The sequence below is a fragment of the Telopea speciosissima genome, chromosome 4 (assembly GCF_018873765.1).
Source record: "Telopea speciosissima isolate NSW1024214 ecotype Mountain lineage chromosome 4, Tspe_v1, whole genome shotgun sequence".
Taxonomy (NCBI): Eukaryota; Viridiplantae; Streptophyta; class Magnoliopsida; order Proteales; family Proteaceae; genus Telopea; species Telopea speciosissima.
This window is the reverse complement of record NC_057919.1, coordinates 69803088-69947266: the sequence shown is the minus strand read 5'-3', so window position 1 is coordinate 69947266 and position 144179 is coordinate 69803088. Positions and strand designations below refer to the sequence as shown.

Below are 144179 nucleotides of genomic sequence, written 5' to 3'. Positions count from 1 at the left end.
AAGAGAGAAAACCATAGATTTTAGTTCCTCAATAGAGGGGGGGGGGAACAAAGGGAAGGCACAACAGACTCAGGGACACAAGGAGAGAACAAACATTTCACAAACTCAGCATCAAGCGGAGAGGAAGTGGTAAAAATTTTAGAGAAATGGTCTGCAAAGGTTAAGGCTATTGCTTTGGGGTTGGTAAGCTTTTCCCCGTTATCAAGGCACAGGAAGTCAATTTTTCGACACCTAACATTTTGTTTGGCCATAGCATGAAAGAATCTGGTGTTTCTGTCCCTAGAATTGATGTAATTTTGGTGCGACTTTTACAACCAAAAACACTCTTCAGCATCCAGGATCCAATTAAGCTTCTTAGTAGACAAAAACAAATCGTCTTTACAAAGGGGATCAAGATCTTCCAAAATACCAATATCATTGACCAGGTTTAACTTAAGATTTTCAATATGGCCAAAAGTATTACGGTTCCAGTGTTTCAAGAGGTTAGAGAAAGAGGATAATCTACAAGGGAAAGTGTCAGCGGAGCATTTATTCCAAAAATTAGAAACATAGCAGCTAAACTCTGGGTGATGGGTCCACGCAAGTTAGAAATGGAACAGTTTCTTAAAAGAGGTCCTAGATGGGAAAGTATCTAGAATGATAAGATGGTGGTCCGAACAGAGGGCAGACCCTTTCCTAAGTGAAGTTAAAGGGAACAAGTTAAACCAGGAGGGAGAACAAAAAGCTCTATCTAAGTACTCCTTGATTAGGTGGGGGTTTTTTTTGATGATTAGACCAAGTGTAAGGGGATCTGTGGAGCTTAATTTCCTCGAGGGAGAAAGAGTCAATCAAATAAGAGAGGAGGGAAGAAGACGTGGTATGGTGAAAGGGGTTCCCTCTAAGCTTATCACATTGCCCCAAAATTTCATTGTAATCACCCATAATGCAAACCGGCTCCACCAAAGAGCAAATGAACTGTGAAAGCGAATTCCAAAAATCACCACGCAAATGATGTTGAGGTGGAGCATAGATAAAAATACACCAGTAGCTGCCCAAGGAATTGTCCAAAACTTTCACACCAACATACACCACGAATCCACGATGGTAATATTATCTTTGACAATCAGGCAGAAACCCCCTTTACCCCGAGCCCTAACAGAAGTATTATAGAAAGTAAACAATTTATAATGGGGGGGGGGGAGCCCAGCAATACAGAGGGTATTGTGGTCCCCAGACACTTGGTTTCACAGAGAAACAGCATATCAAGTTTGTAGAGATTAATATTTAACTTAACACACCGTCGTGAGAAGGGGTTGTTAATACCCCTAATGTTCCAAGAAAAAAAGATCATCAGGAGGAATAAGCAAAGACAGTAGAAATAGAGCAAGCTAGGGTAAAGAATATACGACATAAGAAAAGAGGACCAAATTAGAAATTTCTCCTAGGCACCAAAGCACGAGAAAGATAACGATAATTTAAAACACAAGTACTCACAGAGATGCAGAACATTAAAGTAAGGAAAATAATGTAGAAATTATAAAAGTCGGAGTGGAGAAATGGAACCTGTACCGTGCTAGGAACACACGGCTCCTGTCTCACCCCAGGGTGTTAAATCCGTGCCCAAAACCCGGTTTAAAACTCGGTCTGACCATCGGTCTGGTTTGAACCTTTTATGTAGAACCGGGAGCGGAGTACGCTCGTGAACTGTGGACCATGATACTCAAGCCATCCCACAAGATTGTTGACCGTGACTCTAGAGAAGTCGTCGAGGATAGGTACATTGACAGAGATAGGGGAAAGTTTATCTTCGAGGGTGCATTCCTAGCATTTCCTTATTTCGAGGATCCGTCCGGCCCTCGCCCGGTGTACCCGTTCCCACTTATAGATGATTGGGAGTAAGTTAATATCCTAATAACTCATGAGTATAAATACTAGAATGGGCTTAGGACCTGATGTTCCTTCTAATCATATTATGGGCCTAGTAGTATAATGGGCCCAATAACTTAAAATGGACCTAAAGACCTAAGACAACCAAACATGACTTAAGACTAAAGTGAGGTAAATAGGGGTCAATCCACTATTCACCTCACAATAGAAAACCTAAATCGTGGAGAGGAAAGGAGAGAAGGAAAGAAAGAAGAAGAAGAAAAAGAAGAAGAAGAAGAAGGAAGAAGGAACGAAAGAAGAAGAAGAAGAAGGAAGAGAGGTGGAACCCAAGCTTACTCTCCTACATTGGTGAGCATTCTCTCTCTCTCTCTCTCTCTCTCTCACTTCCTAATTTATAGACCTAGGGTTTGGACTTATGAGCCATGAGTGCTTCATCTACCCTAATGGAAAGGCCATTAATGGCTAATCTTTGAAGCTTAGTTATAAAGACACCTAATCCTACCTTGAACCCCCCTTTCACCCTTTCTCCATTTATGAACCCTAAGTTGGGGATTCACCTCCATTTATGGGTTTCACTAACCCTCATGGAAGACCATAGAGGTGTGGTTTGTGGGTTGTTAAATAACTTTGATTAAAGCCCCTTTCAAAACCCCAATACCCAAACCCATGAGTTTTCTTTCCATATGTATTTTAATGGAGAAAAACCTAATCGATCATAGGGTTTACAAACCCATGTTGGGTGTGTGCTATGGCACCTTGGTTGGAGTTGTTCTCATGGCCAAAGAGACCCCTAAAAACCCCTAAGAATACCCCATTTTAGCCCAAGACTTTGGGGCTGCAAAACCATTCTCGAATGGCATGAACAAGAAGATCGACACGTGGACAGGCACATGCAAGTGCTCCCCGAGAAACTAGATCTGCACGGTGGGAAGTCCGAGAGGGACAGGCACATGCAAGTGCCAGTCCCGAAAAGATCTCGCGGTGGGAGGTCCGAGAGGGACAGTGCACATGGACGCACATGCAAGTGCCGCCCCGAGAAAGATCTCGCGGTGGGAGGTCCGAGAGGGACAGCACATGCTAGATCTCCGCTGGGAAAGTCCGAGAGGGACAGGCACATGGACAGCACATGATATGGCCTTTGTCGATGTGCCGGTCCCCTATTTTAGCCTTGTTTGATAACTTATGGGGCCCAACTCTTCTAGCCCTAAGGCACTAATCTCTCCCCACGTTGTACACTCTCTTTAGGTTGACTCGACCAGGCTCGGGGCGTATTAGTACGTGGGACAAGTACTTGGCATCGAACGTCGATTTAAAGAGCTCCGCATCGACGATTGACCGAGAATCAAGGTGAGTGAGTTAAGCAAACGGCTTAATTTATGGAATGTTTGTGCGTCGTGTCTTGCGAATGTCATTCATGCATGTGTGCTATAATATATAATTATTAGTAAGATATAGGACGATATAAATGTTTAGATGTTGATAGGACTTTACATTCTTGTCTTGCGATATTATTTATTTTATCGCACAATGGTGCGAATGGTGTTGGATTTAGTTATGGGACTCGGGTGCCGGTTGGTGCTGGACCCGAGGATTCCATAATATGGACTCACTCATGGCATGTAGATCTAGGGCTTCGGAGCGGGATCCAAGTGCCGGTGGGTGCTGGGCTTGAGATTGTCGTACTTGAAATTGCATTAGAGTTGTCCATTGCATTAGGTGGAAACGGGATGGTGACCGACCGACCGCCTTCGTATTCACATCTCGTACTTGTATACGTACGTATGGGCTAGAGGAACGAGAGGATAGCCGGCCGACCGTATTTCGGTATCTATGGACTCGGCCTCGGCCTATTCACATGCGTACCTCACTCATACAATAGGTGAATGCTGGCTAGGATAAATGTTTACCCAAGACTATGACCCTTACCGACGGGGGTTAGGTGTCGGTCAAACCGTGGGTTCCGACCGTTATTCGGGTATACCCACCGGGAAGTTCGGGCGCCAACCGTATTTTGGGCCGAACGCCAGAAGGGATTTGACTCGGGGTTTGCGTATATCTCTTGGTGGAGACCGAAGCAAGCTTCAGCGCGACTCGGGTTTGTCATCGCCAGATACCATCCGTTTATGGTACCGATGTCGGGATGCTACCTAAGGTGTTGCTATAGTACTATACCCGACTTAGTTGTGTGTTAGGTGGATAACAATAAAACTATACATCATCATTCATTCATGTAGCATGATTGTAAATTGTATGTGATGTACGGTCTACCTTGGTGGTATGGGACACCTTGGTATCCGTCCATCATGTATGATTTGCGATCAACCCCATTCATTATTATTATTGTGTATGCTTGTGTGGCTTAGCCACTCATTGGGCTCGATTGGAGCTCACTCCTCGAGGAAACATATTTTTAGTTGATGCAGGTACATTCGAGCAGAGTGGCACAGTACAAGACTCCGAGGCTGGTTACGTTGATTGGTGGGCTCCGGAGATCATGGAGCATGGACCGAGTGTTGCTGCGATGTGTGTTCCTTGGCGGGAGGTGACTTATGGCGGTGGCCATCTTTTGATGCACTTGATTATTCATTTTGAATTATAGGTGTATTCTTTTGATTCCTTTCATGATAGATGTATTATTTATATAGTAGGTAATACATAAGTCCGATTAGAACGAATTGTACTTGAAGGGGTAAACTTGAATAGATAATATTTTATATGCTATCACCTAGCTTCGCTAACTCGATGTTATTAATATTAATCCTTTCCTTTTACCTATTATCCGTCGATGTGAATGAGTTAGTCTTGGGTGCATCGTGATTCCGTGGTTGGAGAGCGTAGTTGTATGCTCCGGTTGCATTTCCGTGGTTCGGGGATGGGGGTGTGATACTTGGTATCGTAGCATGATGCTCTACCTCATGGACTAACTCGGTGTTCACACGACCCGATTTACTCTAAATTAGGGTTAAATATTAAAAGCCTTAACCACAAACAAGAATCGTACAACAAGGGAGAATATATAAATTTTACGATAGAACAATGCTTTGATAATACAAATAAAGGTAGGAGACTTCCATAGAACATAAACCAGTTTAGAAATGAAGAAATGAAGAAAAGATGAGAAACTACACATTAAACCCTAGGAGTTACAAAAAAAAAAAAAAAAAGAAAAGGATATATACTAAGGTTTATGAGGGTAAAGTCATGAACAATGATGTAAAATATAATGATAATTGGGATTAGCCTAACCATAAAAAGCTAGCTATCGGTGAGAGACTCTCCGCAGGACTTGTTACGTAGGCTAATGATTAGGGGAAATTATCTTTCATTTTTCTCGTATCCTCGATGGTGGCCCGGCTTTCTTTGGGAACCACCTAGAAATTTTGAGTATTGGTCCTAAGTACCCTTGGGTAAGCCTATGGCCCTACATGTCTCTCGGAGAGCCATTTTTAGGACTTGTTGGTAAATCTACCGGAATGCTGGGATTGGCTTGGTGTATGGGCCTGGTACGTTCAGTGGACCTTGTCCAAGAGGGAAACCCTAGATTTGTGTCTAGATTCGAAGGGACGGTGAAAATATATATATATATATAGGCACGTAGTTGAATCTCGATATGTCTATACACCCACGAACCGATGGATATCTAGAAAGGATAATTTAGGACGGATGCTAGGAGGTATGGATTATATCATGTAGTTGGAAGAGAATGATAGATCTAGCAATTTAAGTTGATGAACAAGATTATATCGGGTGTTAGTGTAGCCAATCGATCAAGAACAAAAAGGAACTGGACTGATGGATTCGACAAAACTTTGCTCAACAATAGATATAAGTGGAGTAATGGGTCCTGAATGTCCCCTCCGTTATTGGGAGTGAACAGTAGGGATTCCATCAATATTCCAATTCATTCTAAAGTCGAGTTAGGTATTGGAGGATCGGAAGTGAAAGTCCTCATAGGAAAAGCCGGTAAGCAAAGTAGTACAGCCTTGTGTCATTCAACCCAAAATTTTAGGAGTACAAATCGACGAAGTATACGGAAATAGTTGCGTCTCTCTATTTCTAGAAGTATAAGCTCGTAGTTTGATTTTCACTTGGGTCCTTATATACACCGGACTTTATATTAACTAAACCGGAATTGATTTGTACCATTGTGTAAGGTGGATACTATTAGAGGACAAATCAATACAACTTAGTTTAAGCTAAATAACTAAGCAATCCCGGAGCGGAAGTTGAGCACGCTTTAACCCCTCTATCCGACTATCCAATACCATTTAAGCAAAGCCAATGTGGTGGCGATGCACTGAGTAGGAAATCACAAACCCTTCCTTGGCAGCCTTTAATAGTCAATGGGCAGCTCATAGAGGAGGCTAGAAGAATGGAGTTGGAAGTGTTAGTTGGTGATGCTACTATGTTATTCGCCGCCCGACAATACAACCCTCATTAATAGAGAAGATCAAAGTAGCCCAACCTGCGATGCGAGAATTTTAAAAAGTGATGGATGGCATTCGAAAGAGACGCAGGAGGAATCGGATTTTACTTTATCCGAAAATGGCATCCTTCGATTCAGGGGTAGGTTGTATGTACCCAATGATGAGAAGTTGAGGGAAGAAATTATGAGTGAAGCCCATTGTTCTCCATACTCGGACATCCCTAGACAGCACCAAGATGTACAAGGATTTGAAGTTACACTTTTGGTGGATAGGCATGAAAGCTGATGTGACAACATTTGTATCGAAATGCCTCACCTGTCGAAGGTAAAGGCCGAGAGACATCGACCCTACGGATTACTACGTCACTTCCCATCCCGTAGTGGAAGTGGGAGCACATCACCATGGACTTTGTCACGCAGGGGTTACCCCGCACGATTAGGGGTGTTGATGCCATATGGGTGATTGTGGATTGGCTCACCAAGACCTCACACTTCATTCCGATTAAGGTAACTTACCCAATGGAAAAGCTAGCAAAGTCGTACATGGACAATATTGTTCGCCGCATGGGGTTCCAGTAAGCATCATCTCCGATCGTGATCCCGGTTCACATCCGATTTTGGGATAGTTTCCGAAGGCTATGGGCACACTGTTGAACTTTAGCACGGCCTTCCACCCACGAGACCGATGGGCGTCGAGAGAGGACCATACGGACACTTGGAAGACATGCTCGGGGCTTGTGCCATTGATTTGAAGGGTAGTTGGGATGAACATATCTCACTTATTGAATTTGCTTACAACAACGAGCTACCAAGCTACCATTGGTATGGCATCGCACGAAGCACGGTATGGCGAAGGTGTAGGACACCACCGTACTAGGATGACGTTGGTGAGCGAAGAATTTTGGGGCCCGAATTGATACAAGCCACATGTGAAAAGGTAGATTTGATTAGAGATCGAATCAAGGCGGTGCGATCAAGGCGTAAAAGCTATGCGACTTGAAGAAAAAGGACCTTGAGTTCACTATAGGTGATAAGGTGTTCCTTCGGTATCACCAACGAAAGGCGTGCTACGATTCGATAAGAAGGGGAAACCGAGCCCTAGGTACATCGGACCATATGAAATCCTGGCAAGGGATTGGACCATGGCATACAGTGCGGCACTGCCCCCATCTTTAGTCGGTGTTCATGATGTATTTTACAAATTTATGTTGAGGAAGTACATTGCGGATCCGGCCCACGTGTTAACCCAAGAATTACCTGAACTCTCCGAGGACCTGACTTACGTCGAGGAGCCTGTGAAGATTCTTGAGAGGAATGAGCATAATCTTCGAAATCGTGTCGTCTCTTATGTTAAGGTACGATGGAGAAACCATTCTAAAGAGGAGGCATCTTGGGAGCGCGAGAGCGAGATTCGAGCAACGCATCCCCATCTATTCAACATGACAGGTACGTTTTAATTTCAAACCATTCTGACGAGGAGGCATCTTGGGAGCGCGAGAGCGAGATTCAAGCAACGCATCCCCATCTATTCAACATGACAGGTACGTTTTAATTTTGAGGACAAAATTCTTATAAGGTGGGGAGGATGTTAAATCCGTGCCCAAAACCCGGTTTAAAACTCGAGTCGACCACCGATCTGGTTTGAACCTTTATGTAGAACCGGAGCGAGTACGCTCGTGAATGTGGACCATGATACTCAAGCCATCCCACAAGATTGTTGACCGTGACTCTAGAGAAGTCGTCGAGATAGGTACATTGAGAGATAGGGAAAGTTTATCTTCGAGGTGCATTCCTAGCATTTCCTTATTTCGAGGATCCGCCCGCCCTCGCCTTGTACCTTCCCACTTATAGATGATTGGGAGTAAGTTAATATCCTAATAACTCATGAGTATAAATACTAGAATGGGCTTAGGACCTGATGTTCCTTCTAATCATATTATGGGCCTAGTAGTATAATGGGCCCAATAACTTAAAATGGACCTAAAGACCTAAGACAACCAAACATGACTTAAGACTAAAGTGAGGTAAATAGGGGTCAATCCACTATTCACCTCACAATAGAAAACCTAAATCGTGGAGAGGAAAGGAGAGAAGGAAAGAAAGAAGAAGAAGAAAAAAAGAAGAAGAAGAAGGAAGAAGGAACGAAAGAAGAAGAAGAAGAAGAAGGAAGAGAGGTGGAACCCAAGCTTACTCTCCTACATTGGTGAGCATTCTCTCTCTCTCTCTCTCTCTCACTTCCTAATTTATAGACCTAGGGTTTGGACTTATGAGCCATGAGTGCTTCATCTACCCTAATGGAAAGGCCATTAATGGCTAATCTTTGAAGCTTAGTTATAAAGACACCTAATCCTACCTTGAACCCCCTTTCACCCTTTCTCCATTTATGAACCCTAAGTTGGGGATTCACCTCCATTTATGGGTTTCACTAACCCTCATGGAAGACCATAGAGGTGTGGTTTGTGGGTTGTTAAATAACTTTGATTAAAGCCCCTTTCAAAACCCCAATACCCAAACCCATGAGTTTTCTTTCCATATGTATTTTAATGGAGAAAAACCTAATCGATCATAGGGTTTACAAACCCATGTTGGGTGTGTGCTATGGCACCTTGGTTGGAGTTGTTCTCATGGCCAAAGAGACCCCTAAAAACCCCTAAGAATACCCCATTTTAGCCCAAGACTTTGGGGCTGCAAAACCATTCTCGAATGGCATGAACAGCAAGATCGCACGTGACAGGCACATGCAAGTGCGGTCCCGAGAAACTAGATCTGCCGGGGAAGTCCGAGAGGGACAGGCACATGCAAGTGCCGATCCCGAGAAAGATCTGCCGGTGGGAGGTCCGAGAGGGACAGCAGCATGGACAGCACATGCTAGATCTGCCGGTGGGAAAGTCCGAGAGGGACAGGCACATGGACAGGCACATGATATGGCCTTGTATGTGCCGGTCCCTATTTTAGCCTTGTTTGATAACTTATGGGGCCCAACTCTTCTAGCCCTAAGGCACTAATCTCTCCCCACGTTGTACACTCTCTTTAGGTTGGCCGACCGGGCTGGGCGTATTAGTACGTGGGGCGGTGTACTTGGCATCGAACGTCGATTTGAAGAGCTCCGCATCGACGATTGACGAGAATCAAGGTGAGTGAGTTAAGCAAACGTCTTAATTTATGGAATGTTTGTGCGTCGTGTCTTGCGAATGTCATTCATGCATGTGTGCTATAATATATAATTATTAGTAAGATATAGACGATATAAATGTTTAGATGTTGATAGGACTTTACATTCTTGTCTTGCGATATTATTTATTTTCTTGCACAATGGTGCGAATGGTGTTGGATTTAGTTATGGGACTCGGGTGCGGTTGGTGCTTGGACACGAGGATTCCATAATATGGACTCACTCATGGCATGTAGATCTAGGGCTTGAGCGGGATCCAAGTGCCGGTGGGTCTTGGGCTTGAGATTGCCGTGCACTTGAAATTGCATTAGAGTTGTCTATTGCATTAGGTGGAAACGGGATGGTGACCGACCGACGCCTTGGTATTCACATCTCGTACTTGTATACTTACGTATGGGCTAGAGGGACGAGAGGATAGCCGGCCGACCGTATTTCGGTATCTATGGACTCGGCCTCCGGCCTATGCACATGCGTACCTCACTCATACAATAGGTGAATGCTTGGCTAGGATAAATGTTTACCCGATACTATGACCCTTACCGAGGGGTTAGGTGTCGGTCAAATCCGTGGGTTCCGATCGTTATTCGGGTATACCCACCGGAAGTTCGGGCGCCAACCGTATTTTGGGCCGAACGCCAGGACGGGATTTGACTCGGGGTTTGCGTATATCTCTTGGTGGAGACCGATGCAGCGAGGCTTCAGCGCGACTCGGGTTTGTCATCGCCGGTATACCATCCGTTTATGGTACCGATGTCGGGATGCTACCTAAGGTGTTGCTATAGTACTATACGACTTAGTTGTGTGTTAGGTGGATAACAATAAAACTATACATCATCATTCATTCATGTAGCATGATTGTAAATTGTATGTGATGTACGGTCTACCTTGGTGGTATGGGACACCTTGGTATCCGTCCATCATGTATGGTTTGCGATCAACCCCATTCATTATTATTATTGTGTATGCTTGTGTGGCTTAGCCACTCATTGGGCCGATTGGAGCTCACTCCTCGAGGAAACATATTTTTAGTTGATGCGGTACATTCGAGCAGAGTGGCACAGTACAAGACTCCCGAGGTGGTTACGTTGATTGGTGGGCTCCGGAGATCATGGAGCATGGACCGAGTGTTCTGCGATGTGTGTTCCTTGGCGGATGATGACTTATGGCGGTGGCCATCTTTTGATGCACTTGATTATTCATTTTGAATTATAGGTGTATTCTTTTGATTCCTTTCATGATAGATGTATTATTTATATAGTAGGTAATACATAAGTCCGATTAGAACGAATTGTACTTGAAGGGTAAACTTGAATAGATAATATTTTATATGCTATCACCTAGCCTCGCTAACTCGATGTTATTAATATTAATCCTTTCCTTTTACCTATTATCGTCGATGTGAATGAGTTAGTCTTGGGTACTGCATCGTGATTACGGTGGTTGGAGAGCGTAGTTGTATGCTCCGGTTGCATTTCCCGTGGTTCGGGGATGGGGTGTGACACAGGGTCGAGCTCGGGGATGTGCCATCCAAAGATAGGGAGTCAGTGTTGGCGGAGGCACGAGACGGGAGATCATTCAACCATTCTTTGACCAGGTAGAGAAGGGCATCAGGATCAGACGCGACAGTAAGGGAAGACCAAAAATAATCCTTAATTGAGCAAAAAGCCGAAGAAAGGTGGGGGGGGGGGACTTCCATCATCACAAGCTTTCTCTTCTTGCAGGAAGGAGAGCCCACAGAAGAACCAAAGAAGATAGATTTCCCCTCGTCAGACACCACCCCAGACTGTGCACGAGAAAAAGGTGCACCCGGCAAGATAGAGACACCACCAGAAACACCATCCGAGGAGGGAGCAATCAACGCTTCAACGGAAAGAGTGTCAGCAAAGAAATCACCAAATAATGGGAGTGGCTGCAGATCAACAAACAATGAAGAAATAAAAGAGTCCTCGCTAGAAGGGCTTGAGTTCTTGAGCAAAGGACTAGTATCAATGACAGAAACAATCACACGGGCCTCAGCAGCTACCACAGGATCCATCAAAGGAAGAGTACATACAACACCCACCGGTAAATGGACGTCAATCAAAGAATCCACCACTGAAGTACACAGTGGAAAAGCACAGACCACTGAAACCCCAGGCATCGGCTCATCAACCTCCATAGCAACAGACAGGTCAGGGCTTATGAGGAGCCCAAGTTCATCAGACGAGGTAAGGTCTGGGTCCAACATCGCCACATCCATGACAGAGGACAGATGGGGGTTAGAGGCATTGACAAAAAGGGGTTGAGTCAAAACCCTATTAAAGCTTCCCCAAGGAGTTTGACGACCAACCGACGGTTGAAAGGAACATAAATCAGTACCATGGAAAAAGCGTCCACAGCAATTACAAATCTTAAATGCCTCATACTTGAAAGACACCGGAAGCGACTCACCCGACGCTCGGTGAATAGTAGACTACAAACACACTTGTTGTTTAATCCGAAATAAAACCTTAGCACGAATAATGGTGGGTGCAGCATTAACAAAATGAATATGAAGATCGAGCAGCTTCCCAATGCAGGAAACCGCCTGCTTAACCGCATCAAAAGAACAAACATCAGAAGGGATGTCCCATAACTGCACCCAAATCGGGAAGAACTTCCTTTCATACGCTAACCGCTCGTCATCAAGAGCATGCTCAACCCAGTTGATGAGGGAACGCCCACACCACCACGGGCTTAGACCCTAGACCTTATCGTACCCCTGTCAATACAGGAGTTAAATTCCACCATGAAGCCACCATGCTCATCACAACAAAGATAAATCGCACCCATGGATTCCCAAAGGTCCACCAACTTAGAACACAGTGTGTCTTGGGAGGGTCTAGGGAATCCCAACGTAAAGCCATACAAAATCTTTGAAGCAAACAATGGTTTAATAGATTGAGCACCCATCTGTCCTGCAGAACCCGAAGAAGGTAAGTGCCAAACAGCAGAAGGAGAATGGCGCCTAGGAGTCAACACCCATGAAGAACCAGCACGCAAGGAACTCCTTCCAGCATCACCATGAACCAGACGAGAACGACAAGAAGACGAGAAAGCTTGCGACATCGAAACAAACCAAACACGGGAGAGAGTAACAGGAAGAGAAAAGGGAATTAGGGTAAGGAGCAATACAAGAGAGGTAGAGAGTGAAAGCGTACTAGGGAAGAAACAAAGAACCACAAATGGCACGTCCCATCCTTGCTCTCCCGAGGTGAATTAGAGCCGCGTTCCAAGCCCGAGGGCCAAAAAAGAAAGGAAACCGAACAGGCGAGGAAAGGAACAGTTAGGAAAGGCTGGAATAGGGAAAGTCAGGGGTCCAATAGTAGAGCAACAAGGGGCACAGGGGAGGGGAGTAAGAAGAAGAGGGGAAAAAAAAAAAAAAAGCTTATATACGTCCATTTGTCTACCACTGCATGTGCGAAGCTCTTGAATCTCAACTACTCTGAAATAATTCATACCCATTTTGTGAAATCCCCCTTTTGGTCATATATATTCGTCCAAACAGCTATGGTAAATATGTGGGCACCATTATGTAGAGATCGTTCTTTACCATCTCTCCTTCGATCTCCTATGCAACACAGCACAAACACAAATAAAAATAGAGAGAGAGAGAGAGAGACCGTCGGAGAAGCTCCCTGTGTTTGGTGATGGTGAGCTTTGTGTTAGGCTTTCCCTTTTGAGATGATCATGTTTCAAACAAATGAGGGTAAATATGTAAAAGCACCTCCATTAAGGGTATTATGGGTATTTAATTAATATTTGGGTGATGACATCACTTAATTGTTATCATCTAATGGTAGGGTACGTTTGTAAGAAACTCTCAAATTACAGGAAAAGTTTATGAAATAGATGAAATCTCAGGGGTGATTGACGTAACTGTTTGCAAAATCAAGGGTGATAGACGTAAATTTCCCATCTTTATATAAACCTTTCCATTTTAAGATAAATGAATCAATGGTTTTAGTTTTTGATCCATTCTGACCAATTCCTCTCGATTTCGGCTGATTCAAAACAGTAATCGGCACTAGAAGATTCGATTAATAATTCCGTTCCCCTTTTGCATCTCTCGAGTCCGGATCATCCTCCCACATGGATAGAGAACTTTCCAGCCCTCATGCTTCTTTATGTGACATCTGTCCATTCTAAAACAGAACCAAACGGAGTGAATGAGGCATCGTTACCTCATTTTTTTCTTAAAAGTTTAGAACCAATAAGGGGAAATTGCCTAGATCTATTAGATAGAAAAAGATTTACAAAACTAGTAGATGTAAATTATGTTCTAGATCACAAGTTACAATGTTAAAAAGATTTACTAACTTCCAATACGAGTAAAAAAAGTTATATGAATACCCCTATCATCGTTCTCTTATTTCTTTTTTTTTTCCCTCTCCCTTTATTCAATCTTTTTATTTCGTATTGACCCACACAGTTCTTTCTTCGTCTCGTTCTCCTTCTCCTTCCTCTTCCTCTGATGCACGATCACGTCTGCAACCACTCCCTCCCCACTCCCCATGCAACCCCATCCCACCCTCTTCCTTGCAAATCGGCCCTGCACCACCACCAACACTACCGTTCCACCCTTGTACAATTAATAACGCAACAGAAAACTATTGCAAAAGAAAGATGAAAGACAAACACACACACACATGAGAGAGAGAGACCACAACGATTTACATGGTTCATCCAAGATGGGCTATGTCTATGGCTGAGCGATAAGTCAGAACTTCCACTATTTTGAATGGAGAAGTTACAAAACCCTAACACCCCCCTTCTTGCAAGATTACTCCTATATATAGTGTTTTAATGCATTACAATGCATGTAAAGAAACCCTAATCATCGAAAGCACAAAAATGCCCCAGTATGAATGATTCCCAAAAAATGGAGTCAATATTGAAGAAAATTGAATAATACATCCTGGATTAGACCGAGATCAGGCTTCACCAATAGCAATAAATACCCATATTGAAATAAAATGATGTCCTAATACTTATAGGCTCATTTTCGATTTAAGGGTTTAGGCAAACTTTGAATTTAGAAGGACCCTTCTTTCTTATCATTTAATTAAGTTCTGGATATGGTAACTCTAATATCTGCCATGAATTTGTTCTATGGATCTAGTTGCCAGTCTAATTGAAAAGTTGAAATCGATATCATATGAGCTGGGATCCAGATTTACTTAATTGGTTGGGTTTGGAACCAAGGTTGCTTGCATGCATCCAGACGAAGAAGGGAGATGCTTAGGCTTGGAACTGATGAATTGACATAATAGAATTTATCCCACCAAGAAGCCAGAAAAGGGTTTAAAAAAAAAGTCCAGTAGTGTCTTCCATGATAATCTTGAGGCTGTGTTTGGTTGGCAAGAGATGGATAGAAAAGAAAAGCAGAAGAACCAATAATTGGATATGTATAGGCACTTAACAACAACTCATCAGCGAGAAAACCCATGAGCTACTATATATACCTTGTTGACTAATAGCTTCCACATTGGATGTTTTGGGGAATACGAATCCCAAAACTGGTCCTGATCATTAGTTCAGTTTATTTTACTTTGTCCCGCTAACTATGAAAACGTGCCTAACACCAACTCCACAGTCTCCATTTTCATCCCTTCTTTCTCCTTCGTGTCTCTGCAAATTTAAAGTCGGAGAAAGATAAAAATCGCCATTGCTACTGCCGGACTCAGATCAAGTCGTCTCTTCAACTTACGTACTCCAAAAATCTCTCTCCTCCATGTCTCTGCACATCTAAAGTAGGAGAAGATAAAAAGTCACCATTGCAACTGCTGGACTTAGATTGAGTCGTTGCTTTAACTATCATTTCGAAGAATTGAAACTTCTCTTGTCTTGTGCGTGACTCCACATTCTAGAACTAACTTGTTTTTGTACATGCTGAAAAACCTCTAGCATCAACTGCTGCTCCCTTCTTTAAACATCTACCTTCATTATTCTTCCATTAATGTTGTCTCTATTTTGGGCTTAACAGTCGTTGTTGTTACTCCCCCCCCCCCCCCCCTTTATCTTTCTTTTCAGCAAATCGGTTTAACAGTCAAAACAATTCGTAGCAAAAAACCCAAAAGAAAGAGATTTAAAAATGTTGGTCTTCAAACTCGCCTATTATCTTATATTCATTGAATATCACAGAAACTCAAGACCTCACAATCCTTCCTACTAGCTTCAACTATCATGAACAAGGTTTTTTATCCCAATGATGAACTGAATGTATCTGGTGCTCATTTTGGTTTTGAGCTAATCCAGCAACTCTTTGATAAAAATTTCTATGTTTCAATAAAATTTTGAAGGGCTTCCAAACTTTACATTATTCTCTATTTTGAGTAGGAATTAGATCAGCCTATGGCATGAAAGCTTAGAAACTCCTACAGAAAAGAGTGAACCACTAGATTAAGAAACATCTCCTGCCACTTCCTTTGAATCCCAAGCTACGGTTGGTGTGGACATGGAAGAATATTTTAAAGGGATGGGATCCACCCATGGAATGGACTCACTTATTACCTGGTGATGGAAACAGGGACTTATTTGGATCGACAATTGGGTCCATGAAAAAGTATTATGGACCTTCTTAGCTAGTCAGAGTTTCGAATACTCATTTTGGATTTAAAAAGTCCACACTTTCATTAACACACACACAAAGAAAAATAGAAAAGCTCCAAAAGCTAGAGGCACAGCTACTAGATGAAATAATTGGGAAAAATTATAGCCATTTATGGAATCGATTTGGTTATATATTGCTTGTCATCTTTGTTTCCTGCATTAATATATAAAGAATGAGCTTTCTACATTACCCCCTAAAATGCCTTTCCTTTGCTTAATCTTCTCAATATCAGCTACACTAATTCAACTATTGGACCCTTCTACCACAATTTAGTTTGGTTATATATTGCTTTTGCAGCCACCTCCCCCCTCCCCCCAACCCACCAGATCGAGAGAGAAAGGGAGAGAACTTTGCTTCTTTCTATTATGTTTAGAAGCCTAAATTCTACCACAAAACTGCTGGTAGACCTGAAGATGCAAGTCTTGGAGAATCAATTTGTAAACCTTTATTCAATGTGATGAATTCTACAGACATCTACAAAGGATTATAGGGATACAATTATTCTGTAGGTAGAGTTTTTTGTCGCTTGAGCAACTCATGGAGTTGTTTATGGCAGGAAATGGTGAAAGAGTTTCTTTGTAAGACTGAGGCTCTGTTTGGTATGCATTTCAATTCTTAGAATGGAGAATTTATTCCTAACATAGAATGGGAAAACTGTTTAGAACATATATTCTCTCTGGATTGCATTGCTCACCATTAGTTCTTCGTCACCAGTAGAGGCTAAGGGTGACAAAGAACTAATCGAAAGGAAACCAACTAAGCATTAAGGAGGCGGAGCACTTCATGGAATCCCTGGAAACAGTGGAGTTGCCCTTTGAGATGACGGAGGTGTCGAGGGTTTTCAATGCATTTGACGGAGAATTATCGATCGAAGCCAGAGTTTTGCTAAAGACGAAAAGGAGTTGCCCTTCTAGGTTTTCTCTTTGAATCGTTTTCTGTTTAATCGATTTACTGAAAAGGGATAAAAAGAAAAGAAAAAAAAATTAAACAACAATTGTTGAGAGCATACTGGCGATGACGGAGAATTCTTGATCAAAGCCATAGTTTCGCCAAAAGACAAAGTAGAGATGCCCTCTTGGGTTTTTCTGTTCGAACCGTTTTCTGTTTAATTGATTTGTTGAAAGGGAGAAAAAGAAAAGAAAAAAATTAAACAACAATCGTTAAGCTTAAAACAGAGACGAACAAGTTGGTTCCAGAATGTGAAGACACCAGAGGTTTCAATTTTTCGAGTACGAAAGTTGTAGAGACGACTTGATCTGAGTTCAGCAGTAGTAGCGGCGGATTTTTTCTTTCTCCGACTTTAAATTTGCAAAGACACAAAGGAGAAAGAGGGGAAGAGAGAGAGACTGGGAGAAGGAATGGAAGTGGAGATTGTGGAGTCCGTGTTGGACACGTTTTCGTAAGTTAGCGGGAAAAAGTAAAATAAAAAAGAAAAGAAAAATATTGGAAAAGAATGAGGTAACGGTGCCTCATCCACTCCGTTTGATTCTGTTTTAGAATGGACAGATGTCATATAAAGAAGCATGAGGGCTGGAAAATTCTCTATCCATGTGGGTGGATGATCCGGACTCGCATCTCTCTCCCTCTCTCCTGACGTGATCGATTCTAGGTTTTTTGTTTTGGGCTTTCTAGGGTTAGGGTTCGTGTTTGTACTGAAAGCAGGTATTATTCCCATCCCTCCCTCTCTTTATCCATCTCAATCATCGACAGTTTATGCTCATCCATTAAGTGATTTAACAAAATGAAAAGGTAAGTAAATGCATATGCTCTCGTTGGCTTAAAGCTGGATTAGGGTTTCATATAAATTGCGAGCATGGTGAGAGAGAGAGAGAGACGGTGGGGCAATTTAAGGATTTTAAGATAACAGAGGAGTAAGAAAAGTGAAAGTTTGTTTTGTTCTTATTCAACCACTTCCGAAATCTCTCTTAAATCACACCTGGGTAAATTACATGTTACCACCTGGTTTTCAAACAAAACTCAAATCACCCCCTGGTTTTTGGAAAAACTCAAATCATCCCCTCTACAGTAACGGTGTTAGTCTGTTGTTAGTTATTGGTATGAAATGACTATTTTACCTTTGTACTAAAATGTTAGAATTAAATTTACAATACTACCCTTCCTTCATCTTCAATATTGGTCAATGGTAGTTTAGGGATTTAAATTTATTTAACTGGCTGACATCATCACTTAACAGCATAAAACTAACGGTAAGGACTAATTTGTCATATTGGGGTCTAAACCAGGAGGTGATTTGAGTTTTTTCAAAAACTAGGGGGTGATCTGAGTTTCGTTTGAAAACCAAGAGGTGATGTGTAATTTACCCTTTTTTTTTTTATAAAAGGGGGAATTGTATTACTAAGAAGATGGCAAATTAGTACATTGTTCATACATACAAGGGATAGATTGTCTAGCAGCTACATTAGCCTTTGATTTTAGCCAGGTTAAAACCCTATCATTAGTTAAATTTCGGAACGAAATATCATTTGACATGTCTGAAATCTGCAAAAAATAAGTTAGAAGCTCGTATGGCCAAGGAGATCAGAATGGTGTTGGAAGAAGTCTAGGCAATGAGTTGTCAGAACACCAAACTTCTTTCAGCTTCACACCTCTCTTAAGTCACATCTGATCATTGCTTCCTTCTTTTTGCTCATTAGACTAGAAACTTCTCAAATTTTGAGGGAAAAAAATGCTACCCTGTCAGCCTGTGTTTGGACACAGCCCTAAAATGATGGTCCCACTCCCGCCTACAAAATGGAAAACACCCCATGATTGATGGATAAAAATCCTTTGTAGTGCCTTAATCTCGTAGAGCCTTGCAATTCGGGTTACATATAATAGGGGGGAAAAATTGTTCTCACAAATTTTATTACCAAGAAACTTTTAAAAAAATAGGGGAAAAGTTACTGTTCATGATCTAACTAGACCTTCAAGAATTCTCCAATAAGAAAAGCCTAAATTAGTTTAATTCCTCATAAAATGACCCTATACACTTATAGGTTGGGGAGGGAATGAAACCTATAGGAAATTTGGAATTGAATTTAAAATTAGTACAACTGATAAGAGTAAAAGAGAATTGGTTTCCATGAAGAGCATCAGTCAGTCGGTAAAACTGGTGAATAGCAAGGGTGCATGTTCACCATTGTTTTTGTACTAATTTCAACTTGGCTGCCTGCCACACTTCTGTGCAATTGTATTGTATTGTATGTTGTTGTCCTGGAAAATTCCTGCGGCATTAGCACTGCTCCAACACCACAACTCAGCTGAAAAACTACAGCGCGAGCGCAATGGTGCTCTACGATCAGCTTACATGGATTTTGAGGAGAGAAACCAACTCACTTTCTAAACCAATAAGAGATCTGTGAATACCGGATTGAACTGAGAGGGGGGGTGAATCAGTTCCCTTAATATTTGACGTTTTCTGCAAACAACACATTCGCTAACAATCTCACCTCGCACCACCAGAATGTGGCCAGGTCTACCAAGACTGTAAACCCACTCTGCAAAATAAGGATTAGGCTCCAACAAATAACAGTAGATAACGCGAGACAAGATATACGTGGTTCACCTCGTAGTGTGTGAAAGCTATGTCCACGAAGCAATACCCCTTGGGGTTTCGTATATGCCCAATACTCAACTCCAATACAATTAGCGGCCCCTATGGCCAGGATACCCTTTACCCTGCTTCAACCTCTCACCTCAATGAAGGCAAGGACCTCAATCCCAATGCAAAAACGGCCTCAGCCTTACAAGCAATCAACCCAATAAACAGATTCAATCACAAACCCAACCCATAACAGATTGCACTCTAGGTTCTACCAAATACATTCAAAAATAAAGAAATAAACCTAGAATAGAGAAGCAATGGTTTGTGATCACGTTTACCTTCTCAAAGGCAAACACCCAATTCCAAACGAATGCTATGAGATCTTCAATAGAACGAATCAAGCACTTGAATCCATCGCCACCGATATTTTCAGTCGATTTCCTTCGCTCCTCTGCTCTCGAACCATGCCAGAATGATAGAAGACGGCTTCTCCTCGATTTCCTTCCTATCTAGGGCTCTAGAGATGCATTTTCGGTCCTCCCAAGTGAATATATATATTATTCCAATAAATACCCTTCGGACCAATAAGAAAGAAGTAAGAAAACGCAAGCTGATTTGCAGATTTACGGCGGGGATACACCCTGCTGACCAACTGAATACTGTCTTCACAACCACACCACTGCCAAATCCTTGTTGCCAACAATGACAACACTGCCAAGAGCACCAACAAGATCCCTTCAGAGAAGATTGGCTGGCTGATTTGCAGATTTATGGCTGGACATAATTTAACAATAACTCAAATTGTGCATTCAGATGATTGTGGTGAAGGATTAATTACAGGAATCTAGTTGCTGGTTTTTCTTATTCTTAGTACATTTGTCCTGAATTGCTCTCTTCTGTTTGCACTTCAGGGTTCTAAGACTGACATCATTGAAATGGGCCAGGCCTTTCTTTTCCATGATATAGTTTTTGTCACATGGGCTTGGGCTTATGTTTAAAGGGTGTAAGGATATAGATGTACCTCTTTAGAGGGGCATACCCCTTCAAAGGGCTACCTTGAAAAGGCACCTTACCTCTATAAATTGGAGGGTTCATAACACATTCCATATTCGTTTTTACTCTCTCCCATACTTCTGCTTTGTAATGTAACAATCTTTCCTCTCTGAGTTTTCATACCAAGTTCTTCAACCTTTTCTTTTCATTTCTGATTTCTGATTTCTGAAATTGAGCACAGCCCAAGGTATCTTGACGGGCCTAGTAAGTGTGTGCAATGTATACTAGAGGGGCCTAAAAGGGGGGGGGGGGGGGGCGTTGTTTCATCTTGGAGACCAGTTCACACAACTCAGTTTGCACCATAAAGGGAAGTCTAAAGGAGATTGACCGGTGGCACGACTCAGCCCCACTATGTAAATGCTCCAATGATCTCATTCTAATAAATGTAATACTCAAAGTGTTCATGTTCTTACTAAATCGCTCACCTACCATTATATGGATTGGACCCATTACAATAGAAGACCCACAAATATTAAGCCCATGGTCCATATAAACCATAGAACACTCAAAATAGAACATTTTGGTCCTTTCTTTGCTATTGGTCTTCTTGTTTTCTTTCAATTACGTCGTTAGGAAAATATAGTATATGGGAGGCTTGAATTTGACAGTATCATATGGAAAAAAGAAACACATGATATCAGAGTGCAGATTCCAATATGCACCCCCTCACATAATGAGAGGGAAGGCTCCACACTGAAAGACTGTCTCCTATTCTGATCTATATGGGTTCCACGTGGATGATATCATTCTCTGCATGACCATTGGTGTGACATGCAAATTTCTCCCGACACTTAAGTATTTAAAACTTGACAAAAAAAACGTATTGAAAAGGGTCAGAGTTTTTTTTTCAGACTCCAACCAATGAGGGGGGTGAGTATTAAAATAAGAAAAGAAAATGATTTTGGGGAAGATATGGAAATAAAAAAAATAAATATTTAATGCCTCAATCTCCTTTTGAGTTTTTGACAATACTTTAGAGCATTTGCCTGGGTTTGATTAAATAAACATGAAATGGGGATCACACCAGTTTTTGTGCAGTATTCTTTTACTTTTTAATATAAACTTTTGGCATGAGTTTGACCAAACAAATCACCAAATAAGGAGTATAATTGTTTTGGCATGATTGTCGTTGTGTCATTATCACAATAAATCATTACCAAAAAAAAAATTTATCATAATAAATAATAAAAGAAAAGTCTTTCGTCACCAAGAGTAGAAGAGAGATTCTTTTCATCTATATTAATTTAATGGGTAAGAGATCTTGGTTGCATAGTCTCTAGATTAGGGGAGCAAGTTTGGCCCTATGGGCCCGAACCCTCGCTGAGCCTGAATAGGGCCCAGGCTGAGATACCTGGTCCTGAGGGTGGGTCAAGACTAGAAATTTCTGGCCCTTAGTCAGGCTCGGATCGGGCTAGGGTTGAGGCCTCGGTTGAGCCCAGCTCAATTCAGTCCGACCCTGCTTTAAGTTATACTATAAAATATATGCATTGATATGCTATACATATTCTAAACTTTAAATGTCATGCATATTTTTTTTATGTAATATATTATATATGAAAATAGTAAGTGATATAATATTTTATAATATCTATTATTTTATGTAAAATTGATAATTTTCTTTTCGACCCAGCCCAATGCAGTCCAGTCCATGCTTCTCTCCCTTCCCCCACTCCATGATCAGGGTCAATCAAGGTCAACCCGGCCCGACCCTGAGGTCGGGTCAAGGTTGGATTTTCAAGATCCTGAATTAGGGTCGAGTCGGACCTGGGCCCAACTAAGGGGACTCAAGATTGGGCTCAGGTTTTCAAAACCCGACCCTGTTGCAGTCCTACTCTAGATCAATGAGAATCATTATTTATTCTGGTAACCCAATCAACATGGCAATGGTCTCTGATGTCTTACTTTTTGAAAATCACCGACTTTTGTAATGGGGGCCTCATTCTCGTCAATTAAGGATCCTTTGCATTTTGTGTTGGTTCCTCACATTGCTAACACAGTAGTAGAATTGACTGTCTTTTGTTAAATCCTGTTGCTAAAGAGATTCTTTCTTCATCATGGACAAAGGAAAATCCGGTAAAGTCTAAAAGAAAAAAGATTGTATTTATGTTGATGACTTTCGATCTTGGATTTATTTAAATTTTTTTTTTTTTGGTGGAGGAAGATGGTGGAATTAGGGTTTAAAAAATCAGATTGAATCGACCAATCGGATTGGTCCTATACAGAGACTAGAGTTCATGAGGTTTTAACCGATTTCCACCGATTTTAGATCAGTTTTGATCCCGGATCCAGATTCCTAGTTGTTAAACCCTAGTTGGGATCAAGTTGGTTAGGTGATTCTGCCCAAGTGCCCACCCCCATTCAAGAACGCATTCGAGGTTGATTTTGTATTCTTGAACGATAAAAGCAAATATTTTTATCATTCGAGAATGCAAAATCTACCTAGAATGCATACCAAATGCTGCCTAAGTAATCAAATAGAAGCCAACTAGGTAAATAAAAAACACAACCAACTGAATGACTATATGAACCAATTTCAGTCTAAATCATTGCAAAATTGTAGATGCTAAATTTGGTTCTTGTTCAGACCAACTAAACTAGTAGTTCTAACTTCTAATTGAATAAGACCGGAACCAATCGACGAACCATTTAAATCATGAATAGTCAAGCATGGTTTCAGGTATCACCATCGGACTGATTCATATCAATATCGACCAGTAGGGGTGTAAATGAATAGCCGAAATCCGTTTCCGTATCCGTGTTCATATCCGTTTAGCACTATCCGAATCCATCCGAAAGCTAAACGGATGCGTATACGGATAGGTTATAGCTATCCAAAAAGCTATATTTACATGTAAATGGATAAAATATCCGATCCGTATCCATTTAGCACTATTCAAATCCGTCCGATAGCTAATCGGATGCGGATGCAGATATAGCACTATCCGAGCCGAATCCGATCCGTTTACAGCCCTATCGACCAGATTGATATTGGGGTCAGCCGATACAAAACCAATACCTAAAACCATGTAATCAAGTTTAAAGACATTCACTCTCCCCCCCTCTCATTCATAAGCTTTTCCTTTTCTTTTTAGTTTCATATTAGCTATCAGTAGTCTCCATGGTTCTGAATCTTGGATCGGATCGGCCGATATTGGCCTAATTGGATCGGTATCGGTCGAGGCCGATCCCGAGATTAGACCGATACAACAAGGTTTAACTGGATCGTTCCTTGAATCGGCCGATCCTTGACCGATCCGACTGAATTTTTTTTTATTTTTTCAAATTTTTAGGTTTTTTTTATTTTATTTTTTATATTATCTTGACCGATATTGACCGATCCGATCTAGATAATATCGGTCGATCCAATCCGATCCTTGACCGATCTGACTGAATATTTTTTTATTTTGTCACAGTTTTTATTTATTTATTTATTTATTATATTATCTTGACCGATACTGACCTATACCAACAGATATTGATCGATCCGATCCTGATAATATCAGCTGATCTGACCCCGAGATCAAAACACCTACCAACTTTGGCTGATACATGATTTGATCCATAAAAAAGGGATTTTGGGGGTGTTTTGACCGATCCTGACTGTTTTATACCGATCCGATCCCAATCCAGAAAAGTTTTAACAATGACCGATACCTGAATTTTGAACTTTGGTAGTCTCTTCTTATCTCTTAGAGCAAATTATCTTTTATTCCCCATCCCTACAATAAGAAACTCTTAAGAGAGACAGAAAGGGCAAAACCTACAAGTAAGGCTAGGCAGCCCTGGCCCAATTAATGAAGATTTTTTTATTTTTTTTGGGTGAATAAATTAATGAAGATTGATAGCTCACAGTTCCAATATCTTTTTCTAACAAGTAACAATGTCACCAAGCCATAGTAGAAATGGGGAATGGATACTTTTTTTTATGTGGTAAAGGGAGAGGGTTGGGCATGCCACCTTAGTGGCATACACCAATCACAAAGCCAAAACATGGTTGGTCTCACAATTTTCAATCTTTACTATTTTGTGATTTTAGAATTCATGTCCAAGGGAAATACGAGGCTGACAAGTCGGTTTGTTAAGCAAAATAATGAAACACAATAAAAGAAAAATGTAGAGAGAGAGAAAGAAAAAAATTATAGGATTCTTCCTTGCCTCTTCTCATTAAATATGTGGATTCTTTTCTTTTTTTTTTATTAAATATATTATTTTGATATCGGTTATTAGTTTGACGTATAAGATACTAATATAAATAACTAAATTTTAAATTTTTTTTTTTATTTTAAGGGAGAAGGGATCATTGCTATGATGCATGAACCGTGCACCAATGTGGGGACCAATAAGAGAGTTCACATGGGCATCCAATAGTGGTGGGATTTTTATTTCAAGGGGGTGATACAATTATTTCATCCGTTTTGTGCTTGGGCGTAGGCTCCACATTGCATGGAACCTTCTTCTTCTTTTTTCTTTGTTTTAAATCTTGTTTTCTCTCGCCCTTTTGCTAAATAAACAACATAGCTTAAAGAATGTCCATATATAAGTAAGGGAAAAAGTATCTTACGACACCAGTGTACTATTAATTACCTTTTCATAGGTTTTTATATATTATTTTTTCTTACTTATTCCGAATATATGGATCCCATATGAGTGATATTATTTTTTACGTTATCATTAGTGTAACGTGAGAGATTCCCCCAATGACGTCCTGGAACCCTCTTCTTATGATGAATACTAGACCACAATAATCCAATGGTTTGGCCCTTATTTTGATTTATATGATTGATGATGATAATGGGTGAGATGTGTTGCTTTCCTAATTGAAAATACTAACCTCATAGCTTTTTTGACGTCTTTAAATCACATGTCAGAAAATTTTATATCTTTTTGATTTCTCCTTATCATGAATTATAAAATGAACAGCAAAAGGTACGGTGGAGTTTTGTTGGGCAGACACTATCACAGTATTAGTAGAACATAAAACCAAATTAACCACTCCCTTTTGTTTTATCCTTAAGCACATGAAGAAGAAATGGTGTGCAGAGACAGAGAGAGAGAGAGAGAGAGAATATTCTCATATATTGGATTCCCCGTTCACGGTTATGAATCGTTCACGTACGTGAAGATTCATAGGACTCATCTCTATGCACACTAATCAAGAGGCCTTATCGTAATCTTTCTCTCTCTCTCTCTCTCTCTCTCTCTCTCAAAAGGAAGAGAAGGTGATCTATACGCTGTTGGTGTAGGATGAAATTTATCATGTCTATTTTTTGGTAAAAAAATTATCATGTCAAGTCAATAAGAATAGGAGAGGGGGCATCGCATGGTTCATATCTAGGGCCCACATATCAAGTTGAGATGTGGGGATCGTCCTATATAGAGTTATATAGTTTTACATCGGTTTGCTCAAGTTCTTGATGCCTTCGTATACTTGAGAAGTTCTCTCTACCTAATGTTTTAAGATTTTGAGTTAAACCTTTCAACATGATATTAGAGTTCTTAAATTTTCTGTCCATGTGCTAGTATGCAGATTTCTGTGCATGTCCTCTCACATCCCATCTGCAAACCCTGTACATTCTATCTCCTCATTAAAACCTAACCCTTATTTGATGATTCAATTTCTACCCCTGTTAATGAGAAACTCCACTCTGGCGTTATAGCTATCCCTCTCTCTAAAGCTATAGTTTCACATCGATTCTTTTGTATATTTTGAGAATCTTTCGACTTAATGACTTGAAGTTTTGGATTGAACCCTCCAACGGATTTGCGAGAAGACAGCATATTAAGAAAAAGAGAATGTAAGAGGCACAAGATACCCACGGCCTCCCACGGCCTGGCCATCATTTTCCCAAAAAATAAGTATATAAAAACATTCTTTCATTCTCATATTCCAGTCATTTGGTCTGTTTTTTATATTCCAATTATTCGAGGGTTGACTATATATTTATTTATATATAAATTACAATGCCACTTGCATCATCCATGCTGTCATCTTTGTTGTCATCATCTCTCTATTCTAACCTTTAATTAAGGAACTTGTTTGTTTCTAATCCTCGTGACTTCTAAAGATAAGCATCTTTAATCCAACTTTACTAGCCTCACAAAAATCCTCGTGACTTCTGAAGATAAGCATCTTTAATCCAACTTTACTAGCCTCACAAAAATTATTATTACATTGGCTGCCACGTGTTTCATCATGACTGGAGAAGCCGGCAGATAAAAAATAAGAAACATTTATCTCACTTGTTTTTTTGGGTAAATAGAAATAGAGAAAAAAGATTTATACATTGCCCTTGTATAGATTTTGTTTTATTCTCCTCACATAATAAACAGTGCAATCCACATTGACATTTTCTCTCGTTTATATTCTTTCTTACATTGCCCATGTAGGAAACTCGGAAAACCTCCCTCTAGAAATATTAAAATAAATAGCTGAGAGAGACCAAAAAAAAATTTAGGGTTTTTTGAGCAAGTGGTAAGGGAACACATCAATGAAGTGCGACGAAATGAAATCATACAAAAAGGGTGACAATGTCATTTTATGAGGAGGTGAGAGATAGACGTAGAGGATGCTAGCTTACCCTCCCTCAACAACGGAGAACTTTTTCCCTTATTTTTATTCATCCTTACTTTTCTCTTAATTTATTTATTATTGTTGTTGTTGTCTTTATTTTTATTCATTTCTTGTAAAACAAACATATCCTTGGATATTAGTATTAACATTTTTGCAGATTAAAATCCTCTACTGTGTGTGCATCTTACGGTGCACTGCAGTGCGGGTCTGAGAGCTCAACACGTTAGAAGAAGCTTCATCTAACGGTGCGAACTCGATGCAAGGCAGTTTTTTGTCTTCTCGAGCTCAGCACCATTGGATGACGCATCATCCACCACGTATCAAGTTCTCAGGCCTGCACTGCAGTGCATCATAAGATTACGGCACTACAGAGGATATTTTTCCCATTTGTGCTCTTCACGTCATCTTTGACCCTTGTCATTGAAATTCCCCTTTTTTTTTTCCTGATTTTTCTAAATTAATGGATTATATTGCATATCATAACTTTTGGCTCAATATGAGAGTCAAAATTTCAAAGACAATATAAGGAGAATACTAACAGTTGAAAGTATGAGCAGAAGAATAGGATCCATGGTAGGACATGAGCCACAAAACTTAATAACTGATCAATCTATGAGGAGAGTCTTGTTTATAAGTGGATCCAAGGACCTCTGCCGGCCTTTTTGTGTTTTAACCTAATCTGAGTTTGAAGTGGTAAGTATTGGAAAAAAAAAAAACAAACTTGTATTAAAAACAAGGGAGAATGTTCTCTGTGCCGCAACATAGGTTGTGCCCAGGCACATGGGCAACCTGTGTAGGGGGCAGGGTGGTCATTGCGCCCACCCCCATGTGCCTGGGCACAGACTGCACTGCGGCACAGAGAACAGTGCCCCTAAAAACAATAAGGACTACATTGGGTTGCATTGACCTACACAGAGTGAGGAAATTTCTTACCTCAACCTCTCACATAATGAGATATGAGGTTCAGATTGATGCTCTTTCTTTTCACACAAGATATAAAATTTCTTACTAAATTATTAAGAAGAAATGCAGAAAAATCTTCCCACTTGTGCAAATCAAAGAAACCAAACATAATGAAAAAAAATAAATAAATAAAACAAACAACCACAAACCAAACGAACACAAGATTTAACGTAGAAAACCCTCAAATGTGAAGAATAAAGCCACAAGACAATTGTGAAAATAATCTACTAAAACAAATAAAGGATTGCAATAATTCATCTCACAAGTGTATACTTTAACTTGAATTCTACAACCCACTAAAGAAAGGTAGTGAATGTCAACTCTTGACCCTTTGAATTTACATGAGTTTCAGACCCAAATTAATCCAAACACCCAAACAACTCCACATTGAATAGGACCAACATAAATAAATCTGTCTCCCGTCCTCTGATTGATGTGATTTTGTCACCATGATATCGGCAAAACCTATGCCCAGATATTATATTTTAAATCTCACCACTTGAGCACCCCCCTCCCCGAATCCGGATCAGCTACCCACATGAGTGTTGTGGATATTAGTCCACGTGTCAAACACAGCGTAGTGGTTAGGGAGTCTTAGTTCTCTGGGATGTATGTGGGTACCAGTATACCCTAAATATATCTTATATAATCCCATTATTGAATTAATGAATTGTTACAAACTCATTCTCATATTCAACATGGTACGGGTGGGGATAGATCTGACCCCTCCATGGGACATGGGTCCCACACCCCATGGAGGGTTCAGATCTGTCCCCATCCGTCCCCATGTGGGTAGCAGATCTGAATTCTCTCCCCTCCCCTCTCTTCCTTCCTCAAAGTTGGATTTCGATACCAAAAGTCTAACCCTGTCCCCACCCCTTCTGTTACATATGGTAGACACCAAGCTTTTAGAGTTGTAGAGCACCCAATTAACGACATGGAATATGCTGATGGATCACTTTTTTATTTGGCCTTTACAATAGAGATGATGAAAGATACCTACTCATGTGAGACTGGGACAGTACGTAGTGTGGTGGCATCCTTATTATCTTCCTCTTCTTCCTCCACCTTAGGTTTCATTTTCAAATCTCCATAGCTAAGCTCACAAGTACAAAAGGAAGAGAGAGACACCAGCATGCATGAATGCATTCAAAAGTAAAAAAATTAACTGCTTTGTATGTCTTCATGTGATTTTTACATATAAAAATGTATTTCTAATATGGGAGAAGGATCTTTTAAGTAGTTGCTCCTTTTTGGTATCTTATACATAGTCAATGGTAGATAGTGAAATAGTATATTTAACTAGGGCTGATATTTTCTGTGCCGCAATGCAGTCTATGCCCAGACACATGGCTGGGTCTGCCATTCAGGGAGGCAAGGTGATCATTTTGCCCATCCCCATGTATTTGGGCGCAACCTGCCACCCCGGCACTGAAAACTTTTGGCCATTTAACTAATAGAGAGAAGAAGAGGATCCACATTTTGAAGGAGAGAGGAGAGAAACTATTAGAAGGAAGTACACACATTGGCATTTACTATGTACTTTCTTTTCTCTTATAATTGTACATGTACTTTCTTTTCTCTTATAATATTTGAATGACTTTTATAATTCTTAAAAGTGGTTTTCTTAGTGACTCCCCTCAACGTCTCAAATAATTTTTAATTTTATTTTTTAAGGGAGAGGGATAGGTATGCTAACGGTATATCATAAGCTAACATCCTATGTGTCTATCTCTCTCTTCTTCTCTTTGAAATGACTCCCTTACCCCTCAAATGGAGGAAGGAGAGACACACACATAGGGTGCTAGCATACTCACTCTTTTTTTCATTTTCTTTAATTTGCCTTTTTAGTATTGATAAATCATAAATATACAGGCCAATTCCGATCTGCCATGTGGCACAGAAAAAGAGAATGACCTAGGCCCAGCTACATTTAGACTCATCCTTGGCTCAAGAGGAAGAGACCCAGTAGGTCACTCAAGGACCAAGATCACTACACAGGTCAGTATGACGTCACTACAATGATCTACATCATCCTATCGACAAAGGAATCTTATCCCAAAGAAGATGTATCTTATCCTTACTCAACCCTCAAGGATCCTATCCAACACGAAGGGAAGCACATGTCCATCTGTCAGGGAATGTACACCTTCCCTACCCGGACTCTACCTCCCAAGAGGAGGAGATCTACTACGTGATGGACTCTATTATCAAGGAGACTATCACCAACTACCTAGACTCTCCACCGCCATATACAACTACAAATACCTAGATATTCTACCCCATTAACCCATTTTGAATTTCAACAATTCATCTGTTGCTTAGAGAGATCTAACTTAGGCATCGGAGAGTCTTAGGCCGGAGCCACACCAGTTCTCCCTTGTTCCTAACGTCCTTTTGCAGATTGCGGCACCTGAAGGACCCACTGGCGATTTCTTGACGCAATAAGTATAACACAAATTTTTTTCTTCTGTGAAAATAAGTGTCAATTCACATGTATACTCGAAAAATATGCATGACAATGACATAATGGAATGTCACTGTCACACCCCCATCCCTGAACCACGGGAAATGCAACCGGAGCATACAACTACGCTCTCCAACCACCAGAATCACTGATGCAGTACCCAAGACTAACTCATTCACAACGACGGATAATAGGTAAAAAGGAAAGGATTAATATTAATAACATCGAGTTAAGAAGCTAGGTGATAACATATAAAATATTATCTATTCAAGTTTACCCCTTCAAGTACAATTCGTTCTAATCAGGACTTATGTATTACCTACTATATAAATAATACATCTATCATGAAAGGAATCAAAAGAATACACCTATAATTCAAAATGAATAATCAAGTGCATCAAAAGATGGCCACCGCCATAAGTCACTATCCGCCAAGGAACACACATCGCAAGAACACTCGGTCCATGCCCCACGATCTCGGAGCCCACCAATCAACGTAACCACCTCGGGAGTCTCGTACTACTGTGCCACTCTGCTCGAATGTACCGCATCAACTAAAAATATGTTTCCTCGAGGAGTGAGCTCCAATCGAGCCCAATGAGTGGCTAAGCCACACAAGCATACACATTAATAATAATGAATGGGGTTGACCAAACCATACATGATGGACGGATACCAAGGTGTCCCATACCACCAAGGTAGACCGTACATCACATACAATTTACAATCATGCTACATGAATGAATGATGATGTATAGTTTTATTGTTATCCACCTAACACACAACTAAGTCGGGTATAGTACTATAGCAACACCTTAGGTAGCATCCCGACATCGGTACCATAAGCGGATGGTATACCGCGATGACAAACCCGAGTCGCTGAAGCTCTTGTGCAGGTCTCCACCAAGAGATATACGCAAACCCCGAGTCAAATCCCGTCCGGCGTTCGGCCCAAAATACGGTTGGCGCCGAACTTCCGGGTGGGTATACCCGAATAACGGTCGGAACCCACGGTTTGACCGACACCTAACCCCACGTCGGTAGGGTCATAGTCTTGGGTAAACATTTATCCTAGCCGCATTCACCTATTGTATGAGTGAGTGACGCATGTGCATAGGCCGAGGCCGAGTCCATAGATACCGAAATACGGTCGGCCGCTATCCTCTCGCCCCTCTAGCCCATAAGCGTATACAAGTACGAGATGTGAATACCAAGAAGTAGTCGGTCGGTCACCATCCCGTTTCCACCTAATGCAATGGACAATTCTAATGCAATTTCAAGTACGGTAATCTCAAGCCCGGCACCACCGCACTTGGATCCCGCTCAAAGCCCTAGATCTACATGCCATGAGTGAGTCCATATTATGGAATCCCCAGGTCCAGACACCAACCGGCACCCGAGTCCCATAACTAAATCCAACACCATTCGCACCATAGTGCGAAAAATAAATAATATCGCAAGACAAGAATGTAAAGTCCTATCAACATCTAAACATTTATATCGCCTATATCTTACTAATAATTAAATATTATAGCACACATGCATGAATGACATTCGCAAGACACGACACACAAACATTCCATAAATTAAGACGTTTGCTTAACTCACTCACCTTGATTCTCGCCAATCGTCGATCACAGACTCTTCAAATCGGCGTTGATGCCAAGTACACTGTCCCACGTACTAATACGCCCGAGCCGAGGCCGGTCAACCTAAAGAGAGTGTACAACGTGGGGAGAGATTAGTGCCTTAGGGCTAGAAGAGTTGGGCCACATAAGTTATCAAACAAGGCTAAAATAGGGGACCTGGCACATACACAGGCTATATCATGTGCTGTCCATGTGCTGTCCCTCTCGGACTTTCCCACCAGAGATCTAGGTTCTGGGGACGCACTTGCATGTGCTGTCCATGTGCTGTCCTCTCGGACCTCACACCGGTAGATCTTTACGAGGACTGGCACTTGCATGTGCCTGTCCATGTGCTTGTCCTCTCGGACTTCCCACCGGCAGATCTAGTTTCTCGAGGGACTGGCACTTGCATGTGCCTCGTCCATGTGCCGATCTTCTTCGTTTCATGCCATTCCGAGAATGGTTTTGCAGCCCCAAAGTCTTGGGCTAAAATGGGGTATTCTTAGGGGTTTTTAGGGGTCTCTTTGGCCATGAGAACAACCCCAACCAAGGTGCCATAACACACACCCAACATGGGTTTGTAAACCCCATGATCGATTAGGTTTTCCTCCATTAAATACATATGGAAAGGAAACTCATGGGTTTGGGTATTGGGGTTTTGAAAGGGTCTTTAATCAATGTTATTTAACAACCCACAAACCACACCTCTATGGTCTTCCATGAGGGTTGGTGAAACCCATAAATGGAGGTGAATCCCAACTTAGGGTTCATAAATGGAGAAAGGGTGAAAGGGGGTTCAAGGTAGGATTAGGTGTCTTTATAACTAAGCTTCAAAGATTAGCCATTAATGGCCTTTCCATTAGGGTAGATGAAGCACTCATGGCTCATAAGTCCAAACCCTAGGTCTATAAATTAGGAGGTGAGAGAGAGAGAGAGAGAGAGAGAGAGAGAGAGAGAGAGAGAGAGAGAATGCTCACCAATGTAGGAGAGCAAGCTTGGGTTCCACCTCTCTTCCTTCTTCTTCTTCTACCTTTCGTTCCTTCTTTCTTCTTCTTCTTCTTCTTTTTCTTCTTCTTTTTCTTCTTCTTCTTTCTTTCCTTCTCTCCTTTCCTCTCCACGATTTAGGTTTTTCTATTGTGAGGTGAATAGTGGATTGACCCCTATTTACCTCACTTTAGTCTTAAGTCATGTTTGGTTGTCTTAGGTCTTTAGGTCAATTTTAAGTTATTGGGCCCATTATACTACTAGGCCCATAATATGATTAGAATGAACATCAGGTCCTAAGCCCATTCTAGTATTTATACTCATGAGTTATTAGGATATTAACTTACTCCCAATCATCCGTAAGTGAGCAACGGGTACACGGGGAGCCGAGGGGCGGATCCTCGAAATAAGGAAATGCTAGGAATGCACCCTCGAAGATAAACTTTCCCCTACCTCGCCGATGTACCTATCCTCGATGACTTCTCCAGTCACGGTCAACAATCTTGTGGGATGGCTTGAGTATCATGGTCCACGATTCAAGCGTACTCCGCTTGGTTCTACATAAAAGGTTCAAACCAGACCGGTGGTCGACCCGAGTTTTAAACTGGATTTTGGGCACGGATTTAATAGTCACATCCAAATTATTTTTGAAAACCTTTTATACCCTTATCTTAAACATGAAAATAAGACATGAGACAATTAAAAGAAGGTGTCACGTTCAAAATACAACAAAAGAGGTGTCATTTAGACACTCCCTTCTTAGAGGAGAGGGTTCTTTCTTTGAGGAAGCAGTACACATGACTGTGCCAATGAGAGGTTACGAAAAAAGTCTTTAAGAAGATAAAAAAAATACGGGATTGTATCAAGAATTATGTAAAAAAAAAAAAAAAGAGAGAATAGTTGACGGTAGTCATATGGGTTTCGTCATTCAGTTCTCTTCTCGATTAATGGCTAGGCTAGAATTTTGCACTGGAGCTCTTGATGAAATTTGTTCTTGTGTCAATCTCCACCATCTTTATTGACTCGAGACTCCTAATTTTATTTTATTTTTCCTATGGATCAGATTGGTCTATTTATGATTATAATCGAATCAATAATTCAAAATTGAATTGATGCTTTATTACACTATTTTTTATTTTTATTTTTTGTCAAAAGACTAAAATTATATTAAAGGAAATCAGTAGAGGAGGATCTTTCATTGAGAAAAGTCATATTTACAAGAAAAGGAGGTGAATTAAGCCACCAAGTTCTAGATAAAACAAACTTAGAAGCTCATGCCGTAAGGAAGTGAAGAGATTCTCTCTCCATCCTAGGCAATCAGAAAACTCTCGAATTTGGGTCCTCTGTAGTGTAACAGGAAGTGTAGACATATAACGCACCATCCGACGACCCATAGTGCTTGGACACACAGCCCAATAGTTGGATGTGCTCTACATTCCCTATGGCGCAACGGAGGAGCCCAACGCAAAACTCTCCTCATCCTTTTTCTTTCTATTAATGCAAGTTGAATTTTCCTGCGTATACAAATCTTCTTTGTATTTTTGTCCATTAATGAAATATAACATAGAAGTAAAAAAACTTAGGTAAGAGGAAAGAGAAAGTAACCATTAGCTGATACTGATTGGGAATCTATCTGTATTTAAGTCAGTGGCATACCTGCTCTCCCCCACCCCACACCACCCACCACCATCACTACCACCCACCCCATTAGTATGGTCTTAATACTCTTGTGGACCCATCGGAAATTTTGAATATAGAAATCTATGTCTTTCCATATTCCATAACATTTCCATCATTGTTTGGAACTACGATGATGGCGATAGGTGCATAAGTTGGTCGCCTTAGTCTATTTTGGTTTGGTCTAATCGGTCTCCATCAATTTAAGGTCCTCTGTCTATGAGTCTATTTAGGTAATCAAGCTCAAAATGATTGTTGCGCCCCCACGGAAAGGCAAAAATCCTTAGGGGCATGATCATCTTTTCATGTGACTTTATATCTAGGCGCAAGGTCCGTGCACCATAAGCGACTAGATAACATTCTTTTTCCCATAATTTAAATGGCTAATTGACTAGTTGGGCTATAACGGTTTGTAAAGATAAACGGGTTATAATTGGGCTAAAAAAGAACAGTTATCAATTGCTCACAATATTCAATCGGAACCCAATTGAGCAACCATCAGGTGACTACCTTGCATCGAGAATACCCAATTATTAATCCTTTAGTGTTTAAACCCAACACGTTTATTAATCAATCAAATTGATCACGAGTTTTAACCAATCGATTCAGATCAAGCTTACCAATGTGGGCCCATTTTTGACACCCTTAGATGGTGACATGGAGGGAAACTTTCAACGATGCTGAGATCCCAAGACTATGTACAATGAATGATGTGTATAAAATTCAACAAGAATATATAATGCGACATCAACAAGAATTCAAGCTTTCTCATTCCCAACTTTAAAAAAATAGAGAATTTGAATTTTCAATAACGTGGTTCACTCTTTACCCAAAAAAATAATAATAACGTGGTTCACTTGTTGATTGAATATGAGAATTTGAATTTTCCATTTCTCTTTTTCTTAATCAATGACTTGGAGTCCAAGTTGTAATGCGGATGTCATGAGTTTTTCTCACTCAAATGAATAATCTTTCGTTTACCAAAAAAAAAAAAAAGACTTGGAGTCCAAGTTTGCACCCAAACAAAAATAAAAAAAAGACTTGGAGTCCAAGTCGTCAGTTTGTTTAACATTGTCCTCATTATTGATATGAATCTACAATGAATTTTGGTTGTATGCCCATCAAGTCCCGTGTTACACTTTATAACTTTATTCCTATAATGTTTTATAATTTTGTGGGAAAAAGTTTTCCACGCCCGCAAGTCTACGGTCTACCGTCATCCTCTCACATGTTTTTGGGGAAGAGTTTTCTTTATGGGAGTGTGGCCCTTGCGTCAGTGTGGGAAACCAATCAGAAGTCAGAACGTATGCAGAAGCATCAACAGATGTTAGATTTTTTTCTTTCATGGGGGTGGATTGATCATTTTATCCCATCATGTGTCTTGGTGCAAGCACCACTCTCTCTCTCTCTCTCTCTCTCTCTCAGCATGTGAGTCCCATACTCCCATATAGATGATACCTTTCTCCATACAAACATTGGGAGTCACATGGGAGATTCCCCGAACTGTGTGGGAAATCCTCTCCCTTATATCTAGTGGAAATCTACCTATAAATTTTTGATTACCGATAGGCCGATGCAAATATTGACATTTTCATCCAATGGTTGAAATTGCCACATCATTCTATAACAAAGCATGAGTGCATACTAGGTGGACAGTCAAAGAAACCTTCTTTTTAGCGGTAGTATAAAGACATTTTTTCGTCAATATTATCACTTGCGAAAGCTTTCATTTTTTGAGGAAAAAAATTATTGGGTAAATTACAGATCACCCCTTGATTTTTTTAAAAACTCAAATATCCCCCTCTACAGTAACGGTGTTAGTCTGTTGTTAGTTATTGGTGTGAAAAGACTATTTTACCCTTGTACTAAAACATTAGAATTAAATTTATGATACTACCCTTCCTTTATCTTCAACATTGGTCAAGGGTAGTTTAGGGATTCAAATTTATTTAACTAACTGACTTTATCACTTAACAGCATAAAACTAACATTAGGGACTAATTTGTCATTTTGGGTCTAAACTAAGGGGTGATTTGAGTTTTTTCAAAAACCAGAGGGTGATCTGAGTTTCAATTGAAAACTAGGGGTGATCTATAATTTACCCAAAATTATTTATACAAACGGGTGAGGGGAATGAATGCATTGGTGTAATTCAATTAATTTCTACTTTCCTTGCTTACTAAGTTTTGGGGAAAGTTTTTCATACACGATCGTATAAACCGTGTACGTGAGAGGGTGGGAGTTTTAAGACATTAATTAATGGGTGGGGATTTATGACTTTTCCAACTCTTTGTGAGAGACCCTCTCACATACATGGTTTATACAGCCATGTATGAAAACTTTTCCCATAAGTTTTAGTAGACAATTTATATTTCCATTGTTGTTGAGAAAAAATGCATTACTTTTACTATATAGAGTTATGGGAAAGGTTTTTTCTAATATGTCGATCAGAGATGAGACGTGATACTATGATAGTATGGACTTAATCACTTAATCCATCAATAAAAAAGCATTAAAATTCCTCCTATTAGATGAAGCTTCTAAAATACCTCTCTTCTTTTACCCTATCGTCATCATTATTTCTCATTTTTTACTCTATCCACCAAAGATCAGAGATGAGACGTGATAGTATGGACTTATTGATCAAAAAGCATTAAAACTCCCCCTATTAGATGAAGTTTCTAAAATATATTTCTTCTTTCACCATATCGTTCCCTAAATATATATTATAAATGCTCTTTCAAAAAATTAAAAAAAAAAATCAACTTTAATTTTTAGGTGATTTACACATACCACCCCTGAGATTGGACGAAAGTATGATTTTACGTCCCAGTTTCGAAAAATTCTGTATAACCCCGTTGAGGTTTATAAACAGCAACAAATAAGTCTATTCCATCAGTTCATGACTAATAGGGTTAAAAACATGGGGGTAAAAAGACAAAATTATCCTTGCCAAAAAAAAAAAAACCTGCAACTATTCATCTTCCCCAACAAAACCTGCAACTCACATATCTCGATGCTCAAGCAAACCTACCCTGAAACCAATCAAATTGGATGGTAACTATAATGGATTAGTTGAATCAACTGATACACTATCAACCTCTTCTTTTTTTTGTTTTAATTTGTTGTTCGATTGGGGAGGATGAGTTGCAGGCATGTAACACCATTGAACCGATCCTGATTCACTCTCCTTCCTTGTGAAGAACGGTTGGGTTTGCTTACCTGCTTGGTGTGATTGTGCTCCCTCTCTCTATTTCCTCTTTCTCCTTCTAAATTAGGTATATCTTCCTTAGTTTCCCTCCTCTGCCATTCCTTTCTCTTCCTTTATTAATTTTTCTTTTCCCTGCTCCCTGTTACTTCTTCTACACCCCTGTCACTGTTACTACCAGTCCACGGAGGCAGCAATGGCACGGTCTCTGCAGGTTTGGATTTCTAAATTGAGAATTGTGATCACATCGACCTGGCCATGGAGGTACGGTTTCAAGAAGGAGACGCAGAGATCTGGGTAATCAGTGGAGTGGCAGATACGATTGATGGCCGGATCTATTATGATGTTGTTCACTAAGTTTGTAATGGGTCTCGTAATAGGGGATAATAATGAAGTTGCGGGGGGTGTGATTGTGAATGGTGGAGGGGGGGATTGCCTTGGGCAGCGCCACCGTTGCTGGTGGTGGTGAGGAAGGCGACTTCAGAGATTATCGAGGGATTGGTAATGAGGGGGAGGAGACGGGATTGCTGATGGATTTATGATCATTACTAGAGTGAATGGTGATGGATTTCTTCCCTGATTCAGACTTCTTTACTCTTTCTGTTTTGTCTCATCACCAAATGAATTAATGAAACGAAAAGTGTGTATAAACTATAGAGTAGCTGTAAATTGTACAGCAAGAAGTAAATATCAAATTAATCAAGAGCCCAGTTGGTTGTTGTCCTCCATCATCACGGTCTCCTTGATTTCCTGAATCATCTTCAACACTTGCCACATTGTGGGTTTTTGCTCCAGCGACATCTGACTACATATTGCAGCGACCTCAATCAACATTGTCAGGTGGTTCTCTTCTCCACCGTCCTCGTCCCTCGACCTCACTAATATCCAACGAAGAGAGAAGATTTTCAGGATACCTGCAGCTCATCTTCCCCAATCGATTTGGGGAAGATGAGTTGCAGGGTTTTTTATTTTTTCTTTTCTTACAAGGATAATTTTGTCAGTTCAATTCTTATTTTTAACAATGTTAGTCATTAACTGAAGGAATAGATTTATTTGTTGCTGTTTGCAAACCTCAAGGGGTTACACAGAATTTTTTAAAACTGGGGGGTCAAATTCTCCTTTCGTCAACCTTAGGGATGGTATGTATAAATTACCCTTCATTTTTTAAAGAGAGCATGAAACTTAGATGAATAACTTATGAGGTATTAATATGTTCCTTCCCCCAAAACTAATGAAGAAAAGAAAGAAGAGAAGCCAACTTTGTATTAGAAATAGAAGACCAAGTGACGAAAAAAGATAGCAAGGAAGAGGTTTGAGAGACCAGCACACACGGTAGAAGGAAAATCCTAGCATCTTGGAACTATGGGATAAGGGAGTGAAGTTGGAGTATTCTCTTTGTTAATTAGACCCGGAACATAAAAACATTTGGGTAAATTACAGATCACCCCTTGATTTTTGAAAAAACTCAAATATCCCCCTCTACAGTAACAATTTTAGTCTATTGTTAGTTCTTAGTGTGAAAGGATTATTTTACCCTTGTACTAAAACATTAGAATTAAATTTACAATACTATCCTTCCTTCAACTTCAACATTGGTCAAGGGTAGTTTAGGAATTTAAATTTATTTAATTGACTGACATTATCACTTAACAGCATAAAACTAACGTTAGGGACTAATTTATCATTTTGGGGTCTAAACCAAGGGGTGATCTGAGTTTCGATTGAAATTCAGGGGGTGATCTGTAATTTATCCAAAACATTTCTATACACGCATGTGTCTCACACTTTTTATTTTTAGGTTTGGTAAGAAATACGCATGTGTCTCACACATTCCCCTCTAAAGAGTATTAGAGGTTCCCATCCAAGCAATTGGATTTCCATAAGATTGTTGTCACTTATCTCTATCACATGACAATTTTTTTAAATCAAAATTATATGTATATATTATCCATATTCATATAATAATGCTGATTTTTAGTGCAATTAAATATTTCTATTAATCAAAATAATGCTTCAAAAAATATTTATAAAATACATGTATTTTGAAAGTGGAAAAAAAAATCCCCATGACACCGGGGTGGGGATTCCTTTCCATGTCTTCTCACATAAGTGGGGTCTACATCGATATTCTCTCTCCATAAATAAATACGGACCCTTATTAAATGAATCTGTCTCTTGCCTTTTCAATGGTACGATTTTCTGCTATGGCAACATAGGAAACCTCTATCAATTTTGAAGAAAAAAAGGGCAAGAGTTCTCTGTGAAAGAACGTGGCTCCTGCACGTGCAGGGCCAATGAGAGCGCATGGCAGTGATATCAACAGGGCGGTCATTTCGCCCCTAGTGTCTGCTCCCCCCGATAGAGAACTTTCTCTTAAAAAAAAAAAAAAAAAAAGCTGATCACAAACCATTAAATAGGAGGGGGAATTCAATTTATTGTGCTGCATATGGCTTAAATAGGCCACTAAATTTGACTTTGGTCAATGCAAGGCTTTTCTCCATCTATCCAATAGCCCAAATAGCTAATTATTAGTCCCCAAGGTAGAAATAAGTGAGGGTTTGGGAACATGCTCTTAAACTATGGGATTAGGTTTCCTATATTAATAACATTATTGATTTTTCAAGTCAGTAGTTTCTACCTCGAATGCTTTTATGCTAATTGTTTCTTCATTTGATTATTTTAGTTTGAATTTTGCATTTAGAGACGATTTTTCCCATCCCTAGAGACGATGTTAAGTTAGCTAATTATCTGTTATTTTGATGAGGATTTTTAGGAGGAGGTTGCCACCTCAAGTGATGGAATTTATATCAATTTATTAGTCGTTCTGATTATTTTCTAGTGTTTGATTTTTTTGTTCCTTCCTTCAGAAATATTTAAGTAGAATTTAATTAATTTTTTATGCATGATAAAAATAAAAGAATCAAACCCGTGACCTGTTAGAAACCTACACTCTATTGACAAGGTCCCAACCAATTTTACACTAGTAGTTAGCTTCATGTGGACAGTTGGCACATTAAAGGTTGGGAATCAACCCTGCATTTATACATGGGTTGGTCTCCATGTAAGAGTCAATGCCGGTCGTTGCTAATCATTAACATTGCCTTGACTTGTATTCCTGGTATTTTAGGTAGTAGATTGGCTATAGCACCTAACTTCACAATCAAAGGGCTGTAAAAACCATTGTTTCGATACCTTTGATAATGTCTATCCCCTCCACTAAGGAGGGGGAAATTAAGGCTCTATGTTGAGAATTTATCTCCCAAAAGTGCAATTCAGATCCTCTATGGCGCAGGTGCCCGTAGAGGTCTGTGCAGTGTAAACTGGGTCGCACGTGCAATGACTGCTTTACCCTCACTTAGACAAGGCGTTTGGGTAGGGGTAAGGCGGTCTTTGCATGTGCGGCTCAGTATGCACCGGTCAGGCCACTATGGGCAACGCACCGTAGAGGATCTGGATCCTCAAAAGTGAGATCCTTGTTTTAATATCTTGAGTGCACTCAATTCCCCCTTTGAACAAAAATGGAGGTTTAATGTTATTAATCCTCAATTAACAAATCTGAGAGTACATAAATCTCCTTTCGTAAAATGAAAAACTTGCAATTACAAGGGTCCTCCTCTATAAAATGGAAAGTATAAATATGAATCTTATTGTATATTTTGGTGATAATGTGTTCCAAAGTGCATAGTTCACTCTAATATTTATTCAAAACAAAAAAAAATTGTATAATTCTGTAAGAATCAAAAATATTTTGGTGAAGTCCTATAGTATTCAAATGGAATGCCCATTGGGATTTGTCTAGCTATCATCTTACTTTATTTTTTTTTGTGCAAGTCATCTTACTTGATTAGGTAAGGATTATATATTTTCTTTTTTTGGTATGGATCGCTGCCAGTTCAGGTGGCCCTTACGCCCAAATGCAAGGAGGGTGAAATGGTCGCCCCACCCCCGTTGGCCCATCTCCGTTGGATGCCTATGCCTGTGCTCTCACCAGACCTCACGTTGACACAGGGGCCACGCAACCTAGGATTCTTTTCCCCCCCCCCCCCCCTTTTTCACTTCCCAAAAGCTTTTGAATTTGTGTTGCTCATGGGCCACATTACCTAGCATGCTTTCCAACCCTTCCCCCCCCCCCCCCCTCCCCTCCCGTCCCCTCTCCTCTCCCCTCTTAATTTCACTTTCCAAAAGCTTTTGAAGTGGTGGTTGTTGTGTAGTTTGTATTCTATACTATTTCGGTAAAAATAAGGGAGGGGGGAAGGACTATGTCCAAGAGCATGACTCATGTGCTCAGACACGTGATGGAGCGAAATGATTGTCTTCTTTTTCAATGAAAGGCAAAAATTCCACCCCTTGTTGATACTCTTACGCATGCTTCCATTGGCCTTACACTGGCATAGGATAACGCCCTCGGACAAAAACCTCTTCCCAAAAAAAAAACCTCTATGCCATAAGTTGTGGATCGTGATTCAATCATAAATTCATAAGCAATCTCCATTTGGGAATGAGCTTGCAGCTCAATGGGCAGTGCCAGCTATGGTCTAATCATAAGACGCAGGAGGTCTGATGTTCGACTTTGCGTCCCCCTTCGAAGGCCCTAGGTTTGTAGGCTCTAGTCAATGACCCTATATTCAAAGAAATAAAAAGTTTTTCTTCACCAACGATAAATAAAATTAAGGGTCATACGCCCTTAGCCCCACATGTTGGTTTATTTGATGAGACTTTTAGTATGGTGGACTCCGTATGATATGGGGGAAATGATTGTCCACAATTCTCTTTACGGTTAGGTGTAGACAAACTTTCTTCGTATATTATTGCTCATATGCAACTAAATTGGTGGACTATTAAGAAAGGTTAGTGCCCTTTTGGCTACCATTTTAAATCTGATGATGATGATAAATGAAACGTAATGTAAAATTGAATTAAGGTTGTTCTCTCTTTGGCATTGATACATTAAACTATTTTGTATCATATCATGGATTTGGAAGGGTAGCCATGCTTGGTTTGCCTGGAGGTCAAGCATGGTTCAAAGTATCGGTATCGTATCGTTCGTATCGAGCGATACGTATCGGTTTTGCTAGCTATCGATACCATATTGGTAGCACGGTACGTATCGTTCGTATCAAGCTATACGTATCGGCTTTGCTAGTTGTCGATACCGTATTGGTAGCACGATACGGACAAGGGGTAAAATGGTCAAAAAATTCATTTTTTAAAGAAATTAATGGGTATTTTTGTCCGATATAGCCGATCCAAGCCAATGCCGTATCGATATCGTATCGGTTTTGTAGATTGTTGATAACCGTTTCGATACTGTGCACTAAAACCATGAGGTCAAGGGTTGAAATCATGGTTTTAGGAAACAGATTGAATTGGCCGTATTGGGTCATTCGTATCTTTTTCGGTCAACACCAATTTTGATACTTGGCCAATTCAGGAATAGGGGTAAAACTGTAAAACAATTAAAACCTGATTTTTATGAGAAAGCAAGGGTAAAACTGTCCAATACAAACTGATCCATACCAGATCAAAAACCAATATCGTGTCAGTTTCTAAGATGGCCAATACCCAATCCAATATCATGCACTAAATGCACGGTTGAAATTGCTTGGAGGGCAATAGGGGTTGAAATAACCTAAAACGGGGAAAAGAGAGGGAAAATGTGAAAAAAGAGAAAAAGAGCGCTAACTGGTCACCTGGTTAGTGTGGTTCATGTTTCTAGACACAAAGCAATGCTTTTGTTCATGAAAAGAACTTTTAACCCCCAATGAAATCGAAAATCGCATCCAAACAATGTCTTTATGCATGCTTTCATTGGCTATTGTGCTAGTGTAGAAGCTAGATGACGATTAGCGTTCTCTTCTCTCTCCCCCCACCCCACCCCCAAAAAAAAAAAAAAAAAAAAAATGTAAATGATGAGGGAGGAGCGTACTATTTTAGAAACTTTTGTAATAATTATATTTAGGAGAAAGAACGCTACCAAGTAGGGATGTAAATGGATAACGAATTCGAATCGCATCGTCGTTTAGGGGCATCGTATTCGTTAGAGATATCCGGAAATAATCCGAATACTCGATTAAAATCGTCAAAATCCGAATACTTAATAATAAAAATTAAGTAAACAATGATTTTGAGGGTTTTAGATTCAATAGGTTCTAGAATATGATGAAAAAGAATCATGATCTAGAGATATGGATTGAGGTGAATGTATCCACTAGGGGAGGAAGGTCGTTACACAAGGGAGATGAACGGATGGTGAAAATCCGATCGATCCGCATCCGAATCCGTTGAGGTATCGACGCCGGAATATCCGGCTCCGATCACATCTGATCCGTATCCGATCCGAATCCGATCCGTTTACATCCCTACTACCAAGGGTGGGTGAGGTGCACTGTCTCTCCATCCAAACACAGAGGTGAGCAAAATGATCACCGCACCCCAGTGCACCGCATGCGACTGACCAGATAGCGTTCTCTTTCCCTTATCTTTATTTTGGATAATTTAATTTAGCGAAAGATGGATATAATCATATAATTCTTCCTTTTAATCACGGTGGGAATTGGGATATGACTCGACACGATGAACTTTATACGATGTGGGAAAATGATCGCCTTCGATTCTCTGCATGTGGGTTAAGAAAAACTTTCTCCAATAGTCGTGATTTGGATCTATTCAATCAAAAGTTTTTTTTTGGGTAAAAGTTTTTCACGACATTGATTGAAAACTGATTTCTTTCATGTGTGTTAAGAAAATCTTTCTCCAAAAACAAAAAAACATGTACCAATTATATGTTTTTTTCTATCAAAAAATTTTGTTTTTTTGGGTAAAGTTTTTCAGCTTCATTGATGAAATAAATCATACCATTGGTAAAAGTTTTTCATCCAGGACATCTGGCATGTTGCATCTTTACTTGAGAGTTGTACTATTTCTTTTATATTTAGAAAATTCAACATTTATGCTCATTCTCTAGTCCGGAGGATCATGGTTGATAATGGGTTCAATAGTTTGGTCAGTTTTCACCCCTTGGCTCTAGGATCTTTGTAACCCGAAGACCTTGGCTAAAACCTTCCCTCTTTTTCAATAAACTTTCCACATTACCCGCAAAAAAAAAGGATGTATAATGACATGCCCTTTATGGGGAAAAAGGCTTTTTTTGAGCCATTGAATAGGGTACGGTTGGACGTTTGTGTCTATTTCTTTCATTCTCACATGAAATGATCTCATTGCCCTTCATTGTACGATAATGTTTTGTGCTCGTCTGTGCCACTCATGGTTTAAGGTATTGATATCTTGTCGATCGTATTGATATCGACACAAGCCGATCCGATACCTAGTTGATCCCATATTGGTGGAATGGTATGAACCAAGAATTTAACTATAAAAGAAGAAGAAGAAGAAATAAATTCAATTCTTTAGAAAAACCAATAGCAAAACCATCATAAATGGGTCCATCCATATCGATAATGTATTAGTTTCCAAGATGGTCGATATTCGATTCAATACCGACCTCTAAATCTATAGTGCCGCTTGCTCAAAGAACCATCTCCCTCCTTTGTATATCCTGACGTCTAAACTATCCTTATTAATATTCCAAAAGTCCATATGAATGCTAGAACCAATGACTGAAGAGATTCTCTCTTTATCATAGATGATAAAAAAAAAACTTCATTTTTAAGCTCAACACAAAACTTTCTTAATAACTTTGATTTCAAATTGACCCAATAATAGGTTGAAAATGATTCTAACCCAACCAAAATCAAATCGATCCGACCGATCGACAGTTCGACACCCGTATACATAAATAATTTCCCTATTAAAAAAAAAAAAAAAAAGGCTTTAGTTGATCCGGTGAACTCCTTTCTCATCGGGTGAAGAGGAAAACTTTTTTAACCCAAAAAACAAATGGAAAACTTTCTCCATATATAATATCTGGGAATTGGGAAATTTCTTTTTTTTTTTTTTTTTGGTGAAAGGGAATTGGGATATTTCGGTGATGCATTAAGAAAAAAGGTCTGGCCTTTTTGGTCGTCAACCTGACTATCATGACAAACATGATGATGATGAGAAATATAATACCTTCTTTCAGAAAGCCATGCCATATCGTATTTCATATCCTCTAAATCCTCTGCGGCCTAGGGTTGTGCGGTCATCATGCTGTACACAACTTTCAAGTCATCATCTCTACAGAGATGCCCATCCAATGATAGGACATTGAACTTTTAAAAAATACTATTTAAAATTCAAATTTTCAAAGAGCTCGATGCCCAACCAGTGGATGGGTTCAATCAATTTGGATCCTCTACTGTCGAGCTACCCGGCAAGACCATGCTGCCAAGATACGGTGAGGCACACAATGATCGTCTTATCCACACTCGAGCAAGACGCTCAGGTAGGGGTAAGACAGTCATTGCATGCTTCATCGTGTCTTAGCAGCACAATCCTACAAGATTGCTCGACAGTAGAGGATCTGGATCCTAGGTTCAACTAAAAAAAAAAAAAAAACACAATAGATTGGCATATGTGTTGAGGTAGCGACCTGGGAATTGCGTATAGCACGATGGTCGTAGAGTATACAAATCCATAGCTTCAACAATTTGATCCTCTACTATTATCTGCCAATGCGATTGGTGTACAGACACACACTAGCAGGGTGTGGACCCATCCAGATAGGGTGCTCGAATAGTGGGTAGGACGATCATTTTGCCCTTGCATGTGTGAGTTTGCACTCTGACCACACAGGCAGACGATAGCGGAGGGATGCAATTTTGAGTAGCAGGGATGTTCCTGCTAAACGGTGGCAGCCAAGGAAATGGGATCTTAAAAGGTATTTTAAAAAATATAAAAAACTATGAGGGTATTTAAGAACCCCAAGGAAAAGTGAATTATTCTATTTCCAGCAAAAAAAAAAAAATTCCGTATCGGAGGATCCAAATACAATCCTAGCCTCGGTGGCGTTATTGTAAATAGAAAAAAAAAAAAATTGGTGTGGTTTTATTAGAACGGCACCACGTATTATTCTATCATTCGATCATCAATGTACACCAAGACAACCAATATTATTTATATGTGGTCGTCGCAGTTGTACTAATCGCTCACAAATAAATAAATAAATAATTTGAAGAGACTCAAACAGGCTCACCAGCCACCACTCATCTCACTATAGACTGTCCTCCTACGATCGTTATTCTCTCCGTATGACGACGTGGTCGATAGGAGGCAAAATAGCCTGCGGCTTTGCTTTCTTCCACGGCTCTCTGAGACACTGACATACTGACAGTTCGGCACTTTCGTCCTCTCCATGCTCTCGCTCTCTGATCAAGCTATCCAAAGGTCTTTAACACCTCTATCTCAAAGTTTTCAACTCTTATTTAACTTCTCTCTTTCTCTCTCTCTCTCTCTCTCTCTGACGCCTTCTCATCCCTGCTTGGAAGACCTTCATTTGAGTTCTTCATCTAAGCTGTCTTCCGTTCGAGGTAACCGGTTTTTATTTTCTATTTTTCGATCTCTTCTGTTTGGCGATTTGATTTTGTCTGATATATAGCTTCTTCCGTTAGCTGTTCTGAGCTTTACGAGCATTAAAATCTAATGAAATACAGAAATTTCTTTCCTTCCAATGGTGAATTTCCTTGTTTTCTTCCATATTGCTTCCTCTAATGATCTTATTTAAGGCCGAATCTGTATCATTTCTCAATCTTCACCATCATCGTCATTATCTATATAGGAACTTTTCTTCGTCACTTGATAGCTTTCTACAGTTATAGGCTCTTGGTAGCGGCGGGACTCTGTCGTGTTCCCTGCTTTTCATTTCGACTTTGGGCTTTCCTGTCACTCTCTCTGTAGTTCCAATCTCTTTTCTTTTTTTCTTTTTTTTAGTAGGGTTTCAGTGGAGATGAAGAATACTAACCTCTTTATCTAAATATACTAATATTGGTTTTTGTCTTGGTATAGAGCGTAATTGGAGGAAAGGTGGGTGAGAGGAATCAAGTGTGAAAAAAGGGATCTTTCCGCCGTTGTGAGTGGAAATTTTGTTTGCAGAGAGACATGGCGCCTGATTATTGGATTACGTCTCTCACCTGTGCAAGTTCTGCTATTCAATCCCCGGTTGAATGGTTGAGATTCATCTTCTTATCTCCATGCCCTCAACGAGCGCTCTTCTCCGCCATCGATCTTATCTTCTTGCTCGTCTTCTTCGTCTTTGCCGTCCAGAAGCTTTGTTCCAGACTCCGCTCTCATGGCCATTCCGACTCTTCTATTGATAAACCCCTGCTCGAAAACAAGAGAAACCATCTCAGAACTACTCTATGGTTCAAGCTTTCCCTGATTCTAACGGTGCTGTTAGCAGTATCAATCACTGTGCTCTGCATTCTCACCTTCATCAGAAGCACCGAACCGGCATGGAAGATACCTGAAGTTGTTTTTCTGCTAATACAAGCCGTGACGCACTTGGCTATTGCGATTCTGATCGCTCACGAGAAGAAATTTGAGGCCGCGTTTCATCCGATGACCCTTCGAGTTTACTGGGTCGTGAACTTCGCTGTTGTCTGCTTGTTCGCTGCTTCAGCCATCATTCGGTTGAGCTCTGTACAATGGAACCATGATTCAGAGTTAACGAAGGATGATGCGTTCTTCATTATCAACATCCCTATATCTGCTTTTCTTCTACTTGTCGCCATTAGAGGATCGACTGGGATTAAGACGACGAGCGAAACGCAATCTGGGTTGGAGCCAGATGAGAAATTTAAAGAACCTTTACTGCTCGAACCGAACGTGAGTCGCTACGCTTCAGCTTCTTGGATGTCTAGGGCAGTATGGTTTTGGATGAATCCCCTGCTAAGTAAAGGCTACAAATCTCCTCTGAAGACCGAGGATGTGCCATCGCTTGCGCCTGAACACAGGGCGGAAAGAATGTCAGAGCTTTTCGAATCCAATTGGCCCAAACAAGCCGAGCAATCGCAGCACCCAGTTCGAACCACATTGCTTCGGTGCTTCTGGACGGAACTCCTCTTCACTGCTTCCCTTGCGATCGTACGCCTCTGCGTCATGTATGTAGGTCCAACTCTGATCCAAAGATTCGTCGATTTCACTTCAGGGAAGGGAAGTTCCCCCTACGAGGGTTACTATCTCGTAACGATCCTTCTCGTCGCGAAGTTCTTCGAAGTGCTGACTTCCCATCAGTACAATTTTAACTGTCAGAAGATCGGAATGCTTATTCGGTCCTCGCTGATCACATCTCTGTACAAGAAGGGCCTGAGGCTGTCGTGCTCGGCAAGGCAAGAACATGGAGTCGGGCAAATCGTGAATCACATGTCCGTCGACGCTCAGCAGCTCTCCGACATGATGATGCAGCTGCACAGTCTGTGGTTGATGCCCATCCAAGTTACCACCGCCTTCGTTCTCCTCTTCGGCTACTTCGGCGTATCTGTGATCGTATCATTTCTAGGGCTCCTATCGGTTCTTCTATTCACCTTGTTCGGAACCAAACGGAACAACCGTTTCCAGTTCAATGTGATGAAGAATCGTGATTCGAGGCTGAAGGCGACGAACGAGATGCTGAACTACATGCGAGTGATTAAGTTCCAAGCTTGGGAGGAGCACTTCAACAAGAGAATCCAAGATTTCCGTGAAGCAGAGTACGGGTGGCTCACCAAGTTCATGTACTCCGTTTACGGCAATATAGTGGTGATGTGGAGCACCCCCGTGTTGGTTGCGTCGCTCACGTTTGGGGCGGCGATCTTGATGGGTGTTCCGCTCGATGCAGGGAAGGTATTCACGCTGACGACGTTCGTCAGGATCTTGCAGGAGCCAATCAGAGCGTTCCCACAGGCACTGATTGGTCTCTCGCAGGCAATGATCTCGCTCGGCAGGTTGGACTCTTACATGACCAGTCGGGAGATTATGGACGGAGTGGTGGAGAGGGTGGACAGTTGCAGCGGTGACGTCGCCGTCGAGGTAAAGGATGGGGCGTTCACGTGGGACGATGAGAGCAGCGAAGCTTTGATGCGAGATTTGAATTTGGTGATCAAGAAGGGGGAACTTGCCGCCATTGTCGGGACCGTTGGATCGGGGAAGTCATCCCTACTTGCGGCGATTCTCGGCGAAATGCCCAAAATTTCCGGAACGGTACGTATTCATTTCTGACCTTCCGATCTTCTATCATCTGCTGATTCTCTATTACACTGTTCTACCATATCTTTTCTTTTTCTTTTTTTTTTTAGTGAAAAATTTTCTCTTTAATCTATATGGAATCCACTTGCATGAGGATCCTCGATTCTCATCCTGTGACCGTGGAAAGGGTTTTACTGTACTTATGTGGTCCCTACCGTCTTAATAGTTAATTGTGTGCGTTGGTGAAGTCTGTCTACACCTGTGACCTGCCTCATGAAAACAAAAAAAATTGCCTTCCGAAAGAAGAAGAAAAAGAAATTTGGTTTTTTGGGACCCAGTATTTGGTGGGGCCCATTCTCGTAGTAACTACGGCCTCGTTTTATAAATTTAATACCTTTTTATTTTTTTTTATTTTGCTGAGGAAAAAAAGGGGATTCATTAAGAAGTAGTGTACACATAGATGATTGCTCTTATTGTTACTATAAGAAGTGAAACCATAGGATCAAGTCCAAGTAAATCTTCCACTCTTTTCTCTCCCACTTGTTGGGAAAAACACATACGTGGGTTGCATGCTAGGCTGGCAATTAAATGGACTTAATTTTTCTGGTTAGTAAAATCAGGGTGCAAAATCCTCTTCTTAAATTGAATTGAAGCACAGAGTAGTTGGTGCTGCTTGCAAGAACAACACAAAGAACTGCTATTTTCTTGTTGTCCCAAATGGAGAATACTTTATGCTTTACTTGCCAATACTCCAATAATGTTTTGCTACTGTAATCTTTTGCTTTAACAGGTGAGAGTTTGTGGAACCACTGCTTATGTGGCACAGACTTCCTGGATCCAGAATGGAACCATCCAAGACAACATCCTGTTTGGTTTGCCAATGAACACAGAAAGATACAGGGAAGCAATCAGGGTTTGTTGCTTGGAGAAGGACTTGGAAATGATGGAGTTCGGTGACCAGACTGAGATTGGAGAGCGTGGTATCAACCTCAGTGGTGGGCAGAAGCAGCGTATACAGCTTGCCAGGGCTGTTTATCAGGACTGTGATATCTACCTCCTTGATGATGTCTTCAGTGCCGTTGATGCTCAAACCGGTTCAGAAATATTCAAGGTGACTCACATTTTAACATCTTCAGTTTTGCTGTAGATATATTTATTGTTGTTTGTTTTCTTCATGTAATGCATAACATATGTTCACAGAAGCTTCTACTTCTAGTCTGCTACAACCATCTACTGATATTAATCACCATTATCATGAGACTGCTAGCGAAACAATGCTTTCTTGGTTCAGCAAGCGGACCGAAATATATATTGTTGGCTTCTAGGTTACCATTGGTGATTGAGTACCGACCTTAGTGAACCTAATAGCCATGCCTAGCATTGGCACTCAAGATACAAATGTTTAGCCCTATTGGAAAACTTGCTGAAGCTCATTATATTCTGAATTGTTTTCATACTGTTTTATGTTGCAGGAATGCGTGAGAGGAGCCCTTAAAAATAAGACCGTTTTGCTCGTAACCCACCAAGTTGACTTCTTGCACAATGCTGATCTCATTCTGGTAAGTTTGATATGGTGTTTGGTTTCTACTCCTAATTTTCAGTTGCAATGGTTTCCCAGTCCTCGCTTTTTGTATGCAGTGGCTTGCTCACCATTCTTTCATCACCTTCATATAGATAAGTGGTAGAAATGGTTAATTTTGTATTAACCCCAAATGGTTTCATTTATCCTTTCTATTTGACAAATCAGTACGACTCAAGATGGATCTATTGTGAAGCTTTCAACTTATATGCATACAGATGTAATTACCTCATAACAGGTGCTGATGGAGCACTGCCATAATTATAATTTCATTAAGTATTTTCTGAGTACCATATTAGATGCTTCTCATACGTTCAAGAGTATTCATTGCATGTACCCAGTGGGATGGGTTCTATGATTAGGTACTCCACATGGGTTGATTGTTAATGAAGTTACTCTTGCAGCTTGCTACATCTGCTATTGTGTTAAATATTTATGTTGAGAAGTCATGGTCCATAGTGCAGTCCTGCATTGCCCAATTCAACAATTATCTTTTCCAACAAAGCTTTCCCCCTTCCTCTAATTGTCTGATTGATCATTCTCTTTTCCATTAACTACTATTGTCAAAGCTTGAATCTTCCCTGAGGAAAGCTGAAATCTTTATTCATGGTAATATTCTGATTTTCGCAAGTTTCTTAATACTAAACAACCAGGTCATGCGAGATGGGAGGATTGTACAAGCTGGAAGGTACCATGAGATTATGGAATCTGGCATTGATTTTAAAGCACTTGTCACTGCACATGAAACATCCATGGAGCTGGTTGATATTAGTGCAAATGGATCTGGTGAAAACTCCCTACAAACACCAAAATCTCCCGAAGCTTCATCAAACCAAGAAGAACCCAATGGTGTAAATGGGTCTGTTGAGCAGTCCAAATCTGAGAAGGGAACCTCAAAGCTCATTAAAGACGAGGAGAGAGAAACCGGACAAGTTGACTTGCAGGTGTACAAGCTTTATTGCACTGAGGCGTTTGGGTGGTGGGGAGTTGCAGCTGTACTACTAACATCTCTGGCATGGCAGGCATCTCTAATGGCAAGTGACTATTGGTTGGCAAATGAGACTAAAGAAGATAATGCTTCTTCTTTCAGACCCTCTCTGTTTATTGATGTCTACGTAGCGATATCAGCAGCTTCAATTGTTTTGGTGCTGATCAGATCTATCCTTGTCGCCTATATGGGGCTCAAGACAGCTCAAAGTTTCTTCAAGCGGATTCTTCATAGCCTCTTACATGCTCCAATGTCATTTTTTGATACCACACCTTCAGGAAGAATTCTGAGTCGGGTGAGATTGTTTACCTCCAAACTTTCCATATAAGTGTTTTCATTTTATTTAATTTTTATTTTTTGTTTTATATTTACTGCTCACCTCAGCAGAGGGCGGGCCTTGCCGCAACGGTAAGGTTGTTCCATTGTGACCAAGTGGTCACCGGTTTGAGTCTGGAAACAGTCTCTCTGCAAAAGCAGGGGTAAGGCTGCATACATTATGACCCTCCCCAGACCCTGCAGTGGCAGGAGCCTTGTGCACTGGGTACGCCTTTTTTTAAATTACTGCTTAACTCAGTTCCTGAGGAGTTATTGACTTATTTCCTTGTCATATGGCCTTAGCCATTGCCATTTCAACTGACACAAGTTGTCCCTTTTCTAATTCCTTGTGCAGGCGTCAACAGACCAGACTAATGTTGATCTTTTCCTCCCCTTCTTTTTGAGTATGACAATTGCCATGTACATTACAGTGATCAGCATCATCATTATTACTTGTCAGTATGCTTGGCCAACAATCTTCCTAATTATACCATTGGGTTGGCTGAATATCTGGTACAGGGTATGGACATCTTTGCCTCTAGTATTGGTATCATACTCCTCTACCTCCTCCCCCCCCCCAACCATTGGTTTATCAAAGAAGGCACATTTACCTTAGCTCACCAAGGTGCATGCACTACAGGCATCTTCACTTGATATCCATGCCGCCCTGGTATTCTCCAAGTGCTGACACCTTCAGCATTGATGTGCAGCGGATGCCTTTGGCACAGGAATCTCAAAAGTCCTTCAGCACATTACATACTTAATTTTTAAAAAAGTTACAGTTAGCACCATGAGTTTGGCACTTTTTCCCCTATCCACAAATGTTTGAACACAAAAAATTTCCAAGTTGGCAATTTAAGAGATGTTTTGCTTTAATTTAATTTAGTTTTACACCTCTCTCTCTCTCTCACACACACACACACACACACATACAGTAGCATTGCCGAGCAGTGATTTCTTGTATACACTGCCTCTTTTCTTTCTATCTTTACAATTATCTTGGGGTGTGGTATGTTGACAGTTGTGATGGTACAATAGCTAGAATGGAATTGCAATGGTGATTTCAAAGTTTACAACTGACAGTTAAAGAGGGGGAAAGAAAGAACAAGAAAAAGTTGAGACGTTTATCAGGAAAAGAGACCTAAAAGTTAATCATAGAAGTGGTTTTAGAGGGATAGTTTTTGCCCATATAGCCTTCCCCCGGGCAAAAAGGTGGTAATCACATGTTTAACAGATTTTTGTGCCTCAACTTTCTTGCCACTAATTGGCTGAATTAGGAAAATTATGTAACTGCCTCATCACTGGACACGTTATGCTTGTGTATGGATGGGGAATGCATCGGGGGATAGTTGCACCAAGGAGCATTGAATATCTGCATTTTCACCTTCGTAGTCTACTTGGCAGACTAAGTTGCTGTAAAATTAGAAGCCATTTCAGGTTCATTCTTGTAAACTCCTCTATTGCTTGATTTGCAGAGTTATTACCTTGCAACATCTCGTGAGGTGACTCGCCTTGATTCAATCACCAAAGCACCTGTTATTCATCATTTCTCAGAAAGCATTGCCGGGGCTATGACAGTACGGTGCTTTAGGAAGCAAGGGAGATTTATTCAGGAGAATATTGACAGGGTCAATGCAAATTTGCGTATGGATTTTCACAATAATGGATCGAATGAATGGTTGGGATTCCGCTTAGAATTGATTGGCAGTATCATCCTTTGCATTTCTGCAATATTTATGGTCTTCTTGCCTAGCAGTATCATCCAACCTGGTAATTATCCAACATGTCTTTCTCTTGTTTCCACATGCAACTTTTAGTTTTCTACTGTGCTCACTTGAGCAGGATTACATGATCTAATAAACTTCTTTATCTAGTAACCCGTCATCAGCTACTATTTTTTTTTCTGGATAAGCAACAGATTTTACTGAGAGAGGGAACTAGAGGTACATACTGTTACATAGAAATACATATTGATACATACAAAGATAAAAGGGCCAAAGCTAGAAGTGCCCTCCTAAATCTCCTTATACATTGTTTCTTACAAAGGAATGTTTCCCCAGAACAGAGGCTTGGTCTTACAACTCCTTGCTTAGCTAGCTCATCAGCGGTCTTCAGCTACTATTTATTGTTTATCTCTGTCTGTTTGTCTATGTTGGCTCACTTGAAAGATTCTATTATAATTGATTGAATTATTTATAAATACCTGATATGCTGGTATATTGATGTTCAAAATTCTCTTTAAAAACTGCAAATGATTTTTCCTTTAAAAACTCACTATGATGAAGATTATTGTACTCTAGACTTATGGAACTACAAATAGCTGTTAAGACAAGCTGAAGCATAAGATTTGTTACTACTGTATTTTCTTTTGAATTGATTATTGCTGTTGGTTGATGCGGTGCATAATTTTTTGTTATTAGTGTTCTCTCTCTGAACCATGTTTCTGTGTCCTTGTTAGAAATTAGGGGTTTTAACATGGTGAAGTAGTAAAATAAGATACTGAAAAAGTAATTGTGTTAAATATATAAGAATTGATTTAGGCAAAAAGATTGGCGATTAATGAATAATAAATGAGATACTTACTGAATGTGGAATAGGTTGTGGTATGACAAATATCAGTGTAAAGATTGATATTTTCCTTCTCATTGGTGCATATTTGTCTATATGGTAGGAGTGCTCTCCCAAGTATTATAGCTTATAGAAAACCACTTGACCAGGAATAGAACACACAAGGAAGAAAGGGCTACTCTGATAAAGCAGCACAAATGGCTTGAGGCTTCTCTACCTGTAGAGGAGTGCTGGTTCACAAAAGGGCATACATCATGTTTCTCCTGAAGAGACAAAATTAGGGTAAAAGCAGAGATGATTTTCTTTTCTTGAAAGACATTGTTAAGAAAACAACGCACAGAAGTGGCGATTTGCAGAAGAAATACGAAAAACAGAGAAGAACAAGCACACACAAACACATAGGATTTACGTGGTTCACCCCCAAAATGGAAGCTAAATCCACGACCGAGCAACAGAACAAATTTCACTATTCTCTGGAAATGTTACAAAACCACTCTTACAGCCCTCTCAGAGATAATAACATTATATAGAGAAGCCCTAACCCGAGGAAGTACAAAAATACCCTTGGACCCAGAAATTGCCAAACCGGATAGGGTCAGACCAAAACATAACATATATCCCAAAATATACCGTTTTGAAGATCATTTCGTGGCCGAAATGGCCCTCCGAAGATCTCAACTGCACATTCTGGACCAAAAATCAGGCTTCACCAATAACAGACATATCCTCTAACAAAACCTCAACCAGTATGGTGTGTTTAACAATTTAAGAACTTGAGAACTAGAACTGGTGAAGAAGAAGAGAGTTGAGAGAAAGAGAAGAGATCGATGGAATGGGGGACTGACTAGAGAAGAAGAACCAATACCTAGCAGTCCCCCCCAACTCTTTATATATATCCTGGGAATTACATAGGGATAGGACTCTTTCTAATAGAAGGAATCAGAAATATTAGAAAAAAAATTGAAATAATATAATTTAAAGTAATCCTAGACCTACTAGGAAGCTAAACCACAAATTGTACCCCATGGTACAATAGTTAACACTCCCCCTCAAGCTGGAGTATACATATATCAAAAGAAGGCTCCAGCTTAGACCAATGAGAATAGATATTAAAAGCTGCATCAGTCTTGAGCATAAACAGTAGTGGTAGACACCACTGAGCACAGGGAGAACGTCATTTAGGTAGCAGTATCAACTCAAACACTTCAACCATCAGCAATTTCAGTAGATAATAATCTTCATGTCGAATAAAAAAACAATCAACAACAAGCAAAATAGGCGGCAGTGAACACAAACCGCAATCATAGCAGCAACAATAATACCAAAAACACTTCACAAAGAAGGCCAGTAGTAGGTAGTTATCTTCTCAAAGAAAGATAAAAGTGCAGCATCCAACGGCTACATCAAAAGCCCTTCTTGAGGAATGCAGGTAGTAAATAGTATTCTGCTCAAACAAAGGCAGACATTGAGCCCCAAACAGAGATCTCAGATAAAAACTCCAATGATAAATAGGCAGTATAGGTTACTATGGACCAAATAAGCAATATAGGTTATTGGGGACAATCTATTGTAACACGATAGGGGGAATTTTCCCTCTATCTTGACTTGGTGTCTTGGAGTCCTAGTGTGTTTAGGAGTTGTCTCTAAGTTAGTCTATTTGAGTTGTAACTAGTTTCTATTTCTGATTCCTATTACAAATAGGAGGTTGTTGCTATGTACTCTTTCAGATATAAATAAAGGCTCTGGGGGGGGTGGGACTGCTAGTATCGTCTCTTCTTCTTTTTCATCACTCTGATACCATGTAACAATTTAAGAACTTGAGAACCAAAACCAGAACCAGTGAAGAAGAAGAGAGTTGAGAGAAAGAGAAGAGATCAATAGAAAGGGGGACTGACCAGAGAAGAAGAACCGATACCTAGCAGTTCACCCCAACACTTTATTTATATCTTGGGAATTACATAGAGATAGGACTCCTTCTAATAGAAGGAATCAGAAATATTAGAAACAAAATTGAAATAAAATTAACTTAAACTAATCCTAGACCTACTAGGAAACTAAACCACAAATTGTACCCCATGGTACAATAGTTAACAGTGTGCATCCCTCAAGAGACTCACCCTTACACAATTAATGGAATACAACATATAACTTTTGGTATACACTTTTTAAAACCTAAAAATCCAACATTCTGTAAGTTATATGAGTGTGTGTCTGTGTTTGTTACGAGGGAACTACTAGCATGCTCTGTAAACTAGTTTCTCATAAGTGAATGAAATGAAATGTTTCTCCTTGCCTTTAAATATTGGTCTTCTGTCATTCCGAAACTGACTATTTGTTTTGCCATGTAGCATATGTGGGTCTAACTCTCTCCTACGGTATGGCTCTCAATGGTGTACTGTTTTGGGGCATATTTTTGAGTTGCTTTGTGGAGAACCGAATGGTATCTGTCGAGAGAATAAAACAATTCACAAACATTCCATCTGAAAAACCATGGAGGATCAAAGACTGTCTGCCTTCTCCAAATTGGCCAACCGAGGGCAATATCAATCTGAAGGACTTGCAGGTACCTAATCTGAATCATTCATGTATCTGGAGGTTCAGGGTACACAGAAGCTGAAGTAATTATATGTTGTTCAAAGAAATCATCTCCAATTTAATGAAAGAGTCAGTCTCATCCCAATTAAGGAACTTCTCTGGTTTCTGTTGTGATAATAAAGTCTAAATGTGATTTTCCCCTTTTCACTCTCCAGTCTTATTTTTCTGTTCACCTAACCTTTGCATATATATCAAGAGCCACCATTAGATTTTTGAAAAACCCTTAGGCCAGATAATCGAGTAAGCATGGTCCAACGCAACTCTATGAAACATTATCGATCCTGGCCACGTGAAGTTGGTTACACGAATCCTGTTTGCCTAACTTAAGTTAAATCACTAGCACTTGTGTCTTTTCTTACTGCTTCAGATGAACTTACTTTGGCTTCTCATTGTCATTCGTACATCTTCAACTTGCATTATATCCTTCCTAATTACTGCAGTTGTTAGTTCTTTTCTCTACATGACTGAACCAACTCTATTGTCTTCCGTCCATCTGTATCTATTAATCCTAGTGAATTTCTTTCTGATTCCATACTATCTGGTCATGCCAATTAGTCCATCTTTACAATTTTATTTCAGCTGTCCCATAAACTGCCTAAGAATGTGATGGATTGGACGGTTGGATGGCATTGTTAGCTCTTTTTGTGTCATTTCAAGCATTGCTGGGTTGTACCTCTCTGTTCCTTATTCCATCTTCCATGAACTATGGATGCTATTGTTTCATGGCTCACGTATTATGACGAAGTCGATGAGTACAGTTAATTGCTACTGAAACAAGAGGGGAAGTAAGAAAAAGGAAAACATCTCTTACAGGGTCTGTAGTAATCCACACCCTTCCCTACCCAAACACCTATGGAGATACAGCAGTAAACCACAGCTGCACCTTTGTTTTTCCATTGTGGCATGTTAGAGGCTCTATAAATAATGTTGCATAGATTGATTGACTAACAGGTTAAATATCGACCAAACACTCCTCTGGTTCTGAAAGGCATCACTCTCAACATCCAAGGAGGAGAGAAGATTGGTGTTGTTGGTCGAACTGGGAGCGGCAAGTCAACTTTGATCCAAGTTTTTTTTAGGTTGGTGGAGCCTTCAGGGGGCAAAATAATTATTGATGGGGTCGACATTTGCACACTGGGCCTTCATGATCTCAGATCTCGTTTTGGGATAATTCCCCAAGAACCAGTCCTTTTTGAAGGAACTATCCGAAGCAATGTTGACCCCGTTGGACTGTATTCAGATGAAGAAATATGGAAGGTACATACTTATTCCTGATCCCAATGATAGTAATTGTGATAATTGCAAATTAAGGATGGTCAATCCTCACAAAAATCTATTAGTGCCCTCAAATCTTTGCATTCAAAGATTCCAAACTAATAGTATATCAGCCTGTTTGTATAGCCTGTCGTAGAGAAGTAGATGTTTTCATGATTTCACAAATTAGAGCTTCCTCAAGATATGTAAGTATAATTTAACAATGTGGATTGATTATTTGGGATCTTTGCCTTTTGCAGAGCCTTGAACGCTGCCAACTAAAGGAAGTGGTGGCTGCTAAACCAGAGAAACTTGATGCTCCAGGTCTGTCTCTCTCTCAACATAAATATGAAAAATGTTTTTAGTTTCTTGTTGAGGTTGATTGGATCATATTTTACGTTCAATATCCCTTGTTACTTATGTTTGATGAACTGTTCATAGTGGTTGATGATGGGGACAATTGGAGCGTGGGACAAAGGCAGCTTATTTGTTTGGGGCGTGTAATACTTAAGCGCAGCAGGCTTTTGTTTTTGGATGAAGCAACTGCTTCTGTTGATTCACAAACCGATGCTGTCATACAAAGAATTATCAGAGAGGAATTCTCAGCCTGCACAATTATAAGCATTGCTCATAGAATACCCACAGTCATGGACTGTGATAGAGTGTTGGTTATAGATGCTGGTATGTGCTTTGCAATCTGGATTATCCATAACTTAACCTGGAAACTTCAATACATTGAGAATGTTGCCTATTTTTACTTACTATATGAATTTCACAGATTGGGTAAATGTTAATACATTGGCTTTTCCATTTCATTTAGAACCATGAGCAGGAAGTCAGCTCAATCAGATCCGGTTTATCAATGTTTGCTAATTTTGAGCTTTTTTATATGATTCATTGGATATTAACTGATGAGGCTGAATTTCTATGGGCTAATAGTTATATAAAATTTAAATCTTACACCTTTAGTAGGATTTGATTTTATTCCTATCTTGTTTAGAACTGGTTGCCATTTCCTTAAAATTTAAGACCTGCTTGGTCTGGATGTTCTTCATGTCTTTTCTCTGAAGAATGCTGTCCATTATTTTTTTCCGCTGGGCTTTGGGCTCTCTTTGTTTTCGAATAAAAGTAAATAGTCTGCTACTCCTTGATGTCACTTTCTCCAACTGTAACAACTTGCTCTTGCTACTCCTGTTAGTGTTCCTTGACACAAAATCATCATTATTATACTGCCATCAGCCATAATTCATGCAGGCAGGCAGTTGCTATTTTGGCTTTGAAACCTTTCTGGTGATAGTTACCATATCTTCCTGGGTTTTCCCATTGAAATTGGCTTTCTCTCCTTTATCGTTCATTCAAAGATATTTCATTGTCCAGAGGTGCTTGCTTGAAGGTTCAAGGCCGGAGCCTATATTTCTCCGGCCCATTGAAGGTGTGGAATTGTTAGTCATTAGTGTTCTGGTCCTGATCTGTTAATGTGGCCTATTATCCGACTCAAGTACTTAATTTTTTCTCGCTTTTGTGGGAAATTGGGCTTTAAATTATTAGGGATACTTTTATACCCATCTTATAGCAGAACTGGGGTCATTACAACAACAACATCAACAACAACCATAGCCTTATTCCAACTAAATGGGGTCGGCTACGTGGATCCAATAGATGCTAAGCCAATAAAGGATGCAAGAGAGATAAAAAGTAAAAAAGAAAACTAAGTAAAGGTAGGAGTCGAAGCAATAGTCAAAGCGGCATCCTAGGAACATCCCCCTACAAAGGGTCGGCTATACGGATCCTTGTCCTCCAAACAACTCTATCCGCAGTCATATTAGGGTCGAGCCCTACCACATGCATATCCTTTCTTACCACTTCACCAATAGTCATCTTAGGCCTGCCCCTACCCCTTTTAGCTCCATTAAGCTGAATCTGGTCACTTTTCCTTATGGGTGCATCCATGGGTCTCCGTTGGACATGACCATACCACCGCAGGCGGCTCTCCCGGAGCTTGCCTTGGATTAGTGCAACTCCCAAACCAGTTCTAATACAATCATTCCTTACTCTATCTCTCCTGGTCTTGCCGCACATCCACCTCAACATCCTCATCTCCGCTACACTCATCTTATTTATATTATTCTTCTTAACTGCCCAACATTCCGCTCCATAAGTCATAGCTGGTCTTATTACTGTCTTGTATAATTTTCCTTTAAGTTTAACAGGCATGCGTTTGTCACATAACACTCCCGATGCGCCTCTCCACTTCATCCATCCTACTTTAATTCTGTAGGAAACATCATCCTCTATATCACCCTCTTTGTTAATGATTGACCCCAGGTATCGAAAGCGTTCACTTTGTGGTAGCTTTTGCTCCTCAAGTTTCACCACTTCATCCCCCCTCCTGGTCTGACTGAAGTTACACATCTTATAGCAGAACTGGGGTCATTGGGGATATTTTATTGGCCCTTGTAAGACTAGTTTGTTTTCCATATGTTTTTTTTCTTTTTTTCACTTATGTCATCTTTTTTTATTTTTTGATTTTTTTGCACTTATGTCATCTTATTCACTTGAATATCTGCAGTTTCTTTTGCATTGTATCAACCTCTTGATTCGCATCTATTCCTTTTATACTTTTCCAAAGAATTTTCACAAAGTTGGGGGAAACTACCATGGATATTAAGTTTAATACCATATTCTGGTTATTTTGATTCCCTTGTTATGGATCAGAACCATAATTTGATTTTGTTATCTCTATTGATTTGGTCTAAAATTTGTAGGTGCTTGGTGTACTAAGAGTTATGAATTCTGTTTCTCTATTTGCAGACATTCTACTTGATCACACATTACATCTGTCTAGCATAGTACTAGTATACATCACATAGTTACTCTTAAGGATGGTGCCGCATCATAATCATTACTGTCTTCTTGTTTGTTAATTTCTCCTGCCTTTCTTCGGTATTGCTTGAAACTCATGGATGATGCAATCACTATGCTGAGTACCTCAGAACTGTATTGCCAGTTTTATGATTCCGCTTATTGAGGCCATTGTCCTGAAACTTGAGGGTTAACTTCTGATGATTGTTTGTTTTGGGCAGGACGAGCAAAAGAGTTTGACAAACCATCTCGGTTGCTTGAGAGGCCCTCTCTATTTGGGGCATTGGTTCAGGAGTATGCCAATCGTTCTCATGGTTTATAGACATTGACTGGGTTCTCCTAAATTACTACTAAAAGGTACAATTTGCGTGTTGCGCCCATCTCCATTGACCTCAGCGATTAGTGATTGCAGAACTGATGGCACAAATTCAACTACCAGGCAGTAGAATTTCCATCTGCCAGTGCCTCGCCCACAAACATTTTCTTTCAGATCATTTATCAAGTTGCTTTATCTAATATACTAGCATCATATATAGTTTTAAGGGGTCAAAATACCAAGGAAACCATCCATCAATTTGTTCATATTGATTATCTTTACTTTTTAGGGGTTTTTGCTCTTTCATGTGAGGATTCTTTACTGTGTTGGAAACATATTTATTATGGATGTGTTCGGAAGAAAAAAAAAGGAACACATGTAATCCCCACACAATGAAATTATTTTGAATGAACTACTGGAGGACCATTTCAAGGACAGTTGCTATTCATGGGAACTTGCTCATTTACACAGGAAAAAGGCAATATTTGAGGCTGGAAGATGTCAAGTGGAGGTTCAAAAGGAAGAACCAAACTCAAGATTACACTAGCATGTAACAGAGCTTAATAATACAGGGTCAATAGCTGAATTAGCATATTTATAAGAAGAATACTTCTTAATGCATCCCCTCCATTTGTGATGTAAGCGACATTATTGCAACTATTAACATTTTATTTAGACCAATATGTAAGACCTTCCCTTGTAAGTGTACTCTGAGTAGGAATTATTCTGTTTCTTTGACTTAAATAGAAACAAGGCGATTCATTACATCACAATGTTACATGATGAATTGCAACTTGATTTACTAAGATCAATATTGACATCAGTGGAGAAGCTCCTCAAGTATATGAAGGCACCAAGTATTGAACTTACCAATGTGGGACTATACCTTTATAACTCTCAACATCTCAATACTCCCCTTCCCTCACGTGTAGTTAGTGGACAAATAATTTAGGGAAAACAACAAATGGATCTAGATTTTGATACCATATTGGAGGGTCCAACTCAAAACCTCAAGGCATTAGGTGGAGGTAGTTTTTCAAGTATATGAAAGCATCAAAGACTTTATTTAATTGATGTGAGATTATACCTCTATAACTCCCAACATTTTAAAACATAGTTTGCAAGACTTATTGTTGCCTCTATGGGGTTGAATGGCCTGAATTGCAGTTTGATGGATGGAGGCAAAATGTATCGGTGTCCAGAATAAATGTTGGTTTATAGGTGGATAGGTGGATAGGTGAAAATACAACAGCCAGAAAGAAAAGTGTTCTTGTTTGTTCCTAAAAGTGTCATGTGACAGACTAGATGGAGCCCGGATTTGTGTGCATGGAAGTAGCGTCAGGGTTCGTAGTTTTAGTTCACAATATCAAACCGAGTATTGGTCAATTTTGAAACCAATACGTATCGGTCCATATCTGATGTATTAGATGTTTTTGCCCTCAAAGATTTTGATACCAACATGGATTTTGATAATTTTACCCTTTGTCCATATTGTATCACTAATTCGGTATCAACTACAGATCGGCTATATTTGCCAATCCGATAACGATTCCTAAATCTCTACTTGAGTCCCTATAACATATGAGATGGAGCCTGAATTTGTGGGTTTGTAGGTAGTGTTTGGGTAACATTGTCATTTCAAAGTTTTATATAATAATAAGAAAAAAGAACACTGCTTGAACGTGTCCCCCTATGCCCAGACACATGGCGCCATGAAATGACCACCCCCATCCCCTGGTCGGATGTTTGTGTGTGCGCTTCGCATTATGCAATGACCACACAGCCGAGCAGTGGTCCCCCTCCCATAATAATAATAATAATAGAATTGGCCATGTGGCAAAATAAGGAAATCAGGAGAAGACGTAATAAAATTCATTCGCGATTTGACCTTGTGATTGGATTCCTATGTCATCCTAAAACCTTCACCCCCTATTGTCTATGATTGAAAAACACCCTCCTTAATCAAATAAGATGAAATTGATGGCAGTGGTGAATGGATTCCTCTTTCACCTTGAGTGAAATAAAACTCGGTCCAAATTCATCCCTATTTTTTTTGTCTCGCAGCTAGGCTCCATTAGCTCACATGGTTGTGTAACTAACTCAAAAACATTCTAAATCAAATTATTATAATTTTTTTTTCTTGTCAAATGTGATTTTACTTCATTTTACTTGAAATCAAATGGAGCTTAGTTATTCTCATCAACATATGAGAGAGAGTTATTCTTTTCAACATATGAGAGAGAAATGTATGACCAATTTTCCCCCTAATTTTCCACATAAGGGATGATACATAAAAGGTCGGATAATCTTTCATAAATTTTGTTGTTTTTCCTAACTTTTCTCTCATTTATGCAACCAAATAATCACATCTCCTACTTCTCTCTCGAATTTCCTTCCCCACAATAGGAGGGAAAGCAACCAAACACAACCTATTGCAATGAAATTCACTATAGTAAAGTAGATGGGTTTTTATGTACACTACTACATCTTAAGTAGGCAATGGATATTTTTTTGGTCTATCAAATTCATAACTTGTAAAGGCATGACCTAAGCTCGGACAATTCTAAGTAAGAATGATCATAGATCGAAAATGCCAAATATGGTCTAAACACTTGTCCATGTCTCCATTTTTTTTTCCTCTATATTTATCAATATTCATAAAACAACCAATGTAACAAATAGCATAAGCTAGTAGAGTAAGAATTTTGTGAACAACTTAACCCCAAGGTCCCTTGTTCATATGTCAAATTTTAGCCAAAATGAAATTTGTTGAGCGGCAAAATAGAGCTTTAAAATTCTAGAACCATGGAAAAATTCACAATGTTCAGATTGTAGGCGTGTATGTACATTCCATGTACAGGTGTTGCCTCAAAAGGTTTTTTTTTTTATAAGAAAAGATAATTTTATTGAAGAAGAGAAATGGCTGAAACAAAAACAAAGGTTCTACTACGTCTGGCTTCGATTACCAAAGCATTAACAGGATGGACAAAAAGTCTATCTTGTTTACAAATCTTAAAATTTGGGAAAGATGCCAAAACATGCTTAATATTCTATAAAATAGTAAAAATTTATCAAGGCCATTAGTTGGTAGATTGGGTCAACCACTGCAGCAAGTTCAAAAAGTCAATCCAGATGTTGAGAGGAGAGTTGACCCAAGACCCTATATGTTGCAGTCCAAGTAGTAGTCCTTGTGCTTCTGCCTCTTTGGCTGATCTTGCATGACCAAAATTTAAGCAGACACATAGGAATTTTTTGTTATGAAAAAGTATGGTTGTCCAACTGGCTTCTCCTGTTTCTGTCAAAAAACTACCATCACACAAAATAGTTAAAGAATCATGTGGTAAAATGATTACACAAGGAAACTACAAGTAGAGATCAGATACTAATAATCACCGTAACCAAGAAGAGGATGATCTGAACATTCAGAATGTCCCAATTAGATTTTGGTTCAGCCATAATATACGATAGAATTTAACAAAGATAAAATATATAACTTTGCAAGGATATAGCTTCAATGAAGGTAAAAGTAACCTTAGATAAAGCTCCAAACCTGGAGACACACATAACTAGACATAGGGATTAAAACCCCACCAAAAAGTACTGATATAAATAGATCGGATATGACCGCAGTCGAAGAATCTGCAAAATTAATGCAATACGCCCAGAATTTAATGATTTTTCAATAACACATAATCATGGGGTCAAATGGGCCCAAATATATATCGCGTTGCCTTCAAGGAAGGAGTAAAACAATCCCCCAAAGGCCTAGACTGATCTACTGGGCAGATTAGAAACAATACCAAAAATCGATCCCAAAAAATAAAAAAAAAAAATCGCTCTGTTGTAGAGATCAATTATCACACACATTAGTTTTGTTGATACTTACTAGGTTCTATCATAGTACTTCTTGCCACTAACATTCAAACAATTAAATCTTCTGAGTCCAAAGTCCATTAAGAAGTTCAAACTATACAGATCGCAACCATTTGTTGCTGTAGATCACGGTTTAAAAAGAAATCACTAATCTCAATACACCGATGCACTAAAACTAATAATACTGAAAAAGATAGAATGCTTATTCTCATATCTGTCCACATATTCTCCCGTGAGAAGCTTTTTAAGGAAAGAAAGTGTTGGATCATAGCGCCTGCCAGTCTGTCAAACCCCCGGAGTTGTGAAGAAGGTGCTACTTTAATGCATAGTTGTAGTAAGACAAACACCAAGAAGCGAGGTCTGGAGGCATTGGATTTTCCAACAATCCCCCCAACATATGCTCAAGGACCACTCGTAAGTACAGTTTGCTCCGCAGTATGTCACATACGGGGAGACTCAAACTCGTGACCTTGCTCTGATACCAATTGTTGGATCTTAGCACCGTTAGTCTGTCAAAACCCCAGAGTTGTGAAGAAGGTGTTACATTAATACTTAGTTGTAGCAAGCCAAGCACCACGAGCCGAGTCAGGGTCCGGGTGGGCATTGGATTCCTCAATAAGAAGTCTTCCCTACATTCATAAAAGATTAATTCCTCAGCTCAAAAAAAGAAACTTTGAAATTTGACAATAAACCACTTCTTTCTCGGAAGAGTTAGAGATATGATAAGAAAAGCAAATACCTATACCATATTTATCGGCGATGATGAGCTTGATGGTAATGAAATTATCAAATGATGTCTGACAGCAAGAAAAGCAAAAACACTAAAAACGATAAGAGAAAAGGAAAAACTCTAATCCCTAACCAAAACCTTGCAGTTGCATGATGAAGGCCAAGAAATACCATTTTCTAAGTTTTATTTATATTTTTATTTCACGGGATTTGAAGGCGAGAGAATGGAGGCTATTCCATTGGACTTGAACGTGACAAAATGTGTAGAGAGGGTATTTACTTTGCCTACTTAACAACAACCTGACATCTTCACACTTTACCAACTTGCCAATAACCAACTTTCCATTCTTGTGTGCCAACTATTGCATAGCTGTCTTTCTCTAAGATTATAAACTTTCCATTCTGGTGTCTCTCCTCCCTATCTTTTCTCTATCAATACTGAAAAATCACTTTGCTTTTTATCAAAAAGAAGAAAATCACTTTGTTATTACTTTAAGATCAGAAATTCTTTCCATTATGGTGTCTCTCCTCCCTATCTTGCCAGTTCAACTCTGGAATGTGCAAAATTACTTTGCTGCTATTGCATTCTGTTGTCTCTCCTCCATGTCTTCCACAATGTTAAAACAAACATTTGTCTTCATAAGTTATACGAGAAGAGGCTCATTCATTAATTAATCTTTTCAAGGCTAAGTGTAAAAATATGTTATTTTACGACTCCAATTCCTGGTTGGATGCTTGGGTTTCAACATCTATCTATGTGATCATGCATGCATGCATGCATGCAAGTGGCTTTGCGGGCCTATCATCATTTTCGCTGGAACTATAATCTCAGAAAACTCATTCCTGAACATTTATTAAGTATGCTGAGATTCATGATTTTAAACTCTTAAGGTATTATGAAGGCCGAGGATACAAAACTTCAAAGATGGAATTATTTAGCATGAACTTTCGATATTCTTTCTTGAGTAAGCAAACATCTATAACAAAGGTTATGGCCTTCACCCCCCTTACTTGCTCCGTTTCTCGCGAATATGGTCTTTGATGCTCTTAAGTCCCTACAAAATGCATTCTAGAACTAGAATCTATTCGTATAATGTATACTAAACACAACCTAAATGTTCACTATTTCAAGTTTTTCTTAACAACTAGCTTCAGTACCTTTCTTGTAGAACTTGAATTGCTTCTATGCATGAAATCATGGACTGAGATGAGCCCTAAAACTCTGGCCTTAATGCATTTCAGCTCATACCGGATAACCCAATTCTTACTATTACTGGCCCAGAGAAGTTATTTTACTTGGATCTATGTGGACTAGGCCTGGGCTTTCATTGTTTTAGCCTATGGTATGATGGGCCATGTTGGGCTAGTATTTGTGGAATCCATCATATGAAGGCACATCCAGCTAAGGACATTTTCCCTTTTAAGTATCACATCCTAATAAATTGACCAATTAATATTCAAAAGATGATTTTTGTAACTTGACTTATCTGACATTTCTTTAATTATCATATTTTCGTATAGATTTCGGATCTTTAGCTTCCACAATACAAAAGGTCTGGTAATGGACCAGGCGAATCCTACCCAAAAAGAGGACAACAAAATTAAATCCTAAAAGGGAGGTAGGTTTGGTGGATGGTGACCCACTGGAAAAAATATGAGATTTCTAACGACTGAAAAAGCTCCAAAAGATAGCAATCTGAAATCGAAATTTTAAAATGATTACACAAGGATACTGTAATTAGAGATCAGATACTAATAATCATCAGAACCGAGAACAAGATGATTTGACCATTCAGAGTGTCCCATGTAGATTTTGGTTCAGTCATAATATAAGGTAGAATTTAACAATGATAAAAAAATTTGCTTTGCAAAGATATAGCTTCAATGAAGGTAAAAGTAACCTTAGATAAAGCTCCAAACTTGAAGACAAACACAACTAGACATGGGGAATAAAACCCCACCAAAACGTACTGATATAAATAGATCTAATATAACCGCAGCCAAAGAATTTGCAAAATTAAACAGTAAGCCCAGAATTGGGTGATTTTCCAATAACACAAAATCAGGGGGTCAAATGGGCCCAAATATATATTGAGTTGCCTTCAAAGAAGGGATAAAAAAATCTCCCAAAAGCCTAGACTAATCTGCTAGACAGATTAGAAACAATACCAAAAACCAATCCCCAAAAATAAATAAAACTTCACTCTATTATGGAGATCAATTATCACACACATTAGCTTTGTCGATACATACTAGGTTCTATCATAGCACTTCTTGCCATTAACAGTCAAACAATTAAATCTGATAAGCCCGAAGTCGATTAAGAAGTTCAAACTATATAGTTCGCGACCAATTATTGTTGTAGATCACGGTATAAAAAAATCATTAATCTCAATACACCGATGCACTAAAACTAATTATATTGTAAAGGATAAAATGCTTACTCTCATATCTGTCCACATATTCTCTTGTGAGAAGCCTCTTAAGGAAAGAAGTGTTAGATCTTAGCACCTGCTAGTCAGTCAAAACCCTGGAGTTTTGAAGAAGGTACTACTTTAATACCTAGTTGTAGTGAGACACGCACCACGAGCCGTGCCGGGGTCTGAGATGGCGTTGGATTTCCCAACAATCTCCCCAACGCACGCTCAGGGACCACTCGCAAGTACAGTCTGCTCCGTAGTATGTCTCACACAGGGAGACTCAAACTCGTGACCTTGCTCTAATACCAATTGTTGGATCTTAGCATCGTCAGTCTGTCAAAACCTCGGAGTTGTAAAGAAGGTACTACTTTAATACTTAGTTATAGTGAGACAAGCACCACGAGCCGAGTCGAGGTCTGGGCTGGCATTGGATTCCCCTACAAGAAGTCTTCCCTGCATTCATAAAAGACTAATTCCTCAGCTCAAAAGAAAATTTTTTGAAATTTGACAATAAACCATTTCTTTCTAAAAAGAGTTAGAGATAGGATATGAAAAGCAAATACCAGTACCACATTTATCGGCAATGATGAACTTGATAGTAGAGGAATTATCTGATGATGCCTGACATCTAGAAAAATAAAAATCCTTAAAACGATAAGAAAAAAAAGGAAAAACCCTAATCTCTAACCAAAACCCTTGCGGTAGCATGATGAAGACCAAGAAATACCATATTCTAGGTTTTCTTTATATTTTTGTTTCATGGGATTTGAAGGCATGAGAATGGAGGCTATTCCATTGAACTTGACCGTGAGAGAATGGAGGCCTAGAGAGGGTATTTATTTTTTCTTGCTTAATAACAAGCCGACATCTTCATACTTTACCAACTTGTCAATAACCAACTTTCCATTTTTGTGGTTCAACTATTGCATAACTGTCTTTCTCTAAGATAAGAAACTTTCCATTATGGAGTCTCTCATCCCTGTCTTTTCTCTGTCAATACTGGAAAATTACTTTGCTTTTCATCCAAAAAAAAAAAAAAAAACACTTTCCATTCTAGAGTCTCTCCTCCCTGTCTTGCCAATTCAGCTGTGGAATGTGGAAAATCACTTGCTGCTATTGCATTCTGTTGTCTCTCCTCCCTGTCTTCTACAATGTTAAACAAACACTTGTCTTCATAAGTTATACGAGAAGAGGCTCATTCATTAATTAATCTTTTCAAGGCTATGTGTAAAAACATGTTATTTTATGACTAATTCCTGGTTGGATGCTTGGGTTTCAACATCTATCTATGTGACCATGCATGCATGCATGCAAGTGGCTTTGCTAGCCTATCATCATTTCCGTTGGAACTATAATCTCAGAAAACTCATTACTGAACATTTATTAAGTATGCTGCGTTTCATGATTTTAAACTCTTAAGGTATTATGAAGGCCGAGGATACAAAGGTTCAAAGATGAAATTATTTAGCATGAACTTTCAATCTTCTTTCTTGAGTAAGCAAACATCTATAATAAAGGTTATGGCCTTCACCCCCCTTACTTGCTCCGTTTCTCGCGAATATGGTCTTTGATGCTCTTAAGTCCTTACAAAATGCATTCCAGACCCAGAATTTATTTGTAGAATGTATATCAAGCACAACCTAAATGTTAACTATTTCAAGTTTTTCTTAACAATCAGCTTCAACACCTTTTTTGTCGAGCTTAGATTGCTTCTATACATGAAATCATAGACTGAGATGAGCCCTAAAATTCTGGCCTTAATGCATTTTAGCTCCGTATGTACCGCGGTCCTCTCTGGTTTTGGAGAGTGTTCCTCACCCTTATGGCGACAGAGTTTGTCATTGGGCTATAATGATGTATCATTTCGATACATATTCATGGGGATTGAGATCATACTTTATATAAAAAAAAAATAGAGTCGCCACCTAGGATTAGGGCCTAGGACCCAATAGGTGTAGCCCTATCCGAGATGAGCGAAAATGGACTATGTGATTCCATATGGTCCGGTCAGAGAATGGGTAAGGGGGCAGGTTACAAGTGTGTGAAGCTATTAGCACCCAATCTTGCCCGATTAATCCGGTCTTCCTATCATAGATATTAGATATCTAATATTCTCTCCTTATGATGTATTCATAAGATGACTACATGACATGTATTCTATCAATATGTACACTATTTACACTAACACGGAAACCAAAAAAGACTACATGGTGCCGATAAGAAATGCAATGATTATACATTTTTATGAAGATTTCTTGACTGTCGATAGTCCCCAGGCTCAGATGGAGACGGATGGATGGATTGTCACTGCCTCTTTTAGACAGCATGATGGCTTGTAGGAAGGACCTTTTGCTACCCACACATGAATGGACTAACAGTTGTAAAGAAGAGTTACCCATATGTGGACGGAGCAACAGTTTAACCTGAGATGGGAGCACTTTCTCTTCAAATAGAGTAATCGAAGGATCTACTTGTGACTTAAGAGAATCCTAGAAAAAATCACTCAAAAGGGACTTGAATGGAGGCAAAAAGGCTACGAAAACGGGTTGGGACCCTCTCCTCCACTCTCCTCTTCCTTTAAAATGGGGGAGGGGGACTCGTACCCCATAAAATGCGGCGCCGTGTGGGGTCCTCCACGGCACCGCAGATGACGTCATAAAGATGACGTTTGTCCTTTTTCGTGGTGCCGCGTGAATTTTCCGCGGTGCCATGAATGCCTTTCCACGGTGCCACGTTTTGGGTATGACATCAGCATGGCATTTTTTTGGGGCTTTTGGGGCTTTTTGGGCATTTTTTGGTCTTTTTAAGGGTTATGGGTATGATATTTTCCATTCGAGTCCCGTTGTCATCATTGCCAGGAGTGGTGGTAAAATTTCAATGTCTACACCCATACTGATACTTGACTGATATTGGATCAATAATACAGTATAGCCAGAGGGTAATATGATAAAATTCCATGTTGATATCAATGTCTATGAAAATGGGAATTTATGGCCAACCATTTTTTATTTTTCCTTCCAACCCAATTTAGAAACCGATTTTAAGGATCATTATCCCCTCCAATTCGCTGCCCCCTCCAGTTCCTCCAATTCCTCACATGGGGGCAAAAATGACCACCCTACCCCCTGCCCAAAAACACTACCCAAGATGGGGTCCACTCCCCCTTATTAGAGGAATTGGAGGTGATAATTATTTGATTTTAGGGCTGCACCGTTTAGAGGCCGTTTAAAAACCATCTAGAATTTAAAAAAGACCCATAGCCCATAGCCCGGTTAAGGCTCGATTCTAGTACATGATTATAGACTAAGACCAATTGAGTCCATCCAAGCTAAGCCCGATTAGCTAAACGAGCAGTCACGGTGTAACGCATGAAATTGGTTAAGCCTGACCGAGCGACCGAACCCGACCGATTGACAACCCTAGTACCAATGATATCGTTACATATTGACTGATATGATATCCATACCTTCTTAAACCTTGAGTTACATGAGTACCAATGATATCGTTATGTATTGACTGATACGATATCATACCTTGAACCATGATCGGGACCTGACCGAAAAGCTTTTGATCTCGTCTTATCTCTCTCTCTCTGGAACATAGTGTTTTAGGAATCGACATCAGACCGATCAATCCATGTTGATGTCAATGTTCTTTCAAAAAATATCCGATATAACCGATACTGACCGATACATATTAATATTAATATTGGTTTCCGAACTGACCGATATACTTGATCCAAACATAGGCATAGTAGGAAAAAATTGATAAAATACCAATTTTCGATCCACTTTTCTTTCCCCGTCTCCACTCCAATTTAGTGGATCCACCATTCCATATTTCCACCCTCAAACTTTCGCAGCTCATGCTACCAAACAAACGGGACCTTCTTGGCAGTTTGGCCTTTCAGTGGTGGGACCCATTTTTCAACGTAGATGAGCTTGCCCAGCTCAACTCTACGCCAAATGGAAAGCACAGCTTAAGCCTAATTGGAAGAAAGGGAAAACCCACAGGAAAGCTTAAAGCCAAACGAGTATATCCTTTTGTCGAACTCTCTATTAGTCTCTCTACCGAGAACGACTGACCGAAAAGAAACTGAAATTTCGTTTCTCAATTTGATTCCAGGCGGGAAATCGCTGCAATACGAAGCTCTTCCCTTTGTCGTCTCCGTGAATCCATTTTGATTCTCGAACACATCTCTCCTTTGTATGCATTGTCAGGTTTCGATTCAGAGGAAAGTTTTTGGGTTCACGTTTCTGCCCTAATTCGATTAGGAAGTTGTGGATCTTTCTTTTGTTTAACTTCTTATCTGCTGAAATTTCACACGTAAAACGATAGTTCTTCTATGCAGTTTCTTATTTCCAGGATTTTGTCGGCGGGTAGGCTTCGTTATGGATTCTTAGTTCGTAGATGGGCTTGTATTCCGGGAATTTTACTGTAATTGCGAGAGTTCAGAGGAGCGTCCATGGGTGCCCTAACGACCAATCGTAAGCGTGGTGATAGTTGGTCCAACTTGAGTCATGCTTTGTCGTCTCTTTTCTCTAAGGACTCTGATTTTCGATCCGACCTTCACATCTCGAAGAAGCCCAGAATTTCTCCTATCGGTCTCAGTTCAGAGTGGCATTTATCTTCGCCGGATAAAGTCTCTAGAATTTGTCGGTACCCTGAAGAGGTTCCGCGTCTACCCAGAGAAGTTCACGCTCCTTGCCGGAAATCTAGGTTTGGTCGCCCGGCCAGTTCGGTCAGAGAATCCCTGCGTGGGATTGGTCGAGTTAGCGAGAATCAAGAGTCTGATAAGATGGGGAATTTTCTAATTCGCCAATATGTTGCAGGGAAGGCCAGTGCTCTACAGCACTTTAGAAAGGACAAGGGACCATTGATTGATGTGGTGGCGGAGTGCTCCAAGGATGAAATTGCTGATGACTCGAGCATAGAGGAAATTGAAGTATTGGATGATGGGCGAGAAGGGCTGTCTGTAGTTTCAGACCGGACGTCTCATAAGACCAATGCTGATGTTCTTCTGCGGGATGCCCATGCAAAGCTTCCGGCTTATGGTCAGCAACCGTCGTCTTCTACGGTGTCCGAGCTGACTAAGGTGGATGAAGCGGGGAAGATGATGGTGTCTCTGTCTTTAAGTCGTGGAGCAGAGGAGTTGAGTGTGCTTCCTCACAAAAAATTGCACCAGACTGCAGAGAAACGGAATGACAGAATATTTTCCTTGAATTTTCAGATCAATATTTTTCGGACAAAGTGGTCACTCTTCCCGAAGCGTCAGGCGAAGAGACCGGCAGAGGTTAAATATCTTTGATACAGCTATTCACTAAAATTTTATCCTCCTCCATTTCTCTTGTTTTCCCTGACATCTATCTGTTCCATAATTTTCAGCAGGTACCTCGAGAAACTTTTCTTCCCCTTACCCAGGAGGAAGAGGCTGAAGTATCTCGTGCTTTATCGGGTTCAAATTGGTATGACATATCAACAATTGCCATATATGTCGTCCTGTCTGATGGGTGAAGATATTTATTTTATTTGGTCTCTTACTACGCAGGCGAAAGGTCTTGGTTAGGCATGAAAATTCTAATATAGATATTACCGGAGAAATCTTGCAGTGCTTGAGCCCCAACGCTTGGCTAAATGATGAGGTGGGTTAGTTGTTTTATATGTTCAATCTTACAGTGGCTCTGTGTGCGTGCGTCTGGTCCATGATTGTGTATAGAATAATGTAAATCAAGTATCAGTTTACTTATTCTCATGATCTGCAATGTATTGGACACTAGAAATCCTGACATTGTTTCCTTGCTGTGCATGTTATTTATTCTTTTATAGGTCATAAACGTTTACCTTGAGTTACTGAAGGAGAGGGAAAAAAGAGAACCAGAGAAATTTTTGAAGTGCCATTTTTTCAACACATTCTTCTATAAGAAGGTCCGTTAATTGCTGTAGTAACCTCATCATATTATCTATTGACTTTACATTTTTTAATGCTTGCTCCATACCATTGCTTTGTTGACCGTCATGCATTTGTTTTATTATCATAGGCTTAATTTTTATCCTCCATTCATGACCTGGGTCCAGGGAATATCTTTTCCCCCCTTCATTTCCTGTTCAAAATTATTTTTTTAAAATCTTAAGGCTTGGGCCATTGGTGTTGTACTTCTGATGCTGTTCCTAATGTTCTTTTTTTTTTGAGGGTCATTCAATCTGGTTTCAATTGATAAAGCTCTGTGGGTTTGATATATATATTTTTTTCTTTTCTTTGTGTTGTTTCGTTTTCTAGTTGATTAGTGGGATAAATGGTTATGATTTCAAAGCTGTGAGGAGATGGACTACCATGAGGAAGATCGGGTATAGCCTTATTGAATGTGACAAAGTAAGTTTGCCCCCTCTAAGCATCTCTCTCTCTCTCTCTCTCTCTATATATATATATATATAATGATAACTGTTCAACTTATCGATATGGGAATGCCATTCTTCTTTATGGTGGTGTTACAAAAATTCTTGCAGATATTTGTTCCTATCCACAAAAAAGCGCACTGGGTCTTGGCTATTATCAACAAAAAGGATGAAAAATTCCAGTATCTTGATTCATATAAAGGCATGGATCCCCAAGCGCTAGAAGTACTGGTACGTTTGACTGGTGCATTTTATTGAAGTTAATATTTCATTGCTTTTAGAGATGTACATTGTACACATGAAATTGAGAACTCTGCTGCTTAACCTAGTTTGTCAAGAACTTGTTTTGGGCAATAAAATTGGTCCTATGCATAGATTTTCTATGAATACAATCTGTTTTGCCAATTCTGAGTGTAATATTATGGTTTCTGTATGTATCCATGCATTAGGCTCGCCAATGTTCTTGATTTGACCAGGTGCAACAGTATGGGGAGCATGTTGGTGTATTAATTTTCTTGGGCATGTTTATGAATCTGCTCATTGAAGATGGTGGGTGCACAGAAGAGATAAAAATAAGAGACTGAAATAGTCTACCATTATTGGGATTAAATGTTAATCTGTTCCATTATTTTTGGGTTATATTCTTGTATGATCTATGTTTTACTCGATTTTCTTGTATCACTAAGATTTAGAAATTGTTTTTCTTTCGGTTAGTCATCTTATACATTACTGCTCATGATTCCTGGTTAATTTTACATTATATTCATCATATGATAAATTTAAAAAATCTGGCCAAAGAAAGCACTTTTTTCGTGGAAGTTATGAAATTTCCAGAATTGCATCAGATCCTCATTTAGTATTTGGGTAGTTTATCCATGTGAAGTTAGTTTCCTGATTGTGATTTGTGGATGGTTTTTTGGGGAAATGTTTTGCTGTTTTATCATCTATACTTGAAGAAGCATTAAAAGAGCAACCCAGTGCACGAGGCTCCCGTCACTGCAGGGTCTGGGAGGGGGCAAATGTACGCAGCCTTACCCCCGCTTCGCGAGAGGCTGTTTCCATGAAGCATTGTATCCCCAAAAAGGTTCAAGAATACGGAATCGAGTACGAGATCAGTTCCTGCTGATTCCAACTCCAGCTGGATCGGAATTGGCTGGAATCAGTTGATACTCTAGAAATGGAATCGGGAAAAGAAGCAAAATATTGTTACAAAATTTTTGAGTTCTTGGAGTTTTTGATTCAATAAACTTAGGGATCTTGCTATAAGAGATAATTTTCGTTGTTTTTCTGCTATTTTACTTACTAAAAGAGGGAAACAATGGCAAAAAATGAAGATCAAACATTATTTACCAGTGGTTCAAAAAGGGGTTAAAAATTGGCTGAATCAGGATCGGGTGCTGCCGATTCTGATTCAAATCAGGCGATTCACCCAATCTGATTCTGATTACATATCATGATCTCCAACATGTATTTTTTTTGCCGACAAGTTTCCAAAGAGGAGAACATCTCTTTATTAATCTCTCTTTCAACTATTACATGTGTCACTGTTTGGTTATATCCAATGTGATGGGTTGCACTCTCATATTCACTGTCACTAATGGATTGGTAGTATATGAGGGGATTTATCTAATGAAGTGGAAGTTCGTGGACCCTAGGTTGGCAGTGTATGTTGTATGCTGTACAATGTTATATACACCAAATATAATACTAGAACACACATAATTCAATTAAAAAACTAAAATATGCTTTGGGAATGAATAAACATAAAATTGGAAACCATTTCATAGCTATTATATGGTATACATGGTTCATTACAAAGATGTGGAAGTGATTTGGCCAAAAATCATAAAAATTCAGGGTTTGTTGGAATTTTCCCTCTTTGGAGTTGAAACTAGCAAAATGATACCGAAACTCGAAACATGGTTGAAATTTCATCGAAACTGTGTAATTTTAATTGCATTTTATACAAAGGGTTTGACCGAAACAATATTACAATACCGAAATCCGAAACATGGTCGCAATTTCGCCGAAACTGCAAAGAATTCATCTCCTTCCCCATCAACCTCTCTCATTCCCTTCCCTGTTAATCTCTCTCATCTCATTCTCTTTCCCTAACCTCTTTTTTCCCATTGCCGTTCTGCCGTGTACACCAGCAGGAAAAAAAAATTCCAGCAGACCCTAACACCTCCCTTCGATTCACTGCAACCCCAAAATATCCCTTCAAGTCCAGCACTGTACTAACCCGTCGCTTCAATTCTTAATCTCCCCACTGAAACCCCAAACCCACCCCCCTTAACCCCCTTCTACGATTCCCAGAGACAACCCCATCACCTCCTTTCTTTTCACAGCAACTACAATCGACTCCCCCCTTCGCCGTTCGTCCCAGTGTTCCGCTAGCAATAAAATAAGAAAATGAAAATGAAAAAAAGAGAAGCAAGAAGAGAAGAGAGCGAGAGTCAGAGAGACGGAATTTAAAAAAAAAAAGGAGACGAGAAAAAAGTTCAGAGGTGAGAATCGACTAGGGCATACCTGGTTCCCATCGTCGCCCTACACTCCGGCTTGGCTCATCGTCACAGTTGATGCCAGTACTCCACCTACCGCAGCCCCCCCCCAGTCGGTTTCATCACATCACCATCTCTTTCGAAGCTGCTGTATCATAGTTGAAGTCGGAGGTTCGCAGCCCAACTAAAACTCCTTGTTTCGAGGAGTCCGCCATTTTCTCTGCAGGAGTCACGTGAGGAAGAACTCCTCTGAGAACCCAAATCCCCACTAGTGTTCTTGTTATGACGGTAACCCTCCTCCTGTTCTCGTGTCTTGTCCCTATTCTTTTAATCTTTCTCTTCCTCGATTTACCCCTCTTGAGGCTCTTTACTTCCTACTTTGTTTTTTAAGTATTATATAATTTTTCTTCTCTTACATTATGACCCTCCCTACACCCCGCAGTGGTGGGAGCCTTGTGCACGGGGTATGCTATTTTTATATTTTTTTCTTTCCAGAGTTTCCCCCTCCCTTCTATTCTTATTCTATTTTGCCTTTCCTTTATTTTCTTCCAAGTTTACCCCTTCCCACCAATACTTTACATTAAAGTTCTTTTCTTCTCTTTAGTTTGCAGTCCAATGAATTACAATTCTGCCATTGTTATCATAAACCCATTACATCATGGAGGTTGATAGATACGATTTACTCCTTTCGCCTAGAGATGGGTTCCATAAATTGCAAACAGAACTTTTTAATTTGAAGACAGGTTTTCGGGAGCTTGCCAATATAAAAACAACTTCTATGATGAGCATAGTATTAAATCTCATTTCTGAAGGCCATTTTGGCCAGACCAAAATTTTTTAGATGCTGAAATTTTGTATTTTTTCTATGAGTTTTGCTTGGCCATTTCTGGGTGTAATATGCCCAAATGACCAAAATACCGAAATGAAAATGACCGAAATAACCAAAATTTTGACGAAACGGTCATTTTTAGACCAAAATTACCGAAACAAGATGATCAAAATTTCCAAAATATTGCATTTTTTCATTTCGACATAGCATCTCATTTCGGCCTAGTCAAAATTTCTGAAATTTTGGCGAGATTTTGAACTGTGATGATAAGATGTAAAGCATGATACAATCGTCAGAAGGCGGATCAAATATGGAGGAAAATGTGGAAAATGAAAGCGACGTTCAAACTGAAGTATATGGTTCGATCAAGGTTGCAATTGAAGAATTGGTCGATGGTCCGATTTCAGTTGTGAAACCCCACAATCGGATTCCCATTGAAGAGACATTGGTTGCTAATGCCCATCAGACGATCATGACGGTTGATCATGAGATGTACTGGATCTTTGCCCCATCAAAGCCGATGTTTATGGATGCCGATCGAATGGTGCTGATTTTTTTGTTTTACAAAACTCGTGGGTGAGTTTTTCTCAACACCGGGGGAATTGATGCAGATACACTACCTTGGACCGACCCAAACCCATTAGGGTATCCAGACAAAGATGAACCGTTCCCATTTTGAGTTTTTGGATCTCCTAGGATTTTAGGAATTTAAGTTATTTGGGGAAAATAATGTCTTTTTACTTTATTTTATTATGTTTATTTTAGAAGTTAGCTACGTAGTATATGTAGTTTCCTTAATCGAATTAGTTTCCTAGTTAGAGAGTTAGTCTTATTTTTAGGAGTCTTTTATTTCTCTTTATATATGATGTAATTCCCCTTCGTTGGAGACAGATTTGAAGAATAGAATAGTCAAGTGTTTGTGAGTGCCTGTGAGGCCAAAGTGATTGTGCAATCCCCGCCTCCTCTTCCCTGCAAATCTAATTTCTTCTCTGAAATTTCCTTCTTCCCTACCGGCCGTCAAACATTTTTATTTTGTTTTCCTAAATTGCCCCTCCTCTTTTATTGCCACTTGTCCCTATAATTTGTTTCCCTTCCAAGTTTGTTTGAAATGCCTTTCTCATCCATTTCCCATTGTCTCCTTAAGTAGGCCTTAAGATTCTATGTATTTACTTTTGTGCCAAGATAAAATGTTGAGAGATTGGTTTACGGATTCGCTTTCTTAGTCAATTAGTAAAGCGGATTTCTCCCTTGAAAATATCCAATTTGTGAATTATGGAATTATCTCCCAGAGCTGTGGAACTCACGACTCTATTAGAAAGTAGAATTACCAACTTTTACACGAATTTGAAAGTGGATGAGATCGGGCGAGTGGTCTCAGTTGGAGATGGGATTGCACGTGTTTATGGATTGAACGACCTTCTTTGAAAACCTCAGTTTATTTACAGAATCGCCACCATTGTTTAATATTTGGCTATTGCACATTTTGGCGGGTCCATAGAGAACCAAATAGGGTTTTCGGACCCCTGGTTTGTATCAAGTAGCATATGCTTGGTTGGATTGGCATGACCTAGTCTAGAAGAAGCACAGGCCGAGAAGAACTAAGTCCAAACCTGGTTTTTGGTTCAATAGGGGTATCTAGTGTATTTTCTTTTATATGAGGTTATTTTTGTAATTTAATAATTATTATTTTAATTCATGTTTAGCAGTCGATGTTTGCAAGTTAAGAGTTTGGGTTCATGATGGTTTGAACTCCTCTGTTAAGATCTGGTTAGGAGATTGAGTTTAAGTCAGTTTTAAAGATTGTTTTTAGATTACGATTAGGAAACCATTGCTATATGTTCATGTAATCGGTGGACAAATAGTAGAGTTAAATATTGTTTACAGTTTGAATTTTTCTTACAGGTTATCAGCTGTTCCCTCTCTTCTGACCCTTTTTTTTTGATTCAGGTGTGAATCCCTTCTCTCTTCTATTTCCTTCTGATCTTTCTTCTTCCTCTCTTCTTGTAACTTCTCCTTTTTCTTCTTATCAGTTGATTCTCTGCCTCTGGTCTGGGTGGTAATTGCAGCCCTCAGAGATCGAGTTTGAGGCTCCCCAGATCTAAACCTGGATCTGAAACTTTGTGGTTTGATTCTTACCCAAGAGTTGATTCTAACTGGTCAGTTTGAGGGCAAATTGTTTTGAGATTCATCACGGAGTTTTCATGTCTGGTTCTGCCAGATCCAGTTTGGTGGGGGGGGGGGATAGGAGAAGGGAAAACCCTGAGATAGGATTTCAGAGTTGCAGGGGAGGGGAAAGAGTTCACACACTCTCACAGAACAAAACACAATAAACTTCTATTCAATTCACTATCTCCAATGTTGGGTTACATGCAAGTATTTAAAGAGAGAAATAACAAGACTCCTAGTTAGACTATGAAACTGAAACTAATCCTACATATGTAACTCAAACAAATAAAAGACAGAAATAAATAAACGAATTGATAATTAAAATAACTACTTCCACTCTTGTTAGACCAAAATCTTGGGTTGGACAGGTTCTGTCTGGGTTTGGGTCTCCAAAGCCTATCATGCTGGTCTAACCAGTCAATTGATACCGCATCAATTTTCCTCCTCTGAAAAGAACTCGACTCCTTCGAGTTTGGAAAAGGACCAAGGAGGTCGTCTGAAGCAACACGTTGGAGGAGGAACGATCTTGCTATTTTCTTGAGTTTAATGTCAGGGAGATCCTTAGCGAGAAGAAACTTCATGGTTTTGTTGCCGTGCTTGAAAGAGTAGGTATTTGCATACCTACAATATTGTGCCTTCTTATCAAATAACCACTGTCGGCCAAGAAGAATATGACACACTTTCAGAGGGAGGACATCACATTGTACTGTATCCACGAATCCACCAATAAAGTTGGTGAGTAAACACTTATTTGTAACCTTGAGATTAGTGTTGTTCACCCATGCGACTTTGTAGGGAATTGGCTGTGGCTATGTCAGCAATTTCAGCTTATGAATGATGTCTTTAGAGACAACGTTAGTGCAACTCCCTTCATCGATCACTAGACTACATAATTGGCCATTGCACTTTACACGGGTCTGTAAGATACTATTGTGGCGCTAATCTTCATCCTCGTTGACCTTGTGAATGGTCAAAACAAGACAAAGAACATAACAAGAGTGTCACTCCTCACCATTGTCATTGCTGTTGACTCCACCGAGTTCTCGCTTTGGCTCTAAATCCACTGTCTCAAAACCGAGGTTTTCTTTAGGAACAGAAGATATAAAAGAGTCCTTATCAACATAAGCTATCAAGCGGTTGGGACACTGAGCACTGAAATGGCCGTTCCTTTGCACGTGAAACACTGATTGGCAGCCTTTGGCATCACAAGAGGTCTATCTGAACCACGCCGAGGTGGAGAGTATGGCCGATTTGGTGGTGAAGATGCCATGTTGAACTCATGCCGAGGTGGAGAATATGGTCGGTTAGACCGTGAAAATGCCGTAGATGAACCAGGAGCTTGTGGTTTGCTGAATGACTTTTCCTGGGGAAAAGACTGCTATGGACTGGAACTGTTAGTCTATTACCCCTAGGAAAAGTGTCTGGAAAGTTCCTTCGAGTGTAAGGTCATTTAGACTTTCTTCTACTTGATATGCAACCTTTAGTACATCCTCCATTGTAGGCAGTTGATTGGATGTGAGTGCAACACTGATCTTAGAGTGCAAACCATTGCCGAACTGTGCCACCAATACTTCTTCATCCCATTCAAAATTAGATCGAGTGGTGTAATAATAAAATCTAGCAACAAATTCCTCAATTGTTAGGTTTTCCTGTTTCAACTATGCAAGCCTGAGGTGCATGTGCTGTTTGTAGTAAGTAGGCAAGAATCTCCAATTCATGACTTCATGCATTTCAGCTCAAGTAGTAACTAAACCAATGTCTCTGGTCCGATTCTGTTGCTGTTGCTTGATCCACCAAACTCGAGCTGTACCTTTTAGTTTGGCTCATGCAAATAAGACTTTCTTGGCCTGTCAAACCGTACCATCTGAAAAACGTCTCCAAACTGTGTATCCAGTCAAGGTACTGTTCTGGATTATTATCCCCATAAAAATTGAGGACATCCAGTTTTGTTGCTCTTTTAGCTCCATAGTCATCATAACGACCAGCTCCATAGCAGAAGCCACCAGCCGGTGGGTATCATGAAACAGGTCCTGTGGGATGGAGTTGGAAGAATCCCCAGATTGCATGGGACTCTTTCCTTTATCAGAAGCCACCAGCCGGTGGTTGTCATCATGGTATGGAGGGAACCGACAGCTAAGGTGAGGGTATCGACAAGTTCAATGAGGGTGTCAACTTTTGTATCGGTTTCACCTTTGTATGAGTTGAGCTGTTGGAGAATCTCACTGTTGGCTACAATGGTGAAGGTAAGCAAGAAAACACTCAAAGACGAATGCCAAATAGTAAATAAACTAAGGTTATAAGGATGGTGGCAGAATTGTAAATAAACTGAACTAGCAAAGGGAACAAATCCAATGAGTGTTGATGAGAGGGGTATACTTGGAAAAACATGAGAATAAGAGTTTAAATGAGAAAAAGAGTGGGGCAGGGCCACTATGGGAAATAAAGAAAATAAACAAACCTAAAAATCAGACATGTCTTAAAAGGTGGGAGCGGGGGACTTATTGTTTGGAGTCAGAAGACGTGAGGAACTCAAAATCTTCTACCAGGAGACAAGCAGCAAAGGATCCCGCGGTTGGGGAGGTCGACTGGGACTTGGACTTCGTCAAGGAAACGTCAACACATGATGTTTGGTATCGGAAGGAGGGATTCAAACGACGATCTTTTGAAACCAGGTATGATTTTGCCCTTTTTTTCTGTCGTTTATGTCTCTCTCTCGATGGAACCAAAGGGTGGGAAGGTTTGATCGGTTCACAGGGGGAAAGGGAAGGCAGTGGGGATTCTGCTAAGGGGAATCGGGAGGGATGGGGCTGGGTTTCAGTGGGCAGTGGGTTGGGGTTAGAGTATCAGTGGGAGATGGGAGATATGGTTTGCAGCGATAGAGCCCTAGGCAAGAGGAAGCGGTCGATCGAAGGTTCGATCAAGTTTTCAGAGGCAAAAGGGGGGAATGTAGGGCTGCGGTGGGGAGTTTTTTTTTTTTCTTTAGTTCCCTGTTACAGTGGGGAAAGAAGGGAGAGAAGGTTTCCTGTTGGGGTCGGGAGGGTTGTGGTGATGATGCTGTGGGAATCACAGGGGGAAGAAAAACTGAACTGAAAAGGGGAGATAGATTGCAAGGAAAGGTGGAGAGGGATCCTTCGGATCTGATACCAAATTGGTGGGGGCCAGATAGGAGAATGGAAAACCCTGAGATAGGATTTCAGAGTTGCAGGGGAGGGGAAAGAGAAACTGAACTAAAAAGGGGAGATAGATTGCAAGGAAATGTGGAGAGGGATCCTTGGGATATGATACCAAATTGGTGGGGGCCAGATAGGAGAATGGAAAACCCTGAGATAGGATTCCAGAGACGCAGGGGAGGGGAAAGAGAAAATGAACTCAAAAGGGGAGATAGATTGCAAGGAAAGGTGGAGAGGGATCCTTCGGATCTGATACCAAATTGGTGGGGGCCAGATAGGAGAATGGAAAACCCTGATATAGGATTTCAGAGTTGCAGGGGAGGGGAAAGAGTTCACACAATCAGACACTCTCACGGAGCAAAACCCAATAAACTTCTATTCAATTTACTGTCTCCATTGTTGGGTTACATGCAAGTATTTAAAGAGACAAATAACAAGACTCCTAGTTAGACTATGCAAACTACTCTTTCTCCTTGAACGAATCTGAAGGGGAAAGAGTTCACACAATCAGACACTCTCACTGAGCAAAACCCAATAAACTTCTATTCAGTTCACTGTCTCCATTGTTGGGTCACATGCAAGTGTTTAAAGAGAGAAATAAAAAGAGTCCTAGTTAGACTATGAAACTGAAACTAAACCTACGTATGCAACTCAAACAAATAAAAGACAGAAATCAATATACTACTAGATAACTAAAAATAACTACTTCCAACCCTTGTTAGACCAAAATCCCGGGTTGGACCGGTTCCGTCCGGGTTTGGGTCTCCAAAGCCTATCATGCTGGTCCAACCAGTCAAGTGATACCGCGTCACAGTTGTAGAAAACAATATTTTATTTTGTGATCTTTTTGGGATTGTGATTGTTCATTTTCTTGTTTCTAAGACGGTTGAGAGTTAAGAATCTAATAAAGTTTCAACTGGATTGGGTTCATATTGACTGAGATAGAGCAACTTGTGGTGCAAACCCTGGTTGGACTAACCCTTAATGGTTGCTTGCGGGCCCACCCAAGTTTATAATAGTCAAATATTTAATAATAGTAGAAATTCTATAAATAAACTGAAGTTGCAAGTAGAGCTGGCAGGATCGTAATTTAATGGAATCAAGTGAATGGAATGCAGCGTATTAGTGAAAGGGGTAAACTAGGAAGAGAACAAATAAGGACAATAGGAGTTAATAGGAAAAGGGGAGGGGCAAATCTGGAAACAAATATGTAAAAAAGGATTAAAAGCACAACCGTAAGGTGATGACTAACCCAGAAAACGGAAACAGCTGCAGTTCAAAAGAGATTACTCCTTCGTGGGTTCTCTGTTGACTCCGAAATTTCAGGGATGAGTCGACATTGAAGATCCCTCTTGGATGTACATCATTATCAGCCCAAGCATGAAGCAGAAGAGATGTATTTGATGCCTGAAACTGCCGCTGGTGGAGGAACAGAAACCAGGTCTGAATCTGACTTCGAAGCTTCCTAAGGGAGAAATATCTGGGGCCAAGATTCTGGAACTATAGTCGCCAGTAGACAGACTTCCTTCGACCCAGATTTCAGAGCCAGTCGACACTGATTAATAAATCAACAAGGCTCCCTCTTGATTCTGATCTGTTGCTGGCTTGTTTAGCGCTAGAACATAGGAAGTCTTAGAGTATGTGAAAGAAAAGAAAGAAGAAGGGTACCTGTGTGTGTGTGAGAGAGAGAGGAAGTTAACAAATTAAGCCAAAACTAAGAAAGGGAAACTACAAAGGTAATCCTACGTAATCTACGCACCCATAGAAATAAAATATTGCATTCTCTATGTAAGCTACCAGCCCTTGCCAGACCATAAAATTAGTTTAAGACCGGTTCTTGGTTTAGGCTTCCAAAGTGGGTCACATCGTTCTAGCCAGGCTAAGGCAACTGCATCAATTTGAATCAAGTCTGGTTCTATTTCTGGTTCTATGTGTCGATTATAGTTCCAGGTTTCGGTTTCGAGCCTGGTTTCGAAACCGAAATATTTCGTGAAACTGCAAAATTCCGGTCGAAACCTGGAAGGTTAGTGGTTGGTTTCGAGTGAGGGTTTCGAAGCCCAAATGGCCCTCTAAACATTGTGGAATTCTTAGATTTTAAAAGAATACACCCAAAATGGTAGTAGTTTGACTTCGGACCCTAGGTTGGTAGTATATGTTGTACACTACTATATACATTTTCTAATATGGCCTATTCAACATAACATTTAGTATTATAACACATAATTTAGTTAAACAACTAAAAAATGCATTGGGAATGAATAAACATAAAATTATGAACCATTTCACAATTATCAAATGTTATACATGGTTTGTTACAAAGAGTCGAAGATATGGGAGTCCAGAATACAAACAAGTCTTCCCTCTTTGAATCTTGCACAAATCTTCCACAAATGCAGCAAATCTTAGCTTCCGATATGTTTATCGTTTGGGTCGAAACTATCCTGAACTGATACATTTCGTTGAAATTTCGGCGAAACCTTGAACTATGGTGTCGATATGTTGGGGTTGATGAAGTTTCAAAATTACAAACAAGGACAGATTTCTTCTTATTTTCCGTAAAGTTCATCCTTTCTAAATTTTGTTTCCAAATTATCCCCAGTCCGAATTTAAATTCCAGAAAGCCCTTCGTACAAATTTTATTGACAGCTGGGCCTAATTTCTGCTTGCTTTACTCATTAAGGTTCCAGAAGTTGCAGGGGAGTAGTTTCTCACTTACTCCCGCAAGAAGAAAGGAAAAACCATGCCTTTAGGCGCTGCATGATAATACTTCTGAATCTGGGTCATGTTTCTATTTCAGAAATGACTTTTTGTATTTCTGTAACTGAGACAAATTTCTGGACAAAAAAATGTGTTTGGTAACGCATGGTAATTTCTATTTTTGGATCAGAAAAGAAACAGAAGCTTGTTTGTTATGCACAATCATTTGTTGCTAAGGTACCGTTTGATAACGTTACGCGTGTTTCTGTTCTGTTTCTCACCAAAAACGTATTTTGGTGTTTTTGTTTGCAGAATAACGTTTCTGGGTTGCAAAATGGTGTTTGATAAACCTGTTTTGTTTTCCCCATTCTGTTCTTGTTCTTCCTCCTTTTCATTCCAAACTGTGGAGATTATTTTCCTTTTTTATTAATAATACCAGTTAGCTTGAGCCTTCTTGAACGAGACGACATGCTGGCATAATCCTTCAGGAACCTTTCTCAATCAAGAAATTAGAAATGTTAATAGACCTTCAACCACTGTGAAAACCTAAAAAATGGGGTTTTATGAGAGATGGGTTAAGAGCTAAATTGAATCAATCATCCTGAATTCAAGTCTGAAAATTAAGAAAATAGGAATATATGAGCTGTGATGTCAAAGTGACATAGGCCATGGGCAAGTGCTGAAACCCCAACCGTTGCAGCAGAGACATCATGAGGACCAAGTGATTCAGATTCCTGAGTTGAGGGTTTGCAGCAGTTACCCCATAGATACCTAAGAGCATTCCCCATTCTTTAGCTCTACCCAGAAACACAATGAATTTCTCTTCTTTGGATAGATTTTCTGAGAATTTCAGAAACAGAAACACAGAGAGAAAAATTATAGATTGAAGGGAGGAGGAAAGGAGAAGGAAAGGAGAGGAGAAATGAAATAAATTAAGGAGAAAAAATCCTTACCTCTCGGTTGTCCAATTGGGTCATCGGCTTCGTTGTTTCCTCTGGTTAGATGTCGCTTTTCAGTGTTCATCAGAAATCACCTCTTGGGTTGAGCTTGAATTTGATGTTCATCACCATTCTTGAGATCGATCTCTGCAGTCGAATCGAACTTAGCACCATTCGAAATAGTTGCAGACTAGGGCAAACTCGAGCCTAGATCATATTTCGAACAGATCCATAGTCAAATGATGTCCCTCACCTTCCGCTGTGTACAGAGATAAGAGAGGCGAGAAACAGAGATAGAGACGAGAGGCGAGAAACAGAGCGAGAGAGAGAGAGGGAGATGAATGGAAGAGAGATTACCTACCGTTCAACAATGGAGCTTCCTTCAGATCCGGTGAAGCTTCTGCTAGAGAGTGAGAGAGGAGAGGAGAGATGAGGCTCCTTTTTTTGTCAATTCGTCTTTATGAGTGATGAGGGAGTCGGGTAACAGTTTTTAGGTTTTGGTCCAAAAAATGTAAAAACAACAAATTGTTGTTATTACAAAAACGTTTTTAACTTCATAAATTGTTATAAATTTCTATTTTTGTTATAAATAACAAGTGAAACAAAACAGATTTCTCAAACGCGTTTTCTGTGCTAATTGTGTGCTGGAAACATTAATAGCACAGAAACAACAGAAACAAAATGTTGTCAAACGGTACCTAAAACTTCTATAAATTTAAAAAAATGCCATTGAATACTCAAAAAATTGGTGGAGGTGGAGATGGCGGTGGTAATGGAGGAGGTGGTGGTGGTGGTTGAAGTTGCATTGGAGATGGCGTTTTATTGTGTGTTATTTTTGAACATGAAATTATTGCTTTGCCCATCAAATTAACCATGTTCTCATTAAAGATCAACTTCCCCCCCACCTTATGTCTTCCTTTTATTTTTGGGACAGAGAAGCTTCAAATTGGAGGTTCTTTTTTTTTCTATTTCCAGGAGCAAAAAAATGAACTGGTGTTAACAAACGGATTTCTATTCTTGTTTTATTCCCAGGAACAAAAAAACAGAGAAATAGAGAAACAAAAGTGTATCATTCAGGTCCGTAGTGGCCACCGTTCTTAGATGGAGCCTAAATTCAATTGGGACTAAGTCCAACCCATCTTGTGGCTTAGCTAGTTAGTTATTTTCTTTAATTTCTTTTCTTTTTAAGTTGTTTTATTTAGGTTTATTTCCTTTACCTTGCGTGTAGGGTTTTCTTTAAGGTTTCCTTTTAGTTTGGGTTTCCACTTGTGGGTAGACAGTTACCTACATAGGTGGGGAGTTCTTTTATTTAAAAGGAAAATTTCACGTACCTCCTCTGAGGTTTGCCTTAATTACACTTTCACCCATGAGGTTTGGTAAATTTCATGTACCACCCCTGCTTTCCAAACTAATTAACAAAAAAAACCCAGTCCTTAAACTGGTGACTGAAAACGTTAAAATTGTGTTTTAGTTGACAAAATTACCCTCATCTTCCCCAAATCGTTTAGGGATTGAAAAAACCTGCAACTCATCTTCCCCACCAATTCAGCATCGTTGATGAATTGAAGGATTTCGAGCTCGAGCATGGAATCATGACCCTGCAAGAATTTCCAGCCTTCAGTCATCTCGACGGCTTTGAAGTCTTTGGAGAGCAACTTCATGCATTTGTTGTAAAGATCCAGTGTGTCGCAGAGCCTCGCTAGCTGAAGCATGCCCACCACACTGTCTGTGTTCAAACGCCCAGCTAACCCGCTGGTGCGTCTCTGCTTGAGCTGGCGTATCGAGAAGATGTGAGACACTGTTAGTAGATGGATCCCGTACATCTGCAGTAATTATGCCAGGTGCATTTCATCATTTCATTATAGAATTAGTAAAATGGAATTTATCTGGTGGAGGATGTTCCTCTGGATTTAATTTCATTAAATATAGAGATCGAAAGAAGGTTTCTAAGAAGATCAAAAACAGAAAGATCATCAAAAAATTTTGTTTTAATTGGAACCAGATGATAGATTTTCAATTTCTCCCAAATGACTGTAACCAAAAGCTTCAAGGGAATTCGGGAAATGGAGGGCTCACGTTGAAGATTAGAGATATTGGACAAACGTGAGCACCGCATCGCAAGGAACACCTAGAATGGGGACGATCTTCTCTGATTTCCGATCCTTTCATGGCTGATATAAGATATTCTCCAATACAGATGAAACCGAAGCCTATGATTTCAGACCAAAAATTGACAAAGGAATGAACATCAGTAATCAGAACAAAACTCAAGTCCCTCTCTCTGCAAAAAAATTACTGTGAAGAAATGAATTCGCTCTTCTCCTATTTGTAAAATTTTGAAGTTAATACCCTTTTTTTTTCAAATGATTTCAATCTTTGATAGCATTCAGTAAACAAGAAATTAAGAGAGAAAGTAGAAACACAAACCAATGATCACAACTTTGGTTAGATTTTGGAGAAAAAGCTTAATTTTTGCTTCTAATGTTTTTAAATTGAATTAAGTTTTTTTTTTTCCTGGGAGAAAAGGATGAATGGAAGATGAGGTATTCTGGGAAACTGAATGCACCAAAACGCTAGCGTGCACCGGAATTCTTAGTCTGCCAGAAGTAAGAATTAGAACATCGCCTTCTGAAACAGAAAATTCTTCCTTTCTGTCTGACAACGCACAATAATAACCTGAAGATGAAGAGTAAGTGACGGCGAACTTGACCGGAGAGACTTTCATAGTTTGGCCGTCTTCCATATACAGATAACAGAGAATTTGAGAAGAGAAGAGATGAGGGAGAGTTTCCTTCAGTAGTTCTTGTGTTCTTTGTATATTTTGATTGTCTGAAGCTGTTGTCTCCAATTTATAATTTGAATTCATCGTTATTCATTGATTCATCAACGACATAAAAAACCGGATGTCGTTAATGGCACTGCTGAATCCATTGAAGTGGATTTTGGTGTGTTTAATGGTAAGATCCATTTGATTTTTTTTTCAAACCCTAAACGATTTGGGGAAGATGAGGGCAATTTGGTAAACTAAAACACAATTTTAACGTTTTCAGTCACCAGTTAACGGACTGAGTTTTTTGTTAGTTAGTTTGGAAAGTACGGGTGGTTCATGAAAGTTTCCAAACCTCACGGATGAAAGTGTAATTAAGGCAAACCTCAGGGGAGGTACATGAAACTACAGCTTGTAGAGCTACGCACATCTATTTTGATGATTGAATGAAATTCCTGACTTATGCCTTTGCTGCTGAGAGAATTAGCATGCTGTAAGAGACTGAGAGAGTGAGAAGCTCTACAATATTGGAGAGAATCTGATCCAGGTCATTGGTGGAAAATCAAAGGTCATATCCTCTATCTTTCCTCTTTTTTGTATAGAATTAAGTTGTCGATTTCTCCTACCATTGATTGATCTAGCTACGATTTGATTAAACCTGTGATTTGGGTGGATTAACACTACATAAGTTGCTGTTTACATGCTAATTTTCCTGGGGTTTAATATATAGCAGAAACCTGATAAAGAGCACCTAGCGGCAGCTCTGTTTTTTGGGTTCTTTGAGCAGTATCGAGATTCCCATAAAAGGTAATCTAGCCGATAGATTGGGGTGATATTCTAAGGCTTTAAAGGACTACCGTAAGGTCTTCTTCAACCCTGGTTTTGAGAGGATCAGATCTGATGATCTGCCGATATAAGAAATGTACCTAAATCTGGTCCTTTTGATACCAAATTCTGAATATTTCGTCTCTGTGACAAATCCAGCCATTGGATCCTGATAGTAATTTGGTGATTTGTTATACTGCTGGACTACTACAATTGACCAGAATTGGAACCCATCCGAAAGGTTGACATTGACTTTTGTGTATAACTCATATTCTGGTTTTAGGGTTACTTGTGATCCTGTTAAGGGGTAGGTTATCTGAACCCTTTTGTTCAGTCTTCTTACCCCCATCACTGAACTATTTCTGAATTTACGAAATTGCCACTATGCCCTATTATTTGAGTTTTCATCACTTTGGGTGGGCCCATACCCAAAATCTGGGTTTGTATTCTGGGTTGCATTACCTTGGTGGCTTCATGGTCAATAAGTTGGTTTGTGTGAGTGTTTGTTTTACCATTAACCTTTTCTGGCTCATCAAAAGCTGTTGATCATTATTGTTGAAAGGAAGACATCATTACCTGTTATTTATTAAGAGGAACGTCGTGCACCATCTGTTACTAGAAAAGAAATATCTAGATGATTGCTTCCTCTAATTGCATGCCGTAAAGGAAAGTTTCTGGGTGCAGCAAAATGTTTTTCCAAAATACAAGTAACATTCCTATGGTTGGATAGGAATTTATTACTTTGAGATTTGTTGGCTAAGCCATATGCCATCATGGGACAGAACTTAAATACTCTCCGTTAACCAAGCCACACTTAGTTCCGTTGATGCAGGAGCACTTCCTTGGACCTTGTTGAACTCGTTTGAGAACTCAGATCGAGAACCAGTCCCAATCTTGGGTCTTTGGTCTAGTAGGATGTTAGTAGTCTATTTATTTATTTATATGGATTTATCTTGTAGTATTTTGTATTACTTTGAATAGGCTAGGTAGTGGTAGAGTTCCATTATATTTCACTTTTGGAGTTTAGTCAGGAGTTTTTATTTCCCTCTTAAATGCAAGGTTGTAACCAATGAAAGTTTCAGATTTGAAAAAAAATGAAGCGAGTCTGTGTGGCGTGTGCCGCGTGTGTATGCGAACTCCCCCCCCTTGTACTGTACGATACGCAATCCCTCTCCTCTCTCTCATCTTCTCTCTTTCTCCCCATCCCAGTGAAAGCCCCCTTTTCTTCTTCTTTCCGGTGACTCGTTCACTTTATTTGTGCTGCTCTGTTTCTACGTGGGTCATAGAAGTTGATAGAACCCCCCTGGTTGTAAAGCCATCTGATTTGAAACTTGGGTGGTCAACTTCAGTACTTTAGGGTAATCTAACATTTAGGTTCTCCCCTCCCCCCCCCCAAAAAAAAATAATTAAAAATCCCGATGGTTAGAACTTAGAACCGTGACCTGCAACAAGATTGTTCTGAGTTTCTCCCGCCAGGCATGTTTCAGCAGCCTCAAGTCATAAGATATCTGGTTGTTTGAACCAATATCTGTGGGAGTTCAACAGGTTTGATTGAAGCGATCCCCGAACTGAAATCTCAGGCCAAACCGTAGTCTCTTGAGTGAGTTCTCCTCATTAGTCCCACCTCTCTGCTGGTTTCCTGGTCTTTCGAAGGTAGGAGACGATGGATGTTTATGCCTTTAATTCTTTAAATATATTTTCCCCTAATACCCTCCCCTTTGTCCCTTAATCTCTCTTGTCCTTTATTTATACTTAATACCAATTTTACCCCTTATACGTGGCACCCCACTTGTGTCCCTTCTCTTGTAGTGTGAGCTTCTAATAAATTACGGCATTGCCACCTCTTATTATAAACTTAAGTTTATTTTTCGGGTTTTGCCATCAATCCTTTTATTTGACCCTTCCATTTTTTTTTTTTTTGGCTGATTATATTGTTTTGATGGATGAGACAAAAGCAGGGATTAACACCAAGTTGGAATTATGGAGATCAACCTTGGAATCAAAAGGTTTAAGATAAATAGAACAAAAATAGTGTATATTGTGTGTAACTTTAGTTACAATAGGACGAATATAGAGGTGGTGAAAACTGATGAGAGGGAGATTTCACAAAGTGATTATTTTAGGTATTTGTGCTCAAATCATAAATAAATAAATAGAAATAAAGGATGATGTTACACATAGAACTAAAATAGGATGGATGAAGTGTAGAGGTGCGTTCAAAGTGTTGTGTGATCGACGTAGTCCTCTAAAACTTAAAAGAAAATTTTATAGGATAGTTATACGACCGTGACCAGTTATGATGTATGTTTTTGAATGTTGGGCAATTAAGAAACATCATATAGATAAACTCAGTGTAGCTGAGATGAGGATGTTGAGATGGATGTGTGGTAAAACTAGGAAGGATAAAATATGGAAGGAACAAATTAGAGCTAATTTGGGAGTAGCTCTGATACATAATAAGCTGCGAGAAAGTCGTTTGCCCCGTTACAACAGAGGCCTTTAAATGCTGCAGTACGGAGGAGTGATTTGTTTCAGATTGAAGGAGCCTAAAGAGCTAGGGTAGACCTAAAATGACTCTAGGACAAGTGGTGAGGAAGACATGCATAGTTTAGTTCTTGTAACAAGTATGGCTTTGAATAGAGCTGATTGGAGGGTAAGGATCCATGCTGCCGGCTCCATTTAGTTGGGATTAGGCTTAGTTGAGTTGAGTTGAAGGGTGGAGCCAATTAGAGAGCTCATGTTGGAATAATCCCAATCTGAGATTGAACAGAAATCCAAGAGTTGGATGGGTTTTCCGCAATCACTAGGAACAACTTACTGTTTAGTGAAAGATAATTTTGATTTGATAATTCTGAAAATAGAAGTGTCTTAATTTGTTAATGTAACTAGATCACGGGTTCTACATTAATGAACAGTTTGACTTCTATTCTATGCAAATGTATTTCTCTATGGTATTTATGATAATTTTTTAACTTGGTAGTTAAACATTATTTTTATAGTGCTTGTCTGCTAATTGCGTTGCATGCTAAAATATGTAACTTGATCAATGCCAGGCCAGATATTTTGTAGATGAGGTTAAGGACAAGAGTGGAATGGACATTAATGTAAGCTCTTGGAAGCTCGAATATGTTGATGAACTTCCTGAACAGCGGAATGGGTAAGTATTCCATCCCATGGTAAATGACTGGCATTTTTGTTTTGGGATGAATTTGAGCCGACTGTCGATAAGTGATATCCTTTAGAACAAATCAGAAATTGATTATGTTTGGGTTGGGAAATTTATTGAAGTTGCAGCCTGCAGGTGCTTTTCCTTGTCTTGGTCAAATTCATTGTAGAAAGACAGAAAATATTTTTGTAAGAAAAGCCATACAGGTTGCAATCCACTGAGCTCCTGGTCACAAAAGTTTGATGGAAGGAATGGGAAAGAAATTTTAAAAATGGCTTTTGGGGAATATTCTTGATGGAAAGAATTTTTGAATCTTTGAAGATATTTACTTGTTATAGAGCCAAAAATGACCCCCCACCAATTTTTTTTGGTGGCGTTATAATACCAGAAGTTAGAAAACCAGATTAGAGAAAGTAGAAGAGAAGAGGGAAGAAGAAGAAAGAGGAGGAGAAGAAGAGAGAAAATCTCGTGGAAGAGGAGACCTGCGGGAGAAGAGAATGTTCTCTCGCAGGTTACTTAATGTTTATTTATAATTAATATGACTTGGACCAAGCTGCCCTTACATATGCTGAAATACTTTACCCAGAAATAACACAAGGACACAAAGACCTATTTGCCCATATAACTATCGACTTCAACACTCCCCCTCAAGCTGGAGCATATATATCACCCATGCTCAGCTTGTTACAACAAGATCGAAAAGTAGGAGCGAATAAGGACTTTGTGAACACATCAGCAATCTAATCAGATGAAGAGATAAAAGGTGTCTCAACCAGCTTCTTCAAAACAGCATTGCGAACAAAGTGACAATCCGCTTCTATATGCTTAGTTTTCTCATGAAAGACGTGATTACTAGCAATATAGATGGCTGCCTGGTTGTCACAAAACATCTTCATCGGGGTTGGAATAGAAAACCCCATCTCAAGAAGGAGAGACCTAACCCACATCAGCTCTGCAGTGGTATGGGCCATGACTCTATACTCAGCTTCAGCACTGGATCTGGCAATCGTGGTCTGTTTCTTGCTTCGCCACGTAACCAGATTTCCCCCAACAAAAGTACAATATCCTGTAGCAGATCGATGGTCACTAGTAGAACCTGCCCAATCAGCATCAGAATAAGCAACCAGCTCCATATGTTTATTTGGACATTACATCAGTCCCTTCCTAGGGGCTCCTTTCAAATACCGAAGAACACGAATAGTTGCAAGCAATGATCCTTGCAAGGGGACTGCATAAACTGACTGAGAACCCCAACAGCATAGGAAATATCTGGCCTAGTGACTGTCAAATATAACAATTTCCCAATTAAGCTTCTATAGGGATGAACATCTTTAAGACTCTCATCATCATCAGAACCAAACTTGTGACTAGGGTCCATAGGAGTATCCACTGGTTTTGCTGCAAGCATACCAGTTTCGGTCAAAAGATCTAGTACATGGTTGGGACAGGTTGATTCCCTTCTTGCTTCGGGTAACCTCAATCCCAAGGAAGTAGTGAAGCTGGCCCAAATCTTTGGTCTGAAAATGCTGCTGTAAGTAACTTTTCACCTCCTGGATCCCATTTTCATCATTTCCTAACACAATGATGTCATCAACATAAACCACAAGAATCACCAATTTCTCTCCTTGGCAGCGAACAAACACAGAATGGTCAGAGAAGCATTGAGTAAAACCAAATTGTGTGACAACAGAACTAAACTTCTCAAACCATGCACTTGGAGACTGTTTCAGCCCATAAATGGCTTCGTGCAGCCTATACACACGACTACTATTCTCCCCCTGAGCAACATAGCCCGGAGGTTGCTCCATATAGACCTCTTCAAGTAGGTCACCATAAAGAAAGGCATTCTTGATGTCTAACTAATGCAACGGCCAAGCAAAATTCATAGCCAAAGAGATAATGATGCGAACAGAATTCAGCCTAGCCACAGGAGAAAAAGTCTCAAAATAGTTAATACCGTAAGTCTGGGTATACCCTTTAGCTACCAGGCAGGCTTTAAGCCGCTCAACAGACCCATCAGAATGGTACTTAATAGTGTACATCCACCGACACCTGACTAGGTCTTTACCAGGAGGTAAATCCACCAACTCCAATGTATGTCGAGGTAGTAAAGCATCAATTTCCACATCTATGGCATGTTTCCAGGCAGGGTTATGAAGAGCCTCAGTGTGAGTGCGGGGAATAGTATACGAAGACAGAGAGGTAGCAAGACTATGTGGACAAGAAGGAAGATGGAATAAAGAAACAAATTTCTCAATAGGATAGGTAACGAAAGACTTTTGAGTACATGAACGTTTACCTTTCCGAGTGGCAATGGGTAAGTCATCAGGATCCGGATCAGCTGGTGAGATAGGAAAAGCAGGTAAGGTGGGATCTCCACCAGAGGTTGAGGGAGGTGCAGGAAGCGATGCAGATGGGCCAGTTTGATCTGTATGGAGCCGCCCAAAGTGCCTCTTGCGCCGGTACACCTGTAGTGGAGTAGTCATAGGAACAATGGCAGGAATAGGAGGAGCATCAGACACAGCTAACAGATCACTAGACATAGTGGGATTGGCAGAAAAATAAGATGTACCCTCGAAGAAGGTGACATCCGCACTCACAAATTGTCTGCGAGTGAGAGGGTCATAGCATCTATAGCCCTTTTGGGTCCTAGAGTAACCCAAGAAGATACACTTGGTGTACCGAGGGTCCTACTTATCACCATGGAGATGGAGATTGTAAACAAAGCAAACACACCCAAAAACTCTAGGAGGCAAGCTAAAGCTTGAAACACTGGGAAATAAAATAGAAAAAGGTGATTTGTCACCAAAGACAGAAGAGGGCATGCGATTAATCAAGAAACATGAAGTAAGAACTGCATCACACCAAAAAGGTTTGGGCACCTGCATATGCAACATGAGGGCCCTGGCAACTTCAAGTGCGTACCTATTTTTCCGTTCCACAACCCCATTCTGTTGAGGAGTATAGGAACAATTAGTCTGATGAATCATCCCATGAGAAGCACAATAAGAGGAGATCTCATTTTGAACAAACTCCAAAGCATTATCAGACCGAAATATTTTAATAGAAGTATTAAATTGGGTTTTTATTTCATTGCAAAAATTCTGAAAAACGTTTAAAAATTCTGATCTATCCTTTAAAAGGTACAACCAAGTAGTTCGGGAATAATCATCCACGAAAGTGACAAAATAGCGAAAACCATGTCTATTGCTAGCACGACAAGGACCCCACACATCTGAATGCACTAAGGAAAATAAAGAATTACTACAGGGCATAGGACGAGATGGAAAGGTAGCACGATGATGCTTACCCAACTCGCAGCCCTCACACTCTAATTTATTCAAACTCTTAAACTGGGGAAAAACAACTTTTAACCTAGACAAAGATAAATGTCCTAGCCTACAATGCCATGGAAACGGAGACTCTCCACCAGCAGTAGTAGCTGCAGCCGAAGCAGACGGGGCAGCGCCATGAAAATAATATAGGCCATCTTTCTCACACCCTCCACCAATCGTCTTCCTCGTATGAAGATCCTGAAAAACACAGTAAGAGGGAAAGAAGGTTACCGAGCAATTTAGATTTTTAGTAAGTTGGCTAACAGAAAGAAGACTTAAAGGAAATTGAGGAACATGGAAGACTGAAGAAAGAGAAATATTAGAAATCAGAGATATAGTAACATGTCTAGTAACAGGAGTAGAGGAACCATTGGCCACAATAACAGGAGGGGTGTGAGAGTTAGAAAAGATAGAACTAAAAGCCGATGACTTACCAGTCATATGAGCGGAAGCCCCCAAATCAATGATCCAGGGTGTGGAAGTAGTTGAAAGGAGAGCGGCAGGAGGACCTGCATGAGCTAAGGTGGCAACGGTGGTGGATGTCCCAGAAGTGGAAGTGGATGATTCCAGACTCTTGATGCGACGCATGAGTTGTTGCATCTCATCACGAATGTTGGTAGAAGAATCTCCCACGGTCAAACCAGCTTTAGAATCGCTAGGTGTAACAAAATCAGAACCATCTTCAGAAGCTGCATGATTGGCCAAGTTTTGAGCCCATTCGGGTTTCCCATGCTTGGACCAGCATGTGTCAACAGTGTGATTTGTCTTCCCACAGTAGGACCATAACCGGGCTGTAATGTAGTCCTAGGTAGGAGTAATCCCACTAGGAACCAGGGTAATAGGATCTCTTAACAAGGTTGGCAGATTGGGACAGCTTAGGCTAATTAGGGCAGAATTAGGGTTATGGTTAGGGTTTCGACTTAGGGTTTTATTTGGTAATGATGTGCAGAATTTTATGAGTCTAATGGTATAAGTTGGATCAAATTTGGTTGAGGTTGGAATTCTAGGGTTTTTGGTAGGATGCCTTATGAAAATGGACTGTTTGTAAGATCTAGGGTTTAGGGGGGCAGATTTTAGGAAAGAGGTTTATAGGGTATTAATGGGCAGGTCTAGGGGGTTATTTTGGTAAAAAGAAGTTAGGGTTTGGATGAGTTACAAAATTCTGCAATTTAGGGCAGAATTGGATTTAGGGTTTTAGGGTTCTAATGGATCTATGGATTAATGAAAAGGATGATAATAGGAGTAGATGGAGCTTAGGTTAGAGGATTAGAAGAAGAAGGTTAAATGCTGAATTAATAAACTACTTACTTGAAAGAATAAATCTTCAATGGTAGCAGCTTTGAAGAACTAGAAGAAGGACCTCCCGATCTACAAGATGCAAGGAGTCGATCGGAGTCCACCAATCCCTTCACCTTGATATTACCTACAAGGTAGCCTTGATATTACTCACAAGGTTCACTCAACAGAGCAGAGCAACAGCTATGGCAGCAAACAAAAGCTTTTCATTAATCAAATTCGTTTTTCAATGCTGGCCTCCCTTACAAACTTATATAGAAGACTCAAAAATAGACTTAGACACTAAAAAGGAATGGCCTAACCTTATCCCTAACCTATTAGGCAACTTAAACTGACTAGGAAACCCAAATAGACTCAAAAGAGAGTCCTAATGACTTAAAACAACTTAAACTACTTAAAATAAAGAAGATTCCTTAGTAGCCAATAGGATATAAGAACCTCTTAGCCAATAGGATCACTTCACTTAAATTAGACCAATTGAACCAATTGGATGCAACCAATTAAACCGGTTTAATTAAAAACACAAAATAAAAACTAAGTATTGGGCTAATCCCGTATGCAACCTATTCATAGTGTCAGGCCGCATGCGCGCATGCGTCCGGGACTGCATGGCGACCTACGCCATGGCGACCCTCTTTGATTTCTTCCTCGGACTCTCTTTCCTCTTGATTTCTTCTTCCCTCTTGATTTCTTCTTTCCTCTTCAATTTCTTGATTTCTTCTTGATTTCTTCTCTCTTCTTTCCCTCTTGATTTCTTTCGATTTCTTCTTTCCCTCTTGATTTCTTCTTGATTTCTGAATTTTCTTCTTAAAACTTGAGAAACAATAGAGAAAAATAAAACATGGCTTGAGTATACATCTATTAACACATTAAAAATAGAAAATAAAAATAAAACATGCTCGCATGGCACGCCATGGGCATATGTCGATATCGCGTGACACCCCTCCACCGACTTGGATGCCGTGACGTCGTGACAACTATGAACCTATTTACCCCTATTTCGAGGCTCACTAAAGTGGCCTAATACATAGAAAACCCTTAGGAACAAAGGCCCAACATATATATATCCCAACCCTACACTTATTCCCAATGAAACAAGCCCTATTTGATGATGAATCTGCATCAGGCTGCTTTATCAAGATGCTGTCCGCCAGAATTACGACCACCAGATCCACGTCCTCCCCTTGAACCACGGCCTCTACCACGGCCTCTAGTAGTAGTGAAAGCAGAATTTTCCTTTAGATTGGTGTCGGGCTTGGAGCTAGGAGAAGCAATACGCTGCAATCTAGAAAAGGTGTCATTCAAGGTAGGAACAGATTCACCAGCAAGTAGATGTCCTTTAACAGCTTTGAGACTCGGATTTAAACCAGCCAAAAATTAGTTTCTTTGAGCCTTCAACTTCTCAATGTCGGTGGTGAGGGGCTGGAACATATTTAGTTCTTCGACCATTCACTTAAAGGTACTGTAATAGTCTTGGAGAGACTTGTCCGACTGCTGGAATTGAAATAATTTCTCATAAAGGTCGAAGATACGTGTCATACTCTTCTCTTGAGAGTATGTCTCCTTGAGATCATCTCAGACTCCCTTTGCCGTGGTGTGGAACATAACATTCGCAGCAATATCTGGCTCCATGGAGTTCCACAATCAAATCAAAATAATAGCATTCTCCCTTTTCCAAGTACTATACTCCTTAGAGTAAGATTCTGGAGGAGGAGAAGTAATATAGTCAAACTTGTCCTTAGCTATAATGTAAACTTGGACAGCCTGTGCCCACAATAAGTAGTTGGAATCCCCTTTCAGCTTTATGGAGGTAATCTGAACATTCACATTGTCGTGGGAGGTCTTCGACTCAGCCATAGTGTATAAACTTCAAAAGTCGATAGGGACAAGCACCCAGAGTAGTCGATTCAGAAATAATAAAAGTAGAGAGGCAGCAACCAATACCACTCAATAGAAGCAGCCAAAACAGAAGTAATAGACAGCAGCAGCAGATAATAAAAGATGACTAATCTTCAGCAAAAACAGAGGTAATAGACAGCAGCAGTCTCACACCGATCGAAGCAGCCAGAACAATGAACCAGGCAGAATCGATCTCAGGGTTTCTGAGAAGGAGAAGAAAAACTTCAAAGCAGCAGCACCATCATCCAAACCAGGGTACAATAACCTCCAGAAGCACTAAATAACATGTAGAAGTAAGCCGGAACCACAGGACATCAAGCAAAAACTTCCCAAAAAAAAATCGATAATTGTCAGGGTTTTACCTTGGAATCAATCTCAGCAGTCTTCAAGAATAGTTGAGGGAGAACTCCAATCGATCATCAGATCAAGTAGTTAATAATAGATATCACTCCATTCATTCTTCAAGGAGTGGAATTACATCATAGAAGAGACAGCTATAGGTGGCTGTACACCACAAAACAAAGATCGATGAAGGGAAATCAGAAGAGGATCGTGGGGGGGGGGGTACTCTAATCTGATTAATTCTGCTCTGATACCATGTTATAATACCAGAAGTTAGAAAACCAGATTAGAGAAAGTAGAAGAGAAGAAGGAAGAAGAAGGAAGAGGAGGAGAAGAAGAGAGCAAATCTCGTGGTAGGGCTGTTCTCTCGCAGGTTACTTAATGTTTATTTATAATTAATATGACTTGGACCAAACTGCCCTTACATATGCTGAAATACTAAAACCTAGAAATAACACAAAGACCTATTTGCCAATATAACTATCGACTTCAACAGGTGGCATAGATGCAAAAATTATTTTGTTAAAAAAAAACCATAATTACCAGAAACACGAGATTCCCCATGGTTGAAACTAGAAATTTATGAATAAAAACATAAGTTTTCCAGTCCCAACAAGGATTTCGCTGCAGAAAACAAGAAGGTGGCAGTTAGGAAAAATTTGTAATTTAGTTACCTTCAATTTTCCTGAACAATTTTTCAGACTTGACTTAATTTGGACAGATATTTGATGCAATAGAAATTCAGACATACAAGAAGGAATAAACTTTCTTTTGTTTGGTAGATAAAGAACGAAGTTATCTTTGGTTGTTCTTTAGGTTTTAGTTTGTACGGAATAAAAGATGTTTTAAGTATCTTTCCATGTATGCATCTGTTTATTAGATAACCTAATGAGATGTTTCCAGATCGCGACAACCAGGACTTGACATGTTATTGCAACCCGGGTTCCCAAAACCCTCCTTTTGGTTCTCTATGGGCCCACCAAAGTAAAAGAAACTAAAAATAATGTGGTCAGTGGCAATTCTGTAATTTTTTTGAAGTTCAGGATCAACAAGTGAAAGAGAAACATATTTATGGACTCTTCTGGAAGTAAATAATTACGTGGAGGGTGTTTCCGAACATAAAAATAAGAATCAGGAATTAAACAAACAAAATCAGAAGTATAGAGATTTCTGTGTAAATACAGAGAATATAGGTTAAGTAGTTACATGAGGATGTTGTCTTCAACCTCTCAACAAGGGCAACCAGCCGTAAACCTGAATCTGTTTCAGATGAGGGAACTTGTTCATGTGATTGCGGATCAATCTGAAATTTTAGGTATGATCTCCAACTCATAGCCCTCTTGAACCCATCCAATGACCACCCAAAAGAACCACCGAGTAAAAAAAGGCGTACCCAGTGCATGAAGCTCCTGCCACTGCAGGGTCATAATGTACACAGCCTTAACCCCGCTTCGTGGAGAGGTTGTTTCCCAACTTGAACCCACAACCACTAGGTCACAATGGAACAACCTTACTGTTGCGCCGAGGTCCGCCCTCTAAAAGAACTACTGAGTAATTAATATTAAATTCCTGAAATTGTAACCAGCAAAAGGCAAGGAACCAGAGATTGATTTCGATTTGGAAGTCTTTATTCCGGCAAATTTTAAACTAGAATATTGCAGATAAGGTCGGTCGCCCTAAGGTAGCGACTCTAACCCTGGAGTTTGAAATCAAAGGAGAAGACACAAGGGAGATCAAACAAATCTTTCACAGTCTGAATGGTTTGATAGCAAGTGGGAAGAAATATTAAAAAAAAAAGGTATTGACAGGGAATGGAGAAGAATGAAAAGACTAGGAAAGAGAGAGATCATTATCTGAGAGAGGAGGAAGATGGGAGAAATGGAGAGATAAAATTGGGAAGAGGGGCTGGATCAACAGTGAGGAAGGGGAGGAGAAACCGTTTTGTCACGGACCAATTCAAGCAAACATCCACGCGACACTTGTTAGCTCAGGATAGCCATGAGGTAGCCTAGACTGTCTGTCAACAGGAAGAGAGCAAAGTCAAACAAAGACACACAAGGGCGGTAGGCATAGTTGTCACGGCGTCACGGCGATCCAAGTCGGTGGAAGGGTGTCACGTCGATATATCGACATGTCGCCCGCCATGGCGTTGCCATGGCGAGCATGTCGACCATGTTTAATTTTTTATTTTCTGTATTTTTAATGTCATTTAGTATGCTATAATATATGTCCTATAACATCAAAAATCAACATGAAAGTGTACTACACTACTACTAATATACTATGCCACTATGGTTTAATTCATGAAAGTGTAACTAATATCCATTAGTGTATATGAAAGTATGAAAAATTGAAAATATAGATTAACCTATCAAATAATTGAAAGCAATAGTAAAAATCAAATGATAGGCTAACCTGTTTCTTGAAGCTTGATAGCAATAGTCTTTCTTTAGTGTATGTGATTTGGAGCAAAGCATCTAAGCTATTAAATGGTTTAAAAAAAAAAAATTTTAATCTAATTTTTATATGTACAAATATCGACCGATATGCCAACATATCGTGGTATGGCGTCCATGGCGACGCCATGGCGTCGCCATGGAAGCCATATCGAACGATATATTGACATCCACCATGGCGTAGCTCGATATGCCCCCTCTCCCAACGCCAGGACGCCATGGCGACGCCATGACAACTATGGCGGTAGGAAAGCAAAGCACATTCATTGACTGAATGAAAACATTAAAACCTTGCTCTAAATGGGTAGGCGAGTTTACACTCCTTGACAACCTGTCACTCCCCTACAAGGTAGCATTTATGCTTTTTAGGGATTTTCAGAAAAGGACGTGACCCCTCCTGAAAAGTCATACAAAGCACTATTCACTTTAATTACAAAAATGCTACTAGGCACAACCCATGTCATGGGTAGCCCTTAAACACCAACTATGCCACAACCGTAGGCCATGCGAACAGCACTGGTTGAAACGGCTATGACAGTATGGCCCATCCTTGGCTGGCAGCAACCAACTCAAATCAAAATATCTTTCCTACTCTCCCAAATCGATAGTTATATGCAAGCTTATAAAGACTCTCATCAACTGAAGTAGACTCAAACAAGGAAACTGGGAAACTATCTCTTATGTATCTAATCTCCAAAATAAAATAAAATACAAATTACAAAAATAATCCTAATAAACAAATAAATCCCCTACAAACTTTTATTAGATCAAAATCCTACTGTTTGGATTTGGTTCATCTCGGTCTGGGTTTCCAAATCGGGTCATGCCGGTCCAGCCATGCACATGCAACTGCATCACATGTCTAATGAATTTGGTCAGTATCCAGTACTTGCATAACATGTTACTCACATAGTTCGAGAACTCGTTTTGTTTCGTATTTCGAGCTGACCGAAATATCCGAAATATTCGAAATTTCGGATATTTCGGTCGAAATATTGTATTTTTTCTGGTATGTTTCGATAGGTCATTTCGGTGGGTTTTAGGCCAAGTTAAGGCCTGAAACTTCATGGAAACCCTATTTTAGGCTATATAAACACATTTAAATGTTCAAATTGCAAAAATAGTCACCCAAAATGGTGTTTTGGATGTGCACCATTGATTGGCAATGTACGGTCGAACCCTAATGTATAAGTGTATAACTTAGTTAATTACATATTTATACATACACATTGTACATTAAACAAGTAAATTGACTTGGAACTAAGTTGGAAACATAATGACTCATAAGTTAAGTCATAAATCATAATATTAAGAACATAAGACATCAAGTCAATAACAAGTTAACAAATAACAACTTAAGAGTTAAGATTTAAGAAGATGATATCAAACATTCCAAATCACAATATATCAATATCCCCAATTGTCCCCTACAAGGCTACAAGTCAAGTAGTCAACTAGTCATCATTCATCTCAAATGTTTACAAATTTGCTAATAATAACTACTCCGCCGTCCAGGATCAACCTCACTCATGGTCCACTGGAGCCGACGTGTATTGCTCTCCGACTGTAGAACAAATGCATGCCACGTCATAGTCTGGGAGAAGAAGCGAGTGTAGTCATCCACAGTGGCCATGTAAACTGCATCATCAACATACAAGGTAACCTATCCTAGGATATAGGTCACCAAACGTGAAGAAGTACTACCCATCGATCCACTATGATATGAGTCATATGACGGCTCCGGGAGCATGTACGGGTTGTGCAGTGCGCTGGTGGGTTGGGTAGCCGATATAGGAAAAGAAGTCATGCACAAAAGACGATCCACTATATCCTTGTGAGTGGGAGTCATACTCAAAACTGGGAATGGATGGAGAAGATATAGGTTGCTGCCCCCAAGGGTACTGCCCAGAATGCCCTTCGCCACATGGATGTGAATGAGATGAACCATGCTCTGATTGTGCTGGAGATGGACTGCTGTCTACATGAAAAGATGGGGCACGGAAATGCCCACTCGATCATCGTCTCTATCGCCAATACTCACCCACCAACAGAGCCGATAGGGCATCAATGTCCATAAGCTCACCGCCTACTAGTACCACTACCACGACCACCAGGACGGGATCGCCACGCTGCTTTCTCAGTAGGTCGAGGTGGACAATGTGGGCCGTGTGGCTGGTGTGGGGCCGGTGGGGGCATGGATTGCCTCTTGCTGCTCTTATACCACAAACGGGACTCGAGTTCCCTCATATGCTTGACCACCATCACCATCATCATCACGTCCATCATTACCTTCATCATCGCCTCCATCATCACCATCTCCACCAGGACCACCACCACCATCTCCACCATACCATCTCCACCACCACCATCTCCACCGAGATGACATAGACCAATCTTCATCCTCCTCATCAACACCACCAAGAGTCGAACGGTATGGGTGACGCGTCCCGTGCATGTACCTCACCCTCTGCGCACCATGAAGTCATCCACATCGGCTTGTATGTGTTCAGCTATCATGGGGTCAGTCTACCTCCAGGCTGATCTAACACTGGCTCACCTCTATCCTCACCCAATCAACAATAGGATCTTCATCATCTGACTCCACCTGGAAAATGTCGGCGAGATCGATATTTTCCCTGATACCCTCTTGTCCCATGTGTATCTGTTGCATCTTCAACCTCAAATTATAATGCACATACACTAAGTCAGAGAGACGTTCAGAACCCAATCTATTTCTCCTCTTGGAGTGGATGAGAGAAAATGTACTCCAATTCCGTTCACAGCCAGATGCTGAACATGTCTGGGAGAGAACCTTGATTGCTATTTTTCTTAAATTGTTTGCTGAACCCCCATACAACACCCACCATTCAGCTGCATTACAACAAAAGAAACATGTCACCTTCATTTCAAAAGAATAAGATATTGAATTGAGTAATGACTAATGAAGTAATGACTAATGAGTACCGGCATCACCGCGTGTCCGGCCTTACTGTGCAGCTTCGGTTCCAAAACTTCCCAATGCATCCCTAAAAGTCTTCAACTATAATCATTTGAAAAATATTTAAAATTAGTAATGACTCGTTACTATTTAGTATTGAATTGAGTAATTCCAAATGAATTATAACTTATAAGACTCACCTCATTGTTGCATATCCTGTAATTTACTATTCGGCTCCAACTTGGCAACTACTTCTTTGATCAGCGTCAATAAGACTATTATTCAACCCAAGCCTATGATGTTGTATTGGTACTTGGGGTTCAAATAATATGCTGAAATTGACATTACATATTCACTAGTTAGTAATATATCCTTCAAATTAACTTTAAAAGATGTAATTGCATAAAAAACAAAGAGTGTACACTCACCACCTTATGCAATGGATGCATAAGTTGATTTTCCCAGCGCTCCTTGATAATTTTGAGAAAGTGTTTGCTACCTCGTGGATTTGCATTGTAAACACCTTCATTCATCAAGTCTATGGCAGCATATAGATGTGGCATGGTTGGTCCCTTGATAGCAGAATCAACTATATGCAAAACCTTGACCAGGTCCGAAGTTATACCACTTTATGCAACTTAGACCAAAAGTCATCCGATGAAATTGTAGCTTGTGCTTCCCTACCTCCATGGGTATTGGACCCATTCCATTGAACCAGTCTTGAAGCAAACATTGATCTCAGATCCGAGACTTCTTGGTTTCTATACTCTTGAGTGCAATGTAGTTGGTGGCGAATCTAGTTATGCCTGGCCTCACTAAGTCACCCCCACACTTCTCCCTCAAGAGGTTTAGTGCAAACCCATGGTTGTAGACAAAGTTGGTCATTTGCCTTGCCTTTTCCACAACATGTTGTACCAATTTGATCTTTCCCATGTCCTTCAACATGAGGTCTATACAATGGGCAGCACATGGAGTCCAAAACAACCGGTACTTATTGTTTTGCATCAACCTCTCACCGGTACTCTTGTAGTTGCTTCCGTTGTCCGTTACAATTTGGACGACGTTCCCCACTCCTACATCTTCTACCACTTCCTTCAGCAATTTGTAGATATACTTTGCATCCTTTTTCTCCTTGGATGCATCAACAGACTTTAGAAAGACTGTCCTCCCATCACAATACACCATAAAGTTGATGATGGACTTTCTTGTAGGACCAGTCCAACCATCACACATTATGGTCACCCCATAGTTCTCCCACAACCCCCTCATTTCATTGATGTAGTCTTCAAGCTCTCTCTTCTGTTGGGGCAAATACACATTCATAATCTCATATGGGGTGGGCCCCTTATACCCTGGGCCAGCCTCAGCAATGGAATCTATCATAGTCTGATAAAAGGGGCCTTGTGCTGTGTTTGCTGGGATGGTATGGTATAACATCCACTTAGCTATAGATTCCTTCACCATCCCCTTCAGATTTTTCCATGCTCCCTTGATTTTTGGTTGTTTGTTGCCTTTCTTTCTATAAACACCAGGTGCTTGGTGAAGTGCTGGGTCATCTTGTGGTGGTGGAGGCGGAGGGGGAGCTGCCCTCGTACTCTGTGATCTCCTAAAGGGATTAGGCAACCCACCTCCTCCACTACCACTAGCACCAGCTCTAGAGGTACTAGCTCCTCCACTACCACCTACTCTATGTCTCTCGACTCTCTCCTGGTCCTCATGATAACTGGCTCTGCTCATCATCTGTGCTCGTCTCCAATCCCTAGCCTCTTGCTCAGTCTCTATATCATCAGGAACATAGACATCATCACTGTCATCATCATCATCATCACGATGGCTTGATTGGCCTCCCCCGTACACCTCACTGCTTCCTCAAGATCTACTTTTGCCTTCTCCCTCCGAGCCTTCCTCTTACTCCCTCCCTTCATGTAATCAATGACAGCCCTAGATACCTCCACAGGGACCATATGACATGCGACCACTTCAGGAGAATTCCCAGCTAGATGTTGTTTGAGTCTAGTGGCACCACCTCCCAAAAACTGCATGTGACAATAGTTGCATTGGGATTTTCTTTTATCCCCATCAATTGGAGTGCCATGCAACCATGCAATGTCACCCCTAGTGCGCTTGGGTGTGCTCCCCTCCCCCTGGGACCGGGCCGGCTGCCTCTGCCCCTCTTGCCTCGCGCTGCGTGTACCACGATTCGTCATAATCGGACTAGTTTCTTGTTGCATGAATAAAAGACAATTCATTAATCATCAAGCACATCAATTCTTTTAGTTTAAAATTTTAAATGTTTAAGAATTAAGATTTAAGAGCACTAACACAAGTATATAAGTATATAACTATTTAGTATTTTTCCCCTAACCCTCATATTTTTCTCATATTTAAAAACAATTTTTAAAAATATTTTTCAAATAAATATTGGCCTAGCACAACAAAATCGAAAAGATATGTAAATGGGCAGCAAATAAGAAGTATGCACAATTTACTTTTATATTTTTCAGTAATTTTAAAACAAAAACCTCATTATTTCTTATTTTTTGCTATTTTTTTGAATTTTTTAAATATTTTTTATAATTTTCAAAAATTAAAATAATTAATTATTGGCAGAAAAATATTTTTGACACCATGAGGCCATAGATCGGCCAATGGTGTCTAACATATATTTAATTCATCACCATACAATATACATAACCCCTATTATTTTTTGATTTTTGTTGTAAATAAATCCAATTTTTGAAGTAGAAAAATAAATAAATAATATATATACCAAAAAAAAATTTCGACACCGTGAAGTCGTAGATCGGCTTCCGGTGTCTAACATATATTTATTTCATCACAAACAAACATGTTGATCAAGCATTTCCCTAAAAAAAATCAATTTTGAGAATATGGTTTTACCTGAAATAGTGGAAAGGCTTCACAGATGTGCTAAGAAGTTTGTTCTCCAAGTGATTCCGGCGTAGATGTGACAAGGATTCAAGTGGGAAGTGGAAGATTGAAGAAGAAATAAGCAAAAACCTTCAAAAACCAAGCAAAAGAGGAAAAATGCTCTGTTTCTTAGTCTCGGTCGAAATTTCGACCGAGACTATCGAAACATGGTATTTTATATAAAGCATTTTCTCGAGATTTTTGAAATCTCGCGAGATTTTGAAAATGTCTCGAAATATCTCGAAATCTCGAGAATTTCGATCGAAATTTAGTATTTTTTTGATTCAAGGGGTCATTTCGTTTCGAGGGGGTCGAAATTCTCGAAATCTCGATCGAGATTTCGCGAAATTTTGAACTATGGTTACTCATTTAGCTCCTTATGTGCCTTCTCTGAATTATAGCTTATTTATTATATCTATAGTTTACTGGCCTTATGAACTACTTGAATATGATCAGCAGGGTTGGTGATTACGAAGGATTAAGTTCCCCTTTCTGATTCTGAGCAATAACCAAATTACACTCTCAGGAACCACTGCTTAGTGGGACCCTCCATCCCCTTTTAAGTTGGTAGCTAAATTATAAAAAGAAGAGATAAGGGGAAAGCACACATTAACGAACTAGACGAAGATAAAATTAGCTTCCTGTTATTTTTTCTCCCCTTATGGGTTGAGGGTTTGCGGGACTCATCACTAAGACGAAAAACAGAACAGGATCCCCACAGTCGCCACGACGAAGAACACTAACCTGTAGGACAGATTAATGGACAACAAACCATAGGAACAGAACCCACAGTGAACAAGAGTTATGTCAATATATCAGAAAGTGGAAGATGGAATAACTCACAAACCAGCCATGGGATGGGGTTCAAAATTGGTCAGGCTGGTCCAAACCTGCTGTACTAAAGACTAGAAGATGTTGAGAATCTAACAGTTAGATGAAGAATACTAAGGGTGGATAGACAATAGAAACTTTAGGAATTAGGAGACAGCAAAATAGCAAGTAAAAGATCAACTACATAGTTTGGCTTCAAATTCATATCAGTGGAAGGTAATAAAGAAAAGAGTAAACTCACCAAATTTGAACTGAATCAAAGGGTTGAAACCAAAGTTTCAGCAGTAGCAATTTGAAGATACAACTGAGAAGAAAACCAGAACCGCATGACTATTGAGACTTCAAAATTATTGATGAAGTAGGAGAGGATCCTTTAGCAGTAGTGATGCAGATCATAGTGAGGAAAAAGATGGTTTGCGATTCTAGTTCAAAAACTGCAGATCTGGTTTTAAGATCTCCTAGAAGATTTGAATTAGATCATCTCGAAGATCACAAGAAGATTGCGTGGAGAATATTCTGATGAATATTCCAATAGTAATGCAAGACTAGAACCTGAATAGGTCTAATCCCAGGCAAGATCAAATAAAAAAAAGGCCCTCCAATAAACAAGTAATCATATGAGGGAGCCAAGCGAACAATGGGAACTAAAATCATATGAGGGAACCAAGAGAACAATGGCAACTAAAAATAAGGGAGACAAGAGAACAATGGGAACTAAAATCATATGAGGGAACCAAGAGAACAATGGGAACTAAAATGAGGGAACAATTTCCTTGGTTGAAATAACAAATAAAAAAAAGCACAAATTTGTAACCTGTTGAAGCAGCAATGATTTTGATGTGATAATCTTCAAGAAATCGATGTGACAATCAATTGAAAGAAATCCCAGCAGCTTGTAGCACTCTTGAACTCGATTTGAACAAAACTAGGGTTTGGATTCAATAACCGAAGGAAGGGGGGATGGGGGAAGGGAATGGCTATCTCAGCCTGGGCATCTCACCCAACCTATCTCATGATTTTCACAAAGGCTAAAGCCAATATTTCATTAAATCAAATTCGTGTCCAATGCTGGTGATGCAGGTCTACTGCTTTGGACCGACCCAAACCCATTTGGGTATCCTTGTGAAGATGAACGGGGTCCAACTGGGTCTTTGGGTTCAGTAGGGTATTTAATGTATTTATTTATAGGGTTTTTATTACTGAGTTTATCATGTAATTTTCTGTTTTAGTTTTAATAGGTTATTTAGTGGTAGAGTCTATCTAGGATTTTTTTAAAGTTATGAGTCCATTAAAGTTTAAGGTTAATTTCAGTTTTAGAGTTTAACTAGGAGTCGTTAATTGTTTTTCTTTTAAATATTAGTGTAATCAAAGAATAATCAGATTTGAATGAATGAAATTATTTGAGTTGGAGTTTTACGTCTGTGGAGCCAATGGAGGCCGTGTAGCCTCCCCCCCCCCCCTCTTTCTGTGCGATTTCTTTTTTTTTCTCTCTCTCCTTCTTCAACGAATTTTCTGCTGCTCTGTTCTAGACAGTAGTAGTAGACCCATAAATTCTGGTTCGATCTCCTCCCTCTCAAGCTCTTGTTCAGTTGTTCCTCAGGCTTTAGGGTTGAGATTCCCCACCTTAGGGCGGTTCAACCTCCCCAGCCCAGATCCGAAAGCCCTCTGCTATCGTGAGTTTGCATTCAACTTTCAGACCTGAAACTACAGGTACCGGTCAGATCTGATTACAAAAGGAAAACCTCCTCTCTTCACTTACTGTTTTTATTGAATCTTTGTTGTATTCGAGAGGTCTGTACATCGTCCACCCATCATTCAAATCTTAAAACTGATGGAGTACTATCGATGGAGTTCTCTTCATCGAAGCTTGCTGGTTTTTCCGTTTTGAATTTCTGGGTTTCTATTCTATCGAAGGTTGAAGAAGATATAATCCTCTGAAAGTGCATGGAAGGACACTATTGTTCCACTAAAACCCTAATTTCATTAATGCTATTCTGTTTACCCCCACCTTAAGTGATTCAGTTCCAAGAATACCCTTCTACCCACACGTTGAACCCTTTACTTATGTTTTGAAATTCTGATAATTACAATTCTGCCATCCTATTATAAACTTCGGTTTAATTACAATTCTGCCATGTCCTTATAAAACCTCAACTTATTTACTGTTTTGCCATCAACTTTGAATTTGAGTGCTCATTTGCTTGGGTGGGTCCACAAGCAACTCAATAAGGGTTATTTCGAACCCGGGTCTGCATCAGCTGGCCTCCCTTACAAACTTATATAGAAGACTCAAAAATAGACTTGAGACACTAAAAAGGAAAGGCCTAACCCTATCCTTAACTAATAAGGTAACCTAAATTGACTAAGAAAGTGAAATAATAAAGAAAACAAACTCAAAATAGGACTCTTAACTAAACTAATGAAGTAAATCTCGTTTTCCTACTTCCTACCCATATTTTAGACTCATTAAATTGGCCAATTACAAAGTAAACCCATGGGATCAAAGTCCCAATACATTTATGACCCAACCGAAAGCTTATTTCCACTAAAATAAGCCCCAAGTGACTTATCTACACCAAATAGCCTTTTGGCAACCATGGTCTCTTATTTAGTAGTTTCTTCTATTGTGAATCCTATCCTATTACTAGTTCGCTTAGCAATTGAGTACTAAATACTATTTTTGCAGTTACTACTTACTAGTTACTTTCTATTTTGGTGACTCTTCCTTATCAGTGGAGAGTTACTATTATTGTAAGGACCCTCCTACCATAATAGAGGTTTCATATTTCGTTTTTCATTGGGACTAGAAATGAAAAGAGGGATTGTACTCTATGAAAAAAATTGTTTGTCCCTATACCATCGATCCTATTGCAATTGATCTCCAACTGGTTCTTTCCCTGGTTTGAGATCAATTATGCATTAAGTAGCACTGGAAGGACACAGATTTATTTCAGTCCAAGTTGCAGCAATAACAGCCATGCAAGCTATTAGTATGCCTGAAAAATAGAAGGAACAAAAAAGAAGAGGAAGATGAAAAGAAGGATATGGCTTGGTTTCACCACCAAAACTAGGTAAGGCTTCACCACCCACTAGTCCATGGTTTCACCACCTTTGTTACTCTTCATTCACCACAAGGCCCTGATCCATTGAAGACACAATAGGTTGACAGCCCAAAAACATGGGTGGGGTCTCCCTTCTCTTCTATTTAGTAATTTGAGTAGATGTAGTACAAAAAATAAAAAGTCTTGCTACCAAGTAGCCTACAATCAAAAATAGAAACTTCCTAGGAGATCTACTTACTAAAACACAAGAGGAAAGTGACAACCCCAAAATAGAATCTGTTATGTTGCTAATGACTTAGCAACTTAACCTGCCTCAAAAAAAAAAAAACTAAATAGTACCAAATCTAACGTAATACTCCTGTAAGCATCTTCTAGAAGAACTCTTTGCTCAATTCACATGAGGCCCACACTCTCAATCCAACCTGTTAAATTCGCAGGCCATAGTATGACAGAATATGGGCCCAATATGGAATGGTTTTAGCTAAACCGTGGGGGTTAGTTGGGCTGGTTCTTTCTTCTCCTATGCTGCTCTGGTACTGCATCACACCATGTTGATTGGGAAATGCAAATGCACCCCAAGAAATCGCTACCTCCAACCACTGCATCTTTAACCTGACAACAAATTCGAACCTAGCAAATGGTAGCAGCTACAACAAAGCCTCAAGAATAGGACTTGAGAACCTTGCCTTCTAATACAAGCAAAATTTACATGCTTAAATGGGTGTTCTGATCAGATGGACAAAAAGACCTGATCCATTGAATGGGTGCTCTGATCAGATGGATTTTAAAATTTGATCTGCAGACATATTTTGGGATTGACATCCCAGTGTATTGTTGAAAGTTTAACAGTGAACTAATTCATTTTGGGGAGATAACTGAAAATCACTGTTATTGAACCTTTGCTTTTGGCTTTTAGTTCTTTCTGTTGCATGGATTTCTGTCTGTCCCCATGATAATATTTCAGAGAATTTTCTGCTCCTTAACAGGTGGGACTGTGGCATGTTCATGATCAAATATATAGACTTCTACAGTAAAGGTCTAAGGCTCTGTTTCAATGAGGTAATTTTCTTGCATTTCTAATATATCGGTTTTGTCCCTAACAAGATTGCAATCCATGATTTATTTTTTTCTTCTTCTAATGCAGAAGATTCTTTAATCTTGGTCTGCTGGCCTGATTTTGGTCTAAAGAATTATCTAGGTCGTCCCCAGAAAATATGATTTAGGGTCCAAAGGAGTTATTATAGGCTTTAAAAGCTAGCTCTGGTTTGGAATGTTAATAAACAACTAGTGAATTAGAAAACCCAGAAAGGGAGACCTTTTCTTGAAGGCTCCAATTTGTTTCAATGGAAACTTTTTTACCTGTATCATCTTAAAAGCAAAAGAAAATTTTTAGGAACCAAGAATAGAATCCACTTTACCATGCAACACAATAATTTGGAAAACAACTTCCGATTTAAATTTTTGGGTGTTTATTCCAATGAAGTTATGGTATCTCAATCAAACAAAAACAATTGCCACTGATGGACACTACCTCAATCATAGGTTGAATTCCTTTCCTCGATCAGCCATATGCCCAAATATGGACGATCAAAATCATCAAACAAATGACAACTAACAAATACAAAATAATTCATAACTACAATGGGCTTGGCCAAGAAATATTTCTTTTGAAACAAATGGTTTTTGATTTTCTTCTAGTCATTTGACAGTCCAAATGGCATCAAAAGAGTTTTAAACATGATACACATGGTAACCTATTTGGGTCTTAATACCAGAAGAGTAAGGATTAATGTTGTTGATGACTGGGCATGAGAGACTCTTCCACTCTGTGGCAATAAGACATGAATTCCATCTACCATTTGTTAAGCTGAATCTACCTGTGTGTTTCAATTTGTAGGAAGACATGCCCTATTTCCGGCGGAGGACTGCCAAGGAGATTCTAAGGTTGAAAGCTCAGTGAACCATAAGGAGCTAATCTGTTTAATATTCAGGCTTTGGACAATATGTAACTAGTATGGAAATTGGTCACCAGGGAAAGTGGTTCAAAGATGAACTTGTGTTGCCAGGTTGAGAATGGACAAGCCTGTTTGTATACATGGAAGCCCTAGAGTAGGTGCCATGCAGCTCAAGCAAGCCTTTTCAGTCTTCTGATAGCACAATCTGACTGGTACTGAGGATGCTTTATTTTCTGGCCTTCAATGAGATGGATTTGCTTGCTTGTATATATTGGGCCGGGTTACTGTTTTTGTTTTGCTTCGCGAGGGTCACCAACCCTCCCCTCCTCTTCCCCCTCAATGATTCTAGCCATTTTTCTCTGGAATTTAGTTTGTTACCAGTCCCCAATTGTAATGAAAAATGCTGCATTTTGGGAAAGTTCAGGGAAAGGTTGATGTAATGTTGAAATTTTGTCGCTACTGTATGCATATGAATTTTTTTTTTGGTTTTGACATACAAACTCAGAGACATGAGAATCCCCAACTCTACAAATATTGACAGTTTATATTATTTTGCGGCCTAGCTTGGTGTAGTTTTTGAGTCATCAAAACTTACGTAGATTGTTCCATCTTATTTGATGATGTGTGAGAATTGTTTATTTTAATTTTTCTGACTTCTTAACGTGAGTTTGTCCCAAATCTGGAGCATTATGATTCCCCCAATGCCGAACTAAAGTCTGGATCTTCAGACTGGCTACTGGCCGAATCTTATGTATTCTTATCTTTGTTACTAATTGCATCCATGGTTTGAGGAGTAGGAAACTCAAAATTGGCTGATCCCGAATCAACCCAATTCTTGTCAGGTGAAGTAATTCCTCCCTGATCCAAGCCTCTGGCCTCGTTGATCTACTGCTCTGCATGATGAGCATGTGTTGCAGGGTAGGGGTGAGAGACGTAGAGGGAGAGCTAGTGAGGAAGGAGAGGGAGGGTGTGTTGGCGAGGGGGAGCTGGTGCCGGAGGAGGGACAGTGGGTGACGGAGAGGGTGAGGTTGCAGGGTGAAGAGATTTTTTTTTCTTCATCATTAACCGATTCTGAAGTCGATCCAATAAAGTGGATCAGCCTATAACAGGCTGATTCTTGATGAATCGGTTTGGAATCAACTGAGGCTGATTCTGGGCCCGATTCTCCTAACTTGAAACTTAATTGTATCTGCCCGTTTGTTTTGCTTCCAAGCTTTTTTACATTGCCAAAAGTTTTCCTTCAGAGTGAGGGGGAAGAGTGTTTGGAAGTAGATCCAAATTCCATGAAAGTGATTCAATAAAAGAGAAAACTTTTAACCTGGTAAAGAAGAAATGTATGATTCGAAGGAGTAAGATGATAAGAGACTTGTCTAGAGATAATTTTTCTGCTGACAATGTCTCTTTAGGGTTGGAAGTATAGTGGCTATGCTGTTCTAAGTCCAAGATCCTCTTGTTTTTCATGGTTCAAAGATCAAACCAAGATCAGTTATGAGCATACATTGTATGCAAACATTGGGTTCATAGAGATTGAGAATCATTTAAAAGTCTCCAACCCATTTCAAGAAGTAGAGCCTTATTCTGAGTGGCAGTCTTTCAAAGGCCTAGTCCTGTTTTAGACTTGGGAGAACAAATTTTGTCCCTGAAAATAAGATGGCTTAATTTTAATGGGTAAAGCAAAGCAAGACAGAAGATAGGGATAGCAGCTAGAATAGATTGTGTAAGAATTCTACGCCCTGCATACGATAAAAGGTTTGCTTCCACAAAGATAATCCATTTTGAACCCTTTGAACAATGTGATGAAGACTCTATGACTTGGACCTAGAATGAAACAGATTTTTGCCCAAGTAAATTGCCGATTGAAACATCTCTTTAGTTCCAAGAATATTGGAAAATCTTTTGTGATCCTCTATTGTAACATTCTGACTGAAACAAATTCCACTTTTGTCCAAGTTAATATATTGACCAGATCAGTCAGAGAAAAGATCAAGAATGGATTTAATTGTGATAATATCATATAAAGTTGCATGGAAAAAATAAATGTATCATTTGCAAAAAACAAGTGAGATTTTCGGAGCATGTCGAGCTAACTTGATATCTTTAAACATATTCAGATTTCTATATGCCGACAAAAGTCTGGATAAGACTTCCATAACTGATATGAACAAATAGGGGCTGAGGAGACAATCTTGTTGGATGCCTCTAGAAGGGTCTATGTGATCAAAGGAACTTCCTTTCAACTTGATGGGGGTAAGAAACAGAGGAATGGAGATGATTGATGAGATCACATATTTCAAAGATGACTCTAATGAGTCTCCATTCTATTCTATTATAGACTTTAGCCATGTCAATTTTGAGGGCTAAGAGTCTATATTTCCCTCTTTTCTTTTTTCTTAGAAAATGGAATATCTCTTGGGATAGAATAATATTGTCAGTAATCTGTGTTTCCGGTATAAAAGCAGCTTGAAAAGGGGATATCAAGGATTGAAAAAGATATTTAAGCCTATTAGCTAGTAACTTAGCTATGAACTTGTACGAAACATTGCATAAGCTAATAGGCCTATAATCTCCAACCTTGGAGGCATCCTCTTTCTTGGGTATCAAACAGATGAGGTCTATGGTTGGTTCCAAACAGGAGGAGCTGGGTAGAGAAAAAGTTCTTAACAAAAGAGCAAACATCAGTTCCCCCAGTCTCCCTAAAATTTTTGTAGAAACAGACCTGAAAACCATCTACCCTAGGGGCTTTATTAGGTCCAAGTGAGAAGACCTCCTTAATTTCATCCTTAGATGGCATGATACTCAAACTACGAGCCTCGGATTTATTCAACACCGGGGGAATTAAGCATTCAATAAATGATGGATCAAGGGGATTAGATGAAGTGTAAATATCTTGGAGGAAAGAAGCAAAGGTTCTAGCAATATTCTGAGTACCAGTAAATGATTACCTTTCTCATCAATTATGGACATAATATTCTTTTTTCGGGAATGATGTTTGGTGATAGCATGATAAAACTTAGTATTTCGGTCACCATCATGGATGTGTGAATGCCTTGAATTTTGGAATTAGAATATTTCTTCTGCCACTCATAGGTCCAATTGATTCTTTGTGCCATAGATTCTAAAGTGGGGGTTAGACACATGAGTAATAGAATCATCAATAGCTAAGTAGTCCTTCAATAGGTTGTCACGCAAAAGATGAATATGATCAAAGATAGATGAGTTCCAACCCTTAAGGATTCTACCGAAGCTAGCAAGCTTAGCTGTAAGGGAATCATTATTAGATTGCGATCAATTCTCAAGACAGAAGTTAAGAAAATCAGGATTGTAAGGCCAAGCCTCCTGGTAATGAAAGAGTTTTCTATGGGAAACTCTGGAGATCACAGTATTGAGGATAATAGGATTGTGATCCGAACCAAGTGGAGGTAGTTTGGATAGGAATGCTGATGGGAACAAATCCAACCAAAATATTCACATTAATACCTACCATTGGATTTGTATAATGTAATCAGCCCAGAGCTATAACAATCTACAAAGGTTTCATTTTGTTGCTAAGGGTGTCAAAGTTCAGCCGAACCCTTAGATGGATCGAAATTGCCCAGTTCATTCCAAATTGAACCAAAACTTTATTTGATTTGGTTTTGGGTTGGGTTTTATAGAACCGCTAGACACTGAAACCCTAAAAAACAAATCGAATCCAATAAAAAATTGAGACCAAATTGACATACAAAATTTCCTATTAAATTCCTCTTATATACACGTAAACCTAAAAATCAATTGGATCAAACCCAATAGTAGTCAGATTACAAATCAATAATAAAAAACTGATAAGAAACCTGATCGAAACTAGGGCTACAATAGGATCGGGTTGGGCCGGGCCTTTTAAAACCCTAGCCCAACCCTGAGTCCCCTTAGCTGGGCTCAAGCCCGACCCGGCCCCACCCTCAGCCTGACCCTGATTGACCCTGATCACGAGGGGAAGGGAGATATGCATGGGCTGGCTAAGTTGGGAAGGGAAATGCATGTGTTGGCCAGGCTGAGAAATGGAGATGCAAAATGCAAGGGCTGGCCAAGCTGGTAAGAAGAAGAAGAAAGGAGAAAGAAGAGGAAGAGGAAGAAGAAGAAGACAGGGTTGGGTCGGGCCAGGCCGGGCTCGGGTGGCCCGACCCAACCCTGTCTCGGCCCGGCCCTAACTTAGGGTAAAAAATTTCCAACCTTGACCCACCCTCAGTGCTAAGGTATCTCAACCCAGGCCCTATTCGGGCTCAGGGCAGGCACTATCCATCAGGGCCAAATATGCACCCCTAATCGAAACTAACTCTGACAGTTTGGTTTCGAATTGGTTTAATAACATATCGAAACTGGTTCAGCCAACCGATTGACACCCTTACTTGTGGATATATACATCTGTATAGAGTTTTAATAAACATAATTGGGCACAGAATCATTCAGAGTTGATTCTGGTCCAACTGGCCTGAATCAATCCGATTCAAGGTGGATTGCAAAGAACATTATTAGAAATCGGCCGATTCGGATCTGATTCCAATTCAGGGAACTGTGAAAAGTGGGATCGGTGTAAATCGATTCTGATTCGAATCGGCTGATTCACCAATCCGATTCCCGGATTCCCCGATTCCCGATTCATAAAACCCTGCCTCTGTATCATATACTTGTATATAAGTGAGGACTGGGAGAGACAGAGAGAGAGAGAGAGAGAGAGGGAACATGGGTCGTTCTCGCCGGAAGTACAAGAAGTCGAAGGCAAAGGTGAGAGTGGGATTGCCGAAGAAGAACCCTAATGTCTTCAAGCCAGCTTTCAATATGCCCCCAAAGCTTCGGTCCCTTCTCGGCGATTCATCCGAATGGGACGCTAAGGGTAGTGTTCTCCGCAACTACAGGTCTTTCGGTGTCGTCTCTAACCCTAATCTGCTCGGTGTTCGATCTCGGACTTCGCACATCGTCGAAAGCGATTCTCTGCAAGTACTTCCTCCCGCTGAGACCACCCCAGCTCCTGCCCCTGAGTTCGACACCATCGATTCTGATAGCGATTTCGAAGAAGATGGTCAGTTTGTCCTCCCTTCCCCTCGTGCTTTTGTCTCAATTTCTGTTCTAAGTTCTAACTCTTAACATCCCATGGATTTAATTTGTTTGGTCCCTAAGGACATGGTTAAACCCCTTTTGGTACCTTCCCTTTTTTGGTACTCTTGTTTCCAGAAACCAAGCTTAACTAGCTTCTGTAGTCGTGCATAGAAGCGTTTGACGGTTAAGAAATGTTGTTCATAACTTCATGGAAGCTTTAGATTAAGAACGTAACAAAATGTTGCCATTGTTGCGTTTGCCTTGTGATAGGGTTTTAGTGTTGTTTGAAATTTATTGTGGTTACGTGGGAGAGTAAAGGAAAAAGTATTGAGAATGAGCTTTAGATAACATCTGATCGTGACTCATATGTTTGAAATAAATTGATCAAACAACACTTCATACTATGAATTCTGGGCTGTGCCAACCTTAGTGGAGCTTTCTCTTGTTGATTTCCATGGTGCAGCCATTCTCTAGTTCTCTCCCTAATTATTCATATTTAGGATCTCTTTGTATCTTCTTCTAGTAAAGATTCTGCATAGAATTACTTTTTAACACATAAGTTTAGTGAGCAACCCATTGAACGATGTCTTCTTCTTCTTCTTCATCAAATACCAATTAGGATGAACTCTCTGTTTAAATGTTAAGTCAGTCATTCCTGTTGAATTCGTGTTCAATTGGCACTTCATATTATAAAATTTGCCATTTTCTAGCTAACATCAGACAGTCTAATGCATTAGCTGGTAAAGGGGTGGAGATGATCTCCATTTAAAATAGTGTTACCTGGATGTGGATGAGAATTTTGTTCAGCCAATTCTTTTCTTTCGTTCAAATGCCTTTGGGTTGTTTTATTTCTGGGTTTTTGCTTTAACCTCCCCCCCCCCCCCCACACACACACACACACACACCAATGAACATTGAGGATCTTGAATTCTGAATTCTAAGTGTAAGAAATTAATGGAGAATTCAAAGGTGACCTTAAAATCTTTTTTATTTTCCTTGCTTGTCTAATTTGCCTTCCCAAATGAAGCTAGATTCTGCTTGATAAATTCCCAACTAACACTCCCTGATTCTGTGGGCTTGTGTAGATTTGAAATCTGCACTAGGGAAAAAACGAAGAGATGGGAAAACTGCACCTTTGCAACCTTTGACTTCCATACAACGTGTTCATGTCCGTCAACTAATTGAAAAATATGGAGATGACTTCCAGGTAAGTTTTTTGTTTCCCTGGCTGTTTCGTGAGTTAGTAAAATGGTTGGGTTTCTTCTTTCTCTTGTTGATGAATCATATGTGACCATTTTCACACTTTGGCAGAGTATGTTCATGGACACAAAATTAAATGCAATGCAGCATTCAGTTGCAACTTTGGAGAAACTGTGCAGAAGGTATTACATCAATCAGGATAAGAACCCCTTGATTTTGTCCCATTGATCTTGGTTAGCTTGTATTGTTAAATGGTTTCAGAAATTTTAAGGTTGTCTTATGTCTCTTGTGCACTTATGTATGTTATGGATTATTAGATAAATTATGCTTCCAAATTCAAGCCAGGTTTATCAAGGATTTGCCACGGTCCCAGGTTGAACATACAAAGTATACTGTTGACTTTAGGTTCTTTGATTACATAATTTTATTCAATTGTACTTTTGAGGCAATCTTTAGGTGATTATTTAACATTATTAATATTTGGTAGAAGTTTTCCTAAACTGCACATTCCACTCTGTAATCTATGGGCTTCATACCCATTTAATATTATGAGTAGTATAAGTGGTTACCTTTATTGCATCTCTATAACGTTGTGTAGTGAATCACTTCTTGGAACCTGATAGCAGTATCCCTAGGTATCTCTAGATAGTTTATTTTTCTGTACATGTATGATTACTTGGCTCGTTAAACAACATATAACTAGTACCATCCACTGCAATATTGTTGAGAGAAAAAAGCTGCCTGCTAAAGGCTTGAAGCATTACTCATGTTTTAAGTGTCACATAATGTCATATACCAGGTTCATGTGCTATCAGTAGGCATTCAATTAACTTTCACAACTGCAATGGGAACTAGGAAGAGGTCTTTCCCATGCATCCTTCAGTAGCGCTCTCTCTTTTGTTTTTTTTTTTTTTTTGGGGGGGGGGGGGTTGTGGGGAAGAGGGTCTGGGAGACTCAAGCCTGTGTTTAGTTTAGCAAAACCCTTTGGTGGATACCTACACAGTAGTTTTGTATTTTAGGCCTTCATCCTTGTGATGGATGACCCATGATGGTTTCCTGTATCTTCCTAGTTTAGAAACGTACATCATAATTAGAAGTCTTCAAACTTTGCCTAGCAAGGAATTAGAAACTTTTTCCAATGTTCATTTCTAGACTAGGAAGATACAAGAAACCATCATGGGTCATCCATCACAAGGATGAGGGCCTAAAATACAGAACTACTGTGTGGGTATCCACCAAAGGGTTTTGCTAAACTAAACACATGCTTGAGTCTCCCGACACCCCCCCCCCCCACCCAAAAAAAAAAAGAGGGGGAGAGAGAAAGCTACTCAGGACCTCTTCTTAGTTCCCATTGCAGTTGTGAAAGTTAATTGAATGCCTAATGATAGCACATGAACCTGGTATGACATTCTGTGACTCTTAAAACATGAGTAATGCTTCAAGCCTTTAGCAGGCAGCTTTGTTCTCTCGACAATATTGCAGTAGATGGTACTAGTTATATGTTTAACGAGCCAAGTAATCATACATGTACAGAAAAATAAACTATCTAGAGATACTGCTATCGGGTTCCAAGGAGTGATTCACTGCACAAAAGCTGCTAAGTCATGCATTGTTCATTACTCTTGGGTTTTTTTTTTACCAGATTCAAATTTCAAAGTGCCTCCTGGTTGCAAGAAATATAAAAAAGGTGAAGTGAAATCTAATTAATATTAAATTAGAAATTTTATTTTGGGTTCTTCTATTCGTTTTTTTTGTTTTTTGTGGTAAACGGTTCTTCTATTCGTTACTATGGAGAGTAAAGCAATTCACCTAACTATTTTTCATTTACCCATACAAGTTCTTTTTTGTTGGGTAATTTTGTTAATTTATTTTAAACAAATCTCTGCCCCCTATTGCTCTCCCTCTCCATCTCTGGCACCCCTCCCCTGCCCTTGCTCTTTCTACCCCCTCCACTGCAACTCCTGGAGCACCCTCTCTTGTAGTGTCTCTCTCCCCCAACTTTGTTCCCTCCTCAAATCAATTCCCTGCTACTCCATTACCTATCGCACCCTTTTGCCCCCACCCTCTGCTCCCGACACAAAGACTTCACTGTATTCGTGCTGCTCCCCCTCTCCCCCCCCCCCCCCCGGTTGATAGTTCTGACTCTGGTGAAGATCGTACTGAAGAACTTAAGATATCATCTACTTGGTTCTTGGCTGTTACTAATCAATCGCTCGGTGAAGGTGACGTAGGAGGGAGGAATATGATTGTCCTGATCATTGGCAATGATATCAACAATGTTGTTGTGCCACTGTCCTACACAAGTAGTACCCAGGTCGATACCAATGGTCTCCCTTTCGGTTCTTGTCACCATCACTGAAGCTCGGATGCTGAATGAAACCTATAACAGTAGGATACATATGCAACCTTCATGCCCATGTTGTAGAGAGATGTGGTGGATCCGGATGCCCTGTGCAAGGTCTCATGTATGTATTTAGTAGGTTTGGATGTCAAATCACCCCTCTTCGCCATCGTGAGAACCCTGGCCGGAAATCCCTCTCACACCCCCATTCCGCACAACATGCCCTGGCCTTGAAGATCGTTACCAACATCTCCTCTGGATGTTGACTACCTCGCATGAATCAAGCCTGATAACGATGGTGCTAGCAAAGGGCATTACTTCATCAAATGCGTCGGAGAAGGTCATGTGGATTTTGCCAAAGCTCACGGTTGCCACATCTGAACTACGTTGCAGCTAACCCAAAGTTTGACCATCTGTTCGATGAGGGCATGACCTGCACTTCCAAGGTTGTTCTCAAGGCTGTGTTGTTTGCCTATAAAGAATGGTTCGCGGCCATGTGATGAGGAGGAGCTTGGATGGTAGTGGCAGAGATCGTGAGGATCCAGGGCAGAGGTTTGCAGCAAACAGGAGGGTAGAGGTGGGACGGGTCAGGGGGGACGCAGTAGGTGATGGGGGAGGGCTGCTATGGAGAGAGAGGAGCCCATGTAGGATTTGGTACAATCTTCTTTCTTTGTAAAATTTCTATACCTACCCTCAAAATATTGAACATGTATAAAAAATATGAGCAAAAAAGTGAGGCGGATTTGTAAAACCGATGGTTACAATTCCTCTTTTCTTAGCTGGCTTTCCTATGCAAAATGGTTTAACTAAAGCCACCCTCTGATTTTTTTTTCATGGCTTTGGCTCAAGTTGAACCATTTATCTAACCTTAAGCTAAAAGAATCATAAACCAAAAAGTCTCCAATTCTAAACTGCTCAAAACAAGGAGAGAAGAGTTAGAAAAAAGAGGTTACAATATATTCGGTTTTACAAACAGATTTAGTTATAGATGGAGGAAGTTACAATGTGAAATAAAATCTTTTTCCACGACAAAGACCCACCTGTCATTGCTCCCTACTGCGGTATTACCCCCTCTCCCTTATTTGTGGTATGGGAAAGAGTTTCCAGAACTCAAAGGCGTTTTCCTTGCCTATACACATTCTTATTTTTTACTCATTTATTCAAGGACGGGAAAAACAATAAAAATGAGAATCTCTGTAGGCATAGGCTATGCCTTAGGTTCGAAGACCATTTTCGCTTGTGTTACATTATACTATAAAGCATAATTGGAAAACCTGGTTTTCTAACTTGGCTCATCTTTAATAAAACTTGGGACTTGGCTTTGTCAACCCTGTCAAGGCGACTCATATTTTTTAATTTTTAATGCACTAAATATGTATAAATTAGTAAAAAAATCTGAAAAATACAAAAAAGTTGGGGGGTGGGGGTGGGGGTGGGGAGGAAACCAGATTAAATAAGAATCACATATCAATTCATTTTGAGTTTATACCATTGAACAAGAGAATGGAGTCAAAGAGTTGAGAGTTTCTTACTGTTTTAGAATGGGGATTTATTATTTTACTCAACTCAGTTTCTAAGTGAATTGTCTTTTATGGTTTTTTTTATGATTAGACTTGTCGAGTTTTTCAGGACTCGAGTAAAGCTACCGAGCCTTATTTGATTCGGTCGATTTATGACAGTCTCATCATTTTTTATCCTAACCTAGTCTACACGCCTCTTGACCTTGTTTTCCAAAATTTTGACTCGACTAGAGTGACTCGTCCCAGTCAGAAGCCAATTTTCCAACTATGCTGTAAAGTACAAATCGCATTTTATTTGTTTTAATATATTCTTTTGATTTACAAAAATACCTTAATCTATCACTTTATTACATAATAATCCTTTGTAAAGAGATCACTGTCTAGTCATGTTGCACCAACACAGGTCAATAGCACACATAGAAGCATCAATATAGATGAGATTTTTTATTTCATGAGGCAAGACTACTATCATGAGGCAAGACTACTATCACATGCTCCTATGACTCTGTGCAAGAGCCACGTGACCAGTTATCATTCTTTTTCCCTTTTAAATTATTTCCCCACTACCCTATATCGTGCTCTCGCATCTCTCCAAACTGTTCCTATCCTCTCCCCCCTCTCTCTCTCAACCGCCTCCACACACTCTTCATCCCTCCCTCTTATTCCCTCATTCCAAATCTCTCTTCCCACTTTAAAGGTTGCTGTAGTCATTCTCACAATCGAACAATTTCTTCTAAATTGAACATATCAAATTTAAGGAGCCCTCTGAACCAAGGATTTAGTAATCAATCACGGCTGATACTGATCTAGATCTATGACCAAGGTTTTAAGTGTCCTTTCGTATCTGCTAAATACTAACCAACATGTATCGTATCTTGAAGGTACTGATACAATAGCTTAAAAAAAATTAGGTATTAGTACATTCAAGAAATCTCATCCTTCATATGGTTGTCAAAGCTTCTTTCAAGTGACTGCCTTGGCATTCAATACCTTGACAACTAGTGTCGCCTTGGATAGGCGGGCATTTTGGTTGCCTTATTGGTGTCGCCTAGATGCTGTAAAAACTATGTATTTAATCAATAAAATACACTTATTTCATTGTACTTTGTTCTCCTTTTTATACATATTTTAAATATTACTTATTTACAGAGGTTTATACTTCAATATTTTGCATATATTCTAAGAATTTCGATATGCTTTTCAACAATTTCCATACATATCTAGTGTATCCAATGTCTCTTCGATACAATACGTATCTTAAAATCACCTTTTCAATATGATATCCGATACTTTAAAACTTGCGTGACCCAGAGTAATGGAAATAAGGCTTGAACCCATGTATCCAAATCAATATCCGAAACTGATTGGAAACACATGCACTTAATTCTACATCAGATGCAAATCCTGATGGCATATGGATTAAACTTGGTAGTACAAAAACAAGTACACCAAAAAAACTGACATACCTTACAAAATGCAATAGAAAACAATAGAAGCCTGCATTAAAAAAAAAAAAAAAAAAAAAAAAGCCTAAAATCATACAGAAACCAATGATTCCTCATCATATGCAAATCCCTGATAGTAAAATGGATTAAACTTGGGATTCAAAAAACAAGTACACCAAAACAACTGAAATAATACCTGTGAAAATGCAATACAAAACAATAGAAGCCTCAAACATACAGAAACCAATGAATTAAAGTAAAAAATCAAGCAGGGTCTCAATTTCAAGGTTTTTGCATTACACACCCTCTCTTCATATATATATATGTGCAATTGCAAACTGCAAATTCTAGACAACTCTCTTGTGTGTTATTGAATTAAATTGATTTGGAAGTATTGTGTTTTCCAGTTATCATTTTCAGTCATAAATCAATAGTCAAACAGTCCATTGTCCTAAAAGCTATCTAAACTCATTAAGAGACAAACATAGAAAACTCCATCTGAAATAACATATTTGATTACACAATCATCCCCGAGGCGACAAACCTGAGCATATAAAACACCAAACCAAAGCTACATGTTGGCTCTCCATCTACAACTCTCCTCTAAAGATGGCTCCTTGCTTGGAAAACTGTGTCAATGGAACAGAAACTGCTGGCGCGAAGGCATGGTTCCAACGTGAAACATATTCTCCAAAAGGACCGAACCAATGAAGACATCAACAAATATTTGTACAAGGCAACAAGATACAAGAAATAAGGGTTTTTTTTTTGTTTGGGTAAGAAGAAAAGAAATAGGGGGTTACAAGCACGGAATGGTGCCACCATTGAGAGGTAAAATCTAAAGGCAGCTTTGGAGTGGTTGGCAGGTGGAGGGATCTCAGCGAACATCTTAACGAGGGATCTTCTTCCGACTAAGTATTTCCTGCTCTTTTAGACGATGTTGGAACCTTGCAAGGCGGGCTTGAAGGCTAACCAAACCTGCTGCTTTACGTGACAGCACAAAGCTCAACTGGGTCACATAGTTGTCTATCAGGCTTCCTGGTTGATCCACTTCTGCCAATAGTTTCATCTCCTGATAGGCAACAAAACCAGACACATTAGATATACACAAATAATAATGCAAAGTAACTCCAAGTAGGAAAAAACATACACTCAAGCTTCAGTACCATAAAACAGGAAATAAAAGAACGCAATTCAACAACTCCTCATGACAGACTAATCAGCTATTGTATTTTCAACTTCATAAAATAAAATAAAATAAAATAAAAAAAACCCTACCGTATTTTCAACAAATTAAATTAGTAATTAGCTGTCGAAACAAAAGAGATAACGAACTATAGAACATCTTCACAGCCAAAAAGCAAATGTATCAAGATAGAATTCTGCACTTACTTCACGGACGATCTCCATAGTATCTTCAATTTCTTTTCGATGAGCAGCAATTAAAGCCTCTTCTTCCTGTATCAGCAAAAACAAGGGAGTTCTAAAGTTATTGCAAACACTAACTCCCCATGCCAGATTGATGTAGAGAGAGAGAGGTATGGAATTAGAGCCAGCATGACATCAGTATCTTACCTCAAGTATTGCATTGATATCTCCATCTTGGCAGTGTGGTTCAGCTTCGTACCGTCTTGAAGCAATATTGTTTAGATTAGAATCATATGTAGGTTGTGGCTTGTAACTTGAGGACAAGTCATATCCCCCATTATCCTTTTTTGGCCAGTTGCCCTGTTTATCTGATTTTTCTTCCCTGAAAACTTTTCTACGAGGTGGAGATACCTTTTGCACTCTCTCCTCCAGCATATCATTTGAGGTTTGGGCAGACGAATAAGGTTTCTGGCTAGTAGAACCACCAATAGAAGATTTGCTGTTGGGCCTCTCTCTGTCCAAGGAACTAGACACCACCCCAGATTCCTCCCTTCCACTTAAGGGATAATTTGATGGTAAACTAGATTCTCTCTCCAAATCAGTAACAGAATTGTAAGAGAAATTCTCTCTCTCTGAAACCTTTTTACGCATATCCACCATTTTCATTTCTTGAGTTTGGCTATAAGAATCCTCTGGCTCAACAGGAACAGCCAAAGATGATGCTGAATAAGATTCCTTACTTGCTGGCAGTAACGAACCTGCACCCTGATCCTTCTTAGCATTCCCACCCTTGGAGAGACTTTTAACTCTGTTTACACAACAGTTACCATCATTAAAAATAAGAAATTGAAAGTTAACTCCTACAGCACGGTATTTGATTATTAAAACTAAGAAATTAAAAGATAACTTCTACTGCATGGTATTTAATTAGTTGACATTCAAAGCAGTAATACCTATCTGCATATCTCAATGTATTGAGTGTATGTTCACAGGAACCTGCATTTGGAGAAATGCAGGAGATCATAACAGTCCTAGAGTTGCCAACAAAGGAATCACGGAGAACCTCAGTGAGTTTACTCCCACGAAATGGGATATGAATCTGATCATTGTCAAGAGCACGAATGCACTCCTTGAGGGCCAAAAGGCTTTTGTTAATTTCTGCTCCTTCAATCCTGAAAAGGGCAAAGCAAACAAGTGAAATTAAAATTTTAGAACAAAATTAAGAGACATTCATACAACATTCAATCAGTGTAGAATGCAAGTTGGATCTACTGTCCAAACAACCTCACAAGAGATCACATACAATAGAAAACTTACTAACAAATACTCATTTATAAAATGTTCATGATTCTTTCCCTACACCTTGGCAGTACCATCCAATTTTGCAACCTGAACAAGCTTGTGAACCATATCTGCCAGCATGCCATTGGTGGATTGTCCTAATGATCTATATGGCAGCTATTTCCAAGTTTACAGTTTATAGTAGTAATGCATAAGGATACATGTCCTCAAGTTGAAGACAATCTAATTGCTAAAATTTCTACAGAACAGATACAAGAAACTGATGCAAGAAACTGTCTGAAACATGGTGACTTGAGAAAAATGGTGGTAACCATCTCAACATGTCATTAATATAATCGTCCATGCAAGAAACTAAAAGCATGAACCTTGCTGTTTTTAACAGGGACAGATTTATATATATTCCCAAATATATGTAAAAAGACACACAGAAACATTACCTTGTTTGTCTGTCATTATCAGTCGTGTCAGCACCTCGTTCACTACCAGCAAGATCGATAAAAGAAATCTTCCCAATAACTTTCCCTCCCTTGGACTCATTAGCATCGTTCTGCCTTTTAGATCCATTTATCTCACTGTGCTTCTTAATGGCAAGTTGTAAAATAGCATGTGATCTTGAAGATTCCTCATTCGCGCCAGTAGATCCTGTACTTCTTGCTGCATTTCCTCTCTCAATGTATTCCTTAACAATTTGTACATCCGAGACCTCAAATTCCTGCAGTCCAACAATGCAAACTTGTTGCCGACCATCTTCTCTCATGCAGAGTTTCCTGTTTAAGAACATTCAGAGCTATCAAATATTCATTGATATCCATTTCCAGGGAAAGGGGCAATTTATTCTATGATTCCTATAATTACTCAATGAGTAGAGGAGCTGTCATCAGATATGAGTATTTAAAACCCCAAGCCATAAAAGGAATCATCAGAGCAACAGTTGAGAGAAAATTTAACCTTCTATCACTGAGCAGATCAAAGAGTTTCCCACCATATATCTCAAAATAGCTAAGCCACAACTTAAATCTTTGATTACGGTATGTTGGCTGATGCAACAATCTAACAATGTCTTCTACTGCTCTCAGAGGCAGAGGTTGCATGGTGAACGTCTTGCCACTACCTGGAAATTAAGTAGAGATGCTTAAATTGTCATCACCCAAAAAGAAACTAACGACAATAATGAATGAACTATTTATTTATTCATTAGTAAGTTGTAAGTAAGAGAACTAATCATGATAACAATGACCAAGACAATTTAAAACTGTGAAGAATATGAACGTCGATATAATAAAATGACTTGCTAAATGGGAAGAAGGCAAAAAAGGGAGCTTGCATGGATCACAATCCAACATCATAATAATGGCTGGGGAAAAAAAAGACATTCTGAGATGTTCTGGCAGGCCAATGCATTTTCCAACAATAATCTAGGCCTTCTTATTACTCATGGAGACTCCAAGGGGTGATACTGAGATGAATGCCTGAATCTCTACACACCTGTCTGCCCATATGCAAAGCATGTTGCTTTTGTCCTCTGAAATATGGTGGGAATAATTGGCTCTACAGTCGCACGATACACCTGCCCACAAAAGCGCATAGGTTATTGATCAGAACTTTTGTTTCTCAAGTAAAAGCAATATCAAGAGGATATAGTTTACATCAAGTGAATAAGGATTGTGATTTAAAAAATGACTAACACAAACATTAAATACCGGAAGCAAAAAGAACTGATTACATACAGAACATCAAAGACCATAAAATGATAAACCAAGAACACTGGCAAGTTTTCCTAAAGGAACATCTAAGTTTGAAGCTCTAACTCTGCTAATAGGATTGTTACCTCGTCATTGTTAACATGCTCATTTAGAACAGCATCAAAACAAAATTCATGCTTCTCCACGTATGCGGTCAAGTCCACCTTCCACAACAGGAACAAAAATTAGGTTCTTCTAAATTTAGCAAGGAGAAGCCCCACAATGGACATCAAGTGATACATGTAAAAGCAACTGAGCAATATTCAAACCTTAAGCTTTGGCTCATGAACGGTTAAGTACGCATTATCATACACTGTTACAATATCATCTTCCTTCCTAGACAGTTCCTTCTTGTTTAAAGGTCTTTTCCGCACCTGGAACAAATATCAAAAAATGAATACGAAAATAAATTAATTAGAAAGAAAACCTCTCACATGTCTGTGAATCACCTAACTAAAATACAAGTCAAACCCAAAATGGTAAAGGCACAACTTAAGCCATTGACACCTGTCCATGATTGGAGAATATGCTCTAGATCAGAAATGAACTCTCCTTTCCTTTTCTATTAGGTAAAGAAACTAATTTATCCATAAACACAAGGTTAGCGGGTGTAGAGTACGACTAATCTGGAAAACTTCATACAGAAAACTTGGACAAGAGGCAAATTCCAGCCAAGTGGCATGCTTCCCATGTGGTGAGAAAAAAGGGTCATATTTATAAGTTTATCTTTTCAATAAAAGCAGTGGAGCATTGTAGATGTAGCAGATCAATAACAGTCCATCATTAGGTGGACAGTCTGCATGAGATACCAGATACTGCTTAGAACTAGATTAAATTGAAATGCAAGATACCTAATATCTACAAAAAAATTAAGATATCATTCATTGAAGATATTGAAAATATGTGCCAATAAACAAACAAGAAGGCAGTATAGCATGAAACTATAACCTCACGAGGTTTATGCATTTGTTACAGAAGAAACATAAGCCCTTGTTTTATTTCAAGTCAAAATAACTAAATAACTGAGGTATAAAGAATAAAGTCATCAGATAGTGGTGAGTTACTACAAAATGAACCAACATACCACAACTTTAATCTTAGCCACATTGCTCTCTTTTATGCTAGCCTCTTTGTCATTCGTTGGTAGTCTAGTTGGGACATCTGTTTGCACTCTTTGTTGCCTGCTACTAGTTGCATCAAAGTCATCCTCAAACCCCTTTGTAACAGGCATGAAAGGCGAAGGCTCAAAGAGTTCGGACATAACATGCTGCAAATAGGATAAAACACAAGATCATCAACAAAAAGTAAATATCCAAAAATGCCATTACATATGTTAAACAATCATTTAATGCTGTCCTACAGGAGGATGAAGCACCCATGAAAATGGTAAAAATTAAAGTTGAAACTGGCATAATCCACATCTTTGCGACTTTTTTAACTCAATTTCTAATGCCCACTAACAAGCAACATAATGCCAGGTGAACCAAGGTGGTGAACAGGCTCCTTGATGCCCAGGCCATATGTGTTGGGGTCCTCTACTGCCGTGTGCGCCCCAGACACAGCAAAGTGGCGAAAAGACCACCCTACCCCTGCTCGAGCGGGGGTAAGGCGGTCTTTACCGCCTTGCTGTGTCTGGGGCGCACGGCAATAGGGGCAGCTCAGAAGTAGAGGATCCGGGTCCCAGACCATAAACACATACAATAATAATGTAGGGGTTATGAAGGTAAAAATATAGAATCGAGGGGGTATAAAGTGAGACATTAGAAACATATAAGGGTAAAAGGAGAAGTGATTGAAATTTATAACATGTGGAGGGTAATTAAAAAAGCTCAAGTTTTGGGTCAGAGCGCCCTGGCACATATGGTGAGTGTTGCCTTGGACCTCAAGGGGTATCATGTCCATACGTGATGTGATGCAGTTACAAGCAGGGTTAGATAGGAATTTGCTTACTTGGTAGGGTTATTTTTGTAATTGCATTTTTGTTTTGTTTTATTACAGAGTTGGGAAAGAGATATGTAGGATTATTCAGTTACCTTTTCTGAAGTAGTAGTTTCCAACTTGTTATTCAGTTTCTATTTTCAGTTTATGTAGGAAATTAGAAGGTTTTTTTCTTATTTAAATAAGGTTTTCTTCTTATTTAAATAGCCATGTAATCCCATCATTGGACATAATTGACTGACATGGAATAGCTTTCTCTCAGTTTTGTGCGTGCGATATTGTTGACCGAGATATCCTTCCTTTCTCTACCGTGATCGATTTTCTGCCAAGTCTGTTTCTCTCCTCTAATCTTAAGTAAGGTTTTTTCTTTCTGTTTTTGATCTTCTTTCCTGAATTCCTGTTTCTAATTGTTGAAATTTCTTGCCGTTACTGGTTCTTATTGTTTGGCAGCACCCTTGGGTCTTATGTTATGTTTTCTCTTTCTGTTTCTGATCTTCTTTCCTGAATTCCTGTTTTTAATTGTTGAAATTTCTTACCATTACTGGTTCTTATTGTTTGGCGACACCCTTGGGTCTCTGAGAAGAAGCCCTGAGGATCCACCATTCCAGCCCCTTTAAGCCTGAGATTTTGGGGTGTGAAACCCTCCACCTAATGCAACCCTAGCCCTTGTTTCTCATGCCCTAAATCCAACCCTCCTGCAATATATCTCACTGAACCCAAATCCAACTATCACCCAATCTGATTCAGGGATTTATTATTAATATATTACCTGGTCTTTCGGACTATTGTTGCTTGGAGTCTACAGAGCAGGGAGCTGTGAAATTACCAGAATTGAAGCCCTGGGTGGAGGGCCATAGAAATCACATGCGAGCTCCCTCCTTCCGCCTTTGCTATTTCATCGTGGGAAAGAAGATTGAATCTTCTTTTACACTTGAGCCTTATTATTTTATATTACAAAAAGGCCCTAATTCTTAAAGTTTGATTCTGTTTAAACCCCTTCCCAAATTAATTTTCAAAACTGTCCTGTTTTGTTCCCTTTAAATTTAATTCCTGGTAAGTCCCTTGATGCAGCTAAGTTACCTAAAGGGCTTATTTTATGGTAAATAAGCCTTGGGTTCGGTTATGTATATGTTGGGCCTTTGATCCCATGGGTTTTCTTTGTAATAGGTCACTTTAATGGGCCTAAAATATGAGTAGAAAGTAGGAAAACGGGATTTACTCCATTAGTTTAGTTAGAGTCCTGTTTTCAGTCAGCTTCTTTCATTATTTTAGTTTCCTAGTCAGTTTATGTTAACTTATTAGTTAAGGATTGGGTTTTCCTATTTAGTGTCTGAGTCTGTTTTTGAGTCTTCTATGTAAGTTTGCAAGGGGCTACAGCCTTGTACATGAATTTGATTAATGAAATTTTGGCTTGAGCCTTTTATTTCATTCTGTGAGACTCAGATGGCTATGAGATGCAGTGCTATGTGGTGGGATACCATTAATGGCTGGTGGGATTCCAGTCGAGGCTAGGTGGGATGCTTAGTCATATCTTCTTCTTCTCCATCAATACTCAAGTAAGAAATCCTCTGTTTTCTGTCATTGTTGCTGCCTGTGATTTGTCAGTCCTATCACTACGAGGATTGCTGAGTTGGAAGGTGAATCTCTAATCTGATCTTTGTTCTAATGCTTGATTGGAATCAGACGGTTTTAAGATAAGTAGAACGAAGATGGGGTATATGGTGTGTAACTTTAGTTACATTAGGACGGATAATGACGTGGTGAAAATTGATGAGGGGGAGATTCCACATAGTGATTATTTTAGGTATCTAAATCATAAATAAAGGTGATATAGTATTATATAGAGAATGATATTTCATAGAGAATTAAAAAATAGGATGAATGAAGTGGAGAGGTGCGTCTAGAGTTTTGTGTGATCATCGTATAATTTTAGAACTGCAAGGAAAATTTTATAGGACAATCATAATTGGCTATGATGTTTGGTGTGGAATGTTGGGCAGTTACGAAGCATCATAAAGATAAACTCAATGTAGCAAAGATGAGGATGTTGAGATGGATGAGTGGCAAAACTAGGAAGGATAAAGTAAGGAATGATCATATTAGAGCTGATTTGGGAGTAGTTCCAATACGCCATTTGAGGTGGCACGACCATGTTCAACGGAGGCCTTTGGATGTTCTAGTACGAAGGAGTGATTTGATTCAGATTGAAGGAACTAAAAGAGCCAAGGGTGGATCTAAAATGACCTTAGGAGAAGTGAGAAAAGACATGCATAGCTTAGGTCATATATCAAATATGACCTCGAATAGAACTGCTTGGAGGGCAAGGATCCATGTAGCTGACCCCATTTAGTTGGGATAAGGCTGAGATGTTGCTATTGGTGGTGGTGGTGGTGATGAGGCCGAAACTAACCACGCTAGTCTTTCACCATCTTCCAATGGACTAGTAGAGAAAGCTCCTCTCTTCTGACAGAAGGGAAATCTATTGCATGACAAGGATTCTGAGGCAGTGCATACAATTGTCGACACAAGAACAGATGCTAACCTCATCTCCACAGACTTAGTTCGGATAACCTCCCGTGAAAACATCTTCTCAATAAAATATATGTGCGAAGTTTTGGTCCTAATGCTAGAGAATAGGACAATGCAGTTATACGAGTTAACTTACATTTTGGGCCGCTTCGATACTAGGTACCTTGCCTAGTCAACCTCTAGCGCATTGTGATGTTCTCTTAAGACAACCATGGGAATATAAGGTTGGTATCCTATATGGTGGTGCACGAACACCAAAAGGTGAAACAGGTATGTTGGTGTTTCTAATGTTGCCTCACACGTTAATGATATGCCTTGACGGCAACAGTTCTCTCTTGCAGCTATGGGTCAATCCCTCTTCCTCACTCATGGAGTTGCAGTCCAACCTCCTCACCAAGTTGCAATCTGACCTCAATGTCAAGCCACTACAGAAGCATCTTGGGTTTGTGACCTAACTCGATGGAGTCGGGTTCTTTTAAGAGTGAGAGAGCTGATGCAGTTACATGGGGTTAGATAGGGGTTTTCTCATTTGTTAACTTTATCGTTGTAACTACATTTTTGTTTTATTTTAGTATAGAAGTTGGGAAGCAGATATGTAGGATTATTTGGTTTCCTTTTCCGAAGTAGTTTCCTATTTGATTATGTTCTATTTTCAGTTTAGATAGGAAATTAGAAGTATTTTCTTATTTGAATAGTTGTCAAAGTGCTAGGCGACCAAGGCGTTAAAAAGGGGTAAAAAACTAAGGCACCACCTAGGCAACCAACGCGCCAGACGCCTTGACAACTATGCTTATTTAAATAGCCATGTAATCCCCTCAGCGGACATAGTTGAATGAACTGGAATAGCTTTCTCAGAATTTTGTGTGTGGCGGTATTGTTGGCCGAGATATCTTTCCATTCTCTCTCTATCATGTTCGATTTTCTTCCAGGTCTGTTCCCTCTCTTCTAATCTTCTGCTATGCTTTTTCTTTTTGTTGCTGATCTTCTTTCCCAAATTCCTATTCTTAATTGTTGAAATTTCTTCCGTTACTGGTTCTTCTTGTTTGGCGAAACCCTTGGGTCTGAGAAGACGACGTGCAGATCCACCATTTCAGCCCCTTTAAGCCTGAGATTTTGGGTGTGAAACCCTTTACCTTATGCAACCCTAGCCCTAGTTTCTCAAGCCCTAAACCCAATCCTGCTGTAATGTATCCCACTGAACCCAAATCTGAACCTGTAACTATCGCCCAACCTGATTTCAGGGATTTTTATTATTAAAATATTACCTGTTCTTTGGGACTATTGTTGCTTGAAATCTATAGACCAGGGAACTGTGGACTTACCCTTAAATTTCCAAGAGAATTGAAGCCCTGGATGTAGGGCCGTAGCCATAGCAAGTGAGCTCCCTCCTTCTGCCTTTGCTGTTTCATCCTGGGGAAGAAGATAGAGTCTTCTTCTTTTGCAGTTTGCGCTTAAGCCTTATACTTTTATATTACACAAAAGACCCTAATTCTTAAACTTTGATTCTGTTCAACCCATCCCCATATTAACTTTCAGAAATGTCCTGTTCTCTTTAAATATAATTCCTGATATGTCCTTGCTCCTGATAACTTTCCAAAAGGGATTCAGAACTTCCAATTAATTACAGAATTGCCCCTCAACTAATAATTTGAAATCTTTATCATTCTTGTGGGCCCACAGCAATCCAACTTTAGGGGTTCAAAAACCCAGGATAGCATTATGATTGCTTGACAACTATGTTTGTACACTAATCCCACCAGCAAGCTAGACCTAATCATATACATTAGAGAAGAGATAAAATAACTAGAATAATAAGACAACATATGATTCTACAACAAACATAATCCAAGAAAGTAAAATAACACAGAAATTCAGAGCATTTTTTTATTTATTTTAGTAGTTTTACAGTCCATAAGCCTTCTAAAGTTCACAGTTCCTCTGATCCCCTTTCACTTTATTCAGCTACACATTACCCAAACTCAATGGGGTTCGTGATAGGCATCCTGTTTCGCCAATCCACTTCTAACACCTTGTTTGCCTCCATTAAATGTCTTCCAAGCCATATTCTATTGTATTTAGAATATGGGAGAGGAATCGACAACCAGACGGGGCATATTGGCATCTTCCATCCCAAGCCAATGGGGGGTTGCATTTCGATAGATGTCGGTTCATCATACAGGGGGTTCACATAGTTATTGAGAGAGAGGAAAGAGAGTATCAGTGATTGTGAGAGGACATGTAGGCAGTGTGGCCGTCCATTTCCCTTAGAATAAACATCATAGGTGCACTTCTCCCAAATGTTTGACAACAAGAGGAAATCATAGAAGACTATTTACCAAAATATTCCATATACCTGACGTGTTCAGAATCTGAGTTTACTGTTGTATCCTTTACAAAGCATGCAAAACAACCATTGTAGATCTTACTCCCTTAACTCTGGTCACCTGAGGCAGCTCCATCAATACATCTGTGATAGAGCTCAGGCAGCTCCATCTATATCTGCAACCTCCTTAGAAGCAGAATCCCAATCCCAAAGATAGGAACCAATTCACATATACAAGTGGTAAATCTAGATTATCAAACACTCATTACTTTAATTATTTCCACTGCCCCATTATACAGAAAAAGTAGAGTAGCTTCCCCACCCATTCAATTAGGGTTGTTTCGTAGCCCCGAGTGGACCAGGGATTCTAGCAGGGAAAACCTCCATCTCCTCTCCTTCAAGAACTACATTAACTTCAGAAGAATTTCCATCGTTCTACATTCCCAACCTCATGCAAATGATTCCTAACAAGTGGCTATTAACAAGTATAAACACCATCTCAACAAGATCCTTTCATCCTCACTTATCAATCTGACAGAAACCCGGCAAACATGTGCCACAACTCACATATTACCAGCAGACCAGAAACATAGTGGCAAACTGAAAACATTGACCCACAAACATCCAATCTCCTTAATTCATGACAGCTGGATGAAGGAATTCCAACATATGTCCACATTCATGGCCATGAAAGTATCCACTGCACATCTAAAGAAATGCCTTCACCTCCCTTGATTGATAAAAGAAATGTAAAAAAAAGAAAAAGGTGAAAAACCAAGGTAACAATCATTTCAAAATTCCATCTCACCTCCTGTTTAGAAAACCATCTTTCCATTTCTTCCATTGCGAGCGCCCAAACATCAAAACTACCAGCCAACCACACCTTAAAGAAGTTTATACCTACACCATTTTCACCTTTTCTGATCATCCAGATAACAGAAACATTGTTTATCAATTCCTCTGAACCCCCAACCCCTTACCCATTGACAATTGACTTTAATGCATAGTGCATACAAACCCACAATAGAGACAATTGAACCCATATCTAGCATATGTGTTCCTCCCAATCCCCTCTCCGGGTTGGAAGTCGATTTCCACTTCCAATCATATCTGGTAGAGGATCAGAAACCTAACCCTCACACAAAAACTGGACAATGGACAGAGAAACAGTGAAATACACACATACAGGGGCAACTAACAGCCAGACAACATACCATCAGAACTCAAATCACCATTTAAGAAACAGGATTCTCTCCCACCTAGTATAGTAAATTATTGTCTCACACACTTACAACAGGAGGTTCTTTGTTTTTATTTCAGTTTTCCAGTGTCATGACATGAATTTAGGCATCTGAATGGACCATTAAAAGAAAAAGGTGCCCTTGATCAACAGAGAGAAAAACTCCATCTACATTCATTCATTCTCATGAGACTGAGCCCTATTCAGGATTTAGAAGCAACTATGTCTGGTGGAAATGTCAAGGAACTAAGGCAAACCTGTGTGCCCATTTTCTAAAGACTTGGAGGAAAGGAGACAAAACTTTTACTTTTATGCTGACTAACACTCACCAAAAGGAACTCGAATCCATACAGAAGATCAACCCCAAGTAAAGATTTCTAAGCTTCAATTAAATTCAAGCATGCAACCCCTGACTAAGGTCTTGAATTAGAAAAACCCAGAGAAAACTGCGAGTCTTTAGATTTGCTTTTGGAATACTCAATTAGTTGGCTTAAGCTTAGTCCCAGAGAATACTGTTGCAAATTAAGTTGCCATGCTCGTATGTTACAAAACTCTTATATCAAAAAGTGACAGTGGCCATTGTACCTCAGAAAGAAGCTCGGTATCATCCATAGCATGAAGATCCAAAAGACCAGCTCCAAATTCACCTCTGAGTTCAGGGGAGTAGAAACCTTCTGTTGTAGCAGCCACTCCTGAGCTCTGAACAGTTGGGGTATATGGTTCAGAACCAGAGTCCCCGTTCAAGTTGAGGTTTCGGAACAATTTCAAAAGCTTTTGCTTTTCTTCAGCAGATTGTGCTCCATAACCCTTGAATGACATAAAAAAAGTTGGCTGTTTATTATCTGACTAAGTTACATCAGAGAGGATGTGCAAATAAAAAAATATATATATACACATATAACATAATAATAATTAAAAAAAATAAAGATTTTATACTCATGAATACCAGGAAACAAATTATAGCAACCAAAAGGAGAGAAATTTTCAAACAAAATAAATTCCAATTCCAATTCCCCGCAGTTTAAAGATTAGGCAGCAACCTTGTGGCCACAGGTTAAGACGAAACACAAAAAAAATGGAAGAACAAGCTTCCCACGAAGTAGTCGTGAATGGGAAACGTAAATCCAGAAGCAAATAAAGTGAAATACTAATTGAATATGTTAATTCTCAATCTTTTACCACCAATATGTACTATAAGTGGGAAAACACAACCCCTACTCCATATAGAAGGGAATGCTTATTCAAACCATAATTGGTTCAATGACGATGGAACTTCCTTTTACTTTAATTCCCATAAAAATATAGTAATAAAGCAGCATTGTCGTACCTGCATGAGGAGGTTTGGGAGAAGACGATGGTCAATGCCAGTTGAAGCCAAAGGAGAGGCCAGATGCTGCAATCCTGCAGATTGGAGCCACCGTGCCATGACCGCATCGCCGGCATCACTTGGAGGGCCTGCGTTGTGCAGGGAAGTCCCTCCAGGGTGATCGTACAGAGCAGCAGCCGCAGCAGCGGCATTGCTCTGTTGCATGTGGCCACCCATGTGGCGCTGCGAGCGACGTTGCGGAGCCAATTTTCACACTTTGTAAACAAACACTGCAAGAAAGATATATCCAAATCTTCATAACCACACACACACAAAAGAGGTAGAAGAGACAAACACAATAATCTTCGAGAGAATAGATTGAATAAGTGACAATTCGAACCCTAAATCTACTGATCTCAACGAATTATACTCACGAGGAGGGGAAAATTCAAAGATCAAGCAAAACATTAACGTGCTCCCTGGCCAATCGAAATTCAAGGCCACTGCATCTGCAATCGAAGCAAATTCGACCTAAGCGGCCGAAATGCAGACGATTCGGATTGCAAATCTAATCTTAGATCGTGGATATAGAATCGTAACATTTTTTACTATTAAGAATCAGAACAACCGAAAAACAAATAAGCGGAAATCATAAACGAGTGATAAAAACCTTACCAAATTATATCCAAAACAAGGTGTTCATTCGGCGCAGATCCGCTGTAACACGGTTCGTTCTTTCAAAATGCACAAAATTTTCAAATAGATCCACGAGAAATTATGGAATCAAAACTCCAATTTCGTTGAAGAAGATGAGGTTTTGAAACACCTTCATCGTCCACCCTTTCTCTCCCTCTGCGACTCTCTCTCTCTCTCTCTCTCTGTGTCTTTCTCGCGCTCTGCAATTCCTTGTGACGATGACAGAGCCTGCACGCGGGAGTACGCCTTCATATAATACTATAATTTTTATGAAGTTGGTATATCGGAAGATATATTTCTTCAAAAACCAAAAAGGTTAAAAAATGGCTGTATTTATCGCAGAAAGACCAATATATCCCTATGCATTTGTGAATTTACGTACTCCTTTAAATTGGGAGAGACTTCCCTAAAGGGCAGTGTGGCCTGTGCCAACGGGGGCAATGGAAACCAACACAAATTATCAATAGGGGTAGGATTTCTGCTTGGGTGGGGAGATCATTTCACCCTGTCTACATCACACAACGATGCATCAAATAGAGAGGTTTTGGTCATTTCCACCGGGGCATTTATGCCCATCCAATGGCCATAAAATAGACAGTGCACATACACAGCAGGCCGTGCATAAAAAACTTTCACCTTAAGTTTTAACTCCCTAGCTATGGGGAAATTTACACCCCCCCCCCCAAACAAAAAATGGAAAGGAACCAAGGGATGTAGGGACTTAAATAAAATAGATTTACAGATAGCTGCCAAGAAGCACAAGCCAGAAAACACAATGTGTGCCCCGGCCACGCCGTCATAACTCCAAATACTCAGATTTTTTTTATCAAAAACAATCCATATAGAAATACTTGTAATTTGAAGACAATGGGACTTTGGTTAAAGGAAATTTGGGTATCAAATAAAGGCTTACTGCAATATGTTCCTCAGCCTACCCAGCATGCTTGGCCATGGACTTTACTCCCTATGTTTCTGGAAATTAATACCCTTGTTCAAAATGACATATATTTTGTGCAACCAGGATAACTCCTTAATTTTTTGGTTGATTAAGATTGCCCGTCAGGCAATCCAAGGTCATAAAATTTGTGATACTCAAAGGATACTGTAAATTCCTCTTTCTTTGTTTATTATGTTATTTTTTTAATTAAAAAAAAAAAAAAAACTTGTAATTCTGAAGCAACTACATTGGTGTAATTGAGGAAATACGAAGATAAAAATATGGTGTTATCATTATTTTTTTATACAAATCATTATAATTCAATTAGAATAATATACGATACTATTAGCATGCCATTCTCATAACCTAAACTATAAAACTAAAGAGATATAGTGTTCTCTATGTGGAAAGCTTAGAAAGGAACCTCTAAGGGACACTTGAATATATATATCACGTAGCAGTTTAGGTGGAACCCATAATTTATAGGGAGGTAGATCCCAATGATCCTTACTCACATGTGAAGTTTCAGTTCAATTGGAATTGCGTAACCAAAAATAGGTTTGAAAAATCCAAGACTACGAGAGAGTGCATAATTGAATATGGGGATATATTTCAATAGAGAGAAAGTTCCCTGTCTGGGAGTGTTGATGTAGAGGGAGTGTGGCCTACGCCAACACTCCCATGAGTCTAGCTCTCTCCTCCTCATTTGAATAGACACCTCTACCCCCTTGTTTTGAGGAGGAGAGAGATAGACTCATGGGAGTGTTGGGGTAGACCACACTCCCGGTCAAAAAACTACTTCCCATTTCAATATATGAGAGAATATTTTTGCTTAGAGATTCTTTTCCAAGTTGCCTGTTTAGAGGAACTATTCTCAAAACTAAAAATGGGTGATTTTTTCTTGATGGATATGGGGTGATGGTATCTCTTTATA

General features: G+C 39.6%; 4 protein-coding genes and 1 long non-coding RNA gene across 9 annotated transcripts; 3 read left to right on the top strand and 2 right to left on the bottom strand.

Moving 5' to 3' along the window:
- The first annotated feature begins 48138 nt into the window (after window positions 1–48138).
- LOC122657999 (ABC transporter C family member 14) lies at window positions 48139–63234 on the top strand. 2 transcript variants are annotated; one of them, XM_043852834.1, is made up of 11 exons: window positions 48139–50304; window positions 51080–51400; window positions 51762–51848; window positions 52522–53151; window positions 53527–53691; window positions 54647–54941; window positions 58088–58302; window positions 59286–59591; window positions 59849–59912; window positions 60030–60269; window positions 62672–63234. In XM_043852834.1, the coding sequence occupies exons 1-11, from the start codon at window positions 48226–48228 to the stop codon at window positions 62770–62772; spliced, it is 4503 nt and encodes a 1500-aa protein (XP_043708769.1). In that variant the 5' UTR covers window positions 48139–48225; the 3' UTR covers window positions 62773–63234. The 2 variants fall into 2 exon arrangements, with proteins under 2 accessions (XP_043708769.1, XP_043708768.1); XM_043852833.1 differs by having other exon boundaries at window positions 59286–59605; window positions 59845–59912.
- On the bottom strand, window positions 62662–72162 carry LOC122658000. Its single transcript, XR_006332401.1, has 3 exons — window positions 72149–72162; window positions 66120–66128; window positions 62662–62786 (listed from the first exon to the last, which is right to left on the bottom strand). It is a non-coding gene; the product is annotated as an uncharacterized LOC122658000 (long non-coding RNA).
- Window positions 72163–73802: 1640 nt separating this feature from the next.
- On the top strand, window positions 73803–116839 carry LOC122659831 (ubiquitin-like-specific protease ESD4). 2 transcript variants are annotated; one of them, XM_043854970.1, is made up of 9 exons: window positions 73809–75084; window positions 75177–75253; window positions 75337–75430; window positions 75615–75713; window positions 76066–76158; window positions 76293–76412; window positions 95128–95231; window positions 115317–115389; window positions 116228–116839. In XM_043854970.1, the coding sequence occupies exons 1-9, from the start codon at window positions 74254–74256 to the stop codon at window positions 116288–116290; spliced, it is 1554 nt and encodes a 517-aa protein (XP_043710905.1). In that variant the 5' UTR covers window positions 73809–74253; the 3' UTR covers window positions 116291–116839. The 2 variants fall into 2 exon arrangements, with proteins under 2 accessions (XP_043710906.1, XP_043710905.1); XM_043854971.1 differs by lacking the exon at window positions 75615–75713 and having other exon boundaries at window positions 73803–75084.
- A 4165-nt stretch (window positions 116840–121004) lies between these two features.
- LOC122659832 lies at window positions 121005–123124 on the top strand. The gene is made up of 3 exons (XM_043854973.1): window positions 121005–121341; window positions 122444–122565; window positions 122670–123124. The coding sequence occupies exons 1-3, from the start codon at window positions 121005–121007 to the stop codon at window positions 122784–122786; spliced, it is 576 nt and encodes a 191-aa protein (XP_043710908.1). The 3' UTR covers window positions 122787–123124.
- A 5091-nt stretch (window positions 123125–128215) lies between these two features.
- LOC122659830 (kinesin-like protein KIN-13A) lies at window positions 128216–142504 on the bottom strand. Of its 3 annotated transcripts, none has more exons than XM_043854969.1 (15): window positions 142288–142504; window positions 142013–142121; window positions 141634–141902; window positions 140892–141113; window positions 133361–133543; window positions 132546–132650; window positions 132363–132440; window positions 132020–132101; window positions 131483–131645; window positions 130972–131301; window positions 130186–130404; window positions 129440–130040; window positions 129257–129322; window positions 128652–128936; window positions 128216–128614 (listed from the first exon to the last, which is right to left on the bottom strand). In XM_043854969.1, exons 3-14 carry the CDS (start codon window positions 141847–141849, stop codon window positions 128754–128756), a joined length of 2448 nt encoding a protein of 815 aa, XP_043710904.1. In that variant the 5' UTR covers window positions 141850–141902; window positions 142013–142121; window positions 142288–142504; the 3' UTR covers window positions 128216–128614; window positions 128652–128753. The 3 variants fall into 3 exon arrangements, with proteins under 3 accessions (XP_043710904.1, XP_043710902.1, XP_043710903.1); XM_043854967.1 differs by having other exon boundaries at window positions 142047–142121; XM_043854968.1 differs by lacking the exon at window positions 142013–142121.
- Window positions 142505–144179: the final 1675 nt, after the last annotated feature.

Coding starts and splice junctions, on each gene's coding strand:
- LOC122659832 (XM_043854973.1), top strand. CDS start 121,005: ATGGGTCGTTCTCGCCGGAAGTACAAGAAGTCGAAGGCAAAGGTGAGA. Junction 121,342..122,443: donor TAGCGATTTCGAAGAAGATG/GTCAGTTTGTCC, acceptor GGGCTTGTGTAG/ATTTGAAATCTGCACTAGGG. Junction 122,566..122,669: donor AATATGGAGATGACTTCCAG/GTAAGTTTTTTG, acceptor ACACTTTGGCAG/AGTATGTTCATGGACACAAA.
- LOC122657999 (XM_043852833.1), top strand. CDS start 48,226: ATGGCGCCTGATTATTGGATTACGTCTCTCACCTGTGCAAGTTCTGCT. Junction 51,401..51,761: donor CCGGTTCAGAAATATTCAAG/GTGACTCACATT, acceptor TTTATGTTGCAG/GAATGCGTGAGAGGAGCCCT. Junction 53,152..53,526: donor CAGGAAGAATTCTGAGTCGG/GTGAGATTGTTT, acceptor TTCCTTGTGCAG/GCGTCAACAGACCAGACTAA.
- LOC122659831 (XM_043854970.1), top strand. CDS start 74,254: ATGGGTGCCCTAACGACCAATCGTAAGCGTGGTGATAGTTGGTCCAAC. Junction 75,085..75,176: donor CGAAGAGACCGGCAGAGGTT/AAATATCTTTGA, acceptor AATTTTCAGCAG/GTACCTCGAGAAACTTTTCT. Junction 75,714..76,065: donor ACACATTCTTCTATAAGAAG/GTCCGTTAATTG, acceptor TTCGTTTTCTAG/TTGATTAGTGGGATAAATGG.
- LOC122659830 (XM_043854969.1), bottom strand. CDS start 141,849: ATGGGTGGCCACATGCAACAGAGCAATGCCGCTGCTGCGGCTGCTGCT. Junction 141,114..141,633: donor TCCCAAACCTCCTCATGCAG/GTACGACAATGC, acceptor ATGTCATTCAAG/GGTTATGGAGCACAATCTGC. Junction 132,651..133,360: donor TGGCTAAGATTAAAGTTGTG/GTATGTTGGTTC, acceptor TATTTGTTCCAG/GTGCGGAAAAGACCTTTAAA.